The sequence below is a fragment of the Pseudorca crassidens genome, chromosome 3 (assembly GCF_039906515.1).
Source record: "Pseudorca crassidens isolate mPseCra1 chromosome 3, mPseCra1.hap1, whole genome shotgun sequence".
Taxonomy (NCBI): Eukaryota; Metazoa; Chordata; class Mammalia; order Artiodactyla; family Delphinidae; genus Pseudorca; species Pseudorca crassidens.
In genome coordinates this window covers 161531911-161668635 of record NC_090298.1, presented here as the reverse complement: position 1 = coordinate 161668635, position 136725 = coordinate 161531911, and the positions used below count along the sequence as shown (strand labels likewise).

Here is a 136725-nt window from a genome sequence, read left to right as displayed (position 1 = left end):
GAAAGGTATTTCCAGGTGTAACGACAGTGCGACCTAGGAGGGTACCCTGTGGCTCTATGGAAGACCCCACAAGATTTAGGGTTCTGTAAAATCGAGGGAAAACTCTCCACGATGATAAGGATTTAAATTATGGGTCCAAAGCCAGGCAGCTACAAGGAAGCAATCTGAGGCATGGCTGCTTCTCCTCGACGGCACTGAGTGGGCAAAATATGATAAGGACAATATACACAGTGACTGGACTTCCCCGGTGGCGAAGTGGTTAAGAATCCACCTGCCAATGCAGGGGACACAGGTTCGAGCCCTGGTTCGGGAAGATCCCACATGCCACAGAGCAACTAAGCCCGTAGGCCACAACTACTGAGCCTGTGAGCCACAACTACTGAAGCCTGCATACCAAGAGCTCGTGCTCCGCAACAAGAGAAGCCACTGTAATGAGAAGCCCATGCACTGCAACAAAGAGGAGCCCCCGTTCACAACAACTAGAGAAAGCCTGCATACAGCAATGAAAACCCAAGGCAGCCAAAGATAATTAAATAAGTTTATAAAAATATATATACATATATATATACAGTGACTATGAACCACTGCTAGAAACAGGCTGAATGGAAAGGAAAAAGTAAAACTATCACTGTTTGCACATGACATGATACCATATACAGAAAATCCTAGAGTTGTCACCAAAAAATATAATTTATAAATGAATTCAATAAAGTTGCAGGATACAGAATTAATATACAGAAATCTGTTGTGTTTCCATACACTAATAATGAACTATCAGAAAAGAAAATTAAGAAAACAATCCCATTTACAACTGTATCAAAAAGAGTATGGGCTTCCCTGGTGGCGCAGTGGTTGAGAGTCTGCCTGCCGATGCAGAGGACACGGGTTCGTGACCCGGTCCGGGAGGATCCCACATGCCACGGAGCGGCTGGGCCCGTGGGCCATGGCCGCTGGGCCTGCGTGTCCGGAGCCTGTGCTCCACAACGGGAGAGGCCACAGCGGTGAGGGGCCCGTGTACAGCAAAAACAAAAAAAACAAAAACAAAAACAAAACAAAACAAAAAAGAGTAAAGTAGCTAAGAATAAATCTAACCAAGGAAGTAAAAGTCTTATACTCTGAAAACTCTAAGACATCAATGAAAGAAAATGAAGACTACAGAAACGAATGGAAGCTATACTGTGCTCATGGATTGGGAGAATTAATATTGTTAAAATGACCATATTACACAAGGCAATCTGCAGATCCAATGCAATCCCTCTCAAAATACCAATAGTATTTTTCACAGAACTAGAACAAATAATTCTAAAAATTTTATGAAAACACAAAGGAGTGTGAGTAGCCAAAGCAATCTTGAGAAAAAAGAACAAAGCTGGAGGTATCATGTTTCCTGATTTCAAACTATGCTACAAACCTACAGCAATAAAAACAGTATGGTAATGGCACAAAAACAGACACATAGATCAATGGAGAATAGACAGCCCAGAAATAAACCCATACTTATACAGCCAATTAATTTAGGACAAAAGAGGCAAGAATACATAATAGGGAAAAGACAGCCTCTTCAATAAATGGTGTTTGGGGCACTTCCCTGGTGGTCCAGTGGTTAAGAATCAGCCTTCCAATGCAGGGTACGTGGGTTCGATCCCTGGCCGGGGAACTAAGATCCCACATGTTGTGGGGCAACTGAGCCCACGCACCACAGCTAGAGAGAAGCCTGAGCACCACAACTAGAGAGAAGCCCACGCACTACAATGAAAGATCCCGCGTGCTGCAACGAAGACCCAACTAAACCATAAATAAATAAATAAATAAATATTTTTAAAAAATGGTGCTGGGAAAACTGGACAGCCACATGCAAAAGAATCAAACTGGATTACTTTCTCACTCTATATAAAAAAATAAACTTAAAATGGATGAAAGACTTAAAGACCTGAAACCATAAAGCTCCTAGAAGAAAACATGAGCAGTGTACTCTTTGATATCAACCTTAGCAATATTTTTCTGGATCTGTTTCCTCAGGCAAGGGAAACAAAAGCAAAAATAAACAAATGGGGGCTTCCCTGGTGCCGCAGTGGTTAAGAATCCGCCTGCCAATGCAGGGGACACAGGTTCAAGCCCTGTTCCGGGAAGATACCACATGCCGCGGATCAACTAAGCCCGTGTGCCACAACTACTGAGCCTGCACTCTAGAGCCTGCGAGCCACAACTACTGAAGCCCGCGCACCTAGAGCCTGTGCTCCACAACAAGAGAAGCAACTGCAATGAGAAGCCCGCGCACCGCAATGAAGAGTAGCCCCCGCTTGCCGCAACTAGAGAAAGCCCACGCAGCAACGAAGACCCAATGCAACCAAAATTAAATAAATAAATAAATTTAAAAAATAAATAAACAAATGGGACTACACCCAGCTAAAAAGCTTTTGCACAGGAAGGAAACTATTAACAAAACAAAAAGGCAGAATGGAGAGAATGGGAGAAGATACAATTGTCCCTCAGTATCCTCAGGGGATTGGTTCCAGGAGCCTTTGAGGATGCCAAAATCCACAAATGCTCAAGCGCTTATATATTTTTATTTTTTAACTGAAGTATAGTTCATTTACACTGCTGTGTTAGTTTCTGGTTTACATCAAAGTGATTAAGTTACATATATTCATACATATACTTTTTCATATTCTTTTTCATTATGGCTTATTACAAGATACTGAATATAATTTCCTGTGCTATACCTTGTTGTTTATCTGTTTCATATATAGTACTTTGTACCTGATAATCTCAAACTCCTAATTTATCCTTCCCCTACCTCTTTTCCCCCTGGTAACTATCAGATTGTCTTCTATGTCTGTGAGTCTGTTTTCTGTTTGAAATAAGTTCATTTGTATCATATTTTAAATTCCACATATAAGTGATCTCATATGCTATTTGTCTTTCTCTGACTTACTTCACTTAGTATGATAATCTCTAGGTCCATCCATGTTGCTGCAAATGGCATTATTTCATTCTTTTTTATGGATAAGTAGTAGTCTACTATGTATACATATACCACATTTCTTTATCCATTCATCCATTGATGGACATTTAAGTTGCTTCCATGTTGTGGCTATTATAAACAGTGCTGCTATGAACATTTCAGCGCATGTAGCTTTTTGAATGAGTTTTCATCTTTTCCTGATATATGTCCAGGAGTGGGATTGCTGGATCATACGACAACTCCACTTTTTTCTGTTGTTTAATATATACGTTGCTGCCGGTATCTTTTGGTTTTTTTTTTTAGATTTAAAAAAAAATTTTATTTATTTTATTTTTGGCTGCACTGGGTCTCCGTTGCTGCCCATGGGCTTTCTCTAGGTGCAGCAGGTGGGGGCTACTCTTCGTTGCAGTGTGCGGGCTTCTCATTGCGGTGTCTTCTCTTGTTGCAGAGCATGGGCTCCAGGCACACAGGCTTCAGTAGTTGTGGCGCATGGGATCAACAGTTGTGTCTCGCGGGCTCTAGAGCACAGGCTCAGCAGTTGTGGCGCACTGGCTTAGTTGCTCCAAGGCATGTGGGATCCTCCCGGACCAGGACTCCAACCCGTGTCCCCTGCATTGGTGGGTGAATTCTTAACCACTGCATCACCAGGGAAGCCCAACAACTCTATTTTAAGGAACCTCCATACTGTTCCCCATAGTGGCTGTACCAATTTACATTCCCACCAACAGTGCAGGAGGGTTTCCTTTCCTTTACACACGCTCTAGCATTTATTATTTGTAGACTTTTTGATGATGGCAATCTGACCGGTGTGAGGTGATACCTCAATGTAGTTCTGATTTGCATTTCTCTAATAACTAGCAATGCTGAGCATCTTTTCATGCACCTATTGGCTATCTTCTTTGGAGAAACGTCTATTTAAGTTAAAGTCCCTTTTTTAAAAAAAATAATTTTATTTATTTCATTTATTTTATTTTTGGCTGTGTTGGGTCTTCGTTGCTGCACATGAGCTTTCTCTAGTCGTGGCGAGCGGGGGCTACTCTTCGTTGTGGTGCATGGACTCTAGGCACGTGGGCTTCACTAGTTGTGGCTTGCGGGCTCAGTAGTTGTGGCGCACGGGCTTAGTTGCTCCGCGGCATGTGGGATCTTCCCGGACCAGGGCTCGAACCCATGTCCCCTGCATTGGCAGGCGGATTCTTAACCACTGTGCCACCAGGGAAGCCCTGAAAAGGGGGCCCTTGTGCACTGTTGGACTGTAAATTGGTGCAGCCACTATGGAAAACAGTATGGAGGTTCCTCAAAAAATTAAAAATAGAACTACCATAAGGCTTCCCTGGTGGTGCAGTGGTTAAGAATCCGCCTGCTAATGCAGGGGACACGGGTTCGAGTCCTGGTCCGGAAGATCCCACATGCTGTGGAGCAACTAAGCCCGTGCGCGACCACTACTGAGCCTGTGCTCTAGAGCCCGTGCTCCACAACAAGAGAAGCCACCGCAATGAGAAGCCCGTGCACCGCAACGATAGTAGCCCCCGCTTGCCACAACTAGAGAAAGCCCGCGCACAGCAACAAAGACCCAATGCAGCCAAAAATAAATTAATTAAATAAAAATTAAAAAAGACCCTACAATATTTCAAATTAAAAAAAGAAAACAAAAAAGAAACAGGTTGAATGGCCTGAAGACAAGGGAAAGGAGGTGGCAGGATTTGTTGTTAACTGAGAGAAGGGAGAGCTTCAGAACCAGCACATCCACTAAAGGCACTGGGAGTCAGGCCCGGGCAGTCACAGCCTCCACCCTTCCCACACCCAAGGAAGCTTGACACTTCGTTTGATCTCAGCCTCATCACTGCTCAGGAGAGACCCTGATATCAACCAGTCACCAACAGCTCAGGCACTCCTCGGGATTGACCTGAAACTCTGAGCGCTTCTCAAGGCTTGCTCCCCCACCTCATTCAGGACTCTGTTCAAATGTGACTCCCACAAATAGAGACCCCCTCATTACCTTTGCTAAAAATAGCTCCCTGTCAACTCCAACCCTCACCCTGGTTTTCATGGTTCTTCTATCGCTGCCTAACCTTTTACTATATATTCATTGTTTGTCTCCCTCACAAAAACATAAGCTTCTGTGGGCAAGGACTGCTTTAGTCACTGTTGATCCCCAGCACCTAGAATAGGTCTTGGCACCCAGTGTGAGCTGATTAAATATCTGCTGAATGAATGAAAGAAAAGAACTTCACAAAAACAACGACGTGGACTTCCCCGGTGGCGCAGCGGTTAAGAATCTGCCTGCCAGTGCAGGGGACGCGGGTTCAAGCCCTGGTCCGGAAAGATCCCACATGCTGCAGAGCAACTAAGCCCGTGCGCCACAACTACTGAGCCTGCGCTCTAGAGCCTGTGAGCTACAACTATTCAGCCCATGTGCTACAGCTACTGAAACCCACGCGCCTAGAGCCTGTGCTCCACAACAAGAGAAGACATTGCGGGGCTTCCCTGGTGGTGCAGTGGTTGAGAGTCCACCTGCCAATGCAGGGGACACGGGTTCGTGCCCCGGTCCGGGAAGATCCCACATGCCACGGAGCAGCTGGGCCTGTGAGCCATGGCCGCTGAGCCTGCGCGTTGGAGCCTGAGCTCCGCAACGGGAGAGGCCACAACAGAGAGAGGCCCACGTTCCGCAAAAAAAAAAAAAAAAAAAAAGACACTGCAACGAGAAGCCCGTGCACTGTAATGAAGAGTAGCCCCCGCACACTGCTCCTAGAGAAAGCCCGCGGCAGCAATGAAGGCCCAACACAGCCAAAAATTAATTAATTAATTAATTAAAAGAAAAAGCCAACCACCACCCACGACTTATCGTCTTGGCATGGACCCTGGCGATCTTGACCTTAGATTTTTTGTTGTTGTTGTAAATTTATTTATTATTATTATTTTTTAATTTTTGGTTGCGTTGGGTCTTCATTGCTGCGCTCGGGATTTCTCTGGTCGCGGCGAGAGGGGGCTACTCTTTGTTGCGGTGCGCGGGCTTCTCATTGCAGTGGCTTCTCATTGCGGAGCACGGGCTCTAGGTGCACGGGCTTCAGTAGTTGTGGCACGGGAGCTCTAGAGTGCAGGCTCAGTAGTTGTGGTGCACCGGCTTCAGTGCTCCGCGGCATGTGGGATCTTCCCGGACCAGGGCTCGAACCCGTGTCCCCTGCATTGGCAGGTGGATTCTTAACCACAGCGCCACCAGGGAAGCCCTTGAGCCTAGGTTTGAGCTCAATTTTGTTAATAAGTTGCTGTGTGGCTTTGGGCAAATCACTTTACCTCTTTGGGCCCATACTGCCTCATTCGTGAAACAAGGAAGTGGATCAAGAAAGAACTAAAGTCCCCTTCCAACTCTTTACAGTCTGCAAAACAAAGATCTGATTATCCTACCAAAGGCAATTTGTTACTAGCCACCGGTGGGCTCAGATTTACCTCAGGATCAACACATTTTTAAAATCGAAGTTGACTGTATTCAAGAAGTCTTGGGCTTCCCTGGTGGCGCAGTGGTTGAGAATCTGCCTGCTAATGCAGGGGACATGGGTTCGAGCCCTGGTCTGGGAGGATCCCACATGCCGCGGAGCAACTAGGCCCGTGAGCCACAACTACTGAGCCTGCGCATCTGGAGCCTGCGCTCTGCAACGAGAGGCCGCGATAGTGAGTGGCCCCCGCTTGCCACAACTAGAGAAAGCCCTCGCACAGAAACCAAGGCCCAACATAGCAAAAATACATAAATAAATTAATAAACTCCTACTCCCAACATCAAAAAAAAAAAAAAAAAAAACAAGAAAAAAACTCACCTCATACCTCTGGCAGGAAGAGAGGAAAGTAACCATTAAAAAAAAAAAAAAAAGAAGTCCCTCCTCTAAGCAGAATAAAGCTGGGTGAACGGCAATTGGACACACCGTATGACAGGAGCGCGGTGTTGCTCTGAGTAGAAACAACTGCACAGCCAGAAAGGGCAGAATGATGGCCACTTTCCCACATTTTTTGAGGCACCAAGATCCCACAGGTCAACATGGGAAGATAGGGCCTGCCCTCTGAAGGGGACGGTTGAGTGGATGGTGGGAAGAAAAGAAATCACAGGTAGATACGGAGAAAGCAGGAGCCCTGAGCCCTGGAATCCAGACACCCCCCCCACCCCCCGCCCAGTTCTGCCTTTTGCAGGACTTCAAACGACTGCTTCTAGGCTCTGGGCCTCTGCCTCTCACCTATGACTCCCCTCATCATTGATGGGGGCACAACCCTGTCGCTCCTGAAAGACGCAACTCTCGGAGTACCCGGACCGGAGTCCTAGGCCTCTGCCTGTCACCAGAAACATTAAGTACGGTACGGGGCGAGTTCCCTCGGGTCCCCTGAGAGGCTCACGTCTTCGGGGTCTTGCTGCTGGTGCGGAAGTCACGCCCCAGGTCCCGGAGGAGCGGCGCCGGCGGCCCCCGCCCGCCAGGGTCGCGACCCCTCAGCCCAAGCTCGGAAAAGAGCCTGCACCTCCACCCTTGCGGCCCGGCCCGCGCTCACCGCCTTCTCCAGGTGGCTGCGCGCCTGCTCGCTGTTCTTGGTGTGGTGGTAGAGCACGGAACCGAGATGCAGGTGTGTTCGGGCCTCAATGCGCTGCGGCGGCTTGAAGGGGAACACGGCCTGCAAGCAGTGCACACATAGGCGGATCTTGGGCGGGCTGGAAGTGCGGAAGTGTTCGGCAAAGCCCAGGAGCGCCAGGTACCACGACTCAGCCGCCTCGGCCTGCGCTGCCTGGGCTGCCGCAGCCTGAGCCGCCGCCGCCGCCTGAGCCGCCATTTTGGCCTCCCCAACAACAAACTGCCGCCACAGGGAGGCGGAAGCAGGCGCACGGGGCGGGGCCGGGAGCGCCTCGCGTTTCTCGCGAGAGCTTCTGTACAAAGCATCCTGGAACATGTAGTTTGTATTTGGAGTGGCCGCGGCTCCGGGAAGGTCTGAGAAAAGGCGACACCATCTGGTCCGCGGGACTGTGACCGGAGATTTCCGATGGGCTGAGGTTTGCATTCCTAGGGTGAAGACCCCAGGTGTCCAAGCAATGGCAGGGCGTGGCTTGCCGACGCGGACTACATCTCCCATCAGGCCATGCGTACTATAACAAGCGCCCCCCCGCCACCACCACCCCTCCGCCCCTGGTGGCGCCGGAGCATTGTGGGATTGGATGAGTCTCAAGATGGACAACCGGGATGTTGCAGGTAACAGCCCCCGCCTCCCCGCAAGCGTCTGCCTGGGTGTTCGGGCTATGAGTCTTTGCTTAGCCCTACCGTCGGGCCTACCTCAACCCGCCGGCCCTTAGCCTCAGCTTCCCGGTGGCTGAAAGAGGCGGCTTCTGCACCACCCCCGTCTCCCGAGACCCCAGACCAAGTTACCCCGCCCCCGCCCACCCCACCCCCCCAACCGCTGGTTTGCTGAGGACGCCAGGCTTTCCTTAAAGGCCGCCACCGGGATCTGCCCTGCGCCTGCTTTCCGAAATAACCGCCTTCAGGGCTGCTCAGACCTCCGCTCCCCGAGCCAGTGGCAACCTTGGGCTGTCCTGCGCCTCTCTTCGTGGCAGCTGCTGACTGGCCTGTATCCCGCTTTCTGGAAAAGCTGTTTTTCCGAACTGCACTTGGCCTCCCTGTACACATTTTCCTGGGTCTTTAGAGCCCCTACTTTAGCACAAGCCTTATTCTTTCCCCACCCCAGCCCTAGCCCTCCACCCAGACTGGGATACATTGAAGAAATATTCATTGTGTGCTAGGCACTGTGCTAGTTGCTGAGGATGTAGTGTAACCAAAACGGGGCCATGCCTTCCTGAAGGCTACTTTCTACTGGGGCATCACAATGCACAAAAAAGGAAATATTTACAGAGAGTGAGTTATAATGATACGAGAGAGTGGAGGTGCAGGTTGCTGATATTGGGTGGTCAAGGAAAGCCTTTTTGAGCAGAAGATACTTGAGATGAGAAGATGCCAACTATTGGAAGGCCTGGAAGGCAGAGCCTTCTATGCAGAGGGGGACAGCAAGTGCAAAAGCCTTGAGAGCTTGTCATTTTGAAGAATGTCAGGGATGAAGTGGAAGTGGGGAGGGGAGCCATCTCTGGCAGCGTCTTGAAAATCGGCTTTCAGAATTTGGATTTTATTTTGAGTCCCATGGGGAACGTTCGAGGTGTCTTCTCCATCTCCACAACTACCACCCTTGTCTGAAGACACCATCATCTTTTGCTTGGAGCCAGTAAGCCTCCTTGTTGGTCTCCTTGCTGCCTATGCACTCTGTCCAATCAGTAGACAGAATGATCTTAAAAATAAAAATACCAGTTGGATCTTATCAGCTTAATACTCCCCAGTCACTTCCTAAAACCCTTTAAGTAAAACTCAGACTCCCTATTTTGCCCTACCCCCGCTAGCCCCACCCCTGGAACCGCCTGCTCTGACCACATTGGACCTCTGCTTCTTACTCTGCCCAGATCACTCCCCATGTGGCTTTTCAGGAAGCCACCTCTTTATCTTTCTGGTTTTAGCTTAAATGTCCCCTTTTTTAACGGTTATTTTCTGGCCAGCTGTATAGGTGGTCCTCTGTTATGCTTTCTCATCTTTTTTTTTGTTTCCAGCAGAGAGCTCTTATCATGATTTTGCAACTACTTTTTTGTTACAAGTCTTTTGTCTCCTCAGCCAGAGGTGAATCCCACATGGGCAGAGGCCCCTTCTGTCTTGATTAGCACCAAGTACAGCATCTGGTGCATAACTCAGTAAATGTTTGCTAAATACAGCATCTGGTGCATAACTCAGTAAATGTTTGCTAAATAAATGAAGGAACAGATGTGTGAATGTCAATCTGAATGTTAGTTGCTGCCTGAGAGGGCAGCTCTGGGCTGCTCCCATAGCAGCTGGGCTGCTCCCATAGCAGCTGCTGGGCACGTTTTTGGAGCAAAGGTGATTTCTGATGTACTTCTTTTACCTCCCCAGGAAAGGCTAACCGGTGGTTTGGGGTTGCTCCTCCCAAGTCTGGAAAAATGAACATGAACATCCTTCACCAGGAGGAGCTCATTGCTCAGAAGAAACGGGAAATTGAAGCCAAAATGGAGCAGAAAGCCAAGCAGAATCAGGTGGCCAGCCCTCAGCCCCGGCATCCTGGCGAGTAAGTCTACCCTGAGACTGGATTAGGGTCTTTGAGGGTAACCAACAGAGGGTTTTGCTTGCGAGAGTAGTCGAGGTGTTTCTGCATCTAGCCACAGCCTGATGGTGCAAGGAGGAACGCAGGTGCACTTTCAGGAGGCTGTGTGGCAGGAGAGAAACAAGGGGTATATGGGAGCCCAGAGGATGGCTGCCAACTCTTTCACTCAGTGGTTATTTACTGTTGACCTGTTGTGGGCCAGGGACCAAGAATACAGCACGGAGCAAAAACCCAGATTCCATCTCTGCCTTTATGGGGCTCACAGTCTACTTGTGAAGGGATGCTCTGGTAGGTAACATGAGGCAGTGTGCTCCCAGATGCAGCAGCTGCCGTAGGGATGCAGAAGAGGCTCTGCATTCTGAAGGCCCCAGGCAGAGCCAGCCCTTTGAGGAAGCAGGAAAGGACAGCAAAGGGCAGAAGGGAGGCGAGCCCCTGTGTGTCAGGCAGCTCGAGCTGCTGCACCAAAGGGGCTGTTTCTGAACCAGGAGAGAGGGTTTCCTCCTGACTGTCCTGAGAGGCTCTGAGGGCACCCAAGAGTTTTGAGCAGGGGTGGTGTGATCATGAGGGCACCCAAGAGTTTTGAGCAGGGGTGGTGTGATCAGGGCGACAAGATCCAAGAATTTCAGGCTGGAGGTTGACAGAGACAAGCCCCTTCCTCTGCGGTCTGAAGTGTGGAGCATGTTAGCCCTCGGCTAAGGCTCTGTTCCAGCTCCCACCTTTTCTAAGAGTCCGTGGCTTCTCCTTGAGGGCGGGACTTAGACTTTATTCTTGTTGGAACCTCCAGGGTGTTCAGGAACATGGGGACTGGATGTTGAGTGATCTGTGGGTGGGCTTGTGGACTGTCACCCCTGGGGTTATGGAAGGACTTGCACAAAGATGGGAAAGGCCTGTAGGACTGCTTCCAAGAGGGCCCCCTGGAGGCTGCTGGATCTCAGCGCCAGGATCAGGCAGCCAAAAAGGAACATCAGGTGGGTGGGTGCAGAGTACAGGTAGCTTTGAAAATAAGGTTGTTTTCCCCATTGTAAAAGTTTAGAACACCTTAGAATTTTGTGCTGCAGAAATAAGAAACATTCAGGTTGCCTCAAGAGAAGCATTTTGATATATTCCCTTCCCATGTCATTGCTTTGTTTCACTAAATTGTGGTCAATTTCATATGCCGCTTCCCCCGCCCCCCACTTTTTAAAGGAAAAGCTTCCCCCCAACCCCCACGTTACAACTCTTTAGAACTGCCACAGTGTTAAAGTTTTATTTATTTATATTAAGATATGACTTACATGCCATAAAATTGACTTTTTAAACTATACAACCTAGTGATTTTCAGTATATTCACAGCATTGTGCAACTATTATCACTAATTCCAGAACATTTTGTCACTCCAGAAAGAAACCCCATGCCCATTAGCAATCACTCCCCATTCCCTCTTCCCTCAGCCCCTGACAACGACTAATCTACTTTCTGTCTGTGTGGATTTACCTATTCTAGATATTTCATGTAATACGCGGCCTTTTGTGTCTGGCTGTTTTCACTGGACGTGATGTTTTCAAGTTTCATCACTTTGTAGCATGTGTCAGTACTTCATTCCTTTTTTTGGTGGCTGAATAATATTCCATTGTGTGGATGGACCATGTTTTGTTTATCTGTTCATCAAAAGCCATCATTTAACAGCTGTGTGATAACCCCTGCCATTTTAAAAAAAATAGATTTTATTTATTTATTTGTTTATTTATTTATTGGCTGCGTTGGGTCTTCGTGGCTGTGCGTGGGCTCTCTCTAGTTGCCCAGGGCTTCTTATTGCGGTGACTTCTCTTGTTGCAGAGCATAGGCTCCAGGCGCAGGCTTCATTAGTTGTGGCCGGGCTCCAGAGCGCAGGCTCAGTAGTTGTGGCGCATGGGCTTCGTTGCTCCGCGGCATGTGGGATCTTCCCGGACCAGGGCCCCATGTCCCCTGCATTGGCATGCGGATTCTTAACCACTGCGCCACCAGGGAAGCCTCTGCCATTTGTTATGGGTGGTTTTCAAGTGGGATTCGTGTGCTGACATGCTGCTGACCCGAAGTGTTTTTGGGGGGTTTTTTTTTTGGCCGCACCGTGTGGTTTGCGGGGTCTTAGTTCCCTGACCAGGGATTGAACCCAGGCCCTTGGCAGTGAAAGTGCGGAGTCCTAACCACTGGACCGCCAGAGAATTCCCCCCGAAGTATTTTCTTGTCCTTCATTGTCCCTGCCTTCTTTCTGTCCCTCCTGAGGGAGGTGCACACAGCATGAGGACAAGGCCAGGGTCACTAGAAGGCCCTGCTTGTTTAATGCCAAGGCTGGTTATCAGCAGAACTTTCTCTTTCATATAAAATAACTTTTACTGCCTTCTCTCTCTCTTTTGTTTTTTAACTTTAAAGATAATTCATATATGTGGTAGAAAACCTGGGAAGTAGAGGAGAAGAAAATGAGGAAGAAATAAAATCAGTTGTAACCCTGCAACCCAGAGGCAAGTGCTGGTTGCATTTGATGGATTTTTGTAACAATTTTTCAGTCAAATATATTTTTACATAAGTAGGACCACCCTGTAGATACTGTTTTATATCCTGCCTTTTTGTTTTTCATTTAACGTTATGCTTGGTTGCTTTATTTATAAGAATTTAACTTTTCAGGGCCACTCCATCTGCCTTATGGATGTCTCGTAATTTATTTAACCAGTGCCCTTTGTTGACTACTTAGGTTTTTTTCCACTTTTACTTCATTAGAACGGATTTCTAGGAGGATAAAACTTCACTTTAAAGGAAAAAGTTCAGACCTGTGGGCTCCCTGAGCTTTTTCCGTTATTGGGTGTGTCTGTATGATGGATGTACCCCTAAAAGCAGCACATACGAGGAGTTTCTGAGGTTAGAGCAAGATAGTATGCTGTAGGAAAAGATGAAAGAAGTAGAACATATGCTATGATCACAGCCTTATTTCCTCTATTTCTAATCTAAGGGGCAAATCAAAGAAGTATATCAAAGTATTAATTGTGGCTCTTGTGAGGTGAGGAGACTTTTTTAGGGTTTTCTCCTTGCTTTCTACATTTCTGATTTTTTCCACGTTCCCATTTGCTCATAATGAGCCTCTATCACTTTTTTGATAAGGAAAGATGAATTTGAATTAAACATTTAGGCCCCTGGGTTTGCTTTTGTGTTCGTTAAAAATAAATTTTTCTTATTTCAAAATAAAACATATTCTTTTCAAAAAGAGAAAGTAATAAAAATATAAAATTCCCCTGTAATTCTCCCACCAAGAAATTGCTTTGGGTATTTTCCTCTGCACATGTGAAACCCACAGAAGCGCTGGCTGACCCAGGCATGGAACTGCGGTCACACGCAGGTACAGACATAGGCCCTGCCTTTGAGAACTCTGCAGTCTAGCTGGGAAAACGGACGTAAGAGTCAGTGATAGCCCAGATGATTTGTTAACAATAAGTATGGCAGGTGGTTCTGAGCCATCTTCTTGGGGAGGCCCTTTGGACCGGGAAGGTCAACATGCGGGTAGAGAGAACACCAGCACAGGTGGGATTGCTTTGACTAGAACAAGATTGTTCCATCTTACTTCTCTGAAGACTGCTCTGTGCACTCAGTTGTTCCCTGGCATCTTTGGGGGCCTGTTTTGGGTCCCCTTAGGTGAGAACACAGGGATGGGGGTGGGACTGAGGCCAGCAAGGCGTGCTCCCTCCCCTCTTCTCAAGGCTTACCCTGTCTGTCCTCTGTCTCGGGTCTAGAATTGCAAACGCACACAACTCTAATGTTTCCAACAAGTTTGCCAACGACGGCAGCTTCTTGCAGCAGTTTCTGAAGTTGCAGAAGGCACAGACCAGCACAGGTGAGTGCAGTCCCCCCGTCCCATCTCACCTCCTCCTAGAGCTCCCCCTGCTGGCTTTCTCTCCCAAGGGTCCCTCAGCACCTCAGAAATGGCAGGTCCCGCCTTAGACTTGTTCCTCTCACCCCTCGTTCATTGAGCGCCCTCATTCTACTCGTCCTCACACTAAACGCCCAAGGGGCGAGTGCAGACCTTGCCCTCTAGATGCTTACCCCCAAGAAGTGGAGACAAAGAAGCCAGGTTTCGATCCAGGGGGTAGGGGCCAGGACTAAGCATGCCCCAGGGTTGTGGGACTGAGGCTTGAGTCAGAGCGGCAGCCCAGGTGCAAGGAACAGGACCCTCTTTGGGCGGGGGCGGGGGGCAGGTGCGCTTGGCCCACAGGAGCCCCATGGGACACGCCAGGTGTGAGAATCACCACCTGTGGGAAGCCCACCTGTATCTGTGGTTGTGCAGTTTACCAGTCTCATTTTTACTGTAAGAAAGTTACTGGTGAAACAGCTGACCTTCAACCTTTGTCAGGTTTCCCAGGTAACAGTGAAGACAGTTAACCCAAGGCCAAGTTTGCCCACAGAGAGGGAGAAAGGGCTATATGAGCTCTTCACTGCAGGGTCTCATGCCATGAGTCGTGTTTGAAAAGTCCCAAATAGACTGGCTCCAGCCCACTACTGACAAGCAGAGGGAGTGAGTGTAAGCTGGACGTGGGGGTTCAGGTCTCATCCGGAAGAGCTGCAGCATCCCTAGTCTATGGATATAGGCATCAGAGGCACCTACTGCCAGAGTTGCCGCCTGCAGAGTCCCGGGCTGGGTGACCACAGTAGGTTCTTCTCTGCGCCTCAGGGGTCCTCATCTGTAAAATGGGGGTGGCGTCCTCCCTGAGTGCTTCTGGTCACCCACTGCCTACCAGTGCTATGCGAGAAGTTAAGAACCCAGCCACTTGGGGCTCAGGGTGTGCAGGTTAGGCAGGAAGATAGGAAACCTGCACCACAGACCTTGAGTGTGGGTATCTTTCCTTGTATCCCAAGATGCCCGCCCGAGTGCGCCCGCTGCCCCGCCTCGTGTGCTCCCGCGCACCGGGAAGAGGCCCCCCCTCATCAGTAGCCCGCCGGGCCAGATGAAGAACTACGTGCATGCCAAGCAGCTGCCCGTGGCCAGCCGCCCGAGCGTCTTCCAGTCTCCTGACGAGGACGAGGAGGAGGACTATGAACAGTGGCTGGAGATCAAAGGTGAGGGGCCGGGGCTGCTGCCCCCCTTCCACGGCTGCCCCTCCAGCTGCTCCAGCAGGGTCCACGGGCACCGGGGACAGCGCAGCCAGGGCTGTGGGGTGCTTGGGGCTGTGGTCAGGGGGTGCCTTCAGGATGAGCGAGGTGAAGGAAGGGATGGGGAGCATGGAGGGGCTGCAGAGTGTGGGCTTCATCCTGGGAGCTGTGGGACCCACTGTCCACTTGTGTGGGGGCTGGCCTCCGGGGGGGCGTTCTCAGGGGAGCATTCACTTGTGCCCTCCTCATCCAGTACTAGAAGAGGAGCTCCTCAGTGCGGGTACTTGTCTCCACGAGTTTGGGCCAGAGGTATGAGCGTGCCGGTTGGAGGGCGTGCTCTCCTGCCCAGGGAAGGACAGTCATTGGCCTTGGGTGAGCCAGTTCCAGCCCCATGGTGGAGGAGGGTGGAGGAGGGTGGTGATGGTGGCACTCCTAGTGCATCCAGCCATGACCATATTCAGAACGAGACTTCGGTGCTGTGTGGAGAACGAGCTGTGTGAAGTCCTGGCCCTAGGCCACCTCTGCTCCAGGATGGCTAGCACAGTCATGTCTGCCTGACAGGACAGACTGAAGCGACCATATAATCATGCCATGACAGCCTCTAGGCCTCTTGTTCTGGATGAGGGTGCCAGCTTCAGGCCGTTTATCTAAACAGATCAGGGGCCAACCTCGAAGCTTGGAGCATTAGTCAGAATGGAGTCAGTGAGTGTGGTGTTTCCTCAGAGAGGGGCCCTGGCAGTTCAAGGGTACCCTGCTGGGAACTGCTACTTTATGAGGGGCAGTGGGTGTCTCAAGGCCCTTGAGGCTTTTATGGCCTGCTGTTGATACAACCTCAGAAAAGCACCTGTGCTTGTAAAGTGACCAGGTCAGGGTCGTTGCCAGGCATGTGGGAGGAGGATGAGGCTTAGGAAAAAGGTAGACACAGAATGTCTCTGAGACCTCTTATAGGTCCTCCTTAGGCCACATGTTGTACCCCGCCACCTCAACCCCGCGAGCTTCCTGGCAGTACAAGCAGCAGGGGGAATAAGAGTGGCCACAGGCTCAGTGTCTGGCCCCATTGCCAGGAGGAGCAAACATTCCTAAACACTGACTGACATCAAGAAATTTCTTCTGGGCGTTTTCATATGAGGGATGTGAGCTGTATGGTGGCTGACAGTCTCAGAAACAGGCCAGCAGTAAATACAAAAGCAAGTTCCATGTGGCTCAAAGTGGAGGCTAATAAAAAAATATATATATATATATATACACACATATGTATGTTTTTTTTGTTTCGGTTTTTTTGTCGGTACGCGGGCCTCCCACTGTTGTGGCCTCTCCCGTTGCGGAGCACAGGCTCCGGACGTGCAGGCTCAGCGGCCATGGCTCACAGGCCCAGCCGTTCCGCAGCATGTGGGATCTTCCCGGACCGGGGCACGAACCCGTGTCCCCTGCATCGGCAGGCGGACTCTCAACCACTGCGCCACCAGGGAAGCCCCCAAAATATATTTTTTAGTGGTGTTCACTGAAAGTGCTCTGAGGTAACAATTAAACCCGTTGCAATGAGTGTCCCTAGCTCCCAGATGTTGGTCTGGAAACACATGTTCTCACTCATGGAAACCAGGACTTCTTGGAGAAATGGCTGGCTCTAGGTCTGGGCAGGAAGCGTCTGAGATGATCCTGAAGTGCCCTGTCCCAGCAGGTATCGAGGAGGCCATCAGAGACTGGGGTCATGTCCAAAGGCCTCGGGAGCCAGCTTGAAGAGGCTCCACTGGCCACAGAGGGGGTGATTGAGCTTCTATGATGATATTAATTGTGTTGGATTGAAACCCACTAACATCTTAAAATCAGAGTTTGTAATGATATTTAAAAAAAAAGAATTTGTCTTTGAAGGATGAAAGGGAATTGATTTATTGTACTGAACGCTGGTAAAGAAAGGGATTGAGCATTCCACAAAAGGAGGGGGAGGGTGGCTATGTTTTCCAACATCTCCCTGCCAGCCTGGGGACTGGCTTGGCCTTTGGGAGGCTCACACACTTTTCTCCCTCCAGCATGTCTCGCAAAGGCTGTCTAGACCGACTCACCCCTCATCATGGTGCTTTGTGCATGGACCCGGGACGCCCGACAACCTCCCGCATTTCACCCTCTTCTCCCCCGACCCCTCTGTCCTTGTGGTCCGTAGAGAGAGTGTGCCTGTTGACTGTGGGGTGTGTGAGTTGAACCCCAGTACTGACAGCCTCCTTAAAGTTTCACCCCCAGAGGGAGCCGAGACTCGGAAAGTGATAGAGAAATTGGCCCGCTTTGTGGCAGAAGGAGGCCCCGAGTTAGAAAAAGTAGCTATGGAGAACTACAAGGATAACCCAGCATTTTCGTAAGTACTTTTGGGAGGGGAAGACCACTGCTACTTAATGTTCTTGCCACATGTTAGTACATGCAAATGTTCTTGTAAAACCCTGGTGGTGACTGAAGCTGCCCGGGGCTGGGTGCTTACTTGCGTGGGCCAGATACTGTTCTGAGAGCTTTCTAATTCACACCAGAGGTAGCAAGGGGCCCCAGTGTGGTGTGGAGACTTATTTTTGGGCCCCATCGAGGTGTCTCTGCTCACCAGCTTGCTTTTGCACAGTATGTGTTCAGAAGCTGCATGGGTCCACCCATCCCCGTTGCTCATTTTCCACTCTTTGTTTTACAAAACTCTCCAGGTTTTTGCATGATAAGAATAGCAGGGAATTCCTCTACTACAGAAAGAAGGTGGCTGAGATAAGAAAGGAAGCACAGAAGTTGCAGGCAGCCTCTCAGAAAGGTAGGTGGCTGAAGGGGGTGGGAGGTTCTAGGGAGGCGTGTGGACAAACCACGCCCCAGGTGGAATCGGGGTTCCTTTTCTGGAACCCGTCGTGGTGTGGGGTGGCGTTGACAGTGCAGGTCTATGCCCTCCCAGGGGGCTGGGGTCATGCTGGGACCAGCACTGCCCTCCCTGCCAGTGCTCTGAGATGAAATCTAAGGGTCAAGGTAAAGGTCAAGGTCATGTCCAGGAGCTCAGCCCTGTGCATGTAAACGGGGCACAGGGGAGGAACATTTGCCCCTTGGTTCATGGTCATTTTCACAAGTGCTATTGAGCACCTGATGCGTGCTGGGCACTGAGGACACCTAGAGACAAATGCAGTGACTGACACTTGTCGAGGGGGGCCAGGAGACAAAAACGGTCAGCTGGTGGGATGAGTGTCGGGAGGGTGAGATGCTGCCTGGTCTCCAGCTGTAATGAAGTGAAACCCCAGCCAGGTGCTGGTGGGCAGCAGGGGGATTGATGTTTAAGCCAAATGTGGGCCACAGACGTTGGTTCATCATGTCTGTCACTTGCAGTCCCAGGAGAGGGACTTCCTGACCTTCTTCCCAGGAGAGGTGGGCCAGGCCCATCCCCCCATGTGACCTGGGGGGACAGCTGCCAGCAGAAAGACTGAGGTGGGGATTCCCATCTCTCCAGCCTGGACCCAGACTCTCCCTCACATTCTGTTCCCATGTCCCAGTGTGGGTCCAAAACCCCCAGGGGTGGGAAGGGGTCGGGTGTGGGGGGCAGAAGCTCAAGATATATTATTATATTAATTCAGGTGTTTGGTTCCAGTGCAGTAATCTGATTCCCATTTGCCTGTTTTTCTTTGTATTGTTCCTAAAATAAACCCCTCTTGTTGCCCGGGGTTCTTAGCAGAAATTAGGCTGTTGGGTGTGGTGAGTTGAGCTCAGTACTGACAGCCTGCTTAAAGTTTCACCCCCAGAGGATGAAGAGGTCAAGAACCTCGCAGAAAAGTTGGCCAGGTTCATAGCGGATGGGGGTCCCGAGGTGGAAACCATTGCCCTCCAGAACAACCGCGAGAACCAGGCATTCAGGTAAGTGGTGGGGGGGAACCCACTGGAGAGGTAACCTCTCACCCTAGTCACAGCTCCCCCGCTGAGAAAATGGGCTTGGTGTGGTATTGAGACGTGCTAGGGTCCCATGGCAAGAAGTTGGCAGGGCCAGGACTCAGGTCCAGGAGTTTCTGACCACAGAGTTTAGGCGTGCCACCGCATAGGCATTCCCCAGGTGCACATCGGTGCCCTGAATCATCTCTGAGGCAGGTGTGTGGGGACCTTTGGGGCCTTGTGTTTTCCAGGTGCCTCATGGAGAAAGTCTCTAGCACTTGCCTTGCTCCCTTGTAACAGAATAGGCCAGGCTCTCGAGCAGAAACTCACAGAATTGTTGTTCACTGTTTGCATCCTGAGGGTCTCATCTTTACGACAAGGGAAATGGCAGGAAAGCAGGGAATGTGATACCTCAGGCTCTGGGGTGGGGGAACCCACAGCCTGTGTGCAGGTTCCACAGAGTGGGTGGGACAAGCATCCTGGCCTCCCTGCTGTTCCCAGCCACAGAGTCACACACCACTCCCTCAGGCTGGGTCTGTGCTCCCCCCGCTCTGTCATTCGTTGGGTGGGTTCAGCCCCAGCTCTTTGTGGGGGAAGGCGGGTCGGGGGGCTGGATGTTGGGGTGTGGGAGGGGTGGTCACTGCTGCAGGGCGGGGGCCGGCAGAGGTTTGTGAGGTGGACGCTGAACCTGTTGTGGAGGTGATGCACCCATGAGGACGCTTGGCCACGAGTAACACAAGTCCCCATTCAGTCAGTGAGGAGATGCGATGGCGCTTTTAACGAATGTGCTAGAGCAGCAGCCATCTGGGCTGGTCGATTCTGCAGCTCTAGACACCATCAGGGGCTCAGGAAGAAAGAAGAAGGTGTGGATGCCGGGCAGGCGGCCAGTCGCATCTACTACATGTGAGCCAGCCTGAGCTAGACATGGAACAAAGTGAAGGGCGTCTGGAGGGACTGCCACGCAGGAGTGAAGTGGCAGAGATGGCGGGCGCTGTGCCACCTTGGCGGGGGGGCAGGGTGAGCGTTGACGCAGTGCAGATGGGCCTTGGAGCCGGGCCGGGCTGGGTCCCAGAGGGCTCAGGTGTCCACTGAGAGCCTTTGAAGGGTCTGCATAGGGAGTGACAGGGTCAACTGTTCTTCCAGGATCATCTGGCCACAGTTGTGGAGGGTGGTCAGGCACACCAGGTTGAGGCACATGGGGACAGAAGGGAACCATCGCGTGGGGCCGGGGGTGGGGAAGGGCTGCTGAGGGTTTCAGGTGTCCCTGTGTCTGGTACCTGGGCAGCTAGGAGCTTTCGTGGGGGCTGTGGGGTGTTTGGGTCTAGAGTTCAGGAGACCCAGGACCTCCTCACAAAGTAGTGATATCGGCCACCACTCTGCACTACCCAAACCAGTGTTGCAGTGTTACGGTATAAGTCACTACGTCTTTTTTTTTTCTTCTTCATTTACCTAAGTAAGTTTATTTAAACAGGAAACTTAGTGTACTGTCACTTAGCGTGACAAGAGCTGACAAAAAATCTATCTCAGGCAAAGTGGGCGAGGTAGTGGAATTCTGTACAAAACCCCCAGCGCAAGTGGCTCTCCCTGGTCACAGGGGTCCAGGGCTCAGCAGCTCCAGCCGAGCCTTTTCCCTGGGGTCAAAGCGAAGAGACATTATCACCACAAGTGACTCCAGGCCCTCCCTGCAGCTCTTGCGCCTTGTGGGGGCATTACTGGCAGGCATCCAGCTTGTTGGGTGTGGCTTTGATGGAGGCTAGAGGGTGACTGCCACGGATGAGGACAGAGCCTGGGGGTGTCTGGCAGAGAAGTAGCTGAAGGTGACCAGCGTGGTCTGGGGGAGCTCATTTCAACACCAGAGCTGAACTACAGTTGGCACTCCACACATTGGACCTGGGCAAGGCATGCAGGTTCATACCAAGCAGACTGTTTCATCTTCACATGGGGTCAGGTGCAAGGCAGCTCCTCTCACCCCAAATCTAACAGCCACCCGTGTTCCTGCCGCTCTGGGCCCTTCCCTTCTGATTTCCCAGCAGCTGTGAGTTTTGGGAAACAATTGTAATAGCTGTGCTCATCCGTAAAGAAGCTGGAAATGTCTGTTCCTTTGACCAGTCATTCTACTTCTGAGATGCCATCCCCAGAAATAATGTTATATATATAGCACTGTCATAGTCTTGAAAAATTAGTAACACAATGAAAGTCCAGCCCCAGTGGGCTAAACTCCTATAACTGCATCTCCCCAGTGGAATCGTGGCCATCGGAAGGCAAGTTGTTGAAGGTGGTAGCAACCAGCACACCTCAAGCCACGTGTGACTCTTAACACATCACCCGGGTGAACCATGTTGTTCTTTACAACCGCCTGGCATGTTGGCCTTTAACAGGTGAGCAAGGCAAGGAGGCCAGTTGGTGGAGATGCCTTTACCACCATGCTACACTGCATTCTGACAGGAAAGCCTTATGTTGTCGGGTTAAGAAATTCTTAAAATATCAGGATACGGAAAATAGAATCACAGCTCTGTTCAAATAAATCTGCAGTGGAAAAAGTCTGGAAGGAAAAGACACTAAAGTGATAACTTTGGTTAACCCTGTGGGTGGGATTACACCAGTCAGAGGGGGTCTTCGTTGTAGAATCCCCTGCACCTGTGCCCTGGGCCCATAGTGAGCTGTTATGCTCCTCGCAGACAGGCACACCCATGGGGGGCTCTTGGGTGCTGCCTCTCAGAGAATCAGCATGAATCAGCAGCTGAGGCCAGGAAGAGGCAAGCTTGTGAGCCTAGAGGAGACCCACCCCGTTAGGAGCTGCCCCCCTGCCCCAGTGGGCGAATTCCCCAGTCTGCTTTTCTTGGAGGAACCAAATCACTTTAAATCCATGTCCTGGTTGCTACGAGTCTTTTTTAAATTCAGCCATCTGCTCCCTTCCCTCTTTGAACGACTTCTTGCTTTCGTCTCTTAATTTTTTTTAAGATGTTATTTTTTGAGCAGTTTTAGGTTCGCAGCAGAATTGAGGGGAAGCTACAGAGACTTCCCATGTGCCCCCTTCCCCGAAACATGCACAGCCTCCCCCATTATCAACATCCCCCACCAGGATAGTATATTTGTTACAATTGATGAACCTACGTTGACATATCATGATCACCCAAAGTCTATAGTTAGGGTTCACTCTTGGTGTTGCGTATTCTATGGGTTTGGACAAATGCGTAATGACATGTATCCATCATTATGATATCATACAGAGTATTCTCACTGCCCTAATATTCCCTGTGTTCTGCCTGTTCATCCCTTTTTCCTCCCTAACCCCTGGCAACCACGTAGTTTTGCCTTTTCCAGAATGTCATATAATTGGAATCATAGTATGTTGCTTTTTCAGATTAGCTTCCTTCACTTAGTAATATGTATTTAGGGTTGCGCTGAGTCTTTTTGTTTTTGTTTTGTTTTGTTTTGCGGTACGCGGGCCTCTCACTGTTGTGGCCTCTCCCGTTGTGGAGCACAGGCTCCGGACGCGCAGGCTCAGTGGCCATGGCTCATGGGCCCAGCCGCTCCGCAGCATGTGGGATCTTTCCAGACCGGGGCATGAACCCATGTCCCCTGCATCGGCAGGCGGACTCTCAACCACTGCGCCACCAGGGAAGCCCTCTGAGTCTTTTTTTGGCTTGATAGCCCATTTCTTTTTAGCACTTAATAATTTTCCATTGTCTGGATGTACCGCAGTTTATTTAATATTCACCTCCTGCGGGACATCTTGGTCGCTCCCAAGTTTTGGCAATTATGAACAAAGTTGTTGTAAACATCAGTGTGCAGGGTTTTTGTGTGGACATAAATTTTCAACTCTTTTATACCAAGAAGTGTGATTGCTGGATTGTATGGTATATTTAGTTTTGTAAGAAACAGCCTAACTGTCTTCCAAAATGGCTTGTACCATCTGCATTCCCTGCAGCAACGAATGAGAGTTTCAGTAGCTCCATATCAACATTTGATGTTGTCAGTGTTTTGGATTTTGGCCGTTTTTATAGATGTGTAGTGATATTCATTGTTTTGATTTGCATTTTCCTGATGACATGAAGGGAAGTATCTTTTCATAATGCTTACTTGCCATCTGTAAATCTTTGGTGAGTCATGTGTTAAGGTCATTGGCCCTATTTTTTTTTTTTTTGGCGGTACATGGGCCTCTCACTGTTGTGGTCTCTCCCGTTGCGGAGCACAGGCTCCGGACGCGCAGGCTCAGCGGCCGTGGCTCACGGGCCCAGCCACTCCACGGCATGTGGGATCTTCCCCGACCGGGGCACAAACCCGTGTCCCCTGCATCGGCAGGTGGACTCCCAACCACTGCACCACCAGGGAAGCCCCCATTTTTTAATTGGCTTGTTTTTTTTATTGTTGGGTGTTAAGAGTTCTTTGTATATTTTGGATTTTTTTGTTTGTTTTTTGGTTTGTTTTTTTCTGGCTGTGTTGGGTCTTCATTGCTGCGCGTGGGCTTTCTCTAGTTGTGGTGAGCGGGGGCTACTCTTCATTGCAGTACGCGGGTTTCTCATTGCGGTGGCTTCTCTTCCTGCGGGGCATGGGCTCTAAGCTTGCGGGCTTCAGTAGTTGCAGTGCATGGGCTCAGTAGTTGTGGCGCACGGGCTTAGTTGCTCCATGGCACGTGGGATCTTCCCGGACCAGGGATCAAACCCGTGTCCCCTGCATTGGCAGGCGGATTCTTAAACACAGCATCACCAGGGAAGTCTTTGTATATTTTGGATAACAGTCTTTATCAGATGTGTCTTTTGCAAATATTTCTCCCAGTCTGTGGCTTTTTCTCCTCATTCTCTTGATGTTGTCCTTTGCAGAGCAGAAGTTTTTCATTTTAATGAAGGCCAGCTTATCAGTTGCTTTCATGGATCATGCCTTTGGTGTTGTATCTAAAAAGTTATTGCCATACCCAAGGTTATGTAGGTATTCTTCTATGTTTTATAGTTTTATGTTTTACGTTTAGGTCAGTGATACATTTTTAGTTAATTTTTGTGAAGGTTATGAGGTCTGTTTCTAGATTCTTTGTTTGTTTGTGGTTTTTTTGCATGTGGATGTCCAGTTTCAGCACCATTTGTTGAAAAGACTGTCTTTGCTCCATTGTATTGCTTTTGCTCCTTTGTCAAAGAACAGACTATATGTATGTGGATCTGTTTCTGGGCTCTTTATTCTGTTCTGTTGATCTCTTTGTCCATTCTTTCACTAATACCCCACTGCCTTGATTACTGTAGCTTTACAGTAAGTCCCGAAGTCATGTAGTATCAGTCCTCCAACTTTGTTCTTCTTCTTCAGTATTGTGTTGGCTATTGTGGGTTGTTTGTCTCTTTATATAAGCTCTAGAATGAGTTTGTCAGTATCCACAGAATAAATGATTTTGACTGGAATTGCATTGAATCTAGAAATCAAGTTGGGAGTAACTGACAACTTGACAACATTGAGCCTTCCTATCTTTGAACAAGGAATAGCTCTTCATTTATTTAGTTCTTCTTTGAATTCATTCATCAGAGTTTTTTAGTTTTCCTCATATAGATCTTGTACATATTTTGTTACCCTTTACCTATTTTATATGGGGGAATGCTAATGTAAATGGTATTGTGTTTTTAGTTTCAAGTTCTACTTGTTCATTGGTGGTATATAGAAGAGTGATTGACTTCTGTATTTTAACCTTGTATCCTGCAACCTTGCTATAATACCTTATTAAGTTCCAGGATTTTTGGGTCTATTCTTCCATCTGTGTTTTTTATTTTTATTTTTTGTCGCGCCGCATGGCTTGCAGGATCTTAGTTCCCCAATCAGGGATTGAACCTGGGCTCTCAGCAGTGAGAGTGCAGAGTCCTAACCACTGGACCACCAGGGAAGTCCTTCATCTGTTTTTTCTATGTAGACGATCATGTTATATTTCCTTCTTCTCAGTATACCTTTTACTTCCTTTTCTCATCTTATTTCATTAGTTAGAACTTCCAGAATGATGATGAAAAGCATTGGGGAGGTGGGATATTCTTGGCTTGTTTCTGTTCTTAGTGGAAAAGCTTGAGGTTTCTCATCATTAAGTATGATGTTAGCTGTAGGTTCTTTATAGATATTCTTTATCGAGTGGAGGAAGTTCCCCTGTACTCCTAGTTTACTGAGAGTTTTTCTCATGAATGGGTATTAGATTTCATTAAACGCTTTTTCCACAGTGATTGATATGATCATGTGATTTTTCTTTTTTAGCCTGCTGACCTGATGGATTACATTAGTTGATTTTCTTTTTTTTTAATTTATTTTATTTTATTCATTTGTTCATAGTTTTTGGCTGCATTGGATCTTCACTGCAGCACATGGGCTTTCTTTAGTTGCGGCGAGCAGGGGCTACTCTTCGTTGCAGTATGCGGGCTTCTCATTGCAGTGGCTGCTCTTGTTGCGGAGCACGGGCTCTAGGCACGTGGGCTTCAGTAGTTGTGGCACATGGGCTTCAGTAGTTGTGGCTCGCAGGCTGTAGAGCGCAGGCTCAGTAGTTGTGGTGCACGGGCTTAATTGCTTCACGGCATGTGGGATCTTCCCGGACCAGGGCTCGAACCCACGTTCCCTGCATTGGCAGGCGGATTCTTAACCACTGCGCCACCAGGGAAGCCCACATTACTTGATTTTCAAATGTTGAACCAGTCTTGCCTGCCTAGAATGAATCCCACTTGGTTGTGGTGTCTATTCTTTTTATATATTAGTGGATTAGGTTTGCTAATATTTTGTTGAGGATTTTTACATCTGTGTTCATGAGAGATGTTGGTCTATAGTTTTCTTTTCTTGTAATGTTTTTGTCTGGTTTTGGTATGAGGGTAACTGAGTAAGTTAGGAAGTATTCTCTCTGCTTCTATCCTCTGAAAGGGATTGTACAGAATTGGTATAATTTCTACCCTAAATGTTTGGTGAAATTCACCAGTGAACTTTTGGAAGGTTATTAATTACTGATTCAATTTATTTAATAAAAATAGGCCTGTTCAGATTGTCTAGTTCTTCTTGGGTGAGTTTTGACAGATTGTACCTTTCAAAGAATTGGCCCATTTCATCTGGGTTATCAAATTTGTGGGCATAGAGTTGTTCATAGTAATCTGTAGTAATTTTAATGTCCGTGGGATCTGTAGTGATGGCCCCTCTTTCTTTTCTGTTGTTAGTAGTTGGTGTCCTCTCTCTTTTTTTCTTAGCTTGGTTAGAGGCTTAACGATTTTGTTGATCTTTGTTTCTTTTTACAAATGTTCCACACTGGGTTTTCTGAAGGGTGTACATGCTTGTACCATGACCCAGGAATACAAAGAAGATGACACAGTCTCCCCATCCCTCCATCCCACCCTAGGATGTTAGCGGGATTGGGAGTCCTCCATCCCTCTCCCATCTCTGACGTAGACATGTAGAAATAGTATGTGGATTTGTTCTCTGCTAATTTCCTTTTATACAAAAGGAATTTACAGCATCCTCGAGCCTGCATTTTGCTTTTGTATTACAGCATTGTGCCGTGACTGTCTTTCCAGGTTCATGAGTGCAAGTCTAGCCCCTTCTTGTCAAGGGCTTTGTAATCTCTGCTGTGCACAGGTTTTGCTATGTGGAACTGGGCTGTGACTCTTCACTCTAGAAGTGGGACTGTTGGCTCAGTACATGCATAGCCTGAGAGATGCTGGGCAGGTGCAGAAGGAGCTGCAGCCTCTGCCGGCTCTGAACCCAGCACCTCCTGCTCTGCACTTGGGGACCAACAGCTACCAGCAAGGCTGCTAGTGAGCTCCCTGTCTGTTCTGATGTTTAGTGTCTTTGTTTTGTCTCTGTCCACTGTTGATGCCTCTCAGGGGTGCATCAGAAAGGAGCACAAATATGCCCAGCTGTCAGGTTTGGGACAAATCCTGCCCTTTTTGGCACCAGGTGTCTCTCGCAACTCAGGATTTCTTGGTTTGTAGGCACTGGTGCACTCATCTAGGACAGCAGGGGAAGAAGCCTGGCAGAGCCTGGGGAAGGTCTGAGAGAGCCCGCTCCTTTTCCTTCGAAGCAGGGAATCAGTGATACTGTGATGGGCATCCAATAAAGATGGGGTAGGGGCTTGCAGTGGCCCTCAGCTCACAGGAACAGCATCATGACAGACTGTGGCCATGTCACACTGTTCCTCTAGTTTGGGCCACCAGCACCAGCAGCCACTGAGGCCTGGCAGGGCAGGGGTCACGACAGAGACCTCCATCTTAACATGACCCCGAAGTGACCTAGCTGGCCCCAGTGTGCCTACACAAGGCCCAAGCTTCTTCTGCCCTAAATCAGGGGTAGGGGGCTGAGGCCCAATGACGGTGTGCCCCCCACTCTCTTTTGCAGCTTTCTGTATGAACCCAACAGCCAAGGGTACAAGTACTACCGCCAGAAGCTGGAGGAGTTCAGGAAAGCCAAGGCTGGTCCCACGGGCACCCCCACGGCACCTGACCTCGGACTGAAGCGCAGATCTCCTCCTGAGACCCCCTTGGGTTCCATGCCCACCGCCACTGCCTGCCCTACCTCATCTGCCCCCTTGCCCAACGTCAACCCATCTTCAGCTGCCCCAGGGAAGCCAGCCACCACAGCCAACATGAAGAGGAAGCGAAAGAGCCGGTGGGGTCCTGAAGAGGACAAGGTGGAGCTCCCGCCTGCCGAGCTGGTGCAGAGGGACGTGGATGCTTCTCCCTCACCTCTGTCAGGTGGGCCGACCCCCTCCCTCAGCCTCCTGGGGAGGGTCTGGCATCTTTCACTGAGCGTAATGTTTTCAAGGTTCATCTGTGTTGAAGCACATGCCAGAATTTCATTTATTTCCACAGCTGAATAGAATTCCAGTGTATGGATAGACAGCATTTTGTTTATCCATTCATCAGTTGTTTAGAAGCTTGGGTTATTTTCACTTTTTGGCGATTGTGAGTAGTGCTGCTGTGAACACTGGCCTACAAATACCGTTCGGACCCCTGATTTTGATTCTTTTTTGTATATACCTAGGAGTGGAATCACTGGGTCTTACGGTAATTCTGTTTCACTTATTGAGGAATTGCCAAACTGCATTCTGCAGCAGCTGCACCATTTTACATTCCTATCAGCAGTGCACAAGGGTTCCAGTTTCTTCTCATTCTCGCCTTATTGTATAGCTATTCTAATAAGTATAAAGTGAAATCAAATTGTAGTTTTGATTTGCATTTCCCTAATGACTAATGGTGTTGAGCATCTTTTCATGTGTTATTGGTCAGTTTATAGTTTAGTTGGAGAAATGTCTGTTTTAGTCCTTTGCCCATTTTTTAATTGGGTTGTATGTCTTTTTGTTATTGAGTTGTAGGAGTTCTCTAAATGTTTTAGATATTAACCCCCATTCAGATACATGATTTGCAAAAATTTTCTCTAGTTTTATGGGCTGTATTTTCATCCCCTTAATGTCCTTTGATACACAGAAGTTTTAAATTTTAATGAAGTGCAATTTATTTTTTCTTTTGTTGCCTATGATTTTGGTCTTAAGAAGCCGTAGCCACATCCAAAGTCTTGAAGATATGCCCTTATGTTTTCTTCTAAGAGTTTTATAGTTTTAGCTCTTAAATTGAATTAATTTTTATATATGTTATAAGGTAAGTGTCCAACTTCATTTCTTTAAATGTGGAGATCCAATTTTCCCAGCACCATTTGTTGAAGAGACTATTGTTCTTTCTCCATTGAATGGTCTCTTGACACCCTTGTCAAAAATCCCATAGAAAGTTTATTTTGGGGCTCTCTGCTCTATTACACTGGTTTATATATCTATCCTTATGCCAGTAGCACACTGTTTTGATTACTGTAGCTCTGTGGGAAATTTTGAAATCGGGAGTGTCAGTCTTCCAACTTTGTTCCTCTTTCTCACGTTTTGACTATTCGAGGTCCTTTGAATTTTTGTATGAATTTCCAGATGGGCTTTTCCATTTCTGCAGAAAACATTGTTGGGATTTGATAGGGACTGTATTAATCTGTAGATTGCTTTGGGAGGTATTGACATGTTAACAACATTTTAAGTCTTCCAATCTGAGAACATGGGACAGCTTTCCATTTACTTAGGTTTCCTTTAATTTCTTTCAATGTGTTTTGTCTTTCTGTTGTACAAGTCTTGTACCTCTGTTAAGTTTATTCCTAAGTGATTTACTCTTTATGATGCTGTTGCAAATGGAATTTTTTTTAAATTTCCTTTTTGGATTATTTGTTGTTAGTATAAGAAATACAACGGATTTTTTGTGTGTTGATTATGTATCTTTTATCTTTTGCTAAATTCATTTATTGGGGTAACAGTCTTTAGGGTTTTCTACACATAAGATCATGTCATCTGCAGATAAGGATAGTTTTACTTCTTCCTTTCCAATTTGGATGCCTCTTATTTCTTTTTCTTGCCTAATTGCTCTGGCTAGGATTTGCAGTACTGTGCTGAACAGAAGTGGTGAAAGCAGGCATCCCTGCCTTGTTCCTGATCTTAGGGGGGAAAGCTTTTGTTCTTTCACCATTGAGTATGATGTTGTTGTATGTTTTTAATAGATGACCTTTGTCATGTTGAAGAAGTTCCCTTCTGTTCCTAGTTTATTGAGTGTTTTTATCATGAAAGAGTGTTAGATTTTGTCAAGTGCTTTTTCTACATCAATTGAAATGATCATGTGGGTTTTTCCCTTCATTCTATTAATGTGGAGTATTACATTGATTGATTTTTGTATGATGAAACCACCCTTGCATTCCTGGAATAAATCCCCCTCCGTTTTAGTAAATAATTAGTTTACTAATTATTTACATGCTGATGGATTTGGTTTGCTAATATTTTGTTGCAGATTTCTGTCTGCATTTATACTCATAAGGATTATTGGTCTGTAGTTTTCTTATATTGTCTTTGTCTGCTTTTGGTATCAGGATAATGCTGACCTCATAGAATGAGTTAGGAAGTGTGTCCTGCTTTAACTTTTTGGAAGAATTTGAGAAGAATTGGTGTTAACTCTTCTTTTAAATCTTGGGTAGAATTTACCAGTGCATTTATCTGGTTCTGGGCTTTTCTTTGGTGGGCTGGAGGGGAGAGTTGATTATTGATTCAATCCCCTTACTTGTTATAGGTCTATTCAAGTGTTCTGTTACTTCTTGAGTTAGTTTTGGTAGTTTGTGCCGTCCTAGGTGATCCAGTTTGTGCCATTCTGAGTATTGCGAGGAAATCTCGTGCTGTCTGTTCCACCCTGCCTGGGATGTGAATCATCCCTTTGACCAGCATATCCCACCCATTAGTCACCAGTAGTCACTCCGTTATCAGATTGACTGTCATGGTATTGCAGTGTTTATGTTCAAATAATCCTTATTTTACTATTTTACTTAATAATGGCCTCACAGCACAGAGTAGTGATGCTGGCAATGTAGACATGCCAAAGAGAAGCTGTCAAGTATTTCCTTTAAGTGAAAGGGTAAAAGTTCTTGACTTAAGCTGAGGTCTCCAAGATCTATGGTAAGAACAGATCATCTATCCGTGAAATTGTGAAGAAGGAAAAAGAAGTTTGTGCTAGTTTTGCTGTCGTACCTCAAACTGCGAAAGTTATGGCCACAGTGTGTGCTGAGTACTTAGTTAAAATGGAAAAGGCATTACATTTGTGATAAGATATTTTGAGAGGGAGAGAAAAACCACATTCACATAACTTTTATAATAGTATGTTGTTGTAAGTGTTCTATTTTATTATTAGCTATTGTCATTAATATCTTACTGTGCCTAATTTATAAATTAAACTTTATCATACGTATGTATGTATATATAGTATACACGGGGTTCAGTACTATGTGTAGTTTCAGGCTTCTACTAGAGGGATCTTGGAATGTATCCCCTGCAGATAAAGTGGACTGCTGTATCCCCCTGTTGTTTTAGTAGTTGAGTCTTTTCTGTTTTTTTCTTAGGCAGTCTGACTAAAGATTTGTCCATTTCGTTGGTCTTTTCAAGAAACCAACTTTTGGTTTCATTGATTTTTCTCTTGTATTTTGTATTTCCTGTTTCTTTTGTTTCCATTCTAATCGTTATTTCCTTCATTCTGCTAGCTCTGGAATTAGTTTGCTCTTCTTTTTCTAGTTCCTTAAGATGTACAGTTAGGTATTGATCAGAGGTCTTTATTTATTTATTTAACTATCTATCTATTTATTTATTTATGGCTGCATTGGGTTTTCGTTGCTGCACGCGGGCTTTCTTTAGTTGTGGCGAGCTGGGGCTACTCTTTGTTGCGGTGCACGGGCTTCTCATTGCAGTGGCTTCTCTTGTTCTGGACCTCGGGCTCTAGGCATGCGAGCTTCAGTAGTTGTAGCACACGGACTCAGTAGTTGTGGCACCTGGGCTCTAGAGCACAGGTTCAGTAGTTGTGGTGCACGGGCTTAGTTGCTCTGCAGCGTGTGGGGGCTTCCCAGAGCAGGTCTCGAACCTGTGTCCCCTGCATTGGCAGGCGGATTCTTAGCCACTGCACCACCAGGGAAGCCCTATCTTCTTTTTTAACGTGAGCATCTACAGCTATACATTTCCCTCTTGGCGCTGCTTTTGCTACACCCCAGAAGTTTTGGTGTGTGCTGCGCTGTTGTGTTCATTCATCTCTAAGCATTTTCTGATCTCTTGTGATTTCTTCTTTGACCCATTTGTTGTTTAGGAGTGTGTTTAATTTCCATGTTTGTGAATTTTCCAGTTTTCCTTCCATTACTGATTTCTGGCTTTATTCCATTGTGATCAGAAAAGATACCTGGTATGATTTGTCTTTTAAAATTTATTAAAATTTGTTTTGTAGCCTAACAAAGGATCTATCCTGGAGAATGTTCCATGTGTACTTGAGAATACTGTGTATTCTGATGTTGTTGGATTGCATGTTCTAAAGATATCTATTAGGTCTGGTTGGTTTATAGTGTTGTTCAGTCCTCTATATCCTTACTGATTTTCTGTCCATTATTTAAAATAGGGTATTGAAATCTCTAACAGTTACTATGGAACTGTTTATTTCTCCCTTCAGTTTTGTCAATTTTTGCTTCATTTATCTTGGGGCTCTGTTGTTAAGTCTGTGTGTATATTTAATTGTTATATCTTCTTTCTGTATCAAATCTTTGTAAATATATAACATCCTTCTTTGTCTCTCATAAACCTTTTTTGATTTAAAGTATATTTTGTCTGATAGTAGTATGGCTAGTGCAGCTCTGTCTTGGTTACTATTTGCTTGAAATTTCTTTTTCCTTCCTTTGACTTTCACCTACTTGTGTCTTTGTATCTAAAGTAAGTCTCTTACAGACAGCATATAGATAGTCCTGTTTTCTCCCTTAAGCTTTAAAGTACTTGGATTCAGTTTTGTCATAGAAAGCTCAGGAAACGCACAGTGATAAGAACAATTATTGCTACAGTCAATTTTGCACAATGATCTCCAGCGTCTCCCTCCTTGACAACAGTTTCAGGGACAGCCAACGTGTGGCCTCATTTCTCATTTTCTACCACAAACCCATAAGGGTGGGGGTCTGTTGTCATCACATTTTGCAGATGATGTTGGTGACTGTTAATTGGCCGTCTCATGCCGTCTGTCTGACTCCCTCACCACGCAGCCTGCACCATGGGCAGAACTCTCTCAACCTCCCTCACCCCTGACTTCACTGGAGCTGGACACACAGGCACAAAGAAGAGCCATATATGCCCTGGCGCCAACACCTACATTTGCCACACAAGGATGGGCTGAGGGGGAAGGCATCTCCCCCAGGTCACAGGGCTGGCCTGGCCTGTTGGCCCTGCCCGCCCAGCTCTGAGAGTGGTCTCTGGCTGAGTGCCTCCCTTGGCCAAAGAGAAAAGCTGCTGACTGAAAAGTCTGGTACTCCCTGGGGCTCTAGATAGCACTTCTACCCGGGGTTGAGGGTGCCTAGGGTCGGACTGCTGCTCAAGTGCCAAACCTGGTGCCCGCAGTAAAGGAGGGTGCTCAGATGTGAGGGCTCTTCTGACGCACGCACACCCCCGCCTCTGAGATCGTGTCCGCAAGGTCCAGCCCCAGCTGCCAGGTCCTTCACATTCTAGGGGACAAGTACAGGCTCCGAAGTCTCAGGTTCAGATTCAAGCCCCACTGGCCCACATTGTCCCCAGGGGAGCGTGGGCAGCCCCCACCTGCCTGCTCACTGGTGAAGTCGCCCAAGGAGGAAAGGGACTGTGGACGTGATCCAGGCACACAGCAGGCTGCTCAGACCTTGGCTCCCTTGCTCTCTCCATGGGGCTCTCCAACATCTTTCAGAGCCCCCATAGACCGAGGAGGGATTGGTGTGCAATCTTAGGGTCCAGGAGCACCTGCGGGTGGTTCTTGCAGGCGACAACACAGTCCCGTTGAGCTGGGAAGACCTGGCTCTTTCCATCCCCCCAGAGGGGCCTCTGCACCCCGTTCTGCCTGGCTTCTTCCCCAGGAAGCCACCACCTGAGGGGTGGTTGTTTCCACCACCCAGATGGGGCCATTGCAGCATCTTGATGTGAGTTAGCGTTGCAGGCTCCAGCCAAGCTCCAAAGGGGATGCCAGCTTAAATGTCAGTTGCTTTAAAGATGGTTGGCTGCTTCCCCAGAAGGAGCTAACAGAACCACGCAGCTGAGTCTTCTGCCAGACTCCAGACCTGTGTGTCTACATAAGGTATCTGCTCACCGTGGGGCTTACTTCCAAGAGCCTGTGTGCAAGCATCTCTGGCTTTGCAGATTCCCTGCCTTGTCACCCATTAGCTGTGTGACCTTGAGTGAGGCCCCAGACCTCCTGAGTTTTGGTGTCAGCATTTGCAGTGTGGGGTCACAGAGCCTGCCTGGAGCAGTCATGTGGGGATGGAACTGAGTACACACGATAGAGCGGAGCAAAGCCCCCCGAGGTCATCAAGTGACATGCGTACTAACTGTTCCAACTTAAGTGTCCTGCCACATGGGCCACGTGCGTCAGGTGTCGTCAGCACATGGACTCTGCCTGGGACACAGATGCACGGCCAAGCCCACGTGTCTGTTGCTGACCAGCCTGTGTCTTGTTTCTAGTTCAGGACCTCAAGGGTCTAGGCTACGAGAAGGGGAAGCCCGTGGGTCTGGTGGGTGTCACAGAGCTTTCGGATGCCCAGAAGAAGCAGCTGAAGGAGCAGCAGGAGGTAAGGCCCTGGGGGGCAGGGCAGGCAGGCTCCGAGGGGCTGGTGGAGTATCGTCTCCCACCCTGCCCCGTGGTGCAGTGGTCACGTGTATTCTTCCTGTGCCTCCCTGTGCCGGGTGAATCCACAGTCAGGGGAGAGGCTCTTGGGCAGATGGGTCCCCCATCAATGGCAAGCCACCCCCTGAGGGCCCTCCCAAGCCCACAGTTGGGCCCAGAGCCTTCTCATGCTGCCTGGGCAGCCTTCTCAGCTGATGCTCCACAGCTACTTCCCACTGCGCTCGCGGGCTGGTCCTGACTGGATAGTCTCCATTTAAGTTTTCCTTACAGTTCCCTGCAGCACTCAGTACAGGATAAGCCTGTCTGGCACTGGGTGCCCTGGATGATGCGACAGCTGTTCAGTTGGTGTTGGGCAGTTTGGGAGTGAGGGCTGGCTCAGCAGGGAGCTCTGTGGCCAGGATATGGACAGCTGGGACAGCTTACCTGGGCCACCTCCTCCAGGCTGGCAGCCCCATCACATCACCCTCGACCCTCCCAGTGGTCAGGAGCCCACGTCACCCTCATTTGGTCCACAGTGATGGTACCCAGGATATTCCAGATTCCAGGCCGGGGTCCTCCCTGCTCAAAATAGAGATTCAGGGAACCCAGGGCATGTCCTGACACAGGACTTGGTGCCTTCCTGAACACTTGCTCTGAGCCCTGCTCTTGTGCCTGCTCCAGGGAGGGGGGAAAAGGGGTGCCCAGCATGCACAGGGGAGGTGAGGGGGCTAGCTTCCTGCACGCACAGTGCACGGCCTTGCTCACTGGCGTGTGCCGCCCACAGATGCAACAGATGTACGACATGATCATGCAGCACAAGCGAGCAATGCAGGACATGCAGCTGCTGTGGGAGAAGGCGCTGCAGCAGCACCAGCATGGCTACGACAGCGACGAGGAGGTGGACAGCGAGCTGGGCACCTGGGAGCACCAGCTGCGGCGCATGGAGATGGACAAGACTCGGGGTGGGCCAAGGAGCGAGTTACAGGGGTGGGGTGGAGGGTGCCCTTTTCTTCAGGGTGCTGTGGGCTCAGGAAGCCCACTCACCGGCCCAGGAAGTGCCTGGAGACACCACATTGGGGTCTTAAGCCACCTATCCAGCCTGTAAGGCCTTGAGCAAGAGACTTGGCCTCTTTGTGCCTGTTTCTTCAGTGGCAAAAGGATGGTCCTCTGAGTGTTCACTGGCGTTTGAACACGGTACACAAGGGCTGCGTGGGAGAGCAGGGCTCGAGGTCTCAACCAGCTACCTCATTCCCCATGGCCCCAGACTCCCCCTGAGACTCATACTTCTGCTGTGGGGCTGCCACACCCTCCTTCCTCCTCTCACCTTTACCCCATCTCTGGGCAGAATGGGCGGAGCAGCTGACGAAGATGGGCCGGGGCAAACACTTCATCGGAGACTTCCTGCCACCCGATGAGCTGGAGAAGTTCATGGAGACCTTCAAGGCCCTGAAGGTAGGCTGGGAGAGCCCCCAGGCACCAGCCCCTGCTGTGAGCATGTCTAGCAGGCAGCCTGCGCAGTGTCCCAGCCCCTCCTGCAGCCTCCTCAGGTGGCAGGCACCTGCGGTGGCCTCAGGGGCCTGCTCGCTCACAAGAGGGGTAGGACCCTCTTGCCACGGGTGGCACCTGCTTATGACAGGTGCCATCTGTGTAGGGAATTAGCAAATAGCATCTCAACTGCCGCTTTAGAGACATTTGCTGAGGCTTTAGGGAAATTCTGCTTCCAGTGGAGCCAATTAAGTGCAGTTTACAGGCAAAGCATTTCTCGGGCAGACGCCCCCATGTGTTGGTCTCTCCAGAGTGAAATTGTTCTTCCCATGCTGTTTTCATGCTCAAGAGGAGAGGGCTGACAGAACATTCCACATAGGTTTTTGAGGGTTTTTTTTAAACTGCTTTGTACCACATAATCTCACCAATGTGATGGTCACCTCATGTGACCACAGCACTCTTTTTAGCACTCTGTGTAACAAATTGCTCTTGGAACATGGGATTTTTCTTCACTGGTGAACCATTAATCTTTCTCATGGTAGACAAGGCCTGTGTGACCTGTCACCTTGCCCTCTTCGACTTGGCCACCAGGGAGCTCAGTACTGCTTCTGGTCCTGGGGCCTCTGAGAAGGGGCAGCTTGATCTCTTCTCAAGGAGTCTGACTTAGTGGTGGGGAGGCAGGTGGGCAGGTGGTCCCAGCGGCCAGTGAAGCCATGTGGGGGTGGGGTTTCAGGCCAGAGCTGGGACTGGGGATGGCTGCAGCCCTGGTGGATGACGGCTACCTCCTCCCCCTGCAGGAGGGCCGTGAGCCTGACTACTCAGAGTACAAGGAGTTCAAGCTGACGATAGAGAACATCGGCTACCAGATGCTGATGAAGATGGGCTGGAAGGAGGGCGATGGCCTGGGCTCAGAAGGCCAGGGCATCAAGAACCCAGTCAATAAGTGAGTGTGGCCTCCAATGCCAGGGGGGAGGGGGGAGAGGAGAAGTCCCACACGGAGACATAGGCCCAGGGCCTGGGTCCAGCCCTGTCACTGGGCTGGGAGTCAGGGATTTGGACTCTGGTGGCTGGGCCGTCTTAGGCTCTCCACCTTCCCACAGTGCCAGGAGTGTCCCAGACAGATGTCACCCAGCCCAGCATAGCCCCCACATTGAGCTGCATTGGGGTGCTGCTGCTGAGCCCAGCCACGGCGGGTGAAGCCTCCCTGCCCCAAGCTCAGGTCCCTCACCCCCCCTCTTGCCGGCACCAGCCTGCTCCCCGGCTCACACCACCCGTTGCCCCAATGCAGGGGCACCACCACGGTAGATGGTGCTGGCTTTGGCATTGACCGGCCAGCCGAGCTCTCCAAGGAAGATGACGAGTACGAGGCCTTCCGCAAGAGGATGATGCTGGCCTACCGCTTCCGGCCCAACCCCCTGGTGCGTGTGTCCCTATCCCCCTATATTGCTTGTGGCCGGGCCGCCGCAGTTCTTCCGCTGTAGGCGGGTGGTGGTGCTGATCACAGAAGTGTCCCTCCTTCCGCAGTCCGGCTAGGCTCTCCAGCAGACCCACCCCACCTCTCCACCTTGTTCGAGCCTGCCTCGCCTCCCCAAAGCCTGCCCTCCCTTCTAGAGGATGTGGGCTAGCTGCCCCCACTAGGTTCTAGACGGGAGGAACTGCTAGCTCCCTTTAGCACAGCATAACCACCTCCCCTTTTATCTTTCTTGCTTCCCACAGAACAACCCCAGACGGCCTTACTACTGAGTATTCTGGAAAAATGCACAAATGTACTTTCCAAAAGACCGACCATTCCTGGACTGTGGAATGTTCCAGCCTGCTTTTCTGCCCGCCCTTCCCATTGTTGTGAGTGTCGTGCTGTGTATTAAAATCCCGGTGCTTGCCTGCCACGGCAGCCTGGTCTTGCCATCACCAGAAACCCCTCCTGTTCCTTAGCAGGGCCAGGCCGGACAGGTGGGGACAGGATGCTGCTCTGAAGGCTGCCCAGCACCAAGGAATCCTGGAAAACCACCTGGACCTTTTGTCTGCTTATGGGGTCCCCCATCGGCCTGGGTTGGAGTTGAGGGGGGACCTTTGGAGAGGGGAGGGGCGGCCAGCTGGCCAAGACCTGGCTGCACCTGGGCCAGGGGCATCAGGGACTCCCCTCCTAGCCTAGCGCACTGCACTGCAGAAGGAGGCTGGGGAGGGGTCTCCAGGCAGGGCCCATTCCTCCCTCAGACCCACAAAGCAGGTGGACCCAGGGCACACCTGTGCCCCTCAACCTCTCTTGACAGGTGGCATTGACAGGGCCCCCTCACACACACACGCACAACAAACCTGGCTAGTGATGGCTGCAGCCCAGGCTACCCTAGCTGCCCTGGGTCCTACAGCTATAGTGGACACACGAGTCCCTAGGGCTCGTGCCTTTGGGGGACAGCTTCATGGACAGATACACCGTACTAAGACATCACACGCCTCCTGGAGGAGGGGAGGCTAGTGGGTAGCCCAGACCAAGGAGAGCTTGCCACGTCTCCAGCGCCTGTGCGTCACACTTGTGCAGAAACCACCTGGGGATCTTGTGCAATTGCAGCTGCTGAGTGAGCAGATTGGGCAGGGTCTCGGAAATCTGTGAGCCATGCTTGGAGTATCAGGGCCTGGCAAACTGAGGAGCCCCTACCTCTCATCCCCCTGCCTCATACAGGTACCCAGTAGGTCCTGCTCAACCCCTGTGAGCTTATGGGGTGTGAGGACTCAAGCTGGCGTCAGGCTCCTGGGCCAGCCTGCAGTTCACACAGTCATTCAGCAAACACTGAGCACTGACTGTGAATCACATGGATGGGATTTGCCCCTGGGCACCCACAGTCTGCTGGGGCTGTGGCCATTAACCTCTAACACAATCTGAGACTGATAAATGCCATAAAGAGGAAGTGGGAACTATGGTGGTGGCGGCCTGGGGGGTGTCTCAGTGAGGGAGTTCAGGGTCTGGAAGTCTCAGCAGCAAACCCCTGGCTGGCATGACACGTACTACCCTGTTTCCCCACCATGGACGCTGTGCCCAGGGCAGGGCAAGGGGGTGTGGTGGAGCCTGCCCTGGGGAGCCAGAGTCCTGAGCACAAGCGTATAGGTCTGGGCAGCCAGAGGTCCCAGTGATGGGGACCCTGGGCCTCGGTCCCAAACACCTCACTAAGTCAAGGTCACCCCTCCATTTAATTCTCAGTGACCAGAAGGCTCGCCAGACTCAGACCACGGACTTTAGCCCCAGCCACGGGGACAGTTGGAAGAGGAGGCTTCCAAATGCTGTGTGGGTGTGCAGGTATCTCCCAGATACAGGATGCGAGGCCAGACCCGTAGACAGAGCTGCACCAGACACCCCTGGCCCTCCAGGGGGAGAAGTGGGGCTGGAGTGGCAGGGAGACCTCCCTGGAGGAGGGGACACTGGGGCCTGCTTTAAGGGGTGAGGAAATACGAGAGGGTCCATATTGCAGATAGGAGAGAGGCATGTAGCATATTGGCACCACAAGAATTGAGAAAAGTCAAGAAATGAGGCTGGAGATTCAGATCAGCCCAGAGAAACCTGAGCTTCACGCATGAGCAACAGGCACCTGGGGAAGGAGGCTCTCAGGTCAGTGGCCAGAAGATCATCTTGTCACCCAGGCTCAGAGATGGGACCCAAGTGCCCCATGGAGAAGGCGGGGGCTGGGCCTGGTGGGAGTTGCGGGGATGTGAGGGTTAGAATTTCCCCCCAGGGGATTCCCTGGTGGTCCAGTGCTGTGGCCCAGGTTCAATCCCTGGAACTAAGGTCGCGCAAGCCACATGGCACGGCCAGAAAAAAAACTGGGCCCCCTAGGGCAGGAAACAGGTGGGCACCGCTCACCCTGTTTCCTGCACCCACAAGTACCACGTGGGCAAGAGTCCGAGGCTCCTTGGAGGGGTTGACAAAAAGTTGCCTCCTAATTCTCCACCCTGCTGCCCCCTCCCTGGTCCAGCCCTGCCCCCTTACATATGCCCCCGAATGGAGCCCAGCCTCCTCCAGGCTGTTCAGAACGCTCCCAAGCCCACCCCACCTTGCTCCATGACCCCACCACCAACCCCAGCCTTCAGTGCTTCCTTTCTGCAGCTCATCCCCAAGCCTGAGCTATTTTTTCCTGCCGGGAGCACCATTACGAAACTCCTCACCAAACTGACTCCATCCCCACTTTATAATCTCAGCCACCCCTTGGACCCCATCCCTTGGACCTCGCCCACATGAGCAGGGGTTCAGGCTACACGGAAGGAACACAGCAGAGAATCATGGAGACCTTCAAGGTGTCCCCAACCCTGGTCCCTGACCGTCTGCCTTGAGTTGGCCCCCGGGACCAGTTAAAACTTCACACCTGGACACATTTAAATTTGTCTGTGGCCACCGCATGAAAACTCAAATCTAAGGGCACTGAAGGGAGCTCTGCACCCAAGCGGATGAGGTTCCTCTGTCAGCGCGCACATACAATGCCCACTTGATCCTGGGCTGGAGGGAGGTCTGCGGAATGTGAAGAGTTAAAAGGGTCCCCCTTCGGGGTCGAGGTCGAGGCTAGGATGCCTGTGCCTTAGGGTGAAGAAAGAAGTGCAGAACGAGGTCCGGGGAACGAATTCCCTTAGACCGAAGTGGCCTCCAGGACGCAGAAGCGGAAGCATCCTGAGGCATCGTATTCTAGCATTAGTAGAGAGGGAAACCGGTTGGGCGACGGGGACTGCCACTGGGGACAGCGCAGAGTCCGGCGAGGCTATCAAGGCGGGGTGGGGCCACTGCGAGAGGGAGGGGCCTCGCAGGGCAGTCACAGCGCGGGGGCGACCTTTGCGCAAGGCGGGGCCGAGCCGGGCTGGGTCCCTGGCAGCTCCGCGCCCAGAGGCACCGCCGCGCAGAAACCAAGCCGGGGTCCCGGCACCGCCGCTATGGACATCCCGCCGCTGGCGGGCAAGGTCGCAGTTCTGTCGCTGGGCGCTCTCCCGTTGTCCTACGCGCTCAACCACGTCTCGGCGCTCTCGTAGTGCGTGCGGGGAGGGGCCGGGGCGGCCTCCTCGGGATCTGCGGGGCTGGGCTGGGGTGTGGAGGGGGCGGGATGGAGGATGCGCGGGCTCCCCCGAGCCCAGCGGCCCCGCGCCGCTCCGGCCCGCGAGGACAGGGGCTGGGTCAGAAGAACCCCCCCAACCTCCGACCGGAAATCGCCTTCCAGCAGGCCCGGAGCTGTGTGGTGGAGCTGGGGGCGCTCCTGGGACGTTTGGGGCCTGGGGAGGAGGGACTTTGAGAAGCAGAGCCCCTAACAAGGCAGGGTTTTGGAGGGTTTCTGGTGTTTTCCCAGGGATGTGCCCAGCACAGGTTCCAGAGTCCCCAAGGGTCAAAGTATTGCCCCAGATAATGCCCCAGTGACCCGGCTCTTGCCACACACACGCTCTGCTGCACCACCCCTACCAGACTGTCACTCCATTGCCTGTCTCAGACCTGGGACTTTCTTCTCTTCAGGGCTGGCCCACCCTGTCCCTAGCCTCAGTTTCCCCTACATACCTCGACCTCCCCTGTCCCTATCTCCTAACCCTAGGCCTCAACCCTGTGGATCCAGCTACTGGGTACCAGGCAACCACAAGCCCCTCACACTCCGAAACCCAGTGCAACCCAAGACATGGGGTAGAGGGAGTCTTGACTGTGGAGTTGGTTCCTTGGGTACAAATTCCTGGCTCCATCCTCCTGGACCCTGAGTGAGACAGGTTGCCCCGGGAGCCTCAGTTTCTTCCCTGTGTAATGAACATAATTCTAGAGCTCATCCCATAGTTACAGTTTGGGATTACAAATTGTGTGCCAAGATGCTGGTGTGGTCTCATGTGATTACTATAATTGTCATGTTGGTTAGATGGGGCTAGGAATGGGGATCCTAGGGGTTAGAGGGGTTCAGGAGAAGGTTGGGGCCTGGAGAGAGTGTGGGGGGGAATGTGTGACCTTGGATATGTCTCCCACCCTCCCACCCTTGGCCTTGGTTTGCCAAGAGTTGGGGGCTGCCCAGAGACCTGGCTTCTGTTATCTCTGCAGCTGGTTGACTTGCCTTATCAGGTTGATGGGAACAGATCAGGGCAGGGGTGGGGTGGAGTCGATGGAAATATTTGCACTTTACCTGAGGAGTCAGGAGCTTCAGACCATGAGGTGTACAGAGCTGAGCACTAGAGACCCTCTGGCAGGTGTGGGCACTGGGACTGGCCACAGAGGGTCTTGGAGCTGTTGAATGACAGAGCAAGCAAACTGTCACACACATCAGCAAGTGACTGGATAAATCATATAGTCAGAAGTGTTGACAGATGCTCTCTCTATGCCTGGCCCAAGTCAGGCAATGATCCTTTCTGAGGAGTCAGGGAGGGCTTCCCTGGAGGAGGAGCAATGTAGATGGACCATGAAGGATGAGTAGGAGTTTGCCAAGTGGAAAGGAGACTTTTGGAAGGAGTTTCCAGAAGAGGGAAACAGCTGGGGCAAGAGCCTGGTGCTAGGAAAGGGGAATTTCGGGGAATGGCTTTCCTGGATGGACAGATGCTTCAGCCTCCTCACCTGGAGCTTCCTGGAGTCTGCTCTTGCCCTAGGGTGGGGCAGGACCTCAGAATGAGCCTGGCCTCCCTGACTTGGTTTTCCTCTCCACAGCCCCCTGGGGGTGGTGTGGATGAGCGCCCTGATCCTGGGTCTGCTCTTCTTGGCTATATACAGCTTGTCCCGAAGTGACATCTACTATGACCCACTCTATGCCGGTGAGTTGGTGGGAGGGTCTTAGGGAAGAGAACTGTCTGGGCAAGGGCCTCCTCCATCAGACTGGCAGCCCTTGAAGGACCTTCATCAGACTGGAGAACCTCAGAGACTGGAGAACCCCTACTGATTGGGGAACCTCAAGGGGCCTCCCCCTTCTGACTTGGGACTCCTGAGTGCAGGGACAGTGCCTTTCCCATCAGCCTGGGGACCCCTAAAGGCAGGGACTGTGCCTCCCTCTGAGGTGGGCTGTGGGTCATGTGACTTGTGGGGTGGGGCCTGGGAGCAGGTTTGTGCAGAGGCTTTGCCCAGAAACTGGGTGGCCGGTCACCGACCTGCAGTCTCAGGCCCCGCCCACACGTGGTCTGTGCCCCGCCCACACCCTGCCCATGCCCTGCTACTCTCCCCGTAGTGTTCGCGGTCTTCTCTTTCACCTCCGTGGTGGACCTCCTTATCGCTCTCGAGGAAGATGGCTACATGGGGAGCTTCATGGCGTTCTACACCAAGGAGGTATGTAGGGAGCTGTCTGGGATGCCCGCAGCCCTACTGCGCGTCTGAGCCCTGCCCCTGCCCCTGTAGGGTGAGCCGTACCTGCGCACGGCACATGGGGTCTTCATCTGCTACTGGGATGGCACTGTTCACTACCTCCTCTACCTGGCCATGGCTGGTGCCATCCGTAAAAGGTGCGTGGGGTGGGCAGCGTGGCACCTGGACCCTGGGAAGGAGGTGGAGTCCTTAGGTGGGAGGTCCCAGGTCAGGATGAAGCCAGAAGTATCTGTAGGGGAAATCAGGAAGCCTCTCTAGGGCTCTAGACAGGAGTGGCCAGGAGAAGGATCCAGGGAACATCACAGGTGTCAGTGATGGTCGGTTCTCTTCTCTACCACCCTGTGCCTGGGCAGACACTACTGTCCTTGGACAGAGCATCTGACTGTTCATTCCCTCATTCAACTTCCTGTTGTCCCTTCTGTTCTGGGTGACACTGAAGGGATCCAGAGCTGGGGATCCCAGATTGGTCTCTGGACCCTGTCGGGGGCTCTGAGACTGGGGGACAGGGATCTACTGGTCACCCCTCCATCCCCTGCCCAGGAAGAGGTACCGGAACCTTGCACTCTACTGGCTGGGATCCTTCGTCATGAGCATCCTGGTGTTCCTTCCAGGAAACATCCTTGGTAAGGACTTGGCTCTGAGGAGTCGTGTCTCCCTGGGCTGGGTCACTGCCCTGTGTCTGGAAGTTCCCAGTGGATCCTGCATACCCTCTCCAATGTCTGCAGAGGGCAACCTCCTCCCCACCACATGCCTCTCCATTCAGAGCCTAAGCCAGCAGCCTTTCCCCACCTCCCCCCCATTTTCCTCTTGGAGGAGTGGAAGCACATTCCATTTCCTCCCCAGCTAGCTGGTTCCTGACCCCAGGGGCTTGGCCCAGAATGCTCTTGACACAAGAAGGGAATTTTAAGGTGGATCCAGAGGGCAGAGTGAAACCTTTGTAGGTAGGTCTTAGGAGGCGGAGCAGAGAAGGCAACCAGGGATGTGGGGATGGCTGTGCAAGAGGAATATCCAGGGTGTTTCTAGGGGGAGCAAAGAACAGCTGAAGTGTAAGAGCCATGTCCAGAAGGTAAATTGAGGCAGGCCAGGCTGAGGAGCATGGACATCATCTTATGGGCACTCGGGAGTCAGACGTGTTAGGGCTGAGCTAGGATGGCATTTGTGAATCACAACTTCCAGCCAGGTGCTCTGACATGGCCCAGCTAAAGGGTCCGGCCGGGCCTGGGGGATCCTCGCTGCGTGACACCCTGTCTCTCCTACCATGGCAGGCAAATACAACTCAGAGATCAGGCCTTCCTTTTTCCTCACCATCCCCTACTTGCTGGTCCCCTGCTGGGCTGGCTTGAGGGTCTTCAACCAGACCCAGGCACCAAGCTGCTGCACTCCCAACATGGTGAGTCCCTTGCCCCCAGATAGGCCTTGTGCCAAATGCCTGAATGTCCCCCATTTGAGTTGCTTCTGGTCAAAGACGTTATCTCCTTGGAAAGATCTCCTTGGTAATTAGGGAAGAGGGGATGAGCCTTCATTGAGTGCCTGTTGGATACCAGACTTCTCATGCTGTTTCTCATGGGGCAGGTGGAGGAGGAACAAAGAAAGGGCCTTCTGCGGCGCCCAGTTGACCTGGCCCTCATCATCTACCTCATCTTTGCTGCGTTCTTCACCCTCTTTCGGGGCCTGGTGAGTCTGCACTGGCCAGCCTACCTGCCTCCAACTCCCCGTCCCCAGCCCATCCCTCACTCCTTTATCTTCATTATCCAGTGCAAAAAGGCCACTGCTCTCCCATCTGATCATCCAGGGAAGTGCATCGAGTCTGACCTGAGTGTTCCATCACAAAGCCCCATTCCCTGTAGCCTTCTCCCCAGCTCAAATATCTGTGGATTCTCAGCCAGAGGAGAGAACCAAAGCTGGGGCAGGCCAGAGCCAGGGGTACGGGCCTCTCCTGGGAGGCTGGGGAAGGCTTCCTCTGGGAGGGATATTTGAGGCTGTTGGTTTGTCTGTGGGCCCCAGGTGGTGCTTGACTGCCCCATGGATGCCTGCTTTGTCTACATCTATCAGTATGAGCCATACCTGAGGGACCCCGTGGCCTATCCGAAGGTGCAGGTGAGAGGGCAGATGGGAGGAGAGGGCCACGGTCCTGCCGTGGTTAGGGATCTACTGGGCCCCTTTGAAGCAGGTGCCAACAACACAAGTCAGACTGGTGGAAGCGCAAATGGAATTTATTGTCCTACCAAAAAAGTAGAGACATTCTCTTCAGATATGGCTGGATCCAGGAGCTCAAGGATAGCTCTGTCTCTAGACTGTGTTTTCTTTACATGTGCTCCACTCCCAGGTAGTGCCTTTGTGGTATGGCAGAGACAGCCTTGGGTAGCTCTAGGCTTCCATTCTTTCTACTTAGCCACCACAGAGGAGTGTGAGCCCTTAATTCCTCAGCTTAATATAAGTCTCAGGCAGGCTCTGATTGGCCAAGTTTAAATCACATGCTCATAGCTGATTATTATGGTGTTCTGATTGGCCAGGCCAGGGTCACATGCTATTTCTGGAGTAAGGTGGGTGGGCTCAGTGTGTGGGAGTGGGATGGGTGGGGAAACCCAAGGGAAATAAAGGAGCAATTTGCACAGGGTAGGATGTGCAGAGAGCCCCTGTCTTGGGGGGGGTCTGAGGCTGGCCAGATTCTCCTTGGGTCCACCACCTGAGGGGTATCAGGAGACTCAACTGGGGCAGCCGCTCAATCCATCAGCTGTGTGTCCCCCAGATGCTGGTGAATATGTTCTACGTGCTGCCCTTCTATGGCCTGGCCATCTATGCCCTCATCTTTCCTGGCTGCTCCTGGCTGCCTGACTGGACCTTGGTATTTGCTGGAGCCATTGGCCAGGTGAGGTGGGGTGGAATGGGGTGGGGTGGGCCAGTGCATAGGGAAGAAAGTTTCTGCCTGCTCATCAATTGCTTTTGTGCTCACCCTGAGCAGGGTGATACTAGGCCCCTGACAGGCTCCACCCCCAGCTCAGTACCCCAGGATTCCCTAGTGTGGGGGAGAAAGAGCCAGACACAGGCACCCCAAACCCCATGAGGTTAGAACTGAATAGAGGGAGGTAGAGAGTCTGAGAGGGATTCCAGAGGGGACAGATTTCTTAGAAAAGGGTGCATAGGCTTTTTTTTTTTCTCTATTGTACTTTACTATTTATTTTTTACTTTGTTGCAGCATGATTGTATATTCAAAGTACAATAAAAGAAAATACTCATTGTCTATTTCTCTTCTGGATATTATTATCATTGTTATTATTATTAGTTGTTTCATTAACGATGACTGTCAAAAATAATTTTGTTGTACAGAAGAGTGCTATAAAAATCTCAGCCATCTATCAAAATTGCTAAGAACGTCTCATTTCCATCCAGCTCTTTAAAGGCAGAAGAACTACTCTTAACTTGGTTTCTTTGTTCTATTTTGCTTTGGAAGCTGTGTTCTGAGTCCGAAGGCTCTGATTACCAACGTTTAAAGTCAAGCTTTGGAGATATTTTTGCTATTTCAAAAGCTTTCTCATGCATAGGCTTTAAAAATTCTTACACACAACATTTGCCTCTTTATTCCATCTGTAATTTATTTTTTTATGTGACGTGAAGGAAGAATCTGAAAATTATATGTTTCTCCTTATGATACTCAATGATACTCAGTATCCGAGGTATTAAAGAAGTTGGACGTATCTAACTTGACAAGTTCAAGAAATTGGAAACCTTATTTCAGGAGGAGGGAAATCTTCTAACATTGTAAACCAGAAGGACTGGATTGATCTTGCTGAGCCCCCGCTATCATCCTACTCTCTGTTTTTATTTTGTGTATTACTATCTAATTATAAAGGGTTATTATTAAGGGAGAATAGTCATTCAAGCATATTCAAGGCTTTGTGTAGGAAATTTCTTTACTCCTTTTAAACATAGATTTTACTTTTTGCATAGTTTTAGGTAGCAAGCCAGTTAGGACTGTTCAGAATTTCTGAAGCAAAGAAAATTGCCATGAAGGAATGTTTTGGGTTTCATGAGGTTTCTGAACTCTAAACCCCTATACAGAAAAAAGGGTTTGGCTGGGCTTCCCTGGTGGCGCAGTGGTTGAGAGTCCGCCTGCCGATGCAGGGAACACGGGTTCGTGCCCCGGTCCGGGAAGATCCCACATGCCGCGGAGCGGCTGGGCCTGTGAGCCATGGCCGCTGAGCCTGCGCGTCCGGAGCCTGTGCTCCGCAACGGGAGAGGCCACAACAGTGAGAGGCCCGCGTACCGCAAAAAAAAAAAAAAAAAAAAGGGCTTGGCTAACACTGTGCTAAGAGAGTTGACCAAACTTCAATTTGACTTCCACTTGAACTAGGTTGTAGTTTGTGTCCATAAAGATGACCCCAGCCCTCATGCTGAGTCTTTGCTCAAGAAAATGTGATCCTGCCAAACCACAAAATGTACATTGTCTAACCCACCTTGCCAAACCATTTTCAGTAATTTTTCTACTTACCCCTTTTGTAATTTTCCATTTCTTTTTTTTTCAAATAAATGTTTCTTTTTTTTTTTTTTTTTGAGCTCTGGAAAGATATTACTTTTTTTTTTGAATTTTATTTTATTTATTTTTTTATACAGTAAGTTCTTATTAGTTATCCATTTTGTACATATTAGTGTATAAATGTCAATCCCAATCTCCCAATTCATCACACACACCCCCGGGGGCATAGGCTTTGATGTATGGGTATGAGTTCTTCAGGCAGGGAAGGGCATTCCAGGAATGGTAACAGCATAAGGATATGCACAGAGGGGGACAGTGATTTAGAGTCCCATAATGTGGGTAAAGGCAGAGACAAGATAAATTGACAGTTAGGTGCTAAGGGCTTTGAACTCTGGGCTTGGGGGCTTGTGCTGAGAACAATGGGGAGCTGTAGAAGGTGTCTGAGCAGTGGAGGGCCCAGTCAGAGCTGGGGGCATGTTTCTGGGTTTCTGATGGGAAGTGATAAAGGCTGGGTCCTGGCCAGGGCAGTGGGACCAGGGGGACATCCATTAGATATATTATTATTTTATCGATTAGGGGTAGAATTGAGAGGATTTGTATCGAGGCTGCCTGGGGTGGGGAAGACCGGGAGCTGGACTCAGGGCAGAGAAATAGGGTTCAGGGTCCAGCAGACCCTGAAGATCGTTCTAGTTAGGCAGCTGGGGAGAGGCTTACAGATAGATGGACGAGGATAGACAGGACATGTGGGGACAGGGATATTTAGAGACAGATGGATTGAAGAGGGGAGACAGGTAGGTCAGCAGAGCCAGTGAGATAGAGAAGGGGATACTTTGAGCTCCCCAGGGTGGGATGCTGGTGATGCTGGGGCTTGTTCTCTCCTGGTCTGTGACATCCATCCTCCCTTTTTGGCCACCAGGCACAGTTCTCACACATGGGTGCTTCCATGCACCTGCGCACGCCCTTCACCTACCGTCTGCCTGAGGATGCCTGGGCCAGCTTCTTCGTGTGCAACCTACTGTATGCTCTGGGGCCTCACTTGCTGGCCTACCGCTGCCTGTGGAGCCCTGCCTTCTTCCTACGCCCACTTCCTGGCCCCCCAGCCCACCATGAGAAGCAGCACTGAGGGGGCTGTGGGACTCCCCAAGATCCTGTTTACATACCCAGCTGGCCCTGCCCCTGGAAGGGGGGGTTGGGTTTTTTAGAGGCAGGAGGTGTGTCTCTGGGTGCCTTCGGTCCTGGCTATGGTGATTTCAGGGTGGGATGGGGGGGGCCCAAGGTCCAGGTGTTCCAGCAGAGAAGGCCATGGCCATGCTCAGCTGTCACCTCACCCAAACTCCACACTGGCACCCTCCCGGAATTTATCCATCATCTCCCCATGGATCCTTTCAGTAAAATTCCTTTTGATGCATAAAATGTTGCTCTGAGTGTTTCAGGGGGCAGGGGCAAGGGACCCTCTCCTCCGAACCCACGAGGGCCCACTCATCACTGCCAGCATAGTCATCAGGAGCGGGAGGTGCCGGACAGCAGAAGTCTACCTCTGGTTGGTGTGCCCAGCCCCATCTTCCAGGTAGGGAAAACTGAGGCTCAAAGAGGACCAGAGACCTGCCTGAGGTCACAATCAGGAGAGAAGGGTCCAAAGTCTAAGCTCCGCCAATAAATTATAATAACTAACAGTGTGGCACAGTTATTAAGCACCTACCATATACCAGGCCAATGGCTAACCTCACATGCTACATGCTGGATCTCACCGCATATTCCAGATGGGGAAACTGAGCCTGCAGGAGGTGAATGTCCTGGTCCCAAGTCACGCCTCCTGGATGCAGCTGAGTTAGGCAACGAGCCCCAGCCCCTTCAACCACAGACCCCATAAACCTGCCTCTGCTGTCTGACGGGCTTATATTTGGGGGAAACTGAAGCTGGGGAGGCAGCCAAGAAGCTGGGAGAAGGGCTCATTGCCTCCTGGTTTGATTTTTGAACTTGAGTGCAGGTTCAGGTTCAGGGGTAACTCCTGCCCAGACCACTCTGGGTCAGGGGGTTGATCCCCCTGCTCCCTGCCCTTACCAACACTTATTAGGCACCTATGTCTAGCCATTAGATCTTCACAAAAGACCCAGCACTCCATATCTCAGATGTGGAAACTGAGGCATAGAGTGAGGGGCAGAGTCCCTCTGCAGAGTGTATGATTGTTGTAGGGCCCGCATCCCGCAGAGCGAGCACCCTTTGGCTGCTGGGGCCCAGGACCCTTTGATGGTCACCCAGTGACAGATGGGAAAACTGAGGCGTGCAAGCCAAGCCCCTTTCCCAGGTTACTCAGCTCCCCTGCCCACGCAGGGCATCATCAGGCTCCCCCCTCCTCCATTTTAAAGAGCGTTAAACTGAGACCCAGAAAGTTTCCTCCGGTGGCCCAAAGTCAGCCAGCAGGGAGGCTGGTACCTGGCTCTGAACTCACTGTTCAGGGCAGTCCTTCCTCCGTCTGGGCCCATCATCACCTCTCCCCCAGCAGGCGCCACCACGTCCCCTTTAACGCCCCCCCCCGTCCACCTCCCTCCTCCCCTTGCAGGCAGACGCCGGGATTGCGCCGCCTGCAGGGACCTGCCCAGTCCTTCCTGCGTGTGCAGGGAGCGCAGTCCCGGCACATAGGGGCCGCTGGTCGGGGGCCGCACCGGCAGAATGGTGAGTGGGGCTGTGGGTTCGGTAGGTCCTTCTCTGGGATTCTGTCTCTGTGTCTCTGATCTACCTCCCTCAGTGTTTCTCTCTTCAGTCCCTCTCTCCTTCTCATCTCTCCCATCTCTCTGTCTCTCACCTGTATCTCTTTCCCTCCCACTCTCTCCCTCTCTGCTTCTCCTCTTATTCTATGTCTCTCCCTACTTTTCTCTCCCTTTTTTGGGGGGGGGGTCCCTTTACTCTCCCTCTCTCTGAGTCTCTCTGTCTTTCCCTACCCCCCATCTCCCTCTATCTTTGTGTCTCTTTCCCTGTTGCTCTCTCTCCTTTCTCTCTTTCAGTCTCTGTCTCTCCCTCTCTATCTCTGTCTCTCTCCATCTTTCCTTACTCTTCTCCGAGTCTCCCTCTGGCACTCTCTTCTCTCTCTCCCTTTGTATCTCTGTCCCTCTCCATCTTTCCTTCCTCTGTCTGTGACACTTTCCTTCTGTCTCCATCTCTCCCTGCCCTTCTCTCTGTCTCAGTCTCTTTCCCCGTTCTCGCCTTCTTTCTGTGTGTCTCCCCCTCTCTGCCTCTACCACCCCCACCTGCACGGGTTTGCTGCAGTCTCCTGGCGCACTGATAACCTTGCTGCTGCCGCTGCTCCAGCCCCTCCTCCCTCCTCCCTCCTCCCTCCTCCCCAATCCTTGGCCTGGGCCAGAAAAGAAAGAGAGAAAGGTGCGGAGTTCCGAGGCTCTGGTGTTGGGGTCAGGGGGTCAGGTGGGTTGCCCGTGCAGAACTAAGGGAGAGTGAGTCCAGGGGCGTGCGCTTTGCCCAAGGGCAAGTGTGTGAGATCCTGGGAGAGTGGGAGGGTCTGTGGGTGGGAGGGTCTGCTAGCCTTCTCCTTGGGGGAATCCTCTGGGATCCTGGCTGGGCTGGGGACCTGGGCATGTAAGAAGTCCTCGCCGCGGGAAAGGAAGGCCAGGGAGTTAGTCTTCTGAAAGACAAAGGCCAGGAGGCTGCACTGAGCGCACTGTGCCCCCAGGTGTGTGCTCCGGCGGCGGCCCTCGGTCGCGGGGCGCTCTGGGCAGCTGCATGGGGAGTCCTGCTGCTCACCGGCGCCGCGGAAGCGGAGCACGGCCGGAAGAAGGTCGTGCACGTGCTGGGTGAGTCAGGGCCGTGGAAGCGGATCTTGCCCCGCAGAAGCCGTGGCCAAGTAGGATCACCAGGGTGCATGGAGCGGGGAGGACGGAGGGTGCTGGGCGGTCCTGATGGCCACAGTCCCCGCCCCCTCCCTAGTCCCCTTACGGAGCCCCTTTACCCTTCTGATCTCCTGATCCGCACCCAAGTTTTCTTCCCACATCCCTTTCCCTGGGTCCCCCTCCCCAGGTTCCCCTGCCCCGCCCCTAGAACCTCTTCTTAACCCTCTTTGGTTGCCCATAGAAGGGGAGTCGGGCTCGGTGGTGGTGCAGACAGCGCCGGGACAGGTGGTCAGCCACCGGGGTGGCACCATCGTCTTGCCCTGCCGCTACCACTACGAGGCAGCCGCCCACGGCCACGACAGCGTCCGCCTCAAGTGGACCAAGGTGGTGGACCCGCTGGCCTTTGCCGATGTCTTCGTGGCACTGGGTGCCCAGCACCGGGCCTTCGGCAGCTACCGCGGGCGGGCTGAGCTGCAGGGCGATGGGCCCGGGGATGCCTCCCTGGTTCTCCGAAACGTCACGCTGCAGGATTATGGGCGCTATGAGTGCGAGGTCACCAACGAGCTGGAGGATGACACTGGCATGGTCAAGCTGGACCTGGAAGGTGACTAGCCTGTGGGCAGGATGAGGCTCATTTCTAAGGGAGAAAAGAGGAGGGTATTGCAAAGGACAGAAATCAAATCAAGTTGGCCTGAAGGAATTCAGCGGCTTGGTGGGGTAGGATAATGGTTCTGATCTGGGATGATTTTGCTACCTGGGGATATTGGCAAGATCTAGAAGTAGGTTGTGGTGATATAGTGGGTAGAGACCAGGGATGCTGTAAACAGCCCACAACACACAGGACAGTCTCCCCACAGCAAAGAATAATCCAGTCCAAAATGTCAATAGTGAAGACGCCGGGAAACCCTTTGGTAGGATCCAGGCACAGTGAGATCCAGGCATTCACATCATGTCAGAAATCCTTCCTTCAGCTCTGTTTCCCTGGGTGGGCTCTCCTTGGACAAGTTTCCCCTGATGGAACCAAAAAGTAGTGCCAGGCTTCCACCCTCCCAGCTTGGCAATTGATTTCCTAGGAGTGCTAGCTAGAGTTCCAGAGTTGTCCTTCATTGGCCCAGCTTGAGTCATTTGCCTATCCATGGGCCAATCACTGTGCCTGGGAGATGGGATGCTCTGATTGGCTGACTGTGGAGCTGGGAAGTAGGGTTTCTCTCTGAAGAATTCCCTCCCATGTGGTTTGCCTTCTTCACTCCACCTCAGAAGATGCTAGAGAGATTTCAGAGCCCTCACTGCTAAACTTCCCAACAATAGCGAAAAACAACAACAATAACTGAAGCAGCTCTCCTTTATTGGGTGTTTTCTATGTGCCAGGAGCTTGACTGAAGAGCTCTCTGAGCTTTCATTTAATTTTCCCCAAAACCCTGAGGGAGATGGTATTACTCACAGAGGGGCAACTGGCTCAGAGAGGTTAGAGCCTTGACCAGGGCACATACCAGTGAGTGGCAGAGCCAGGACTGGAACTCTAGTCTGTCAGGCTCCAGCTCTTCTCTCTGGCTGCTGTTTGATCCTTCCTGCATCTGCTGAGAGAAGCATCTGCACCTGCACCCCCAAGGTCCAGCCCACAAACACAGACACACAGAACGCTAGTGAGCGGAGACGACTGTGATTCTGATAAGGGACGAGTTATAAGAACTGAAGGTAGAAGGGAAACCAATGGGAATTGTCCTGGACAATGCTGGAGATCAAAGAGGTCTTTGCCCCGGGTCAAACTTTCGTGGGCTCCCAGTGTGAGGGAGTCAGTTTTGTGGGCTCAGGATTTGACAAGAAGGAAGGTCCCAATGCTGGAAGAATGTCAGAAGCACGTAGAACTGAATGGAGGAGGGTTGTGGGAGCTGGGTTTTGAAGGATGCATAGTAGTTCGACAGGTGGAAAGGTGGAAAGAACATGAACAAAGGTCTCCAGTGGTGGAAAGGAGGTGGACATGATTAAGTATGTCAAGGGGGAGGGTCAAGTGAATCGTAAGCTTAAGGCACAGCGAGTATGAGGGGTGTGAACTGGGGAAAGGCATGGTCAGCTCTGAGGCCATAGTGAGGGATGGCCTGAAAGGTCTAGGTTGAAGAGTCACACGGCACCACAGATGTCAGGTAGGTGGGTGAGAGTTGGGGGGTCCGAGCTGACCCTCGTGTATCCTCTCAGGCGTAGTCTTCCCTTACCACCCGCGTGGAGGCCGCTACAAGCTGACCTTCACGGAGGCGCAACGCGCGTGCGCTGAACAGGACGGCATCTTGGCGTCGGCTGAGCAGCTGCACGCGGCCTGGCGCGACGGCCTGGACTGGTGCAACGCGGGTTGGCTGCGCGACGGCTCGGTGCAGTACCCGGTGAGCCAGCCCCGGGAGCCCTGCGGCGGCCTGGGCGGGGCCGGGAGCGCCGGGGCTGGCGGCGGAGCCTCGGGGGGTGTGCGCAACTACGGCTACCGCCAGAACGCCGAGGAACTCTACGACGCCTTCTGCTTCACATCCAACCTCCCGGGTGCGTAGGCTCCACCCCTGGGAGGATGGTCCTGCCCTCCGCTGGCCCGGGCCCCGCCCCGCGTATGAGACCCCACCCACACACAGGTACCCCTCCCTCTCAGAGTCTTTACCACTCCGCCCAGGTCTCCCTCCCTGTCCTTCCTCTCCACACCCGCCCTCGGGGGTCCGAACCAGGAGATCCCTTCCCTAGTACTGCCTAGGCACGGCAATCAAACATTGCCTGGCACCAGCACTGCTCTAGCCGAGGCTGTGGTCCCGGGCTTCAGGGGAGGGGGTGTATCTGAGCCCTGAGGCTGAGGTCCTAGGCTGCAAGCGGGAGGGTGTCCTGAATCCCGAGGAAGCCGGGTCCCAAGAGCGGCCCTAACCACTCCTCCCCACCCCCCTGCAGGCCGCGTGTTCTTCCTGAAGCCGCTGCGGCCCGTGCCCTTCGCGGGAGCAGCGCGCGCCTGCGCGGCGCGCGGAGCGGCCGTGGCCAAGGTGGGGCAGTTGTTCGCTGCGTGGAAGCTGCAGCTGCTGGACCGCTGCACCGCAGGCTGGCTGGCGGACGGGAGCGCACGCTACCCCATCGTGAACCCGCGCGCGCGCTGCGGCGGCCGCCGGCCAGGTGTGCGCAGCCTCGGCTTTCCTGACGCCACGCGCCGCCTCTTCGGCGTCTATTGCTACCGCGCGCCTGGTGCACCGGACCCCGCACCTGGTGGCTGGGGCTGGGGCTGGGCCGGAGGCGGCGGGTGGGCTGGAGGTGCGCGAGACCCCGCCGCCTGGACCCCGCTGCGCGTCTAGGCCCGGGCCGTGGACCACTGGGGCGCTTGGCGGCTGGCCGAGTGCCCTACGGCCACTTGGAGATGGACCACACCCCTGGAGACTGGCCATGCACCCTGCGGTGCCCTGCAAGTTGACCAGGCCTCCTGCGGTCCTTAAACCCTGGCCACACCCTCTGAGGTCCCCAGAGTCTGGCCAGTCCCGGAAGCCAAGTCCCCTGGAGTCCCCTGGAAATCGACCAAGCCCCGCCTCTCCTGGACAGTGGATTCCTCTCCTCTCCCAACTTTCTCCAGGAGACAGGGCACACCCTCTGAGAACCACTGGAGACCAACAGAACCCGAGGTCTCCTGAACACTGGAAACGTCTCGCGAGGTCTTCTGGAACTACCCCCAAGGTCGCCTGGAGGCTGGACCCCCGGGATTATCAGGAGACTGGGCACACGTCCTATGCATCTCCCTGGAGACTGAAGACTGGTCCCCTAAGGTCACCGGGACACTGAACCCTCCTCCCTATCACCTGTAGAGAAACCAGAAACCTCAGAGTTCGTCAGTTGACCATGCCACCATGGTCACATGAAGACTGTGGGCTCCTGTCCTCTCCTCTAGGGTGACCTGGAGATTGGTTACTCCCATTCTCCCCCCTTCTCCCACGAGTCCCCCAGTTTCCATAGTAACAGGTCGTGTCCCCAGGTCACTGTGGAGAACAGCTCCACCCCTCCAGTTTCAGGGGACACCACCCTTGTCTGTCACTGTTAAGACAGATTGACACGCCCCAGCTGGCTCGCATTACTGGCAGCCGTGGCCCATCCCTTAGGTATCTCTCTGAGGGAGGAAATTCGTCTTCACCGGACGGCCCCTTTCCTGGCTGTCGCCTAAGAGACCATCTCCCAGGCCCAGAGACCCATAAAATCTATGTCATTCACTACAGAGAGAAGCTGCCCCACTTCCCATTGTTACCAAGGCGACCAGCCCAGCTTCTACCTGTCACCTAGAGTCACACAGCCCTTCCTTCATCAGTCACACCCATGGAGTTAGTACCTCCCTCCTCCAGCTGTAACCATGGACACCGCACGTTTACCATCTCACCCACATTCACCCAGAGACCTACAACTTCACTCCCACTGTCCTCACCCTGACCAACAGCCGTGGAGACCACCCCCTCCCCTAACTGTCCTGAGAGTGACCCAACATTCGGTTCTCCAGCTCTCACCATGGAAACAGGATGCTCCTTTCCGCGGGGTGCCCCAGCTCCTTGCTACCCTCCAAGCTCCGCCCCCAAGCGGTTTGGACCCACCCCTCCGCCCCCGGCAGCTGTTGCCATGGAGACCACACTCCGGTGTCTGAGGTAACAGAACACCTGTCCCCCTAGGCTTTCCCTTGTCGGTAGGGCCCGCCCCTCCAAACTGTCACCATAGAGACTGTCAACGTCGTCCCCAGGACAACTGACTTCCCAGTTCTCAGGAACTTCTTACCATGGGCCCGAACTGTGTGCCCCATAGGGCTTAATGGCTGCCCCTTCACCAGATGGGCCCAGCTCCAGGCAGCATCTCAGACCCAGGTGGACTTCTGGAGCTGCTGGATATCCTCCGTTTGCACGCTAACTATAACCCAGACAACAGCTGTTCACGAGACACCCTTGCAGCACCCAGATGAACAAACTGAGGCTCTGGCGTGCCCCTACCCTTTGTGCTATGCAAGCAGTAGGCTCCCGCTTCCTCTCTGAGACCACATCCCCATTCTCACTGAGTTCCTCTCTCCTTTTCTAACCTCCCTCCCCCCACATTTTCCTTCTTAGAGGTCCAGGAGAGGTTGAATTGTCTTTAAACCTCAAAATCCTCTCTGAGCTCCATGTTCTAAAGGGTAATTTGTGCTAAGAAGTCAGGACCCAAACTCCCCAGTGTTAACAGCTAGCTCAGGGAGACTGTCCATGAACAAGGCCACCCCAGCTTTTGGAGACCCCAGTTTCGAGGTCTTGCCTGGAGTGGCACTGGGGTCCCTCCTGGAGCCCTCCATATTGTCACATCCATCTCCAGGAAACCCATCTGTGGGTTTTGGAACCAGGTGTGCCTGGGTTCGAATCCTGCCTCTATGACCAAGTGACAAAACCCCTGATCCTATTTCCTCCTCTGTATCAAGGCTGTTCTAAGATCCCAGTGAGTACAAAGTGTACAGCAGGGGCTCAATAAATTTTTTTTTTTTGATGAATGAGAAAATGAGACAGCTCGTGGGTAGTTACTTCAAAAATGCACTTTGGTGGACAAAATGTTTTTCAGCTGGGGGTGCTTGGTGATGATTCAGTTGGGAAGCGTCTCCTCTCATTCCTCAGGACCATTCCCTATCCCCAATCTCTCTCCCGTCCCTTCCCCCCCCCATCGTCGTTCCCTCACTCTGTCTCTCGAGCCACCTCCCATGGGTCTGGCCCTTCTCAGCCCTGTCCTAATTGGGTCACTAACCAATCCAGCGATTCCTCTCAGTCCCCTGGGAATGAAGTGTGTGAAACTGGGTGTTGAGTTCCTGCATCAGGAAGGCAGAGAAGTTGCAAATTTTCCCTGGGGTGGGTGTGGAGGTGCGGGTAGGGAGAGTGTGGGCCGAGGAGTATTGAAAGTTTCGTTTCGGGCGTACAAAGAAAGGGAGAAGAGGAAAAAAGTGTAAATGTCTGATATGGTTGTAGAAGTGGGGTGGTCGTTAACTGCTCATGCTTCAATGTCAGATGGGACAGAACTCCTAGAGATTCCAACCACTCATCTGAAGCCAGGGTCCAGTCCCTTGGTTAGGCTGCCTTGGGCTCCAGCTGTGCCTTAGCTTCCTTGACTAGAGGAATGGTAGGGGCATTTTTCTGGAGATGAGTGCATGAGATTTATTTCATCCCGCCTTTTCCCTGCTGACATCCTTTCTCCCTTCCATGGGTTCCAGCATCCTGATTTTGCCTCGGGTATGTAAGTTTCCCTCCTCTCATTCTGTGAGTCAGAGGGGCTGACTCCACTGGGCAATGAGGGCTGTGGCTCATCTTCCTGGGCAACCCTAATTGGTCCAGGGGTAGACATGGACCCATGCAGACCAATGAGACTGCCTGGGATTTTGATGGACCAATAGGACCAAGGGAACCCTCTTTCTGCTGGGTCTCTGCATTGTTGGATTGCAGGTCTTTGAGGGTCCACCTGGAGGAGACCTGAGGATGGCAACCAGGGTAGAGCCACTCCTGAAGCTAGTTATTCAGAAAAATGTCTCACTCCTGTCTTCCAGCACCCAGTGCACTTCTCAGAGACATCTAAAATTTCTTACATGTCCTTCAAAAGATGTTTTATATTCATTCAATCAAACATGCATATATTGTTTTCCCCCCATTTCTACACAAATGAAAATATGCAACATATTTTTTATGTTGTAAAACTTCACATAATATGAAATTCACCATTGTAAACATTTTAAAGTCTTCAATTTAGTGGCATTTAGTACATTCCCAGTGTTGTTCAACCATCACCCCTATCATTTTCATCACCCCAAAGAAAATCTCCTACTCATTAAGCAATCACTCTCCATTCCTCCCTCCCCACTCCATGCCCTGAAAACTGTTCATCTACTTCCCATCTCTGTGGATTTGCCTCGTCTTGATATTTTGTATAAGTGGAATCCTACAGTATGTGTCCTTTTGTGTCTAGCTTCTTTCATTCAGTATAATATTTATGGCTGAATAATGTTCATATATATGTATATATATCACATTTTCTTTTATCAGTTAATGGACATTTGGGTTGTTTCCACCTTTTGGCTATTGTGAATAATGCTGCTATGAACATTTGTGTGCCATATATACTTTATTTTATAAATTTATTTATTTATTTTTGGCTGCATTGGGTCTTCGTTGCTGCGCTCGGGTTTTTCTCTAGTTGTGGTGAGCGGGGGCTATTCTTGTTGCGGTGCGCGGGCTTCTCATTGCGGTGGCTTCTCTTGTTGGGGAGCGTGGGCTCTAGGTGCACGGGCTTCAGTAGTTGTGGCTTGCGGTCTCTAGAGCGCAGGCTCAGTAGTTGTGGCGCACAGGCTTAGTTGCTCCGTGGCATGCGAGATCTTCCCAGACCAGGGCTCGAACCCGTGTCTCCTGCATTGGCAGGTGGATTCTCAACCACTGCGCCACCAGGGAAACCCTCATATACACTTTTGAAGTAACTCTTTTTTAACAATATATTTGGGGACTGGTTTCCTTCAGCATGTAAAAATCCGCCCCCTTCCCCCACCAGCATTCTTTTTTTTTTTTTTTTTTGCGTTACGCGGGCCTCTCATTGTTGTGGCCTCTCCCGTTGCGGAGCACAGGCTCCGGACGCGCAGGCTCAGCGGCCATGGCTCACGGGCCCAGCCGCTCCACGGCATGTGGGATCCTCCCGGACCAGGGCACGAACCCGTGTTCCCTGCATCGGCAGGCGGACTCTCAACCACTGCGCCACCAGGGAAGCCCAACCAGCATTCTTTTGAAGTTTGGCAAAGTAGTCCCTGTTTGGATGCACCATAATCTTTGTAATCAGTCTCCTAATGGTGGACATTTACATTGTTTCCCATATTTTGCTGTTAGTAATAAGTACCATGGTCATCACATAAGTGCAAGTATAACTGGAGGATGATAGCAGGAATTGTTTGATCAAGGCGTCAAAACTTGCCGGCCGTTTTGTTAGTGATCTCCAACTCTTCTTAGAGGTGGGGCCAATTTATAGCCCATCAGTAACAGATGTACCTACCTATTTCCATATGTCCTCAGTAGCATCATGTGTTATCACTTGTTACCTTAGCCAACCTGATAGGTGAAAAATTATAACTCATTGTGGTTGTCACTTGCAATTCACCTGTTATATGAAGCTGACTATCCTCCACTTTGACTTTAGATGCAGGAAGTTGAGTAAATCATAAATTATTCTCAGTTCAGGTACATTGTCATCATTGAAATATGCAAGGCCCCTCTCTTGTGAGATTTATTCGTTTATTCCCTTTTATTTATATGTCCTTATTTGTGTATCTTGGTGATCTGAAAATTGTGTATTATTTTGTTGAGCATATGTTGTATTTTAAGAGCCATCTGTCCTTTTCTTTGAGCTTTTTGTTCATATCCTGTGCCCATTTGGCTATTGGATTATTGGGGTTTTTCGTATTGATTTGTAGGAGCTCTTTATATATTAAGGCAAAATTCCTTTATCTCTGATTTGAAGAATTGTTTCCAAGCTTGGCATTCACCTTTTGTCCTTGTTTATGTTGCCACTATTGCTTTAGAATAAAACCCAAACTTCTCATTACAGCCCATATTGCCCTGAGTGATCCATCCTCTGCCTCTCTGACCTCATCTCCCTCCACTGTCTACCTCTGTCACTCCGCTCCAGCCGCTATGGACTCTTTGCTGTTTCTCAAATGAACCATGTTCCCTTCTGCAAGAAGATTTTCACTTTTACTCTTCCCTCTGCCTGAAACTCTCTTCCTTTCTTCCCTTCTTTGTCTAGTTAATGCTATTCATCCTTTAGATTCCATTCACCTCCTCTAAGAAGTCTCCCCTGACCACCTCCCAGGGGTCACATCTGTTCTGTCCACCACTATCTCCCCAGCACCCAGCACAGTACACGGCATATAACAGCTGCCCAGTAAGTCCTTGTTGAGTAAATGAATGAAGGAAGGTGTCAGGAGGCAGGTTGAACTGTTAAAAAATTTTATTAAAATGTCCAAGGAGTACATTAATGTCCATAGTGTCAGATACCACAGACCCACGGAACACGGCAGCTGACAGCATAACCAACAGAATCCAAAGCTGTTCACGCGCACACACACTCACACGCATGCCACACACGCGGCACACGCAAACACACTCGCACATCTCAAAGGGAAAGACCAAGAGACAAACCACCCACCTTAGAAAATATCAGAGCCCCCTCCCACCATGGAGCTGGGGTGGGGGCAGGGCGAGGGGCTGAGGTGGTCAAGGGTAAGGAGCATAAACCAAGACACCCCCAAAAAAGTTGCATCCCCAGAGCCCCCCACTCCAAACAAAGGAAAATTCTTTTGTGACATGGATGACTGAAGATGTGTTATTGTTTTTATATTTCTTAAACCAAGAGGAATTATCAAACCTAGAAGGCAAACCTATATCCCTGGGTTTTCTCAACAATAACCATAACATGGGACAGTGGATAATGTCTATAGCAGGGGACACTAAAGACCATGGTCAAGGATGCAGGTCTAGTTTGCACTTCTCAATCTTTTCCTAAATCTTCCTGTGTGTTAGAGCATGATTATGTTTCAATTCCTTCCCCCCAGAATAGAGAGCAGGGTTAGGAGTCAGCCAGAGGCAGGACCGAATCCTTATTCCTGTCTTGCAAGCCAGTGCCTTTCTCTTATCTGAGCCTCAGTTTTGTCTTGTGTAAAATGGGAAAGTAATGGTTCCTAAGTCACTGGGCTGTTGAGAAGATTCATGGAGGCAGTGTAAGTCCTTAGCATGGTACCTACTCCATAGTTGTCAATTATGATTAGTACTTCCCAGGAGGAATATAGGCTAAGCCAACACATTTCTTTCTCTACTGAACCCTTAGATGGACTGTATATTTGCTTATTTTTCTTTCCTGCAGAGGGCCATTCTCCACTGTGGTTTTTAACACTAATCCACAGATGTTACCCAGACTAGAGAGGTTGAGAGTGGACAAAGGACGTGGAGGAAAAGCTGTGGCTCTTTCCGCCAGAGATCAGGAAGCTGAATCCCGACTTCCGGCTTGGGGAAAGTTTTTACAGGTTTCAGATTCTGGGGAGGAAGGCAAGGTGAGTTCTTTACTGCTTAAAAAATTAAAAAACTAAGAGAAAAATGTGTGTGTGTGTGTGTGTTTCATCTCTCTACATGACCGCAGGTAGATGTCACTACTTCAAGTTTTAAGCATTTCTAGTCCACCAGGCGATGAATGGAGGAGACAGGAATAGAGTAGGGGTAGGGGTGGGACCCATGGCAGGGGCATTACCAATGTCTGCTTGAGGGATGGATATGGGCAACGAGCTAGAAAACTTGGCACCTCCTTGGCCCAGGAAGGAGGTTCTTTGTCTCCCTGAGAGATGGAGGGGGAAGAAATCTGGGTTCGTTGAGCCCTAAACATCCTCTCATCTGTGTGTGTGTGTGTGTGTGTGTGTGTGTGTGTGTGTGTGTGTGTGTGTGTGTATAAAATTCACCACACATGCAGAACCACCAAATCTCAGCACTGGACTAGACCTGAGAGGGCAAGCAATACAGCTTCCCCTCATTGCCCACAAATTCCTCTGACTATTCTGACCCCTAACTCTGAGGGCACGGAGGGATGCTGTTCTAAAAACATTCCTAAAATTCAATACATAGGAATTCCACACTCAGTTCATCCACCAAGACTAAGGACTGACTTAGGCTGAAGTCCAAGGTGAAGGAAGAGCTGTCATCAAGTTCAAGCCGTGTGCGTCCATGTAATTTTCTACTCCCAAAGCCAGTGACCTTCACTATAGGCTTCAGCCTGCATTTAGGACATCTGACAGTTTACTAAATCTGAACCTCTGGTGGTAAAAGCAATTCCTTAGTGCGAATCCAAATACACATTCTTGCACCCTTATCACAGCCTTATTTCCACAACTGGCAGTCAGCCTTGCCAACAAAAGACTAAACCAGTGCAAAGAATAATCTTTGCCGATTGTGCTTCCCTCCACTGAGAGATGCGCCCAGAGTTCAGCCTGACTAGAACTGACTTTTCAGACACATGGCTACACCTGCCAAGAGGACCTTGTATATGTAAGAAAAAGGAGAGAGGAGCTTTTTACAAATGGTTATGTATGGGGGTATGCGGTTTGGGACTCAGGGGCTTCCGGACCCTCTTGTTTCTCTCTGGGCTCTGCCTCCCCAGGTGAAGGCTCCAGGGCAGGTGTGGGAAGGGGATTGTGCTTTCTTTTGCCTGGTTCTTCAGCAGAAATTCCCTTCTTCCTTCTCCCAGTCCTCTGCTGGGTGTTTCTTGTGTTTTCTGCGCTCCTTGCGCGATTTGTGGTGGTGATGCTGGTGGTGGTGTTGGTGGTGGTGATGGTGTCGCCGCATCCGATGGGATCGTCTGGCTGCGGGGAAGTGAGGGACGACAGGGACGTGGCAAAAGCTGATGAGAGGTGTGTGGCCTGATGGAACAGGCTTCCTCGGGGGAGGGGGAAATGGAGGGAACACCAGGCAAGCTAGTAAGTTCTCACTTATCTGCAAGGCCATATTATCAGGCAGACATTCAACCAGATCAATGTGTGTAGTCATGAGATGCTTAATTGGAGACTACAAGTAGCTGGAAACTTTTGTTGGGGTGTCTGGCAGAAGCCACTTACGTTTGGTGCAGACAATTTGGGGCCGGTCCCATTTGCCATTGCTCCGGCATCGGATGATGGCCACATGGTGCTGGGCAAATCCTTCGTCGCACTGGTAGCGTACAGTGGCGTGGACATTATACTTGGCCTTGCGGGCACCGATGGGCAAGGCGTTCTCCACTGCTGGAGGGGGACCACACAGCACTGGGGACAGAGGAACCTCCAGTTAAAGAAGTGTATGGGACTGGGGCTGAACTGGTTTCATCTCTTGTTGAGATGAACCCTCAACAGGTCCCACCTTTTGCCCAGCTGTGACCTCAAAGGGCTAGAAGTGAATGTCTCCTCCACCCAAACCAGGAGATGCTGAGGGACACATCCTCCTGGACACATCCCACCCCCTAATTCTTGTGCATGATGGGAATGAAGGAGATGGGAGGCAAGAATAATCTGAGCAAATGAATGGAAAAAAGGATATGAAAATTGGCAAAGAAACAGAAGCAAGAATGAAGAAAAGTATAAGAAAGGTGGACTTGAGAATATACCTATACATATATATGTTTCCTTAATATGTAAAGAGCTCTTACAAATCAATAAGACCAATGAACTGATAGAAAATTAGGCAAAGGAAATGAACTGGTAGGTCACAGGAAATCAAATACATATAAACAGCTTATCAACATATGAAGAGCTGGTTATTCTCATCCTCGAAGACGTGCAAACTATGATGACAATGAGATACTGTTTTTCAGGACTTAGATGAACAAAGAACAAAAAGTTTGGTAACACAGAGTTGGCAAGGGTGGGGGAAAAACGGGTACCCTCACATAGTTCTAAAGAGTGAAAACTGGGCTGGACTGACTCCTACATTTACAAACTTAAATAAAACAACGAACCAGTGACCGGCAGGAGGGAAGGTTGGGGGAGAAGGGGTGGGAGGGAGAGTAGCAGCATACCTGTGCCCTTCTTACAGACATAGGGGAGGTTGTAGTTGCAGGGGACATCATTCCAGTGCCCACTCTCATGTGACACCATCACCACACAGTCCTCCCCACCCGCGAAGAAATTGTCGGGCTGGTTCTCCCTCCAGTTCTCATATTGCTGTAAGAATGGGGAGCAGGGGGTGCTCAGGGGACATGCAGCCTGTCCCAGGCTCTGGCACTGGTACTGTGGGATTCCCCTGGCCAGACCACTCAAACTCTTAGGGACTCAGTGTTTCCATCTCTACAATGAGCACTGTTCTGCCTGCCCTGAGGGTGGCTGCCACTACAGTCCAAGTCAACCCTCCTCTAGCTGCGAGGCTGTGGTGCCCTCTTCCCTGGTCCTCCTGCCCCAGCTCACTCCCTGACAGTCTGTTTTCCATATGGGTCACTCATTGTTAGATAAATAGTTGAACAAAAAGGTGACCTCAGACTGGAAGTCCAGGAGAGCTTCCCTGAGGAGGCAACAGGAGAGCTGAAGGAAGACTCAAGGATAAGAACAACGCAGGCAGGGAACAGAGTTCTAAGCAGAGGGAATAGCTAATGCAAAGGCCCTGAGGCAGGACTGAGCTTGTCCTGTCTGAGGAACAGAACAGAGGCCAGGAGGGCGGGGCTGCTTGATCCAGTTCAAGTGTAGTCAGAGAGTGGGCCGGGGCCAGTTCTCATGGCAGAGGAGAGGAGGTGGATTTCTTTTCTAATTGTGGTGAAAAAGATAATATAAGATTTACTAAAGTGAAGTCAGAGGGCCGGGTCATTGCAGCTTACCCAGAACTCTCCATTCTAGGCAGGGCCCAAGTCAACAGTCTGACGGCAGGGACCCAGGCCCCCAGGCTGCCACCACTCACCAGCCCCGTGTTGTCCGTCCACTGGAAATCCCTCTCCACGATCCTGTCGTTTAGGCCGATCCACGTGTTTTCACGCCCAAAACCTGTGGGGTGTGGGGTGTCGTGAGGGCTGGGTACTTGCACCTCCCCCAGCCTAGGTTGCTGGCTGGAGGCCAGGTGGGGGGTGTGGGAGGGGAGACTCAGCCCCCTCCCCAGCCTGAAGGTGGGCTGGAAGGGGAAGTGGATGAAGATGAGAATGGAGGGGGGGGGGTACCCAGAGCCCCTCCCCCAGTTTTGGGTTTGAGCTGGAGGGGAGGACCCCAGCCCCTCTGCCAGCCTGGGGGGCATGGGCTGGAGGCCACATCCCCCCATTTCCTAGCAGGCTGAGGCTCTGGCTGGCCTCATACTTGGGGAGTGGGTTTGGGGCATGGAAAGGGCTGGAATTAGGCTCCTGGCCTTGTCACAATTTGTGGCTTAAACAAAAGGCCAGAGAAAACGATAAAAACAAGTCAGATCTTTGCAGAAGTGAGAGAGCAGGGGCTAAGAGAGCCAGCGAGCAAGGCTGACAGGGCAGGCAGGTGAATCTAAATGAGCCAATCAGTCACTGAGGAGGAAGCAGCTGGATGCATGTGTGTTTGATTACATAGAGGAAAAAAGCCAGTGAACCAGGGAATGAACAAATTAAAGAATTAACAGGGGATGGGATGGGGAAAATGTGAATAAATAAATGGATGAAAAAGGGTAGAAGGAATAATGAGTAAATCAATAAATGCTGGATTTAATTTATGGGACACCCCTCTTTCTCTAAATCTCTGCTCCTCCCTCATTTCATCCCCCGCACCACAGATGCTTCTCCATCACCCTCTGTCCCCTGGCCCTGTTTTAACTGTCATCAGTGCCCTGAGAACCAGCTAAATTTTAGGATAGACTTATTTAATTAGATATTTACTTGTTTGACTATATCCTCTTCAAGAACGTCACTCCCTAAGGACAGGACAATGTGTGTCTCTGTGCCTGGAACAGTGCCTGGCACATAGCAGGTGCTCAGTAAGTAGTCAGAGAATGAATGAAGTGAATGAATGAACTGACAAGTGAATAAATAGACACTTGAATTAATAAGTGGTCAGGGCTTGCATTAATGAACATAGCTTCAGAAAGGTAGCGTCTTCAGGACCCGGGGGGGATCCCCTGACAAAGGGACTGTAAAGGCCACCCCTGCCCACCCCAGAGTCCCTACTGTTGATGAAGCCGTGTTCTTCGGATGAGTGGATGCTGGTCAGGTGGCCGGCTCGACGGCGGCAGTCCCTCTCGGCATCCTCCCATGCCCGCCGATGGGCGAAGTAGCGGTAGCAGTGGCCCTGAAACTTGTGCCAGCCATGGTCACAGCCCTCTGTGTCTGGGAGGTGGAAAGGGAGCATGAAGGGGGCGGGCCTCAAGCCGAGGCCTGCCTTGCCAGCCGTGAGCACAGCAGCCCACCAGAGAGAGGGCCCAATCCAAGGTCACTGTGGGGCTAAATCAACCCTCTCCCTGGGCCCATCCCCCAGCCCCCACTCTGTCCCCCCACCTTTTCACCTCCCTCCTCCCATATTCACTTCTTTTCTCTGTTGCAGGAAGAGATTCAACTGGAAGACCATTACACCCATTCTCTCTTATCCCAACTCTAATATCTCATTCTCTGATCTGGCCGCATCCTGGGACCTCAGGAAGGCCTAAAATTTCCCTCCTGGGAAAAAACTCAAATAGACATTTCTCCCAAAAAGATATACAAATGGCCTACAAGCACATGAAAAGATGCTCAACAACGTGAATCATTAGGAAAAACAAATCAGAATCACAATGGGATACCACCTCATACCCACTAGGATGGCTATAATTTTTTTTAAAAGGAAAATAATAAGCGCTGGCAAGGATATGGAGAAATTGGAACCATCTTGCATTGCTGGGGGGAATGTAAAATGGTGTAGCCCCTGTGGAAAACAGTCTGGCAGCTTCTCAAAAAGTTAAACACAGAATTACCATATGACCCAGCCGTTCTATTCCTGGGTACACCAAAAAGAATGGGGGGAAAATCAAAAAGAATGGAAAACAGGTATTGAAACAAAAACGTGTACATGAACATTCATAGCCGCACTATTCACATTAGCCACAAGGGGGAGACAACTCAAAGGTCCATCAAGTGATGAACGGATAAACAAAATGTGGACCCTCCAATGGAATACGATTCAGCCATAAAAAGGAATGAAGCACTGACACGTCCTACAGCGTGGATGAACCCTGAAAAACATCAGGCTGAGTGAAAGAAGGCAGATACAAAAAGACACAGAGCGTATGACTACATTTATATGAAACATATAAAAGAGGCAAATCCATAGAGACAGAAAGTAGATTAGTGGTTGCCAGGGGCTGGAGGGGAGGAATGGGGAGTGATGGCTAACGGGGACAGGATTTCCTTTGGGGCTGATGAAAATGTCTTGGAACTAGCTAGAGGTGGTGGTTGTACAACACTGTGAATGTACTGAATGCCACTGAATTGTACACTCTAAAAAGGTTAATTCTATGTTATGTGAATTTTATCTCAAGAAAATTATTCGCCTCCTGCCTGTCTGACTCACGGCCATGGAACCAGAGGCAGAGACCTGGAGCTCCATGTGTGGGAAGCCTGTGGTCCAGCACCCAACCCTGCTCCTGGAACTGTTTCTGGGGTCTCGGCAGAGACTCACCTTTCTCACAGAGGCTGCCCCCATAGCTGGGGAGGCAAAGGCAGACGAAGGCGTTGACCTCGTCGATGCAGGTGCCTCCATTCTCACAGGGGCTGGAGAGGCAGTCATCTATATCTGGAGGGGAAGGTGGGGCTGAGTCAGAGGTCAGCCTCCCTGTGGCTCCCAGTCCCCATGGAGAACCAGGCAGAAGATGCGTTCATGACCCTACCATCTATCCCAGACCTGAGTACAACAGCGGTGGTCTGCACTGATGGCCCAATGACTCTGGAGGTCAAGGGGGTGGAACCTCACACAACTGATGTGAATTAGCATCAATGAGAGGAGATGCCACTGGGCTGGCTGAAAGCCAGAGTGTGCAGGACGTTCCCCCTGACTCCAGAACAGTGGGTGGGTCTGGCAAACAGAAGGTGGGTCTGGCAAACAGACACATAGAATGTCGAAGCTGAAGGGTCTTCAGAATGTGGAGCACTTATAAGGATTTGCACAGAATCACGAAGTTGTTTGTAGGTACAGGGAGCAATCAGTTGAGCACCTCTTCTCCCAATCCCTGTGTAGATAGTGCCTGAAGCATGTACGATGCCAGGCAAGTCACTTGCCCTCTCTGAGACTCAGTTTCTTTTTTTTTGCAAAGTGGTGATAACAATAGCACCTCCACAGCAGTGGTTGTGAGTAGAGTCAATGGAAGAGCTCAAGAAATTATATCATTTATAATTATTGTTATAATTTCATAATTTTTCATATGTCTTGTGTTGGGCTTTGGAGCTAGCTTCCAACAGTTCTGGTGGTGGTGCCTATACCCCTGCCTACCCAGGAGAGGGTAGGCGATCCCCTGGGGCCCTTTGCCGGTGGGAGTATGAGCCTTACCATCCTTTTGTCTTCCCCTTCCCCACCCCTGCCTGGTAGTAATGGGAGGCAGCACACCAGAGCCTCAGCCCTGAGGATAAAACCTCAGATGTTTGTTGCTGAGGCTGATTTACTGGAACCAAGGAGTGAGGGAGGGGAAGGGAGCATCTGAAGCCAGCATTTTGTGATCCCTGATCCTCATGGGGATGGCTGCTGGGATAGACCCCAGGGCTCTGAGTCAGACAAGTCTGTGTTCAGATCCTGAGCCTGGCGTACTCACCGATCTCACAGTTCTCTCCAGCAAAGCCCTGGTCACAGCTACAGCCATACATGGTGCCATTGGCTTTACACGTGCCCCCATGCAGGCAAGGGTTGTTCTCACAGGGATCCGAGGGAACTGCAGGATGGACAGGAGTACGGGAAGGAGTCAGACCACCAAGTCTGCCTCCCAGGGAATCCAGACCTCAGACCCCTAAAGGCCCTCTCGTTCCACCCCTCTCTGTGGAGTCCCCTCTATAACTTCCCAATAATTGATTGCCAACTTCCTCTCACATGTCCCTGTGATGAGCTTACTCTTTCCAGGAACTGGCCAAAGCACCTGTGGGATGCCCTGGCTATGGCAAAGTCCTTCCTTGGACTGAACTAGAATGGGATTCCTGCAGCTTCTCTTAGGAAGTCTTCTCATAGAACACGGTTTAAGTGCCCTCCTTGACTTATCCCCATTTTTCTAGAAATACCCAACTGGTCATTGTGCTTCTCATACTTTGGAGCAAAGAAGTGGACATAGGTTCTAGATGGGGTATGAACGGCACTGGGACCAGTGGGAACCATCACTTCCTTCGTCCTTGTGGCTCAGCCTCTTCTGATGCAACCTCAGTGGTTACAGTGTGGAGAAGTGGTGGATTATAGCAGTAATAACCATAGGCTGTGCAGTCAGAGAGGCTGGTTCAATTCCTGCCTCTGCCACTCACTAGGGAACCCTGGGCAAATTACTTCTGTGAATCTCAGTTGCCTCATTTACAAAATGAAAATAAAAATAGCTCATCCTGGGCTTCCGTGGTGGTGCAGTGGTTGAGAGTCCACCTGCCGATGCAGGGGACACGGGTTCGTGCCCCGGACCGGGAAGATCCCACATGCTGTGGAGCAACTGGGCCCGTGAGCCATGGCCGCTGAGCCTGCGGGTCCGGAGCCTGTGCTCCGCAATGGGAGAGGCCACAACAGTGAGAGGCCCGCGTACCGCAAAAAAAAAAAAAAAAAAAGTAGCTCATCCTGCTCTCCCAGTCCTGACCGTAATGCCATGACTGGCTCTCTGTATATCAGCCTGGGGCCTCTTGAGGGGTCTCAACATTGCTTAACACGGATAGGGTTCTCTGGAGGCAGGAGGGTCACCCCTCCCCATCTCAGGGCCTCAGAGGCCTTGGTGAGTGGTCTCTGGACCACCCTGGAGTCTTGGAGGGGCAGAGCAAGAACCCCCATGTACCCCAGATGACCCCTATCCCTTGTCAGGACAGTGTCAAGTCTTCCACTGCAAGATACCAGAAATGAGACCCAGAGGAGGGCAGGGTCTAGCTCAAAGCCACTCAGCAGGACAGTACAAGAGCCAAGACTGGCCTACGGGGATCTGGAAGCCATTTAAGGCCCTCTCTCCAGGCCCTATAACGTAGAATTTGTTTCTGTTTTGTCCTGGTCTGGAGGCCCACAAGAAACTGAGACGATGACAAGCAGTCACCTCCTCCCTGATCTTCTGGACTCCGCCCTCACCCTTAACAGGTTGTTCTCCCCACAGCTGCCAGAGGGAGGCCATGTAAACCTGAGTCAGGTCATGTCCCTCCTCTGCCTAGACTCCTCCATGGCTCCCCATTGCCCTCATAGGAAAAGCCAAAATCCTTACCTCAGCCCACAGGGCCCGGTGCAATCTTCCCCAATATCTCCCTGCCTGATCCTCCTCTCCCTCCTTCACTTACTCCGCTCCAGCCACACTGACCCTGCTGTTCCTCCTACACACCAAACACGGTCCTGCCTCAGGGCCTTTGCACAAGCTATTCCGTCTGCCTGAACTGCTTTTCCCCTAGATCTCTGCATGGCTCCTCTCTCACCTCCTTCAGGCTTGCTAAAATTCATCCTAACCCCCCTTCCAAAACCAAAACCCACCCACTGGCATCCCTCATCCCTTGCTTTACTTTTCTCTTTTGTCTTTATTACTTTCTAACCTCCAATATAATTTATTAGGACCATCATTTCTTATCCATGCCTCCCCCCAGAGCAGTGATGTTCCACATGGCAGCCACGCACAGCTATTTAAGTTTAAATTAATTAAAATGGAATAAAAGTTAAAACGCAGTTCCTCAGTCACACTAGCCACATTTCAAGGGCTCAGTAGCCACCAATGGCTTGTTGCTATTGTATTAGACTGCGTAGCTCGAGAACATTTCCATCACTGGGAAAGTTCTAGAGCATTGTTCTAGAATGTCAGCTGCCAGAGGACAAGGGACTCGGTCTCAACATGGTGCCTGGAATACAGCAAGCACTCAACAGTTGCTTGCTAACTGCATAAAGGTAGCTGCTGGCCTGCCCGCAGTGACTGAAGCCGGTCCCTGGGGCAGTGGCGTGTACCACCACGGATGGCCAGAGAGGCCTGTGGCTATTTCTGTGCCTGGTGCCACCCTGGCACGTGCGGGCACATGCGTGGGGCTGCCAGGCGCCAGGACGTGTAAGCCCCATCAGGTGCCCCAAGCTGCTGACACCTGCCCACGGACTGGCGGTGACTCAGTCGCTTGCTGGTGCTGCATTTATTTTTGGCTTCATTAGCATTTCTGCTGCAAGCAGTAGGTGAGTAGGCGCCCAGGTCTCCCCCAGCACTGGCTGCCTCCCTCCACCCCGGCTGCCCATGGCTTGAGTCTGGAGCTGAAAAACCAACAAAGTCCAAGACAGATCCAGCCGTGGCCCTGGGGGCTCCTCTCAACACACTTTCCTTAGCACACTTCTTCGTGGTTTCCCTCCCACCTGACCATTCCTTCTCTAGTTCCTTTGGCCTTGGGCAAGCTTACCCCCTCCCCAAGACCTCAGGGCGTTTTATTTTGTTTTATGTCAATGAAATAAACATCTTAGAGCCCAGTGATTGAGACAGAGACTGTTGTCAGACAGCCTGGATTCAAACGTTATCCTTGACACTCCCCAGCTGCATGACTCTGCACAAGTCACTTGACTTCCCTGTGCCTCAGTATCCCCATCTGTAAAGTTAGGATCGTACTAGAACTTGTTCCTCAAGGACATTAAAAAGATTAACCAAGGTGATTCCAGTAAAGTGCTCAGACCAACCCAAGCACAAAGGCAGTCACCAATAAACATAAGACTTTATTGATGCAAGTGCCCCTGCCCAGGGTCCACCTGCCTCCTGGGCATCTAAGAAAAGAAGATGCAGCCCCAGACACAACCCAGAGATGACAGGGTGGGTGATAAAACCCTGCATCCACTGTTTCCATCACCACGACACTCTGCCTTCAAAAAAAGGAGCAAGTGTTATTGATTGATTGTAAAACCAATCCTGTTAATAAGAGTGTTTTGCAACTCGGAAAAAGTGTGCCTCTTAATTAGCTTCTTCTTCTTCTTTGTTTTTTTTTTTTTTTTTTTTTAACGCTCACTTGACCGAAAGAATAGCTCAATATGGCAGGACCTAAAAACTAAAGGGCTGGAATTTGCAGGCTGCCCATAACGGGCAGACCTGGCCCCAGGAGAACAGGGTGATGGCTTTCTCTGGACTCCGCTGGGCATAGAGCAACCAAGGCACATGTGGATTTGGGTGCCAGTTGAGGTTTGACCACTGACTAGCTGGTAGTGACATACCTCCCTGAGCCTCAGTTTGCTGTCTACTAAATGGGGGTGATGCCCACCACTCCCACCCCTTCCCAGCACCCACTTTATCTGTGGCTTGAGGCCCCCCACGTTTTGCACCACTGAATTCCAGCTACGATTCAACACTTGTCCAGGAAGGCCTCCCTGCCACGCCTCCTCCCTCCGGCCCCACCCCAGGGGGGTTGCCTGTAACCAGCTCTGTCTTCCTCAGACTGAGGCATCGCTGAAAGCAGGACCCCAGCGTCACACAACACTGTCAGCTGAGAGTGGTCATGAACATGATTTGCTGACTGTACTCGTCCCCAAAACCAAACTCCGCCCAACACCTCGTCATTGCCTCATTGCTCGCTGTGCCTAAAACACATCAAACGCAGCTTCACCTCCTGGCCTTTGCCCAGGCTAGTGCCTCTGCCAGGAATACGCTTTCTGTAATTCAACTCTGCCTAATGACCTCCCGCCTTCAACATCATCCCCTGCTAGAAACCTTCCCAGGCACCCAAGAACAATCCTTCCTCCCAGCTCTGGCCTACCCCAGCCCCTGGTTCCTGAGCACAAACACAGTGACCTGGATGAGACCACGAGCTTCCAACTCACCCTCCTCTGCACTCCCATTTGCAGGGGTTCCTGGCAGGGCTGGCTCCTCTCCACTTGCTGCCTCCGCCCAGAAGCTCTCCACACCCGGGCTCCCCGCCAGGACCTCCAGCTCAAACTCCTCTGGGCCCAGGGAGGCAGGCAGCAGGGTGCTGGGGGAGTCCCACGGCACTATAGGCTCCCCCGAGGAAACTGAAATGGGCTTGTCCTTGCTGGCTGCCGTCGGTGTCCAAGGAGGAAGAGTGGGCTCCCCTGAGGGGCTGCCCTCATGTGGAGGCTCCAAGCCTCTCAGGGTGCCCTGGGTCACCATCTGGCCCTCCGGCTCTGGATGGGGTTGGGAGTTTGAGGAGGCCATTGTGGACATGGCCAGGACCCCAACCTTGTCCCCCAGGTCCAGGGACATGAGGGACATCACCACACTTGTATCCACAGCCATTTGAGGGTTCAAGGTGGGGCTTTCAGCTCCCTCAACCACGTGGGATCCAGGTTCCCAATTCCCACCGGCACCACGGGTGTCTAGTGTGGCCATGGAATTCATGGGAGCCACTGTGGCTCCTCCATCTGTAGCAGCCGAAGGCTCCGAACGCGGGGTGACCTTGAGCATCAAGGAGACCCTAGGGACCCCCAAGGGCGCAGATGGGGAATGGGGGTCTAGCCCTTCACTGTGCAGTGACCGCCACATGCCCTGTGCCTCATCCATGTTGGCCTGCAAGCTGGAAGTGGGGGTCTCTGCTGTGTTGAAGACCGCAGACTCAGACCCCAAGACGCCTCTGGCTCCCATGGGCTCAGTGGCCGTCTCAGTGGAAGTGACGGCTGCCACCACATTCCCATCCACAGAAGCCTGTGGGTTGGATCTGGGGGGCTCAGCTTTGCTGAGCCCAGTAGGGCTGGTCCCCCCAGTTTTTCCAAAGTCTGCTCTGAAGGAGTTAGGACCAGCTCCAGCTCGTGTGTCTGTAGCTGCCTGCAAAGGAGCCGTAGGACTTCCTTCTCCAGGGCTGCTGAGTGTCAGGGATGTGGCCTCTCCACCTTGTCCCATCAGGCCCGAGGAGGAGGGCAGGGAATACACTTCTGGATGGATGGGATCCTGGGGGCTGGCCTCGATCTCTGAGTCAGGGGAGGGTGGGGCAGCGGCCATGGCTTCATTATACCCCTTTACCTCACTGGCATCGGTGGGGAGGGGCGTAGGGTGTGACAGGAGCCACAGTTTGTGGCCACGAAGCATGGCCATGACAGGGAGGTCTGGAGAAATGACTGTGGGAGAAGCCTCCCAGCGGGCAGTGCTGGGGCCCTTCAAGGGGTCGGGAGCCAAGGCAGTGGCCTCCGAGGAGGACCAGGGCAGGTCGGGGGTGGCTGGCCTCACACTGGGGCCCTTGGCTTCCTCTAGTTCCAGGCCAAGGGTGATAGGTGGGACCATGGTTGGGGGCCACAGCCAGGGCTCTGGGGGGCTCCTGCCACCAGGGGAACCTGAAACAATACCAACAGTAATTATAATTATCTCTCAGCAGCTTCTTCTGCTGATCGTCTCCTTGGCTCCAGGCCTGAGGAAGAGGGGTCTTCTGAGGCTTGGTGAGGCCAGGGGACCCAACTGTGATTCGGAGCCTCCTCCCCTGTCCCCCTTGCATCCCCAGGCAGGTCCCATCTCCCCCTTGGACCCCACTCACCAGCTCCAGGCACATCCACCTCATTGGTCAGCACAGCCCAGGGGCTTTGGCTCCGGCCACTCCCCAAGGCGTCAGTGGCTCCTGTGGCCAGGGGAGGCTCCACGTAATTCCCAGCAACCTCTGGGGTGGGGGGCTGGACGCTGGCCTGGAGCGCGCCCTTCAGCCCTCGCTGGGGTTCCTGTTGCTGGAAGTGGCGCCCGTTCAACCCTTTAAAGCGCCCCCTCCTCCTGGGCATGGGGCTGGCTGGGGTTGCCTCTGTGTGCCTGCCCACCGCAGTGCCTGCCTCCACGTTGCCGGGGGCGGGGGACACCGTGCTCAGCCACACCTCCTCAGCCTCCAGAGCAGGCCTTGAGGCTAGTGTGAGGCCCCCAGTGGCAGGACTGGGGGTCTCTCGAGACTCCTGCTTCTCTGCCAAGATCAGAGGCTCTTCTTCCCCACTGGACACCAGAGGCTCCTGGAAGTCTGGGGTGACCACCTCCTCCTCCTCCAGGCTGGGCTCCAGTTCTTGGGCGGGGGGCCCTTCTGCTGACAGAATCTCCCCCTCATCCCCAGACGACGGGGTCTCTGGGTTTCCATGTTGTGATGTAGGGTGATGAGCTGTGGGAGAAAGCAGAAGAGGCTGTGTTAGGCCCAGGGGCTGGCTGGGAAGTTCTGCCTGAAGTCTACCCACATTCCAGCATGCTACAGCAGAGATCTTCTATGTACCTCTGTCTCTCTGAGCCCCTCTGTCTCTCTGGGTTGTTTCTGGGATCCCCCCTGACTGAGAGACAGAGGCGCAAAGTTATCATCCTCACTGTTCAGGCTGGGGTCCACTGTCAAGGTCAGAATCAACTGGTCGCAGTAAAGGGTCAAGAGACAGCTTGGCTGGTGGGTGAAGCTGAGCAGTGGCCAGCTCTCAGGGGGCAGGTCAGACCTGGGCCGTGGCTCCTCCCATGGAAGAGATAGCGCCTAATGGGCATGGCCTTCCTACGAAGAGATTCTTTCCCCCCCCCCCAGCTTACACATAAGACTCAGCTCCTTGGACTTGAGGTTTGCAGCTTCTGAGGGTGTGGCCCCACCCCAAGGGTGAAGGCCATCCCTGGTCCCATCCCTGGGGGTGTGGCCTTGCTCAGGGGTCATGGCTAGTTGAGGCATCACTTCCTCCCCAGTGGGTGCTCATGGGCAAGGCTCCAGGTGAGAACTGCTCCATCCAGCGGCGTGTCTCTCAGAGATCTCAGGAGACATAGCCCACCCACTAAACAGGACTTCCCCCCAGAGCTTGGTCTTCTCTGGGGTTCGTCCTCCTCTAAGGCGGGGCTCCTACGGAAAGCTTGTCTCAGGGGTACGACCTTTCCCTGGGGGCGCGGCTCACCGCGCAGCAAGTTTTCTTGTGTCTCTCCCCTGCCTGGCCTCCACCTCTACTAGAAAGCCAAGCTCCCGGGGGCGCGGCCTGTATCAAGGTGCATGCCCTTGGGGCGTGGCCACCCGGGGACGCACACTCAAAGGGCGTGGCCTCACGCGCACCTCGGAAGCAGTAGGCGTCGTAACGCTCTCTCGGCGCCGGGAAGCGGGTGCGGTTGGCGAAGCTATAGACGGTGCGCACGCCCGGGACTGGGCCCCCGCAGCGCCGGCGCGGCGTCTGGATCGGATAGCGCACGCTGCCGTCGGCCAGCCAGCCCGGGTCGCACTGGTCCAGGCCCTCATGCCAAGCCAGGTGCAGCTGTCCTACCGAGGCCAGCACAGCGCCCTGGCGGCGGCACTGGGCACGCGCGCCGGCCAGTGTCAGGCGGCGGGCCAGACCTACGTAGAAGACCTCGCCTGCGGGAAGGCGCGGGAGAAGGTCAGAGGGGCCCCAAGAACCCTCCCACGGAGCCCGGGAAGGGGGTCCCACCCCAAATAGCCCTGATCTGGCTAGATCTGGGTTGCAGCAGCCGCAGCTGCGTGCCCCCATCGCCAGAACATCACTGTCGTTACCTCTCATGCAGTGCTAAGAGGGGGCTTCACTTTCCTTTTCAAGTGAGGTAACTCAGGCCCCTTAACGAGTTGAGCTTCAGAGAGAGGGAGGGCCTTGATGAGGGGGGATCAGTGAGGAGGGAAGTAGGAAGAGGGAGGGGGGGCAGGAAGGGGGAGAGACTCAGAGAAGGGGACAAGGCTTCAGAGAGGGAAGAGGCTCAGAGAGAGGGAAGGGGCACAGAGGAGAGGGGCTCAAGGAGTGGAGGAAGGCTCAGGGAACCGGTGGGCTCAGATCATGGCTGCAGGTTTAGAGAGGGATGAAACTTAGGAGAGCTAGGAAGGACTTAGGGAAGGATGGGGGTTAGGGAGGGTAATGGGGCTCAGGGAAGGGGGTGTTCTGCCAGCCCCAGACTTACCCCCCAGCTCACGGGCAAAGCAATACACATCGTAGAGTTCCCGTGGGTCTCGCCTCCCATAGTTCCTCACCCCTGGAAGGCTGCTACGGTCACCATAGCAACCAGGACGGGACTGGGTGATAGGATACCTGACAAGACAAGGTGGGGGTCCCTCTCAGATGTGTGCTCCTGGGGCCCCCAAGGACCATCTTTCTCCAGGGGCTAGCTCTCCATCTCCCTACCCTGTGTACCCCCTCACCGAACAGTGCGGTCAGAGAGCCACCCGGCATCGCAGTTGTCAAAGCCATCCTCGAAGGCGGCCTGCAGGTGCCGCGGGGCTGCAATGGTGGCTGAGTTGAGACGGCAGGCGTCCTGGGCCTCAGCGAAGGTCAGCGAGTAGCGATCCTGGGCTGCTCGGTAGTGGAACACAACACCTATGGGGAAATATCCAGGATGATTTATGCTGTAATCTTCAAGAACAGACCTCGCTCTTGCAGAATGCACCCCCCCCCAGTCTGATAATAACAGACCTGCTGCCCTACACTGCCCTGTACCATGTCTGTTCACTCAGCAACAGGCATAGTGCTAGGGTGATGATGACGGGGGGTGAGACAGATATGCCCCCATTTTACAGATGAAGAAATGATAGCAATGGCCATAAAGGGCTAGAATTTGTTAAATATTTGCTATGTAAAAAGCATTTATAAGCATTATCTCATTGAAATCTTACAACAACCCTATGATTATCCCCATTTCCAGAGGAGCAAACTAAGGCTCAGAAAGGTTGAGGGACAGGTCTAAGGCCAATTAACCTGTATAAGGGAGAGCCAGAAGTTATATCCAGAAAGATCTGACTCCAAAGATAGCACTCTTCATGCCTAGGGTTAGGCTCTGGAGGTGACAGGAGGCATGGAGAAGAGTGAGAGAGAGATTCTGCCTTTTAGGAATTAAGTACATGCATACAGAGGGGAAGCAAAGGCAGCAATGGGTGATCAAATGTGGTGGGTTTTTAAAAAAATTGTATTTATTTATTTATGGCTGCATTGGGTCTTCGTTGCTGTACGCGGGCTTTCTCTAGCCGTGGCGAGCAGGGGCTACTCTTCGTTGCGGTGCACGGGCTTCTCATTGCAGTGGCTTCTGTTGTTGTGGAGCATGGGCTCTAGGTGCGCAGGCTTCAGTAGTTGTGGCACGTGGGGTCTAGATCACAGGCTCAGTAGTTGTAGCACACAGGCTTAGTTGCTCCGTGGCATGTGGGATCTTCCCAGACCAGGGCTCAAACCCGTGTCCCCTGCATTGGCAGGCAGATTCTTAACCACTGCGCCACCAGGGAAGCCCCCAAATGTGGTTCTTGCTCAGCTTAGAAATGGAGTCACCGAAGGCTTCCTGGAGGAGGTGACATGTAAGCCAGGACATGAAGCATCAATAAGCTCACTGTGACTCAAATTCTGATTCAGGGATGAGAGAAATGGCTGAGCAAAACAAAGGTGTTAAACATTTTGCTCCATTTTATCAAACTGAGAGCTCCCAGAAGGCAGCAGCTGTGTCTCACTCATGGCTGTGTCTCCAGCACCAGGCTGGCATGTGGTAGCTACTCAATAAATGTTTGGCTGAATGAACGAACTAACCAAACCCAGAAGTGGAATTCTCTTCTTTCACGACTTATCAGTTTTCTTTGAGGTTTATCAGTTTTGAGAACAATGCCTTGGAAAGGGGATGATTGGTTGACTCCATAAAATATGCAGTGAGACACTGTTGGCTGGGCAAAGACTGTGCCCCAGAACAGAGGGTGCAGGGACTTTGCTCGTGGCCAACATAGGTTAAGGGAAATTGACTTCCCAGTAGGAGTCCACAGGATATTCTCCACACAACAATCCATTCATTGGGCTTCCCTGGCGGTGCAGTGGTTAAGAATCCGCCTGCCAATGCAGGGGACACGGGTTCCAGCCCTGGTGCAGGAAGATCCCACATGCCTTGGAGCAACTAAGCCCGTGCGCCACAACTACTGAGCCTGTGCTCTGGAGCCTGCGAGCCACAACTACTGAGCCCATGGCCACAACCACTGGAGCCCATGCTCTGCAACAAGAGAGGCCACTGCAATGAGAAGCCTGCACGCCGCAACTAAGAGTAACCCCCGCCCGCTGCAACTAGAGAGAGCCCACGCGCAGCAATGAAGACCCAAAACGCAGCCAAAAAACCCCACAAATCCTTTCATTGATTCATTTGTCAAATATCAATTGATCGTCTTCTGTGTGCCATGCCCTGTCCTAGGACTTTGGTTAATAATTTTTAAAAAATTGTTTTTTGGCCTTGTTCATCTTGATTGGTTAGGAAAACAGAAACTACACTGACTATTTCAACAGAAACAATTTAATATAGGAATTGGTTACATTGATGACTTATTTACTTAATCTATATTTTCAATCCACTTTTTAAAAAGAACTTTACTTTTTAAAAACATATATTTATTTTAAAAGGAAATTTGTATTCCTATATTAAATAGAAAGCCAATATCCTTTGCCTTATGTGAAAGTAGGTAACCATGAAATGGACTTAAAACAAGGTTATGAAATCCTATGAAATGCTGTGGTCCATAAGAGACTGAGCCAGAGGCTGCTCTCTCTTAGCTAAAAGAGAAAGAGAGAGATGTTAAAGAGAGAGGCGTACCCATGGAGACTTTGTTCCTGACTTCATCAGAAGAACTGAAAGCAAATCGCTGTTCAGGGAGTGATTTCTTTTTTTTTCTTTTCTTTTCTTTCTTTTTTTTTTTGCTTGTGGGATCTTAGCTCCTTGACCAGGGATCCAACCTGGGCCCTCGGCAGTAAAACTGCAGAGTCCTAACCAGTGGACCACCAGGGAATTCCCCAGGGAGTAATTTCTAAGGTGACATTCAGTGGATGGGCTTCCCCATCCCAGCCTTGGCCCCTCCCCTTCCCCCAACTGACCCGTCACTTCCAGGGGCACCAGGTCCTGCTCATCCTCGATGCCCCTCACCACCTGGCAGCGGTAGAGCCCGGAGTCGCTGGCCCTCAGTGGCCCCAGTAGCAACGTGGCGTTGACCCGGTGCCGGGGGTAGGCAGGTAGTGACACGCGTCCCTGCCAGCCCTTGGCCACTCGAACCACGTTGTCCTTGGCCACTAGGATGGGCAAGTCCTGCCGTTGGCCTGATGCAGTCTGCACCTTGGTCCACTTGATCCGAGGAGCTTCTCGGGCTGCACCTGGCCGTGGCCACAGAGTGAAGAGACAGGGCAGGGCCACCAGCTCTGCCAGCGCAGCCCGCACCGACCCAGACCCCACCTTCTGCATGTGGAGCCCCTTCTCAGCAGTGGCAGCAGCAGTGGCGTCCTGTGTGCCTGTGGTGGAGAAGGTGGAGAGAGGGCCTGACTGAGAAGCAAGGACCCTCTGACTGAGGCCAGAGAGGTTAGGTTGCCTACACAACATCACAGTGTCGTACACAGATCTGTGACCTGCAACCCAATCTGTGAGCAGAAGAGGGGTAATGGGGTCGAATCCCTTCATAGTTCTGCCTCCTCTCAAAGTCCAGACCCTGGAGGCCAGGGATTTAACTCTCAGTGTCACTGACTCACTATGTGTCCATGGGAAAGTCACTATTCTGCTCTGAGCCATGGTTTCCCCAAAAGTTAAGTGATAGGCAGCCATTGGAAGAGAAACAGTGTTTGTGGAGTACCTTCTATATAACAGGCACTTTATAAATAGCAATCAGCTCATTTGATTTTCATAACCATCTGCAGAGGTAGCCATGTCTCATCCTCTTTTGGGGGAGTTGAGGAAATTGAGGCTCAGAGACATCATTATAATTGCGTAAGGCCACAGAGCAAATCAGGAGGCATTGCTAAAGTCTGGGCTTTTGACCGCTACTGGGGAGATGCCAGGGAGAGGCACACAGACCTTTATTTCTATTGTCCTACCCATGGCAGGCATCACTAATCAATCTTCATACTATTCTCTCTCCCTCTTTTTTTTCTCTCTCTCTTCAGCTCATCTCAGCAAAACAGTGAGAGGCGGGAAACTCTAGCCTCCGCTGGCAATGACTAAAAATAACCTCTCAGGTGTCTTGTTCGCTTTTGACTGTTCAAAGACTTTTTTCATCTATTCTCATTTTATTTTCCAGACCAAGCCAGAGAACCAGCAGGAGAAGGCTCTCAAGTTAAAAAGCTGCCCCATCTTGTCAATTCTCCAGACCCCAACCTCTCCCAACCCACAAGCCAACTCACCCTGTTCCCCAGCCACAAAGAGCAGCATCTGGAGAATCAGGAGGCCTGAGACCCAGACAGACATGGCCCCCATCCTGGACCTGAAACAAGATGGAGAGGAAGGAAGGGGTGAGTACAACCCTCCTAGACATTTGGCATGAAAGGACCAATTCCTCCCACTCTACGGATCTGGAAACTGGGGCTCAGAGAGGCCAGTGTGTCACTCAAGGTCACACAGTCAGCAAGCCAGAGCTGAGCCAGAATCCGAACCCAGGACCAACTGACTTCAGAATCCGAGCAGTGAAGTCCTATGGTCAGAGCATGGGTTCTGGAGGGAATCAAACCTGGGGTTGTCTTTTGCCTGTTCCTTGCTGGGTGACCTTGAGCAAGTAGCTTAGCTTCTCTGTGCCTCAGTTTCTTTGCAGGTCAGATGGGGATAATATGAGGTAGTTGGAAGGGATAGATGAGTCAATATAGTCAATACATATAAAATGCTTAGAACTGCCTGGCATGAAGGAGTAAATTTCAGCTGCTATTATTATTATTGACTTTAACATAGCCAAGATCAAAGTCCCATTTTTCAAGTCAGCATCCCAAATCAAATTGGGGGCTCCTAGAGAGCAGCAGCCAGTCCTAGTCTGCCTGGGGTCCCCAGTTCTGGCAGCAGACTGGACTCCAAGCCAGCCTGTAATCTGGGTTTGCTGACTGACACGATTCTCAGCTTCAATTCCAGGATTTGGTTGTCGCCAAGATTCTATTCCTGGTTTCTGGGATTTTTGAAGAGCTGCCAAGTCCCAGCTGGAGGAAGGGACCTCGCCCTCGCCCACCCCATCCTCCCCCTGAATCCATACTGACTGGCGAAGATGCCTTCTAGGTCCACAGAGAAACTCCAGTTGCGGGTCTAGACTCCTATAGGGGTTGTGGCACATGAGCATAAAGTGGACAAATAGTGAGCACTACCTGTAAGCAAGGCCCATTCCAAACACTGGGATACAGCAGTGCCCTCCCAAACCTCACATTCTTCCAGAGACTAGAAACCCTGGGGTGGTGGTGCGTCCCACCCCTCTGGAGCCCCCTTTCCCTTCCCCCTCTTGGGGGGGCTCAGAAGGTGGGGGCAGATGGGAAGTTAGAACATCACCTACAAACCCAGCCCTTGCACCCTCCTCCTGATAAAAGAAGAGCCAGTGTGGATGGAGTCCAGAATAGGGTCCTGTGGGGGACAGCTGGCCCCACCTTAGGGAGGCAGGCCAGGGACCTGTCCGTGGTGCTGAACTCTGGGGCAGCAACGCAGTGGCACTACCCACCCCCTTGGTCTCCTTCTTGCCTTCTTAGGGCAGCATCTCGGGGTCCAGAGAGGGTGAGCGGTTTTCCTGGGACTGCACAGCAGGGCAGAGGCCAGCTTCTGGGACGGTGCCCCTAACTACCGACCTGTAAACCTCAGCAACCTCTGCCTCCATCCCGGGCTGTCCTCATTTCTCCCCCTCGGAACCCTGAGCGGGGTGGGATCCCCTGATGGCTGTCCAAGGCCTGGATGGGTATTAGAGGGTGGGGCAGGACTCTGGGCTGCGCCTACCCCAAGAGAGTTTTAGGAGGGGGCAAGTTCAGAGAATTCTCATGCACGTGCACACACACACATACTCTGTACGGTTAAGAGCTCAGACTATATCCACATGACTTGGCTTCAAACCCTGCCTCTACTCCCTACATGTTGCATGATCCTAGACAGCTGCTTCATCACTCCGTGCCTCAGTTTTCCCACCTGTAAAATGGGGATCAACCAGCACATACTTCAGAGTGTTACTGTGAGAATGGAATGAGCTAAGACTTGTCAAGTCCAAGAAATGTTCACTTAAACAACAGCTTCTTATACACAAAGCCTTGTGTACACACTCAAATATGCAATGGTGGTCCAACAAGGTGACACGAAAAGGTTCAGTTGCACTCCCCCCCCATGCCCTCCCGCACACACTCCATCCCCTCCAGTTGCACCTCACACACCCACACCCCTTCTCTTAAAATACCTCTTCCTCAGGGCCACAAGAGGTGAGCATTTACACAGCTGTCTGGGGCTTGTCCCCTCATTAATAATGCATGAGACTCATACATATGCAAGTAGGGGCCTGTGGGGCTTTGTGGGAGGGGTGGCCCAGGAGCGGGGGGAGAGAGAGAGAGAGAGAGAGAGTGTGTGTGCGCGCGTGAGCGCGCGTGTGTCTCCTCCTCCCTCACATCCACCTCCTGCCTCAAGCCACTGAGTGAGGGTGAGTTTGCCAGTAGGCATTTTTGTGTGTTTGTGCCTGGGTGTGTGTCCAGGCAAGGATATCCATGAGGTTGCCCCCTGTGGTGTGTGAACATGTGCGAGGGTCCACAGCAGCCATATGCACTGGGTGGGGCGTAGGGGACCCAGTGTAGTCTCTGGATGTGTGGGTTCAAGCACCCCTCAGCAAGGGCTATGAGCACACGTGTGTATGTGTTACTGGCCTGGGAGTCAGAGCGTATTTGTGTGCTCCTTGGAGAAGAAAGGAAACTGGGCTCAGTAAATCATCCCAGGTTGTCCCTTGGAGACCTGAACCCCTGTCAATGTCTCTCCCATTAGCTCCCCAACTCTGTACACAGACCACATCTCAAACTCACCCACTCAGGGTCCACACTGCCAATCACATGGAGAGGACCCTTGCTGCACACACGGGACACATACACAGCCACACACTCTAGGCTCAGAGCCTAGGAGACACACACACTCACAGATTCACAGTGACATTAACAAAGAGAGACAATATGGGCACTTACAAGCCAGGCAGCACGTCTTCTGCACAAAGACACACACCCACAGTCTCAGGCTCCCCACATAAACCCCTCGATGAGGCCACTCTGTCAGACACAGTTCCTCACACACACTCACTCACGTAGCTGCCAGCCCCTGGCACAGACCAGGCTGGATAAATTGTGGCTTTGGTGACTGGTGGGCACACATCATTTTGCCTGGTGAAGTGGCCCCCAGCACAAGTTTCCTGACAAAGACACAACCTTGGTCACGTTAGAGTCACAGAGGACCCCGGGTCCCCCCATAAGCACATGCCTTCTCCCAGTACGGGGTAGACACACACACACACACACACACACACACACACACACACACACACAAGTCCCTACCTCCTGGGGGACGCCTTCTGTTTGGAAATGTCCACAAGCCAACGAGGCTGCTGGGGTCTGGGGTCCCATGGTCTGCCCAGCCCTCACTCCCGGCCCTTGCCCCACATCCCCCGCTGGGGCCCAGCGCCAACCCTCTCCTCAGCCTGGCTGTCTCCCATTAATGCTGCTGAGAGGAACAAAGAGGAACAGGGATGGGGATTGCTCCTGCCCAGGCTGGGCCTGGGGTCCCAGCCCCCTCCTTCCCAGCGCCTGTGCCCCCAGGCCAAGCCAGGACTTCCACATGCATCCATGTGGCCAGATGGAACGGAAGGCGTGAGGCAAGGATCTGTGTCTAGCTGTGAGAACGTGGCCAGATGTGGAAGCACTGGGGTGGCTCCCCCCTAGAGACTGGGTGCTCTTTACGGGTCCGTGGGATCCATAACTGGGGGCTTTAAGAGGCTCTCAACTAGCATTAACCTCAGAGACACAACGTGCTCCCTGGGAGAAGGGACAGCACCCCAACTCCAAGTCCCAGGGAACAACAGGGACCACCTTGGGATGGAGCTCCCAGAGCCTCCTCCCTGAGTCAAGATGTGGTGACAAGACTTGAGCCAAAAAGACAGGGAGACTGCAGGGCACCCCTTCCCTGTTGGGGTTTACTCTCAGGGCAGACCCCGTCCATTGGGCTCAGGCTGGTCTGGGGGCCTCCTCCCCGCTGCAGTCCAGCCTGGAATCCTGCATTCATCTGCAAATTGGGAATCCCCACTTAAAATCTTGGGGTGTCTCAGCTCAGACACGGGGTGCCCTGTTCCAGAGTCCCCCACACAACGTGTGGATGTCCCCCTTTTCTCTCTAAACTCGGGGTGCCCCTTCCCTAGCCTTGGTTCCCAGTGCCTCCCCAATTCTAAGACCCACCCCCAGCCCGGCCCCTTCCCCATCGCGGGGTCGTCTCCGAATTCCCCAGACAACCTTGCCCCCAAATCCGAATCCCCTTAACATTCCCAAGCCCTCTCCCAGTGTGGGTTCCCTCCCCAACACGGGGCTTCCCTCCCCCTCTAAACCCCCTCCCCATTCTGGGGGCTTCTCTCTGATCCCCCCTCCCCAGTCTCGGGCTCTGTTTCTATTTTCAAGGACCTCTCCCTCAACGCGGCCCCCTCCCCACGACGGACCCCCACCTGGCTCCTAGCTCGGACGCATCCCGGGGCGGTCAACCGGCACAAAGGACGCGGTGGCTGCGCTCAATCCGCGCCGGGTCCACCCTTGAGCCCTGTGCTCCGCTCGCCCCAGCGCCGCCTCAGCGCTTATAAAGGGGCTGCGGGGCTGCTCTGCGCATGCGCTCCCGTCAGCCCGACGCCTCCAACTGCGCGAGGGAGGGTGTTCCCTCTGCCTAAAACCCCCTCCCTCTTCCTACGACCACTCACCCCACCCCGGGGAAGACTGTTCCTGACTTCCTCCCATTCACTTCGCCCCAGGTGCCACGTTAAGGGTCCCCAGACGCCCCGCAGTGGGGCCTGCTCCATCTTACAGATGGGGAAACTGAGACCCCAGGGAGATGAAGTCTCTCCCAAGGTCACGCAGAGGGGAAGGACTGAGCTGGGATTCCAACCCTGGTCTGCCTGACTCGGCAGGTTCACACTGGAAGCAGTTTTGGCTACAGTTACTGTTTTACACCATGTATAGAGAGGAAGCTGAGGCTCAGAGAGGACAGAAAGCTCCCTGGTTCACACAGCTGGTAAGAGACTTGCAGAGTCAGAGCCCAGGTGTGTCACACCCAGAGCTGTTTCTGCCTGCGCCACCTAGAACTATCATTCATTAATTCATTCATTCCCTTATCTAGTCAACTTCTATGGAGCACCTGCTGTGGACCGGGTACTGTTGTTACAGAAATACTTTTGCTTTGAGCAGGCAGCATGTGCGTGTCTTTGCAGGGAGACCCCTGATCTTAAAAGGTCTGCAATAGAATATTATTCAGCCATTAAAAGGAATGAAGTACTAATATATGTTACAACATAGATGAATTTTGAAAACGTTATGATGAATGAAAGAAGCCAGACACAAAAGGTCACAGTATGAGTCCATTTATATGAAGTGTTCAGAACGGACAAATACAGAGGCAGAGAGTAAATTAGTGATTACCAGGGGCTTGGGGGAGGGGGAACAGGGAGTGATTGCAAATGGGTACAGGGTTTCCTTTTAGGGTGATGGAAATGTTCTAGAACTAGATAGTGGTGATGGCTGCACAATAATGTGAGTATAGTTAATGCCACTAATTGTACACTTTCAAATGGTAGATTTTATGTTCCGTGTATTTTACCACAATGAAAAATGGAAATGAAGGAGAACAGATACTTTAAAAAATCAGCCCTCTACCCAGCTGGCCTTCCTTCCCAGGGTCTTAGTTTCTCAGCACTGAGAATGGGCTGTGGTAGTTGGAGGGTCTGTTCACTCCACCAGTGTCCTGCATCTGTGTGTATGTGTGTGTGTGCATCTCTGAGGGTGGGTTTCAGTCTGGTGGGGGGACAGACAAACAGGGCACTAGATGATTTCGGCAAGATTACCAAAAAAGGGGTGAGAATGAGTGAAGGACGAAGACCCCAGGGGAGCTATGTTGCCCTGGAAGGTCTGTAAGTGTCAGACTGCTGTTCTGGGGGTGGGCTAGTGGTGGCCCTAGGGGTCAAAGTGACACAGTGGGGAACTATGCTCACTGTCCAACTTCTCATCACAGAGGAGGGATGGAAGTCGGGGATCACACTGATATAAGTGTCTGCAGGTGACAGCCGGTGGGGACAGGGATCTGGGTGACGTGTGTGGGAGCTGCAGCTTGGCCTCACAAGTCCACAGTTCAAAACCCCTCTCTGGGGAGTTCCCTGGGGGTCTAGTGATGAGGATTCGGCACTTTCACTGCTGTGGCCAGGATTCAATCCCTGGTTGGGGAACTGAGATCCTGCAAGCCGTGCGGCATGGCAAAAACAAACAAACAAAAAACCCCAAAAAACCAAAACCCTCTCTGCAACTCCTAACAGTGGTGTAACTCTGGGCCAGTCATTTCGTCTTTCTGTGCCTCAGTTTCCCTGTTGAAAACAGGGACAATTAAGAGTAACCACCTTACAGGGTTGCTGGGAGAATGAAATGGGAAGTAAACACACAAGCTGGGGGCTGCTATTGTACTGCTGCCCATTTTCCAGATGGGAAAACTGAGGCTCGGGGAGGTAGGACATGCACTTGAGGTTGCAGAGTATGGGTAGGGGCCAAGTGGGAGTCCAGGTTTGTGGCTTCAGAACCAAGTTGATCCCCATTCTGACTCCCCCCACCCTTTCACTCCCCCACCCCCTGGCTCCCCTGGCTGGTGCCAGGGCTGAGCTTAGAGGGGCTGGCCTGGAGCCCGGGAGCAGGCTGTTGCTGGGGGCTTGAATGAGGCAACCTTGCCTGGGAATCTGCCGGGCTCAAAGAGCTATTTATAGGCCGGCACTGGGAATGGGCCAACCACCCCCCTCCTCCAGCCTTGAGTGCTCTCTCTGTCTCCTCTACACTGGGGCCTGGGCCAGGGGCTGCTGCGAGTGCGGGGAGGGAGCAGGGGAGGGGACTTGTGAGCCAGAACCGGAGCAAGGAGGCAAGACCCTCTAGGACATCTGGGCATCAGGGGTGGACAGTGTCCCCCGAAGTGCTTTTCACACACCCAAGGTGACGTACTGACAGGGCACATGCAACCATATTCACTCCTGTCACATACAATGTTACCAATAACCACTGATACAAAGCCATATGCCAGAGACACAGTGACAGTACAGGCAGCTCATATACAACCATACCCAGCCAAGCCACATATAAGTCACACTGGCCATACATAAGTCATGTCTGCTGCACAACCAAACTCACAGCTGTGAGCCCAGCTGCACCTAGTCCCTTCACACTCAAACACACCCATTGCTGTGCACACCCATCGGAACTTAGCCTTCCTGGCAGCCACAAACAGCCCACATTTGCCCCATGTCGTTTACACCCTACTATGTTTACAGCCGTGGCATTACCTACAGACAGCCAGCACCCAACCATGATCACTTGATACCAAGTTACCAACAGGGAGACAGTCCCCCCGGGGCCATACTCACAGCACAGCCACTCATACTCAATGCTCAGCACGGCCAGTCGGCCAGTCGTGGCCCTAGGTGTTCTCACGTAAACTCAGCTCAATCCCTTCATGCTTGGCCGACCTCTCTCATGCCTATTGTCATCTCCACTTCCCCAGGCTTCCAGGCTCCCAGGCTTGCCCCCTGCCAGGACCAACAAGTCCAGTTGGAAACAAGTGAGCATCCGTTTACTCTGAGCTGGGCCCTGTGGTACTCATGCAGGCCTCGGTGGATAAATCAGACACGGACCTGCCCCATAGAGGGGCTGCCAGCCCAGGGGACTCCATCACCCCCACCCCACAGACCCTCCAGGCTGGAGTCTTGGGGCAACCATTACACTTATTGCGCAGGGGGAACTGAGGCCTGAAGCAATCTGAGGGCTTTTCCCTGCCCTACTCTGGGATGACAAACTCATGGGAAGTGGGACCTGTTTTCTGCCATGAGTGTGGCTGCCTCCCCAGAGAGAGTCCCTGCTGACCCATACTTGCTGTGTGACTTCAGCAAATCCCTGACCCTCTCTGAGCGTCCAAGTCCTCTCCTGAAAAATGCAGAGCTCAGCTCAGTGGAGAGAGTGAGCTCTGGAGAGAGCTCCAGAGTCAGACTGGGGTTTGTATCCCGGTTCCCCTCGGTGACCTTAGCCAAATGACTTCTTTGCTTCAGTTTCCCTCAGCCAACCAGAGTTACAGCTCCTGGCTCTTCTAGACCTCCCTCTGCCCCATCCCCTGGGGTGAGGGAGGAGGGAGTGCCTAGTCTCTTCTCACTAAGGCAAATGAATGGACCACTTTTGGCTGCCCTGCTGGGAGCTTAGAGTTGCTAATTCCCTGGAGAAACAGGAGGCTCTTTCATGACCAGGCACCGGTGGGGTGAGGAGGCGGGAAGGGGGTACAAGCTGGCTTTATCCCAGTGGGCAAGGTGGCTCCATGCCAAGACCAGGAGTGGCAAGGGGGGCCCTGGGGCCATGCGTATCCTCCCTGGGGAACCTTGGCAGCCAAGTGGCTGAGTGGCCGTATCCTCAGCTGTAAAATGGGAGTGACAGAGACCAGAACAGCAGATTTAATGATCCTGTGGATGGAGACAAACGTGGCTTCAAGTTAAACACAGGGTAGGCTCTCAACAAATGTCAGCCACTGTTGTTATGTGTCAGCCTGAAGAGCCCCCTGAATTCTCCAGCAGTCCTATAGATTCCCGTCCATTTCACAGATGAGGGAACTGAGGCTCAGAGAGGTCAACATATTTGTCCAAGATCACACAGCCAATGAGTGAGTGACCCAACCAGGATTAGAACAGGATCGGGGCCCTCCAGGGTCCATGCTCTTCCTAAATTCCTCTAGGGGTAGGGAGGTGTTTTTTGACACCCAGCCCCAGCTCTGAGACCAGTAGAGCCAGGTCTGGATGGCACCAGGCCATGACTGAATGCAGGAAGTCCTGGCAGGCAGGGGCTGATGGGGCGGCCCTTCCGCTGGTGTCCCAGTTTCCCAGCCAGCCTCCACTCCTGGTGTGGACTTGGGCAGACACTAGTAGGATGCCAGGAGAACCATTCCCCTAGCCCTTGAAGAAAGGGACTGGATCCCAGACCATTCAGTTAAAGCCAGGAACTGCAGCCTCCTGCCAGTGGCTGCTCTGTCTCAGAACCCTCCATTCATGCAGATTGGATGGGTGTGCTGCCCTTTCTCAAACACCTTCCGTGACTGCTTTAGGCCCAGCAGGATCTGGCTCCACATATTTTATTCAAATTCATGGTCTTTCATCCAACTAGGCCTTTGCTTATGCTGTTCACCCTGTCTGCCCCGCCCCGCCCCCCAATTTTTCTCACCCTGGTGAATTCCTGCCCACCCATTAAAGTGCAGGACAGTATCCCCTCTCCCAGGAAGCCCTCCCTCCAGGTAGACCCCCTGCTTCCCTAGCCCTATCTCTCCCCCTGGCTCAGCCCTGGCCCCATGGGTCTCTGAGTGTATGTGTCTAGTTCTGTCTTCCCCAGATTGGGAGATCTTCAGATATGGGGCTGGAACTGAGGCCTCTCACAGTCCTCAGAATCACTCAGTGCAGGGTTGGGCGGTGGGGAGTGGCAGTTGTTTAGTGAATCAGAGAACCAAACTTTTAGCCGTGTATCTGAGGTTTTGTATAATCTGGTTTGGCAAACTCCTCTTCATTCTTCAAAACCCACCTCACATTACCCCTCCTCCAAGAAGCCTGTCCCAGGCAGCATTTACTAAGAAGACAGATTTGGAAACCGGGCCTCCTGTGTCCCAGTGGGGACACGCGAGGCTGATAAAGACTTGCAGTACAGTACTCGCACCATCGTAGCCTCTTCCTCAACTCTTCCTTTGGCCTCTGGGAGGCAGTGAAATGCAGGGGTTCCCAGGCGGCAACTGCAATCAGAGAATGAATTCGGCCGAGTTCATTCTGCCGGTAGGATGACATCATTATAAGAAGGCTCTCGGACACCAAAACTAGGGCTCTATACCCGCGGGCACCAAAGGACAGCTCCCCGCACACAGTGGACATACAATTGCTTTAGATGCCGGCCTTTTTCCTCCAGCTCCGAGGGATAGGCAATCACTGGACGAGGACCTTTTAAGAGGCGGGCGCTGAGGGGGCGGGGCTCAAACTAAACCGCGCCCCGGGAGCGGGGGCTGGGCGCGCCTGAGGCACTCTGCGCCTGCGCGGTGTTCACGCGGTTCCGGGTACTGATGTTGGTTTCCCAAGCTGTTGCAGAGAAACTGAGGCACCGAGAGGGAGCGACTGCTCCCGAAACCCACAGGAAACCCGTTTCCCTTCCTTGGACCCACTGTGAAAGGCTTGGCCTCGGGTCATCGGCAGTGTCCCCGAAACTCCAAATTTTTCTGGCAAGGGGGTGGTCAAGGCGACATTTAGGACTGGAGTGACGGGGCAGTGACTGTTCTTGTGCCGTGCTACAGGTGAGGACGTGAAGACTCTGAGACTCTGAGCGTGAACAAGGTCGCGCTTTGGCGGCCGGATTTGAACCCGGACTGAGCCCAGCTCTTAGTCCTGCGAGGCTTTGTGGAACCGAGATGACCCACTCTTTGGTTTGTCCAGAGACAGTGAGCAGGTGAGAGCCCCGGGCGGGGGTGGGGTGTGAATGGCGGCGGGCAGTAGCGGACGGGGCCGTTGGCCTGGGATAGTCCCTCCCTAGTGGACAGAAATGGGGGAACCGGTGGCGAGGGAGGGGTGGGCCCAGTAGTGGGCGGGCCCTCGCCGCAGGGCTCAGCACCTCTCCACACGCTGATTCTGGTTGCCTCTAGGGTGAGTTCGGTGCTGAATCGTAACACTCGGCAGTTTGGAAAGAAGCACCTGTTCGACCAGGACGAGGAGACCTGCTGGAACTCGGACCAGGTGAGGCACCCTCTCCCTGGATCCTCCACCCCTAGTGTGAATCAGAATCAGGGGTCTGGGGCACCCTGAGAATTTGGGTGCACCCCAGCTGGACAGTTAGGTTGGCCAGGGAGGGAACCCGTGTTCACTGTGCTCCCCACCCACCATGGACTCTGTGACTGAGAGAGGCACAGCTGGGCTCTGAGTCTGGAGTGATCATGGACCTCTATTTCTCTGCTTCCAGGGCCCCTCCCAGTGGGTAATACTGGAGTTTCCCCAGCGCATCTGTGTCTCCCAGCTGCAGATCCAGTTCCAGGGGGGCTTTTCCAGTCGCCAGGGCCGCCTCGAAGGTACTGGAAGGCCCTGGAAGATGGGGGATTAGAGGGGGTATGCTGGCCTCACTGCTCCTTTCTCTGCTGCAGGTTCTCAGGGGAGTGAGGCTCTTAGCAAGATTGTGGACTTTTATCCTGAGGACAACAACTCGCTTCAGATATCCTGCCTCAGCCTCTGGGTGGGGTGGTCTGTGCCTCTGAAAGCTGTGGGCCCTGGCATGTGACCTCGAGCAACTGGCCTCTGGGTCTCCATTGCTTCACCTGTGAAATGGGCTGATGATAATCTGTTCTGTGTTAGAGTTTCAGAGGGACCCACAGTGTGCTGGGTCACCCAGCACATTTGTAGTACTTGAGCTGGGGCTGGTGGGTGGGAAAAGATAAGGCATCTGTTTCCCTTGACTGCCCTGCTTACACTTTCCCTGTGCCATCTGCTGAGGTGGACCGGCTGAAAGTGACATTTGAGGACACCACTGATTTCTTTGGCCGAGTGGTCATCTACCACCTGCGGGTGCTAGGGGAGAAGAAGGTGTGAGGCCACTGGGTGGCTGCCTCCTCCAGGAAGTTCTCTGGGAAGCACAGTGAAGTCCTTCAAGTTCTGCACAGAAGGTTTATTGGTTCCTCTTGGAAAGGGCCCCCTCCCACCGTCTGTCCAGGAGCTGCCTTTGAAGCCAGTTCTGGGTTCCCCCAGCTCTGGGTCGACCATTTTGTTCCCTGAGTGTCTGAGTCCCTGGCAGACGGCGTTCACTCAGGGGTGGCGGGCACCAGGTTGCTCTGGAAGAGTTTAAGGATGTGGTTCTCGATCACCTGTTGCACTGGAAACAGAACAGGGAAAAGGTGGGCCATGAACTTAACAGCGGCTGCAGAGGCACAGGCCAACCTGTACCTTCCCCTCAGGGTAAGAACAGGGGCCTCAGCCCTGGGACCTGGATGGAGGACCCATTTCATACACAGGGAAATCCAAGCCCTTGCCAGAGCACAGCTGGGAAGACAGAGGCCCCCCTCTTAGGAGCCTCTATTTCCCCTGAGTTTGTAAAGATGCATTTTTGGAGGCTTTTCAGAATTATAAAAATATTCCTTACCAAATAAAATTGTCCAATTGGAACTTTTATGAAAAGATGAGAGGGACTGTGAGGAATTACTTGTCTCAAATGGAATAAAACTCCTTCAAGGAAGGAGTGGGATATTTCCCACACACCCCCACATGACCCCAGGGGGTCAGTTCTGTTAGGATCCCCCCATTTTCTGAAGTGGGGAGTCAAACTGGGGTCTGCCTACAGCCCCTACTCATACCCACCTCTCGCCGTGGAGGGGGCTGGGCTCCATGGCCATGTGAGCTGTGGCCCTCCTGGTATCCTCACCCTGCCAGGGGGCCTCCTTTGGGCCTCTCAGTGCCTACATGTCCCCCCATTATGGCCCCTGTCACTAGCCCCATGTGCCTCGGGCTGACCTTTCCTATATCCCAGGGCCACGGCGAGGTCCATTGGGGTGTAGCCAGAGTCTGCCTCAGTGGTGAGATCAGCTCCTCGGGCTGCAAAGCAGAGCAGACACTGCAGAGAGGGCTGGGCCTGGGGACCGGGAGCCCGGGTGGGGCACGGGGACTCGGGAGGTCCAGTGACTACCCACTGTGCAGCCACAGGTCTGCTGGTTGCTGTGTGGTCTTAGACAAGAGCCTGACCTCTCTGATGAATGTGGCCAATAGAATCTCCACCTCCGGGGTCTCTGAGGCACGCAGGGTGTGGGTTCTCAACCCAGTCGGCCAGATCCCTGTGCTATTCCTGCTACCTCCTGTCCCCACATCAATCCTCTGGGCAAAGCAGGCGGCAGCCACCCATCCCAAGAGCTGTTCAAGCAGAGCTCAGACCCTTCCCTGGCCCTCAGGATTCCTGCAGAGCCACGTGGGGCTCTAGGGCCCCTCAGGCTAGCCTCTACTCCTACTCACCCAGCAAGGCCTCCACGCACTTCACATGGTTCCCACGCACGGCATACAGAAGTGGTGTCCCTCCATTCTGTCAGGGACAGGGGTAGGGGGCAAGCAACACTATCTTTTCCAGATTCTCACGACACCCCACACCCACCAATTTAATATGGTTCCTCCTGCTTGTCACTAGGCCCATCTAGCTTCTCCTTTGGGCCTCAGCTTAGATGCCCCTTCTTCCAGGAAGCCCATCCTGACTTCCCTTGGCTCTACAGGCAGCCTCTGGGCTCTTGCAGCTAGCTGTCTGTGTATCTGCCAACATAGTGTTATTCACTATACCTGAGCTGTTTATGTGTAGGCTATCCCCGCCCCCCCAAAAAAAACTGGGAGCTCTGTGAGGCTTGGGGATGGGTCTGTCTTGCATTCTTAGCGCCCAGGGCCAGCCTGGTACCCTGTGAGGTGCCCAGGGCCAGTGGGTGGCACCTTACCCAGTCATAGATGTTGATGTCCACGTCGCGCTCCAGCAGCAGCCCTACAATGTCTGTGTAGCCACCTGTGCTGGCCAGTGACAGGGCGCTCTCCCGCTCTTTGGCCAGGATGTGGGGGTCGGCACCCTGGGGGGAAGAGAGGGGGACAGTGACAGAAGGGGGGGCAAAAGGAGGAGTGGGTGCATCCCCTGCAATCTTGGGGTCTCCATGTTAGCTCCATCTTACAGACACAGCACCAGCAGACTCAGCTGAGACCCTGGCCCGCCCTCGAGTCCCCAGGAAGCCCCCAGCTGGGCTGGGACGCACCCATTCAAGCAAGAAGCGGACGGTCTCGATCTCTCCAAAGGCGGAGGCCCAGATGAGGGGGGTGAAGCCTCGCTCGTCCGGCTTGTTGATGAGGTTGTCTCCTGGCAGGAGGGGGGTGGTACCACTGGGATGCACCCCTGCCCACTCTCCCCAATGCTGCAGAATTGGGGGCAGGGCAGGCAGCTGGGGTCAGATGTGGGGCGGGGAAGCATACATGTGGATGCACACACGGACATGCTCAGACACACGTACAGACATAGGTACACATGTGGAGACTCAGGTCATGTCAGCAGCCACATGCACCCACCAGCATGTGAGGTCACACAGGCACGGACACACCGGCACACGAGCGTGGGCACACACCTTTCCTCAGATGCTCCTTCAGTTGGCTCAGCTCCCCCTGGGCCGCGAGCTGGTGGATGGACAGGGCTGGGGGGCAGAGAGAGGTAGAGTCCTCACCTGTCCCATCTGAGCTCCATGCCCCAGTTTATTCCTTGTCCAAAGTTGCTCCTCTTAGCCCCTGCCAGCCCACTACTTCTCTCCCCCGTGGGGACCGGGGTCCCACTCACAGTCCAAGGTGGCCGGCAGGGCTGATACCTCATTCCCCCGCTGCCGGTTGGTGAGGGTCGTGGAGTGCTTTAGGGAGCTGCCTGCTGGGAGAGAGAGAAAGGGCCTCGGTTTCCCCTCATTCCCCAGTATGTCTTGGGCTTCAGACCAGACCCTGGGGGCTTGGAACTACCAGAGACAGTGCGTGGCTCCACTGTTCACTCACTCCATCCTCCCAGATACCCAGGGTGTGGATTTCTCCTCCGCCCCTGGCAAGATTCTGCACAAACGAGACAGTCCCTGCCCTCAAGGGGCCCATGGACAAGTTGGGGAGTCAGACAGAAATGGAGAAATAGAATGAGAGCTTAAGTTAAAATACGTGTTCAGGAGAAATGAAAAGCAGGTGGAAGGGGGTGGAAAGAAGGGAGGGCAGAAGGTGAGTCCCTTTTAAAGAAAATGGTCAGGGAGGGTCACTCCAAGGAGGTAACACCAAACGAGAGCTTGGCCAGTTGAAGAAACCTGGGGAGAGGTGTGGGAAGAGCATTTCACACAGGGAATGGTAGGGACGAAGGCCCCAGGGCAGCTGAGTTAGACATGTTCAAGGATTCCAGTCAAAAGAAACCCTTGGGTCCTTGATAAGTCAAACAGAATTATCATCTGACCCAGCAATTCCACTCCTAGGTATCTACCCCAAAGGGTTGAAATCATGTGTTCAGACAAAAACTTGTACACGCATGTTCACAACAGCACTATTCAGTCACTAAAAGGAGAACAACCCAAATGTCCATCAATGCATAAATGAATAAACTAAATGTGGTCCAGCCATACTGTGGAATGTCATTCAGCTATAAAAGGGATGAAGCACTGACACACCATACAATGTGGATGAACCTTGAAAACATCTTGCTGAGTGAAAGGAGCCAGAACGGGAAGGGCCACATGTTGTATGAACCCGTTTATGTGAAATGTCCGGAACAGGCAAATCCATAGAAACAGAAAGCAGATTTTTGCTTCCCAAGGGCTGGAGGAGGGGAATGGGGAGTGACTGCTAATGGGTCTGGGGTTTTCCTCTGGGGGTGATGGAAATGTTCTAGGACTACATAGAGGTGGAAGTTATACATCATTGTGAATGTACTTACTGCCACTGAATTGTAAGCAATTCTGGTTAAAATGGTAACTTTTATGTTACGTGAATTTTACCACAATTTAAAAAAATAATAAGCAACCCCTCACAGGGTGGAGATGGAAGACACATCCAAGGACACAAAGACAGAAGTCCCATCTTGGGCCTGACATTCCACCGTTCTTGCATCCCAGAAGCAGGAGTCCAGGGTAAGTAGCCTACCTTGAGGTGAGGAGGTACCAGAATCTGGTTCAGGATTCCCAGGCTCCGGGGTGCAGGGGAAGAGACTGAGGACCACAGTGTCTGAGCCGTCAGGGGCCTCACCCCTGGGGTCTTCGGGGTCCCCAAATTCTGGGGTAGAAGGCTGCTGGGTCAGGCTGAGATCCTCTGCAGGCTGGGTGGGCTCCATGGGGAAGCTGGTGGAAAGGCCAAACAGGGAGAGATGGCAATAATTATTGACAACTCATTAAATAGGCACTGACTGCATACCTGGCCTCACACAGTGAGGGTGGGTAAACTAAGACTCAGCCAGGAAATTAAAACCAGAGTCCAACTGCTTCTCAGGCCCACTCCTCCCCAACACCAGAGCACATACAATGCATTGCTTAAAAGCCCTGGCTCAGGGGTCAGCCATCTGGGTTTGAATCCCTCCACTTATAGGCTGTGAAAACTTGGGCACATTACTTAATTTCTCTAAGCCTCAGTGTCTTCATTAGTAAAATGGGGGAAAGGAGGACTAAAAAAATCATGTCTGTAAATATCTAAGCAGGAGGCCTGATACACGGGCAGATCTTAAACGTCCGCTGTGTTTTTGTTTTTTTTTTTTTGGGAGGGGGAATCCCTAGAATGAGTGAGGGCTCAACAAAGATGTGATTGGTTGCATCCCACCCGCCCCTCCCAAGTCAATCCAGGAGGTCCACTCACCTCCAATGAGCCTCCTCTGTCACTCCACGCCGCAAGCCCGGGTCCCCCCAAACTTGGGGGCCCAACTCACAAACTTTTCTCTTCCAATTGATGTAATGGGTAGCAAAATGGAGCCTGGACCCTCTGCGCCCTGGCTTCTTCTGCCGGGACAGAGAGCAACTTGATACGCGACCGCTACCCACACCGCAGAGTGCCTCCACTGCGCCTGCGCGCCCCCGCCCCCCCGAAAGCGCGGAAGGGCTGGAGCTGTATGAGCTGTTTCTGGCCCTTTAAGGCTTGGGGGGCGTGGCTTCCGCTGGGGCAAGAGGTATGGAATTGCGCCTGCGCTTCCTCGTCCCCGCCGCTCGGGAGGGAGCCTAGTAGGAACGGGAGGGGTGGGCGGGGCCTCAGAGGGCTCTGAAGAGTTCCCTGACCTTCTCCTCCCTCACTCCCAACACCACCCACAGGTTTTCCCAGACGGAGCCAAGTGGCTCCACCTTCGGACAGACGGCGTCCCCGTCCATAACAATGTCTCCTGTGCGGTCCTGGGGGCTCAGGAGTGTGTGCAGGGATTTGGTGGCAGCAGAGAGGTACAAGAAGGGAGTTTATACGGCCCGAAGTGGGCACTGTGTGGAGTATTCCCCCAATATGCCCCCGGAAAAGGGGTTCGGTAAAGGAGGGCGCCCTTCCCCTGCCTGAGTGTCCCTCCTGGAGCTTCAAGGGGTTCCCGGCCCCTCTTCACCCACCTGCCGATTGCCTCTTTCCCCAGTTTCTAACTCACAGCCCTTCTCCTGTCTGGGTAGACTAAAGATCGAGGAGGGCAGGCCAATGAGTAGCGGAACTGGAGAAATGCGGTGCCCTAGTTTCCCAGGGATGGTTTAGGCAGCTGTCTCCACCCCAGACTTCCGGTTCCTGTCCTCGAAATAGGGCCGCAGCCACTATGGAGGAACCGGAGATGCAGCTCAAGGGAAAGAAAGGTGGTGTGGGGCCCCGGGCGGGCGGAGGGGTCAGGAACTCGCAAAAGGGCGACCAGACTGGGGGCGGGAGGGGGCCAAGGCGCGGAGGGAGCGTTTGAGAGGTGTGATTGAACTGCCACGAAATCGCGGCTCGGCCGCTAACTAGTTTTGAAACCTTTAGAAAGTCTCTGTGCCTCGATTTTGTCATCTGTAGAATGGAGAGTATAATAGACTCCCTCCCTCCCTCCCCCCATAAAATTGTTGTGATAATTCAGTAACTTGATAAATATTTTTAAATTTTATTTATTTACTTTTGGCTGTGTTGTGTCTTGGTTGCTGTGCGGGCTTTCTCTAGTTGCGGTGAGTGGGGGCTACTCTTACTTGCGGTGCGGAGGCTTCTCACTGCGGTGGCTTCTCTTGTTGCGGAGCACGGGCTCTAGGCGCGCGGGCTTCGGTAGTTGTGGCACACAGGCTCAGTAGTTGTGGCACACAGGTTCAGTAGTTGTGGCTCACGGGCTGTAGAGCGCAGGCTCAGTAGTTGTAAAACCCGTGCTTAGTTGCTCCGCGGCGTGTGGAATCTCCTCCGACCAGGGCTGGGACCCGTGTCTCCGGCATTGGCAAGGGGATTCTTAACCACTGCACCACCAGGGAAGCCCCCCAGGGAAGCCCCCAGTAATCTGATATCTGTAAAGCATTGGAAGAACGCATGGGGCGTGGCAGTTGCTGTGCGTATTGTTTCCTTTGTATTTATGCATTTGCATACGTTTACATCGACTTATCAAATATATGTAAATCACATAGTTACAAATTACAAAATGCCACAAGTTATTTTTAAAGTATAAATGTCTTTGATACTTTATTATATATGTTATTACTAGTTAATATTTTCTTTTTTTTTTTTTAACAAATTTATTTGTTTATCGTTTGTTTTTGGCTGTGCTACCCAGTTTGTGAAATCTCAGTTCCCCCACCAGGGATTGAACCCCGGGCCACAGCAGTGAAAGCCCGGAATCCTAACCACTAGGCTACCAGGCAACTCCCACTAGTTAATTATTTAGAAGTCACAAATACATGTAATTCCATATCCTTCATATTAGCACTGTGAGGTGTAAGCTACTGTGCTCATTTTCAAAACAAGGAGGCCTAAGAAGGTAAGAGGACACATAGTTTGGAGGTGGCAGGCTGGGCTCTGCCTGAGTCAGGACACCGTGGTGATCTGGACAAACCCAAACTGGACAGACTCATAGACATCCTCCCTTGACTCCCAGACACACGTGGGTTCTCTCCCTCACAAACTACACTGCCCTGCACAATAGCATAGGGTCCATCTCTGTAACAAACCTTGAGGTGGTACCTTTATCTTTCCATTTTTGTATATGAGGAAACAGGCTCAGAGAAGCCCATGCCCTCACAAATCAAATTTTAGGTAAACATGTAACCTAATAAAGAATGAGAATTTTTACACCTGAAACTAACACAACATTGTAAATCAACTGTACTCCAATATAAAATTTAAGAAAAAAATAGAGTGAGATTTTAAGCATAAGGGAAATGAACAAAGTGCTGAGGCTGAGAGTGAAGGTGAAGGGACATCTGATTAAGCTTGGTGATTAGGGAAGGCCTTGCCCAGGAGGTGACATTTGAGCTGAGACATGAGGGATTAAGAGAAATGATGGTTGGGGGGGAGGGACGCAATGTCAGTGGTGGGATCAACAGGTATGAGGGCCCTGAGGTGGCAAAGTATTCAGAGCTGTGCTGCAATACAGTAGCTACTGGTCACAGTACTTATGCATATTTAAATTAATTAAAGTTAGATAAAATTTAAAATTCAGTTTCTGAGTCACATCAGTCACATTTCAAGTGTTCAGTAGCCATATGTGACTAGTGGCTACCATATTGGGCAGTATAGATTATAGAAACTTTCCATCATCGCAGAAAGTTCTTTTCAACAGTGCCGAGTGTCCAAGGACCAGCTAGGAGGCCATTGTGCCTGGGGCAGTGGCTGAGGAGGGCAGAGGCGGGTAACAGCAGGTAGAACATACAGGGCCTTAAGGGCCATGTTAAGGAAGGCAGATTTAATTTCTGGCTGATGGGAGTGTTTCAACCAAGGGAAAGACATATCTGATATATTCTTTAGGAGCTCATGCCATCTGTTTTGTGGGGATTGGATTGTTGGCAGGAGTGGGCGCGGGGAGACCAGAGAGCAGCTGAGTTTGGCATCCAGGTGGGAGACAGCTATGTCTGGACCAGTGAGGGCAGTACAGTGTTAAGAATGGGTGAGTTCTGGGGCTTCCCTGGTGGCTCAGTGGTTGAGAGTCCACCTGCCGATGCAGGGGACACGAGTTCGTGCCCCGGTCCGGGAAGATCCCACATGCCGTGGAGCGGCTGGGCGCATGAGCCATGGCCGCTGAGCCTGCGCGTCCAGAGCCTGTGCTCCGCAATGGGAGAGGCCACAACGGTGAGAGGCCCACGTACAGCATAAAAAAAAAAAAGAATGGGTGAGTTCTGAGCTTTGTTTTGCGACAGAACAAGCAGGGTCTGCTCATTGATGGGGTAGGAAGGGCAAGGACAACCAGCTGGCTGCTGTTTGTTGAAGCAGACCCTGGGATGAGGATTTGTGTGTAGTCAACCTACCAAGAGAACCCCACAGAGGAGAGGGGGCAAACAGGACAGGGCCGGGGAGGAAGCTGACCAAGGAGTGACCTCAGGTAAAATCCTGCAGAAAGAAGCCACAGTCTGTTCCCACAGGGGAGCTCACAGGGATGGGTCACACCTCTGAGTTGTTTCGACACACAGCACAGGACATGGGCTTTCCTACCCCTCGGTGGTCAGTCATGGCTGAGAGCCATCCACCCATGTAAACATCCAGGCACTTTTGGGTCTGGTAGCCAGTGGGCATCTGAAGAAGAATCTTGGATTTTGTCACTGGGGTAAAAGGAATGTGAGTAGATCCGAGCAGGTGGTAGCAGTGTCCACTGTAAGTGGGTTTGGGAAGGGAAAGATCATGAATTCACTGGACACATTAATGTCATCAAGGTTGAAGCCCTGCGCTCTAGAGCCCGCGAGCCACAACTACTGAGCCCACGTGCCACAACTACTGAAGCCCGTGCGCCTAGAGCCCGTGCTCCACAACAAGAGAAGCCACCTCGATGAGAAGCCCGCGCACTACAACGAAGAGTAGCCCCCCTGCTCGCCACAACTAGAGAAAGCCCGCACGCAGCAACGAAGACCCAACACAGCCATAAATACATACATACATACATACATACATACATACATACATACATACATACATTTATTTAAAAAAAAAAGATTAAGGCCCTTTTGTGACTCCCAGATGGAGTTGTTCGGCCCTGCTGTGACCATCTCCTGCAACCCATCACCGGGGCCACAGGTGACCCAGCCACTGGGAGGGACACTGGATACTTCTCTTTACTCTGGCTGGACTCACGGGTTGAGCAACCAGGAGTCTGATGCTTTGTCTCCTTGACCCCCTGTCCCCCCTACCCTCCTGTCCCACTTTGCCGACTGTCGACCCTGGACCCAGTAACAGACAAGTTCACTGAGAGTGTCTACGTCCTGGCCAACGAGCCATCCGTGGCCCTGTACCGGCTGCAGGAGCACGTGCGCCGCTCTCTGCCTGAGCTGGCCCAGCATAAGGTGAGCCGTCCCTGCCCCAGCCACCGACCTCTCCCAGGGTCTGCACCTTGTGAGCTGGGGCCTACTCTGTTGGTGCAGGGGTCAAGGCTGGGACACCAGCAAGGAGGCACATGGTCACCAGCCGAGATAGGGGCTGGGTGGACAGATCTGGGGCAGATTTGGAAGAAGGGGACAGCAGGGTCTGCATTAGTTGTGACCTGTGTGGTGAGAAGGAGGCAGCCGTGTGAGGGAAGGATATGCCAGGCAGAGAGAACAGCCTGCTCAAAGGGCCTGAGCCATAGTCGCCATGTGTTCACAGAAGGCCCAGACTGATGAGGGGTGGGAGTGGCAGGAGGAAAGATCAGGGGCTGGAGGGGGCTGCTCTCTACAGCCATGGGGATTGGTGTTCGGGTGCTCCATCCCAGAGAGCTGGGAGGATGGAGGTCGCAGCCACCCCTGCTAACAGCCCCCAACCCCCTGCAGGCTGACATGCAGCGGTGGGAGGAGCAAAGCCAGGGAGCCATCTACACGGTGGAGTACGCCTGCAGGTGAGCGCCACAGCCTCCGCGCTGCCGCGATCACCCTGTTATGCCCCGGTGTTCAGGGGCATCTCAGCCAGCTGCCCGTGAGCCTTGCCCTGCCTGAGTAGAGGCATGCGGATCTGGACTCACCTGGCCACAGGGCAAAATTCCAGCCCAGACCTGTGCTTCTCGCTATTTGCTGGCTTCTTCTGGCCCTCAGCCCCTCCCCATCTGTCACAGGAGGGGCTGATAAGGACTCCAGGAGGTGCCTCAAGGGGCCAATGTTTCCCACCCACAGTTGGGGACCACAGACTGGCTGGTGGGGTGGATGGCAGCTGGGGGGAGGGCCAAAACATGAACATGACTGTTTATTTTTTAATGTTTATTTCTTTTCAATTTTTTATCTTGTGGTTAAGATGCAAATTCATCATCTTAACCATTTTTAAGTGTACAGTTCAGTGGTATTAAATACACTCATAATGCTGTGCAACTATCCCCACCATCCGTCTCCAGAATTCTTTTCATCTTGCAAAACTGCAACTCTGTCCCCATTAAACACTAACTCCCTGTTTCCCGCCCCCCATTCCTGGCACCCACCATTCTGCTTTCTGTCGAAGAATCTGACTATTCTAGGAACCTCACATAGGTGGAATCATACAGTATTTGTCTTTCTGGGACCAACTTCTTTCACTTACTGTAATGTCTTCAAGGTTCATCCATGTTGTAGCATGTGTCAGAATTTCCTTTTTTAGGGCTGAGTAATATTCTATCATATGGATGGACCACATTTTGTTTATCCATTCATCTGTTGATGGACATCTGGGTTGCTTCCATGTTTTGGCTACTATGAATAAAGCTTCTGTGACCGTGGATATACCATTTATTATTTTTGTTTAACTTTCTCTAAATATCCAGATTTTTTAACCCCAAGTGAAAGACGTGCCTGAGAATAAAAAGCAGTAGTTGGTGTTTCTTCCCATTGTTGCAGCTTTGCCAGCCTTGCCTCCTGTGCTCCTGTTGGTTCTGTTCCCCATGACTGTATTTCATGACCTGGCTTGTTCCGTTTGCTTTAGGAGTTGGCGACTTTAATTAGGAGTGCTGTTTGCCCCTGGCTTGGGCTGTGGGTTGTTTTGGTGGAGGCTGGATACTCCCTAGCAGCTCTCTTCCGTGGCACTGTGCGGTTTGCCTGCCTGTTTCTGTTGTGTGGGCAAAGGTTCCTTGACAGGAAGTCGTGCTGCTGGGAGTTCTGCCTTCACCAGCCTTGGCCCTTCCGCTGGGACGGGAGGGTGACCCAGACAGATGGCATCTTCCTGAGGATGGTGGTCACAGACACCCTCCTTAGCTCCAGGAAGAGTAGAAAAGAAATGGGAGTTTTTCTCGCAGCTGCTGAATAGTTCCCAGACAGCCCAGAGTTCATCAGAAAGGTCCAGGTTCAAGGAATAACAAATCAGTCTGTACTTTCTCCCAGTTCCTCTAGCCGTGCTATCCAGTGCAGGAGCCCGGATCCCAGGTGGCTGTTTACACTTAAATTTTAATGAAATACAATGGAAGATTCAGCTCCTCAGTCTCATGAACCATATTTCAAGTGCTTAGCAGCCCTAGGCTAGGCAGGGGGCCAGTCTGCTCCGAGCTCTGAGCACTTCTCTTTAGTGAGATGTGAATTTCTCTAATGCTGAAAGACTGTTTCCTTTACGGACATGAAAGTGCCCTTTTAGTTGTCTAAATGCTTTATGCAGCATTAATGGTGTAAAACTGAAAGATGTTAAAATGGTATATTGGTTGGGGTGAACTATTCAGTAGTGAGCTTACGTTAGATAGCTTTTTTTTTTTGCGGTACGCGGGCCTCTCACTGTTGTGGCCTCTCCCGTTGCGGAGCACAGGCTCCGGACGCGCAGGCCCAGCGGCCATGGCTCACGGGCCCAGCCGCTCCGCGGCATGTGGGATCCTCCCGGACCAGGGCACGAACCCATGTCCCCTGCATCGGCAGGTGGACGCTCAACCACTGCGCCACCGGGGAAGCCCTAGATAGCTTTTTATCAAGGTGGACGGGCACTAGGAAAGCTGACTACATTTGGTGGTGTCAGATGAGCAAGTTAACGGAGCGGCAACAGCCGACGCTCCCGCCTTTTGATCTCATAGCCATAAGCAGGTCCCTGACTGATAATAAATGGGAGTGATTTCTTTGTCTTTAACAGGACTTTAAAACGACCCTCTTATTTTTACTGCAGGTGTTGTTGCACAGGCAACTTTCTGGCGTTAGCAAGGCCCCACGTGGCTTGGTGAATATGTTCCTGTAGTGCTGTTGGAAGGGACATTTTCATTAGACATCCATCAGTGTAGCTTCAACACCAGAGCTTAGCACAGCTTTGCAGTAGTGCCCCTCTAATGGCGATGAGTCTAAACTCACCTCTAGAGCTTTTCACAGTCCAGTTGACAAGCTTCCTTCAGAGGCAGGAATAGGTTACCTAAGAGGAAAGCAAGATATTTTTGAGGTCACTTTTGCGTGCTTATAGCTTCTTCAAAGCATTAGATAGTCTAGCAGCCGTTAAGCAAAAGTTGCATGTTGCCATCCAGTGCTAATCTTTAAGCCCACAGTGAGCCCTCAGGGAGGCCCATGGAATCCTCCAGGTGCCTGATGAGTGCTGGCCCGCACAGGCATCCGCTGAGCTCTGGTTGGGGGGCAAAGAGAGCGTGGTGCCGCTGACTGGATCCATCCTCCCATTTCAGCGCCGTGAAGAACCTTGTCGACAGCAGCGTCTACTTCCGCAGCGTGGAGGGCCTCCTCAAACAGGCCATCAGCATCCGAGACCACATGAACGCCACAGCCCAGGGCCACAGGTAGTTCCTGGGACCGCCCGCCCCTGCTGCTCTCAGCCTCCTTGCTGTAAGGACCTTCGCTGCTCAGCCAGGAACTACCACTTCTCGCTCCTTAGACAACTCCCTCTCTTCATCTCATGGTGGCCAGTGACTTCCTTTCATCCTTTGGCGTCTGTAGTGGGAGAGTTCAGTCACTCGGCACCCAGCTCCTGAGCTCTGCTGTGTGCCTGGCCCTGGGCTGGGTGCTGGGGACACGGTAGTGACCAAGAAAGGTGTGCTCGTGGCCTCACGGGGAGACACACAGCAACCAGGTAAACACGGAACACACAAGAACATTTCAGACACATGTGAAGGAGGAAAGGGCTGTGGGGGGCCTCTCTGGGGAGACGGCAGAGGTGTGAGCAGAGGCTTGAACAACCTGCAGACAGAGATGACCCGGGGTTGGTGCTCCAGGCACGTCAGTGGCAGGGCAAAGGCCCGGGGCCTGGTGAGCTGGGTGTGTTGGAGGAACATCTGAGGCGGGTGTGGCTGCAGTGGGTGAGCGAAAGGGAGACGGGTTCAGGGGGTGGGCAGGGGCCTCGAGGGCAGCTGGGAGGGCGCCCGGAGCTGAAAGAGGCTTTGAGCCAATGACCAGACGGTCTAAAAATGAAAACTACTTACAGTTCTTACATACCGGGGAGAGAGTTTTTGGAGAAGTAGCTCTTTTTGTTTTGGTTTTCATTATAACTTAATAAACACACATGTAAACACATGCACACGTGCTATAAGCCATCACTCGAGCTTGAGATGTGTCTGGCTCCTTCAGTGTGGGGTTCTGGTATGCCTGTCCCCGACCAGGCACTTAGAAAGAAAAAAAACTGTGTTGCTGCCTGTGATAATTGAGACAAAAGAACTGTCAAAACCAAAAAAGCCTTAAAAACAAAAAACAAGCAACAACAAAAACCAAAAAGGCCTTGCAAATGTGTAAGAAGGGATGTGCAGCAACCTGCCCTCTGAGGGTAGCGTGAGAGGGGTTCATGATGGTTCCCCTGCACCAAATAACCATCTGGCTCTGGCTGCTCTGGCCCGGGTGGGTGACAGCCATTGGGACTGGAGTTCACTGCGTCAAGCCTTGCACAGTGCCATACACACAGTAGGGCCTCAAAAACCATAGCTTTTACTTTTAACTCAGTTTCCCAGCTGCTTCCAGAAGCCCTGCTTCTGCCTGCTGTTGCGAAAATGCACCGTGCTTCTGAAAGGCACCAGTAGCAGCTTGCGTAGTAGCTACTCACCTGCTATTGCGTCTCTTTGCAAGCCCTGGGGGTTTGAAGCTCCCAGTCCTACGTGAGGCCCAGGCACGACCTCTGAAGTGGGTCGCTGGTCCCATTTTTACAGAGGATGCCCTGAAGGCTCAGGCCAGGGGTCTTGGGGGACTGGAGTGTGACCCCAATGCACAATCCAGCCTAGCCGAGCAGGCCTCATGGCCTCTGACCTCAGCCTCATGGACGCTGCACATGTTTTGTTCCAGCCCCGAGGAACTGCCCCCGCCCTCTTCAGCCTGATCCCGGAAGAGACTTGGAGGTGCTTTGGCCCCTCTGACTCAGGTCAGTGCCAAGTGAGGCCAGAAGCCTCTCTGTGCTCCTTGCTCTGAACTAACCCACGTTCTCGGCATCCAAGAACGGACCTACTTGACTAACCACTCGAGTTTTCTCCCTAGGCTTGTAGAGTGGTTTCATCCGTGGGAGGATAGAGGGTAGGGGCACCTGTGCCCTCTGCTGCTCAGGGCTGTTGTCAGCCCATCTCCCTTGTGCTTTCTCTGTCATCTTCCTGCCCCTTATCCAGGCCACAGGCCCTGTCCTGATCCCAAGGACCCCTGCCCCCCAAGACAGAGGGGAGCCCCGTTTTCCATACCCTTCCACATGCCAGCTGCTTGCTTTACCCAAACACATTGTCTCAGGCAGAGCCCAGCAGGACTGTTATCCACCCAGCTCTGGAATCTTCATTCTACTGCTGACCTGCTGTGTGACCCTGAGCAAGTCCCTCCTCACTCTGGTCTCTGCTTTTCCCTTCTGTCAGAGTGCTCATTAGGCGCATCTGCATAGAGTGATGTGTATTGTAGCAGTCAGCTACTGCTGCATGACAAACTATCCCAAAACTTAGTGGCTTATGACACCAATCATTCGCCTGCTTACCGTCGTGCAGTTTGGGTTGGACTCAGCTGGGCAGTTTTGCTGGGCCCACCTGGCTGCTACCTGTGGCTCTTGTGGGAGCTTGATGGGGCCAGAGAGTCAGAAGTAGCCTCACATCTGGCCCTTGACCAGTGCTGTCTGCTGCTGGTGGGGAGGGGGGTGTCTGGTCCTCCACGTGGCCTCTCCAGCAGGACAGCCCAAGCTTCTCCTGGTGGTTGGGCGCCCGGTGTGCACGTGTTCATCCAGCCTTCCCTTGCTTCAGTTATGGCTGTCCCATTGGTCAAGGCCAGTCACGTGACCAGGACCAGATGGGCGAGGACTGCAGGAGGGCTTCAGTACTGGGAGGTGTGGTTGACCATCTGAGGAGAGCGTGGCACCAAGAAAGGCCTAGTGTCTTGTTATTCTGTGCTCATGCAGGGCAGACACAGGCAGATTGGAGGTACCCAAGGGACTGACTGTGCCCGCAGCTTGTGTAGCTCTCACAGCCCCCTGCTCATTTGCTGTGATTGTGCTCTGTGCTGTGGAGGTCTTCTCAGAGGGTCAAGGAAGGCATGGCAGGGGACAGGGCCCCCACAACTCCTAGAGCAGCAGCCCCGAGAGCCAAGAGGCAGCAGAGTTCATGGGTGTGCAGTCAGAGTTCTTATCGGGCACTTGCTATGTGACAGGCTTAGCTCTGGGCATCGGGGTGATGAGGAATCCCACAGACTGTGGGGTCACTTGGGGGACATCTGGGAGGGCCTGGAGCAAGAGGGGCTGCCAAGGGGGTCAGCAACCCACCCCATTTCCCCACCCATTGTTGCCCACCAGTCTGGACCCACACCCCAAAATCTCCCCCATCCTATCCCCTGTGCCCTGGTGCCTCCCACCCTCAAGCCTCAAAGATGCTGCCCTCTCCACCCGTCCACAGTCAGTGTGTTTCTCCTGCTCCTGCCTGGAGCCTCCAGGCAAGGCGTGAACATCCTGGGTCATCTGCCATTTTACTGCTACTGCCGCGCCCCCTCAGAACAAACTGCTCTGTGGCTCCGCCCGATCCCACCTGTGTACCTACAGACCCTGCTCTGCTCCCCAGAATTGCCGCCCCACTCCCTACCTCGGAGCCTCCACTCCCACTTCTCCCCAGACTGCCCCCCCCAAGGGTTGTAGGTGACCTTCACAGGATCAAGTCCTGGCCTCCCCTGCTTCTCCAGGCCCCGGGCTCTACACACAGCCTCATTTTACAGAAGAGGAAACTGAGGCTCAGAGAGGCGAGTGACTGGAAATGCCAGGATTCACACCCAGACCCTCTAACTCCCAGTGCTTCACCTCTTCCCTCAGCCTTGCCCAGGATTTTCCTCAGACGCCACCTCATCAGGGCTACCCTGCAGCCCTAGGGGTCTCTCAGACCTCGCCTTGACTCACCTCTTGCCCCCCAGCCCAACCAAAGCTTGGACCCTTGGACACAGCCTTGTGGGACTTGGCAGGGACAGAAGACCAAGTAAGTGTGGCCAGCGCATTCCTCTTGCTCTTGCCTGGAGCCTCTGGGCCAGCCATGAATGTCCTGAGACGAGGCTTTGCTGCCTCTGGATTCTTACCCGCCCCCACTGGCCATGGACACGGCCATGGCCCCTCGGACCAGTAACTGCCACCATGACAGTCCTGAACATGCACCTGCTGTGTGCCCAGATCTGTGCTGGAGGCTTCACAAGGGTCATCTTTCATCCTCAGACAGCCCTATCAGGCAGGTGTCACCCAAATGCAGAAGGGAAAAGAGAAGCTCCAAGAGGTGGCATTGTTTGTGCGAGATCACACAGAGAAGAGTAGACCCCGGCCTAGTTTGGTCCCAGCCCTGCCTCTGACATGCTGTGTGACATGGGTCTGGCACCGACCCTCCCTGGTGCTACCTTTCTCCATCTCAACAAGGAAGGCTGGACTGGACCTTCTCTACAGGCTGAGGCAGGCATTCGTGTACCTGCCTGCCTGGACTGCATTCTGCCTCGAGCAGAAATGCCCACCTCAGGCTCAGACCATAAGGAGAAGCCACCCTAACTCCAGGGGTGGATGTGGGACCCTGGCCTGGCTAGTCAGAGCCCCCCATCTCCCAGGTCACAGTGATTGGTTTGAGATGGGCATGCGATCCAATGAGAGATCTTCCCTGAGGATTTTGCTGGAAAAGTACCATCTTCCTTCTGGGGTTGGTGAGCTCGGCAGATGGACCAGGGGACCTGAGAACATTGCCTGGGGCCCTGGATCCAGCTGTACCTGACACTAGAAAATCTCAATTCTTCAGTTTCATGAGTCCCTAAAATTACTGTATTTGCCAAAATTGCTTTGAGTCTGTTTCTGCTGACTTGAGAAGAGCCCACGCTGATCTGATGCCTGCGAATTCCAAGCCTGGGAGATCATGGCCCATGGTTTGTACACCTCCGAGGCCAGCTGTGTGCCAACAAAGTGCCCAGCAAAATGTATAAAGAAGGGCAGAATTGAGTTGTCGAGGTTAGAGCCAGGGTGGGTCCCAGGCTCACTGCTCTGGGAGGATCCCCCAGTTTGGCCCAGAGAAGTGGTTGGGCGAGAGGGGTGGCAAAGGCCAAGGGCACCCTAGGGTAGACAGAGAGGGTCCTGGTGGGGTATCAGGGCTGTGGAGGGGCCTGAGGGCTTGGGAGGAGGTTCAGGAACACAGGAGGTATTAATAATTGCCTCCCACCACCAGGAAACAGGGTCAGCCCTCTCTCACCTCTCCTAGGGTGTACTGGGGGCCTGTGTGCTACCATCATGCCTTCCCCCTGCCCCAGCTCAGTTGAGGGGGAGGGAAGAGCCTCAGGTTCACACTGTTTTAGGCCCTGCCTGGTGTGTAACCCCCACAGAGTCACCCTCCCTCTCCACCCACTCTGAAGGCACCTCTCGTCCATCTCTCCTCCTGCCATGCAGCCATGTATCCATCATTGACGGTTCTCTCTGAGCTAGGCCCTGCCTGCCCAGGGGATGCCCTGGTGAGCCAGACAGACCAACCCTGGCTCCAGCGCTCAGACCCGCTGGACAGACAGGCAGCTAAGTGAGGTAACTGCATGTATCCCAGAGGCAGCCTTGGATGGCTCAGGCGCTGTGAGTTAGTGGGGGGCAGTCATGAGGTGCCCTAGACCTTCCGAGGGCTCCCTGTCACCCACGGCCCCTGAACATGACCTTAGCCAGTACTCTCAAAGAGGTTTGTGCAGGACTGTGGGTTGTTAGATGCCCCACCACCCCAAATCCTGGGGCTCACGGAGATGCTGGTTATTTGCTCTGCGTGGCCGGCTCGCTTTTCATGCCGGGCGAACGTCCGTCCCCTGCCGGCCGCAAGGGGGCGCAAGAGGCAAAGCCTTGGCCGGGCACTCCGCCACCAAGCTGTTCTTAGCCCCTGATTCAAGCCCCCGTCCCCAGTCTTGGCCGATCCTGAAGGGTGCATCGTGACCCTCCGTCCTTTTTCACTTCATACGTTCTTGCTTCCATTTTCTAGAAAGCGACCTAAGGCTCTGCAAGGCCAGATTACGCAGCAACACCTCGCATCTGCCTCGACGCTCTGGCCGACTTACCCCCTCCCCCCCCCGCCCGGAGTGAAGGGTGTGGGCATGCCCAGACCTAGCTCGCTAAGACTTGCTCCCAGAAATAGGTGGGCAGCCAGGAGAGCGACAGGGAACTCTCCGTGCTACGGGGCATTCAAGTAGGGAGCCTAGCACCCACGGGTGGGGGTAACCTGGAAGGGCTCCCTGGGTTAAGTGTTGGAACTGTCCCCCCCACCCTCCACCAGTCTCCTTCAAATTTGTGGATGGAGTAAAAGGAGGCCCGGGAGGGCGGTGACTTGTCTCCAGTTGGTCCACAGTGGTCAGGATGGGAATCAGACTTGAGTTTTGGCTTTTTGTTCTTAGCCCCTGGTTTTTTTTTTGTTTTTTTTTTTTGTTTTTTTTTTTTGCGGTACGCGGGTCTCTCACTGTTGTGGCCTCTCCCGTTGCGGAGTACAGGCTCCGGACGCGCAGGCTCAGCGGCCATGGCTCACTGGCCCACCGCTCCGCGGCATGTGGGATCTTCCCGGACCGGGGCATGAACCCGTGTCCCCTGCATCGGCAGGCGGACTCTCAAACACTGTGCCACCAGGGAAGCCCCAAGTCCTAGTTTTTATTTCAGGCCTGCTCTGTACTCTGAGGGTCCTGCCCCTGGGAAGCCCCTTCCTGGCCCCTGCCTCATCCCCCAGCAAGGCCTCTGGATGCCCCAAGATTGGTCCGCATGCCCCTACGCTACTCAGACCCTCTCCAGGACTCCAGTTCTTCAAGAAACCCATGGAAACACCCCTATTGTGCTACCACAACACACGGCCCAGGCTCCGGGAGACAGAGCTGGACAGAGACATTTCTAAACCACGGGGTCAGCGCTCAGGTAGAAGGAGGGATGGGGGTGTCAGAACAACAGATGGGAGGGGGGATAGGTAAGGCTTTTGGAGGAGGAGGGGGCATTGGAGGCCGACCTTGAAACGCTTCTCCCCCCCCAGAGGAGAGACTACTATTGTCCCCACTTTTCACATGAGCAAACAGGCTCAGAGGGGTGAAGTGACTGGCCTGAGGTCACACAGCGAGTGGGAGTCAGAGCTGGGATGGGAACCCAGGGTCCTCGAACCCTGAAGCCCTACCCATTGGACCACACTGTCCTTGCCATGGAGGATCCTTCAAAGGCTTCCCCTGTTGACATTCTGGGAGAGGATCTGGAGAGGGGGACTTGGGGGGAGCAGCTTCTACACCTCCTCACCTTCCCATCCCTGTCTCTACCTTCCCCGTCTTCCAGGCCCCTTTCCCAGATCTTCCTCTCTGGCCTTTTCCATTCCCTTCTCCCCCGAAATCTCCCTTTCAACCCCCCAACCTCTTACTCCAGCACCTAAGAGTGTCCCCTCATCTGAGAAGACTGAGGTCGAGACTCTTGATTGGCCCAGTGGGGGGTGTGGGTCCACATGGGGTAACACAGCCAGCGATGGGGGAGGGTATAGGACAGGAACAGGGGTAAAGGCAGAAAGAAGGAGCCATTATAGGAAACGGTGTGAATGATAGAAGATGGTATGGACCGGAATGGGAAGGGTGTTTCCACCATGAGTGGTGGAAGGAGACAGTGTGGCAGGGGCAGGAACACAGGAGCAAGCCCCAGTGGTGAGGGGGCAAGAGGTGTGGCCCATAGTGGGCAACCCCAGCTGGCCCAGCCCGGGCTGCTCCTAGAGCTGCTCCAGCTGCCGCCCTCACGTAACCAGAGCCTGCTTGTTGCATCAGAGGCAGGCAGGCGGTCTTGGGTAAACAGAGCAGCTCTCGAGGGCCCCAGGCCTCCCCAGCCACCTCCACACTCCCCAAGCCTTGTTCTGTGCCTTTGAGCCCAGGCAGAAGCCTCCAACCTGGCCTAGGCCCTGGTGTGTTCTTGGGACACCTGAGTGTCTGGTGTTGGACACTGAAGGGCAGCAAAGACGGGGTGGGAGAGGCAGGAACCCTGATCCCCACCTTTATGACACAGTGTGAACCCTAGTTTTTTTGGTCCAAAGAGAAATCTATGCCCAGGCTGGGGGTCCAAACTGCCCATGTCACAGATGGGGAAACTGAGGTGTGGGGAGAGGCAGGGTCTCTGTTCCCTTCTTCAGTGTCCCCCACATACTAATATCTCCACATATTCTCCCCTGAGTGGTCCAATCACCTCCTGTTGTCTTCTTAGAAGGTGGACACCAGGCAGCCATTGCAACCCACCTACTCTCCCCTTTCATCTGCCCCAGTGGACCCCCTCCCCCATCTCCAAGCCTCTCTTTGGGTGCCCAGCTCAATCTACTTCCACTCACTGCTCTGGCTTCATCTTCCCCCACCAAAGAATGTTCTGCACTCTTTCTCTGAACCTTTGCAAGTCCTGTTCCCTCTTCTTCTACCAGTGGCAAACTCCTACTCATGCTTCAAGGCCCAGTATAAATGCTCCACCCCTCTTTGGGGGAAGCCCTCCCTGACCCCTCTGGCCCAGTTCTGATCCCACAGGGATAGGGAGTATGTGGTAGCTCTGCCTCCTTCAGACTGGGGGCTTCTCCAGGATTGCCCAGTCAAAAGTCATCTTCATCCTGTAATTCTTTCCACCTCGATTCACTCATTAATCCTGCTCTGATCCCCCTCTGGGCCTGGACCTGTGCTGGGTGGTGCTGGGATCCCAGGGAGGGGGTCCAGTCCTGGAAGCTGACCTTTGAAGTGGAGGAGGGCGCCCAGCCACCGAGGGGTCTGTTACCCTCCTGTCGAAGTACGTGGGTCACACATTCAGCTGCAGGAGGCACACAGCTGGGCGAGGTCCCTCAGCGACCCTAGAGCCCCTCTCTGCAGTCCCTCCATTTGGGTGAGAGCAAGGGTCAGGGTTGGCTTCGAGAAAGTCTCGGTGCCTGGGGCCTCAGGTCCCGGGTCGGAGTTACATTTCACTCAGTTTGAAGTTAGTCCAGAGTAGGAGATAGCAGGGGGTTACAGACAGGGTCCGAATTAGGGTCAGGCTCAGCAGGTCAGGGTCGCCCACTGACATCGGGGGAAGCCTGGCAGGTCTGAACCAGCTCCCTCCCGGGCCCCCCTCCCTCATTATACTATTCCCCACCTCAGAGTCTTCCCGCGTCTGAGTCCCGGGCCCCAGAACTCCCGGGACCCGGCCACGCCCGAGTGCCCGTCCGTCGCAGCCCGTGGCACGCCCTCTATGCAAATTTAAGCCCCGCCCAATCAGCTCCCGGGGGCGGGGCCGCCCACTCCTAAGGCCCCTGCGGCTGCCGGGCGCTCGGGGTTCTGAGCTGCTTCCTCCAGGTCGGTGCGCGAGCGTCCAAGGGTCCAGGTGTAGCAGGTGCGTGTTGCGTTGGGCCGAGGTTTTTGCGGTGTCCTTTGAATGGCATCTGTGGGCTGGGTTGAGTTTGAAAGTCCGAATGTCCTGCTGTACGAGGGAGAGTTGTGTCTAAGAGGTGTGCAGTCCTAAGATTGTGAGTTTGAGAGGTTATGTGTCCTGGATTTGTGTGTCCAAAGGGTATGTGTCCAAGGGGTGTGAGTCTGAGGGTTGTGTTCGGGGGGTGGGGCGGTCAAGGGTTGTGGTTCTGAGAGGTTGTGTGTCTGAAAGGGTGAGTGTCCCAGGGGTTGCATGTCTAGGAGTTATGTCTGAAGGAGTGTGTGTCATGTCTGAGGGGTTGTGTGTCCAAAAGGCATGTGTCTGAGGGTTGTGTCAGTTGGGGAATTGTGAGTCCAAAGTTGTGGTGCCATGAGCCCCTGGTATGCGACTGTGAGTTACAGTGGTCCCCTTTCCTGGGTCACATCCCTTTGTGCATCCTGGAGCCCCCTGTGCACAACCACGACCCCATGCCTTCCTGCTGTCGGTGTGCCCTTGTGTGTCGCGGCCCCAGACCTGCAAGTGGCATGACATCCACGTGTGCCTGTGACCGCCATGACCCTCATCCACCCCATGGGGTTTGCACCTCATGCAGTGAACGTGGGGCCTCAGCTGGGCCCACAGGATGCCTTTGTGGTTGAGGGCAGGATGGTGGGCCCAGACCCCTGAGTGGGGCACCACAGCTGCCTGGGCCACTTCCTCCCCGTGCCTCAGTGTCCCATCTGGGCCATGGGTATAGGAAGGATAGTCACAGCCCTCCGAGGTTGTCAGCACATGACAAGCCCGTGGCTGCATTACTTTCATGGTCCCCACCCTCTGCCTCTCTCAGGGTCCAGGGCAGCAGACGTTGCCAACTGGGGTCCCCGGCTATTCCCAGTCCCCAAGCTGCAGACCCAAGAAGTCAGAAATAGCTGAGGCCTTCTGCCTGACCAGCTGAGAATCCTCACTGGGGAAGGTCAGGACCTCTGGATCTTTGGCGTCGGGGATGAGAACTTTCAGGCTCTTGGGGTGAAGGAAACGGGGTTCAAAAAAGTATTTAGACTCAGAAGGACAAGTGTATGGGGTTTGATTTCAAAGGTCAAAGGAGCTTTGGGAGAAGTCAGCCTTGCTCCCTCCTGTCCCCATACCTGCCTTCCACTACCTATCTGAGTCCAGGAGTGAATCTTGGCCTCCAGGGAATGGAATTTTGGGACATTTAGAGTCCTGGGGTCTCACCTGCGAGAGCTGGGAACTCGCTATCTGGTCTGAAGCTGCCACTTTGCAGGAGGGAAGACTGAGGCCAGGTGGAAACACGCAGGCCCCTCAGAGAAAGGACGGGCTCAAGGCTGCCCCTCAGCCCCTAGGAGAACTAAAGCCAGGAGTGAGGGGCCCCAGCTTCCTCTCTCCTCTCTGTGTGACCTCAGACAAATCGCTACCCCTTTCTGACCCTGTGACCTGAGCAATTTGAGCCCGATCTTACTTCCCATCTCCAACTAATGATTGATTTCATTAAATCATTACCCAACCAGGCAGACATCTAGAAAATGCAAATTAGAGGAGAAAGGGAATTAAAATCATTTGTCACCCCAACTCAGATGCAATGAGTATAGACATGTTGGGGGTCTGACCTTCTGGAATATTAGAGGCACATATGCACCTGGAGACAGATGTCATTTGTCAGAGAGTATTTATCACACTCCTGGGATCCCATGTGGGGTTGGAGAGGTCACCCCAGCCCAGGCCCATGAATCCGAGTGGGGTGTACACAGTGGTTGGGTCCCATTTCTCAGCCTCCCAAAGGTCCTCGCTGAGCCTGCATCTTGTGGGGGGGGGGGCTTGTGAGGCTGCTCACTGGCCCCAGGGAACTCAGGAATGAGTGTCTCAGATCCCACTGGTGCCCAGGCCCACTTCCCAGACTGGGTCGGCGAGGGTGAATTTGGGGCATGGCCGGAGAACCCTGTGGTATAAGCCCACGCTTGAGCGAGGATCTGGGGTCCCACCGTGTGGCCCTGGGAAGGAGCCTGCTTCCTCCTGTATAAAACAGGGCAGCCGTCTCCGCTTCACTGGGCTATCTGAGTCAAGCTGGTCCTGCGTGTAAATGAGGGGGAGCATGGGCCCGGGCAGACAGCAGGCACTCAGTAACAGGAGGGGCCCTCCGAACTATGACCGAGTGGACGTGCCTGTGAGCCCCATCCAGGCCCACCCGCACCCCACCCTCCGCCAGGGGCCAAGCAAGCCTCAGGCCTGTCAGCTTTCCTGTCCTGATCTCCAGGTTCAGGTTCACCAGAGGTTGAGGTGGGGTCCTCGGAAGGGAACAGTCCAGGCAAGTTGTGATAATGAGTCACTGCTGTGGGCACAGGCCTGCCTCTGTCCAGTTTCCACAATCAGAGCCCCGACCCTCTCCCACTGGACGCTGTCCTGGCCTCCTGCTCCCAAAGGACTTCTCACCACAGCAGCCACGGAGTCTGCTGAAAATCCTGAACTGCACCGCAGCCACCCCCCACCCCCGTTCATACACCCTCCATGACTCTCCATTGCTCTACAGCCCACTCTTTCACCCTGATCCCCAAGGCCCCTTGCAGCCTCCCTGCCCTCTTCTGTCTCCAGATGCCCCTTGCTCACCCATACCTGGCAACACCATCCACGCCTGCACCTGGAACCCACCCAGCACATTCCCACCTCAGGACCTTTGCACCTGCCATTCCTTCCACCAGGCAGTCTCTCACCCACACCCCTTCATGGCTGGTGTCCTCTAGTCCTTGAGATCCCCTTTTCAAAAAGTCCCTTCTGGCCCATCTTTCCAAAGCAGCCCCCTCCCCTGCCACCTCCCCCACTGCCTCCCCCTATAGCTGTGGTCCCCAACCTTTTTGGCATCAGGGACTGGTTTCATGGAAGACAATTTTTCCACAGACTGGGGGCAGGGGGCATGGTTCAGGTGGTAATGTGAGAGATGGGGAGCGGCAGATGAAGCTTCGCTTGTTCGCCCTCCACTCCCCTCCTGCTGTGCAGCAGGGTTCCTAAGAGGCTGCAAATGGTAGCGGTCCACAGCCCGGGAGTTGGGGACCCCTGCCCCATAGAATTTCATTGGTGAGGGCTCTGTCCCTGACAGTTTACGTGTCTGTCGTCTCCCCCACCAGACTGGGCAATGGGAAAGGTCAGACGGGTCTGTCCACTCCCTGCCCTTGCGTCCCTGGCACCTTGGTCAGCTCCCAGACATTTCTTGGGGAAGAAAGTGAGGACCAGGGATGCCTCAAAGGCCCCATCTTGGGTTCCCCACTGGCTGCGTCTTGGGTCTGCTGGGCTATGGGCTGAGTGTCTTCCTCTCAGCTCTGACAGATGTGCTAATTTCCCAAGCTGGGAGGTCTGGGCCTCTGGGGATGAATTTCTGGGGCCCTACGGGGAGATCTTTCTTTGGAACAAAGAAAGAGAAGCCTCGGGTTGTTCCTGCAGCTGCCACCACAGCTTAGGGGACATCTTTGGGGGCCTTCAGTGGCCGAGGGCTCTGACCTGTGTGAGATAGCAGAGTTGGGTTCTGAATGTATGGTCTCTCTCAGCGCCAGGGGTAGGAGTCCCAAGCCCCACGGGAGGTGGGATGGGGCACGTCTCCATTTGCAGTGGCCATGACAGAGAAAATGGCCTTCCTGGCAGGACCTTCAGTGGACAGTGAGGGCAGCCAGGTTCTGCATGACCCCGGGACATAGTTTCCTTCCACGCGGGCACTGGAACCTTCAGAGGGTCAGCCCCTTGGCCTGAGAGAAGCATGAGCACCATCCAGTGGGCTGTCGTGCTGTGGGCTGTTTAGAGAGGAGTGGGGGAGCAGGAGCCCCCTCAAACTGGCAGCCTGTGGGCCAGATGGGACCTCAAATTTGTTTTGTGAACCATGAGGCATTTAAAAGAAAACGGAACCCGTTGCTGATGTTTCTTCCGTTTGTTAAGCAGTTGTTTGCTCATTCATTCAAGGAAGGGTGATTGCGGACCTACTGTGTGCCGGGCATTGGGAAGGCTCCATCCTTGCCCTCGTGGAACGGACGTCTTAGTGGGGCAACAGGATCATCAAAGAAAGTAACAAAGAAGCACCAAAAATATCTGGTAGGACTAAGTGACACAGGGAAAGAGAAATCTGGTCCGGGGAAATTAGCACCTCTAGAAAGAGAGATTTCTGCCCAGGCTTGAAGGACGTGTAGCAGCCTCTCAGACCTGGGTAAGTCTGAGAAGGGCGTTCCGGGCAGAGGGCACAGCGGGGGCAAAAGCCTGGCAATGGGAAAGTGGCAGGTCTGTCTGGGGCTGGTGTTTCAGGTGCCTGGAAAGGGGTGGAAGGCGAGCTGGGAATCTGCTGGTAGATGAGGCCTGTCTAAAGTAGAGGGACACGTGGGTGAGTGCCTGAGGCGCCCCCAGGGCCCATTGTACAAATGGGGAAACTGAGGCTTGGAGCATGTCAGGCAATGAGTGTACAGTGGAGTCGATACCCCCATCTGGCTGTGCCCATAGCCACAGCCAGGCCATCATACCTCTTAGCTCATGGAGCAGGCCTGGGGAGGGGTCTGTGGAGGTGGGTCTGAGGGTCCCCCACGGGGCCTCCATTTCCCCATGAGTGCCAGAGAGGTCTATAAACAAAGGGACCCCCGCAAAGGGCCTCCTCCAGCTGGAACATTCTGGGATTCAGAGCCACACGTGGGTAACACACCCCACCCTCAGACCCCCACAGTCCCCAGAAATACCCCGAAGATCCCCTCAACCCCCTGCCACCTTGCACCAGCATAGCTTGTGTTCCCCATGCAGTGTCCGTACGTGCGATCCCTGAGATCTTCACACCCCACCCTCAGAACCCCCAGCCCCGAACCCACATCTCTCCCCTGGGGGGTGCTCCCACCCTGCCTCAGGAAGCCAGAGGGTGGGCGATACCCCTGCAGGGGATAGAGGCCCTATCTGTGTCTGGGGGCCTGCTTATAATGGGGGACTAGCATGGATTTGGGGAGTCTACATGTGTTTGGGGAGCTCTGTGTGTGTCTAGGAGGGTTGCATGTTGTTGGGGGTTGTGTGTTTGGGGGCGTCTGCATATATTGGGGGGTTTGTGTACATTCGAGGGATCGGCAGGTGTTGGGGGACGCTGTGTGTGTCTGAGGGGTCTGCATGTAGTTGGGCATCTGCGTGTGCAGAGGCCTCTGTGTGTGTTTGGGGGATGTGTGTGTTTGGCAAGCCGTGTGGGTTTGGGAGGGGTCTGCATGTATTGTGGACTGCATGTGTTTTGGGGACTTATGTATGTGGGTGTTGGGGGTGATGCATGTGTTTGGGGGGTCTCCCTGCGAGGGGAATCTCCCAACCCCCCAATATGTACGTAGGAGGAAAGAGCTTTCTCCCTGACCCCCTGTCCCCAGCACCCTTCCTGGGTCTGCCCGGGGCCCTCACTCTGAGCTGGGCACCCCAGGGCTGAGGAGAGGTGACCCCAAGACCTTCTGGGAGGGGCCAGGCCCAGTGATGGCAAAAGCTGCCTGCATAGAGAAAGAGGGCGATATTATCTCCAGAGAGCCCCCCAACTCAGGGAGGTGTCGCCGACTCTCCCCATCTTCTGGGGTAGGAAGCTGAGGCCCAGAGAAGTTTGGGTGCACAGTAGTCACTGCTAGAGCCCGCCTTCTCCCCAGGGCAGGTGAGGGACTCCAGGGGCTGTTGTGGGCTGAGCCAGCCCCTAGGTCACCCACAGTGCCCCCCCCCACTACCTGGGCCACCATCTCCCCAGGCTCCCAGGGGAGGAGGCGGCCCAGGGCCCCGGCTCGGGGAGGAGGGGTGTCTCCAGCAGCTGGGGTGGGAGCCACTGGAGCCCTCAAGAGAGGGGAGGGGGGGTCCCGACTTTCCAAGGGGCTCTTCCTGTCGCCTGTAATGAGGTACTTGGGGAGCAGGTGATGAAACCACCGCCTGGGTTGCGTGAGGCGGGGCCACCGGCCTGATTTGCTGCAGGGCCCAGGAGCAGCGCCCCCTCCCCGCTTCGCCGAGTCCCGCGGGCCCTCATCTCCCCCAGGCCACCCACCTGCCTCTCACTTCTCCTTTCCTCCTCTCCTTTCCTCGCCGGCCTGGGTCCCCCACCAAACTGAGGCCTCTGAGCTCAAGGGTCTGGCAGCGTGACTTTGCCACTTGTCCCTCCATTAAAGACCCACTGGGAGGCAAGAAGGGGAACTTGCCTCTTCCTGATCTTTTCTCTCAAACCTCACTGCAAAGCCTTTGATATCAGGATTCTGTGACCCATTTTGTGGGGGAGGAAGTAGGGGTCTGATGTCTCCCAGCGTGTCACAGTAAGTGTCACTGTGGTCTTGCAAGATGGCACGCTGACTCAGCATCCCCAGTTCCAAGGCCCCTCTTCCTTCTGGCTTCTGGGAGGCCAGAAGCCAAGGTTGATAGATCCCTCCACTGCCCCCTCCTCCCCAGCTGGTGGGAGAAGAATTCTCCCTCCCATTTACAGGTGAGAAAACTGAGTCCTTCCACAGGGAGAGGCCAGCAGTGAAGGGTCAGTGGGAGGGTGGGATTCCTTCCAGACCCCCATCTCCATCACCAGGGAGCTAAGAGACCTCGTAGAGAGAGATGACAGTCATGGCCTGAAGGACTGCAGCGGTGTTTGTTGATGGACTTAGTGACCACAGGTATCACCTTAGAGGGTTTATGATGCTCCAGGCACTCATGAAATCTTCCTTTGTACCCCTAGTTCCCCCCTCCAGAACAACGCTCAGGCCTGAGGCCCCAGGCCCCCTCCCAACCCCAGGCATATGCCACCAGCACGTCCTGTCCCCTTGGTCGCCAAACAATCCATCCTCTTCTGCCTACCTGCAGCCCCCGTCCCAGTTCAGGCCCCACATCTCCCACCTAGACACCTGCCCCAGCCTCTCCCGGCCACCTTGCTCCTGCGCAGACAGATGCTGTTTCTCATGGCAGCCATGACTAGGGACAAGGTTTGTTCTGGGTTTTGTTTTGGTTTTTGTTTTTTTGGCCGCGCCGCACAGCATGTGAGATCTTAGTTCCCAGACCAGGGATCGAACCCATGCCCCCTATAATGGAAACATAGAGTCTTAACCACTGGACGTTCAGGGAAGTCCCCAGGGATGAGGTTTTTAAAAAAATCTTTTGGTTGAGATAAATCACATAGAGAAAAATGCAAAAATCGTTGGAGTAGGGCTAAAAAATTTGCACAAACTGAACACATCTATGTATCCAGGTCCTGGCCCGGGGAACAGGACACCCCAGTCCCTGGACTCCCGCTGTCCTGTCACAGTACCTGCTCCAGGTGGCCACTGTGCTCATATCCATCACTGTAGGTGAGTTTTGCCTGTTCTGGAACTTCATATAAATGGAATCACATGGTGTGTCCTCTCTAGGGAGCCCAGTATTGCTGAACCGGCACATGGTCTGGGAGATTCACCTGTGTGGTGGCATGGAGGTGGAATGCATCCTTTTTCTGTGCTGTATAGTAGTCTTGCATAGAATCTACCAAAAATCATTTACCAGTTCTCCCATTGAGGGCATTTGAGTTGTTTCCAATTTGGGGCTCTGACAAATGAGGCTGCTGAGAACATTCTTGTCTGTGTCCTTTGGTAAAACACGGACACTTTTCTCTTAGGTGAATGTTGAAGGGAAGCATTGCTGGGTCAAAGGGTAGATGCATGTTCAGCTTTAGTAGGTGCCAGACAGTTTTCCAGAGTGGCTCTACTTCTTTCTTTTTCTACCAGCAATGCATGGAAGTACCAGGGGATTATTTAAACTGTAAAATCATATCCTGACCCTCCCCTGCCTCCAAACTCTCTGTGGCTCCCTAATGCCCTCAGAGTAAAACCCACACTCGTCACTGTGGCCCACAAGGACCTATGTGATCCAAGTGCCACAACTCTCCCCACCACCAGTCCCCTCCCCTCTCTCCCTTGCTCGCACTGTCCAGCCATAGAGATTTCTTTGCTTTTTTTCAAAATGCCAAACTCATGATCACTCTGAGCCTTTGCCCTTGCAGTTCCCCCTGCCAGGAACACCCTTGCACCAGATCTCCCCACAACTGACTCTTCCTTTGCTTGGCTGTGTCTTTCTTGGTCTTTGGGTCTCAGTTCAGATGTCACCTCTTCAAAGAGATCTTCCTTGAAATCCCTGGCTTCTAACATTTCCCCTTTCGTGGTCAATACTTCTCTCTTTTTAGACTTAGGTTCTGACCTACAAGAGCTTCATAAAATGACTTGGGCAGTTCCCATTGTTTTCAAAGGTCTGAGGTAGTTTAAAGAACATTTCACTTTCCTGTCCTTTAAGATTTGATAAAATAACCATAAAACTGTCGGGGCCTGTTGTCCTTTTAATGGTAGGTCTCAAGTCACTTTTCTAATCTTCTGTGGTCATTGGTCTACTTAAGCTTTCTACTTCTTTTGAGGTCAGTTTATCACAATGGTTGGCACTTGATAAATGCCAAGTATGGGGGGCAAAGAAAGGGGTGGGAGGTATTGGACTCTTGACTTCAAATGCCCACTCCCCCGTCCATCTGCTCAGGGCCCCATCCAGCCCTTCCACTGAGGCCCAACTACATGCTTCCTCCTTTGAGACACCCTCTTGGATTTCTCCTGACTCTTCTTCCCTTTCCTGGGTCGATGAGTCCACCTGTGCCTCTCTGCTGGGCAGATGCCACAAGCTCTCTGCTTTCTAGCTGGACATTGGTGGGGGTGGAGGGGACATGCGCACAGAAGAGTACTCCCCTAACCTCAGCCTCCCCCCTCGTGCCCTGCAGATTCAGCACGCACCACCACCTCCCCCCAGCAGTTCCGGTCACGCCAACATCTGGAGAAGGGGCCGCCAGGTCTGTCTGCTGCCTGGGGTGGGGATTTGCATGTGAGTACAAATATATATGCACACCCTGGGCCTTCCGCCTGCCTCCGCATTCCTTGGCTGGCCCTTCACACCTGGGCCTGAGGCAGGTCAACGCTGAGTGGCTGGATTTGCATGCCTGTGTATTTCTGGGTAGGGAGTCAGCTGGGGGAGTCTGAGAGGAAGTTGTTGAGGGAAGCTGGGGGGAGTTCAGATGTGTCCCTGTTGACCTGCTCCCTTCACCAAATCTTCCCAGTCACCCCTCTGACTTGTCCTGAGGGTCTTCCAGTCTTGGGGAGAGGGAGAGAGCTGGATATACGACCCCCTTAGCCCCACAGAGTCAGAATTGGAGGGGATGGATGGAGGCTCTGGGAGACCAGAGTGAGGGCAGGGAGGGCTTCACAGAGGAATGGATTTTTTTGAGCTAGGTTTCTGAAATGTGTATCAGAGTTGGCCAGGTGCAGAAGGGGCAACAAGGGCTTTTCAGGCAGAGATATTTTGTTGAAGGTAGAGAACGGTGGGCAGGAGCTGATTGGGGCAGGGCCTTTCGTACTTTTTTAAAAATTTATTTTATTTATTTGGCTGCGCCGGGTCTTAGTTGCAGCGCACGGGATCTTCATTTCAGTGTGCGGGATCTAATTCCGTGACCAGGGATTGAACCCAGGCCCCCTGCATTGGGAGCGCAGAGTCTTTTTTTTTTTTTTTTTTAATATTTTTCTTTCTTTTTATTTATTTTTTTTGGCCGTGTGGGGTCTTCTTTGCCACGCGTGGGCTTTCTCTAGTTGCGGCGAGCGGGGGCTACTCTTCATTGCGGTGCACGGCTTTCTCATTGCAGTGGCTTCTCTTGTTGTGGAGCACAGGCTCTAGGTATGTGGGCTTCAGTAGTTGTGGCACTCGAGCTCAGTTGGCTGTGGCTCACGGGCTCTAGAGCGCAGGCTCAGTAGTTGTGGCACACGGGCTTAGTTGCTCCATGGCACATGGGATCTTCCAGACCAGGGCTCAAACCCTTGTCCCCTGCATTGGCAGGCGGATTCTTAACCACTGGGGAGCGCGAAGTCTTAAGCGCTGGACCACCAGGGGAGTCCCTGGGGCAGGGCCTTGAATGGCAGGCTGAGGACTGGAGCTCCCTTCCTCCTGAGGGCAGTGAGGGGCCGTGAGGAGTGCTTGAACAGTGAAGGGACATGGTCAGCTCTGTGCTGGGTAGATCCCTCAAGGACCAGGGCAGGGGATGACTTTGGTTCCTGGGTGAGGATTGGGGGCTCCAAGGTCATCAAAGTTCAGAAGACTCAAACCCCTGTGTGAGCCCCTCTTTACCTGTCAGGCCTGGCTCCAGAGATGGCAGAGGACCTAGTGGCTTCTAGAGGACCCAAAAAGCCCTAGAGTACAGTGACTTAAGTGCAAGATTCAGGCATAGCACAGAGGGGGCCTCACCCCCAGTCTCTGCCCAGATGGACACAGCCCTGGCCTCCCGGTAGTTTCCTGTCATCTCTACCCCTGCCCCCAACTGTCCTGCTTCCTATGGCAGCCATGGCCAAGTTTTTAAAGTCCTGTGCCTTCTTTTTTTTTTTTTTTTTTGCGGTTCGCGGGCCTCTCACTGTTGCGGCGTCTCCCGTTGCGGAGCACAGGCTCCGGACGCGCAGGCTCAGCGGCCATGGCTCACGGGCCCAGCCACTTGACAGCATGTGGGATCTTCCCAGACCGGGGCACAAACCCGTGTCCCCCGCATCGGCAGGCGGACTCTCAACCACTGCGCCATCAGGGAAGCCCCAAAAGTCGTGTGCCTTCTTGCTCAAAGCCCTCCCACGGCCGTATACTGCTCTTAGACCAAAACCCACAGGCCTCCCTGCAGCTCAGAGGACCCAGAGTGGCCCTGCCTCTGCAGCCTCTCCTGCTGGCCTCCTCACTCCAGTCTTATTGATGCATCTCCTCCCTCCTGAGGGCCTTTGCACCTGCCACTCCTTCTGCCTGGAACTTACTTCCTGTCTGGCTCTTGGGTCTCAGTTCAGAGAAACCCCCCCTGACCTTCTGACTCTTGGGGCTCCCCCATTATGTGAACCCTGCCCTAGCCAGGATGTCCTTGTCTAAAATGGGGACAGATTGAGAAGGGGCCAGAGTTGATCTTCCAGGCCCAGAGACTCATGTCCAAGTCCCATGTTCCCATGGGACCCCAGGCGTGGGGGGCATTTCCTGAGTCATCTTGGCACCGAGACCTCCCGGCCAGTGCCCTTCTTCTGTCCCCAGGGACCTGTCAGGGCGGGGATAATGCACCCCAGCCGTGGGAACTAGCCTGATTCCAGCCGGGGATTAAAATTAGCCCCAGAGGTTAAATTTAGCAAGTCAAGCTGGAGCTGGGGGGCTGAGATGGGGGCTTTCGTTGGCCTGGGATCTGCATGGCTGTGACCGCTCAGAGACCCAACCCAGAGAAGGTGGAGGGTGTGTCTGGGGTCACACAGCGGGCCACATATGACAGACTGGGGCGTCTCATACTTCCAGCCCTGGGTCTGTGGGAAGATGAGGCACTCTGCTCAGACCCCTCGGGCTGGGGTGTGGGAAGCAGGTATGGCTACTCCCAGAGACAGACCTACATTTCCCTATACTTCCCAAGAGCTCATTCCCAGGCCTTGTGCCAGGTACTCTGTATTTCATACCCACCCCATTCACAGAACAGCAAACTGAGGCCGAGGGAGAGGCCTCCCTTGCTAAAGACCGCTCTTCTGTTCAGAGGCTGGCTGAGACCTGAGAGCAGACCCACTTCACCCTGGGCAGGCCTCAGCCACCTATGACATGGGAGAGATGGGGGAGTGGAGTGTGGTCATAGAGTCGGCAGAGGGGATCTCGGGGGCCAGGGAGCGGCTGTCTGTACAGTGGGGTGGGTGCCACTGAACAGGCAACATGATTCCTTGATTCCAAGGAGTCCTGCATGAGGGCTGCTGGGAAAGTCCTGGACCGTGTCTTGGGTACATGCTGCGCTCACTGAGCTGCCCATTCTCACCCTTGGGGCCCCCACCAGGGAAATCCAAGATCCCCACGAGGAAGGTCCAGAATTTCTCTCCAGTTTGCCTGGGCCCACCCCATCCCCCAGTCTGAGGGTTCCAAGCTTAAGTCTTTCCAGGGCATTCCCCCCTCCTCCCGCTGGATGGTGGGGCAGGGATAGGGTTTCTCTTATGCTTCCCCCCAACTTTTTATTTTATTTTTATTTTTTGGCCATGCCACGCAGCATGTGGGATCTTAGTTCCCCGACCAGGGATCGAATCCGTGCCCGCTGCACTGGAAGCGTGGAATCTGAACCACTGGACCACCAGGGAAGTCCCCACACACACACAATTTTTAAAATAGAAATCTATAATCACTGAGGGAGAAATGTTAGAAAATTCAAAAGATCAAAAAGGAAAAAAAAAAAAAAGACAAAAAGCCTACACATTGTATGATTCCATTTATACGAAGTGTCCAGAACAGGCAAAGCCATAGAGAACATAGATTAGTGGTTGCCAGGGGCTGAGGGGAGGGGAATGGGGAGTGGCTGCTAATGGGGCTGGGGTCTTTTTTTGGAAGGATGAAAATTTTCTGGAACTAGATAGATGTGATGGTTGTACAACGTCGTGGATGCTCTAAATGCCACTGAATTGCACACGTTAAAATGGCGAGTTTTATGTTATGTGAATTGCATCTCAATTTTTAAAAACGGGAAAAAACTCACCCATAAATTTCCACCCAGCGTTGACTCCCAGATTGAGCATTTCCTTCTAGTCTTTTTTCCACTCTCAGTACAGTTTTTCTTTTGTTGTTGTTGTTTTTGCGGTACGCGGGCCTCTCACTGTTGTGGCCTCTCCCATTGCGGAGCACAGGCTCCAGACGCGCAGGCTCAGTGACCATGGCTCACGGGCCCAGCCGCTCCGCGGCATGTGGGATCTTCCCGGACCGGGGCACGAACCCGTGTCCCCTGCATCGGCAGGCGGACTCTCAACCACTGCGCCACCAGGGAAGCCCCTCAGTACAGTTTTTAAATATATGTTTTATATATTTTTAATATATGTTTTCTGGTAACCACAGCCCTCAACCTTGCTCATCAAAGGGCTATTGTGGGATTGAATGAGTTCAAAAGTGTCTGCTGTGTGGACCAGGCTTACTTTCAGAGGCTCAGGATCACTGAGCACCACTGGGTACCAGCACTGGATGGCCCTCCAACCTGGCCTATTGAGAACTTTTAAGCTGTCGCCAGTATTCATAACAGCAGTGCATACACAGCACCTGCCGTCTGCAAGGCAGATCTGAATGCCCTTTGTGGGTTAGCTCATTTTATGCTCCAGCAGCACTGGGCAATGCACCACACTGTTATCCCCGCTGCACAGACACGGGGTCAGGCTCCCTCTAGGTCCCACAGTTACCAGCTTGTTTTGCTTTAAAGCTTCAGGTGGGGGCACCCATACCTCTCAATCTTTCCCCCTTGGTCAGCCTTCTCCTTATAAAACATTGATCTGAAAGTGTTCAATGAGCATTTGCTGCATCCTGGGCTGGTCGAGGGTGTGGGCTGTGGGGATGACCCAGCCTGCCTTGATCTCCCCCATCATCTCCCTTTCAGCACCTGGCAGGGGCAGGAGGAAGATAGGGGGTAGACTGGGGTGCCTGTCCCCACTCTCCACCCACCTACTCTGTCCTATTCTCCTCCCCACCTCAACCCCCAGACCAAGGACACTCCACCCAGCCTGGGACAATGGGGAGGAAGAAAATTCAGATCTCACGCATTCTGGACCAAAGGAATCGGCAGGTGAGTTCAGTGGGTGGGCCAGTGGTTCGGGGAAAGGCATTCCTGGCAGGGGACATGGCCTGGGCAAAGGTCTGGCCATCTGGGAGAACTGCAAGGGAATAAGGAGACTTGATGCAATGTCAGGAGTTTGAGATGTAGCCTTTACTCATTCTCATGATGATTAATTCACTGATTCCCCTTGATGACTGGAGCCCCAGTCACAGGGGAGGTGGAACTCAGTACAAATACACCCAACTCAAAGCGCTGGACCAGAGAGAGACACAGAACTGGGGAAGCTCAGAGAGGGAGTGTGGGCTCTGCCTGGAGGCCAAGGTAAACTTACCAAAGAAGAGGACATTTGGGCTGGGTTTTGAAGCATCGATAGGAGTTTGCCATGTTAAGAAGTGAGAAGGAGTAGTATAGCCAGAAAGAACAGCACATGCAAAGGCATGGAATCACAAGGCATTTTCAGGCAACAATTAGGCCCCTCCACCTCCCCTCTCACCATCCCAAATCTTTGTCTTCTCCTGCCCCGCCTGTGGGTCCTGGGTCCAGGTGACATTTACCAAGCGGAAGTTTGGGCTGATGAAGAAGGCCTATGAGCTAAGTGTACTCTGCGACTGTGAGATCGCCCTCATCATCTTCAATAGCGCCAACCGCCTCTTCCAGTACGCCAGCACGGACATGGACCGTGTGCTACTGAAGTATACAGAGTACAGTGAGCCTCACGAGAGCCGCACCAACACCGACATCCTTGAGGTACCCCTGGGACCCACCTCCCTGGCCTCATGAAGCCCAGCACACTCTGCTCACTCAGAGCCTAGGGACTCTTGGTTTGCACAAAAGATGAGCATTGCAATTTGGCTTTGCTGCTAGTCAAAGCAGGTTTGGGGTAATAGAGTGTCCCTTTTAGGGGCAACTTCCTGGATAGTGGAAATAAAAAACATCGAGGGCCCCACTATGTGCCCCTCACACACATCATCTCATTTGCTCCTGTTACCCATTTGGTGAGTACAGACACAGAGAAGAAAAGGTACCACAAAGCAAACAGACCTCACTGAGGTCCAGGAATGTTTTTTTTTTTTTGCGGTACGCGGGCCTCTCACTGCTGTGGCCTCTCCCATTGTGGATCACAGGCTCCGGACGCGCAGGCTCAGCGGCCATGGCTCACGGGCCCAGCCGCTCCACGGCATGTGGGATCTTCCCGGACCGGGGCACGAACCCGTGTCCCCTGCATCGGCAGGTGGACTCTCAACCACTACGCCACCAGGGAAGCCCCAGGAATGTTTTTGCTTGAGCTGCTGTATCCTCAGGAGAAAGAGGCAGGAGCAGCCCCTGCATTATCTGGGCAGCCCTCACACCCACGACCCAGGATGGGCAAGATCACTGTCACTTTGGATGCGGGCATCTTTACCCAGGGCGGGAAGCTAAAGCCACTGGGCTGGAGAGAGCAGCGGGCTAGGACTGCACCCAGGAAGCTCCAATCTGGCAGAGGGTGGGGAGAAGCTGGCACAGGAGAGGCAGGGGTCCAGGAGTGTGCTGGTCACTGCTCCTATGTGGGTGGCAGCTTAGGAGAACCTATAAAGTTGTCCTCAGGTGCTCAGTCAGCTGACATTTATTAAGCACCTACTGCACGCCAGGCTCCGAGGCTGCACATGGGTGCAGAATGGAGGAACTGAATCACACTCAGAAGCAGTGTTAGGATAATGCCAGCAGGCCTGGGTGCATCTCGGCCTCTACTGTGTGACCCGGGCCTCTCTGGTCCCAGGGCAGGACAGTCCCTCTCTCACACACAGTTGGAACTTACTAGGTGATAACTCACTGGGGTTTTTGGCTGGAGCAGGCTGTGCTTGCACCCTGCCTGCCCACAGAGCTGGATGGGATAGGTCCTCCCCTCTCCCGTAGAACCAGGTTCCTTGGCCAGGATGGGGGGAGTGTCACCCTTTTGTCTCCCCCTTCCACAGACACTGAAGCGGAGGGGCGTGGGCCTTGATGGACAAGAGCTAGAGCCAGAGGAGGTGATTGAGGGGCCAGGAGAGAAGCTGCGGAGGCTGGCAGGTGATGGGGGTGACCCAGCCTTGCCCCGACCCCGGCTCTATGTAAGTGACTCCCTGCCCCGCCATGAATGGGGCCCTTCCCCCACTTCTGAGGTCCAAATGGCTGAGGCCGAGATTGAGAGAGAGACTTAATTTGGGGGCAGGTTTCTGCCTGGGTGGGCAGAGAAGGCTTCCTGGAGAAGTGGGCATTATAGCAGGGGCTTTGAAGGATGGAAAAGAGTTCAACGGGCAGACAGTTCCTTTCTTTTTTTTTTTTTACTTTTAATTTTTGGCTGCGTTGGGTCTTCATTGCTGTGCGCGGGCTTTCTCTAGTTGTGAGCGGCAGCTACTCTTTGTTGTGGTGCGTGGGCTTCTCACTGCAGTGGCTTCTCTTGAGGTGGAGCTCAGGCTCTAGGCACGTGGGCTTCAGTAGTTGCAGCATGCAGACTCATTAGTTGCGGCACACGGGCTTAGTTGCTCTGTGGCATGTGGGATCTTCCCGGACCAGGGCTTGAACCCGTGTCCCCTGCATTAGTAGGCGGATTCTTAACCACTGCACCACCAGGGAAGTCCCAGTTCCTTCCTTTCTTTGATTCATCAAACACCCTGGGAAGCCCCCTCAGGGTCAACCCTATGCTGATTAAGAAGCCTCAGCTCTGGGCCTAGCTGTCAAGGAGCGACAGAGGCAGACACAGGCTCCCCCAGCCATGTGGCGTTAGGCCAGAGGGAGGAGTAGTGAGGACTTATGGAAGGTGGAGGCTGGCGACTGAACTCATTGGGATTTTCTGTCTTGGACTTGATGCCCTCATTTCCACATTCCTCAGCCAATCCTGTCCTCTCTGCCCTCAGCCAGCAGCTCCCACTATGCCCAGCCCTGACATGGCATATGGGGCCCTGCCCCCACCAGGCTGTGACCCCAGTGGGCTTGGGGAGGCCCTGCCTGCCCAGAGCCGCCCATCCCCCTTCCGTCCAGGAGCCCCTAAAGCTGGCCCCCCAGGTGAGCATGGGGCATAGGCCCTGGGGGAGGAGGGGTGGCGGTCCCAGGGGGGCTGTGCAAGGCGGGAATATTGGCTCTGGCCCTGCTTGGCTGTGGGCATCACTCTGGACCTCAGACTCCATTAGATGACATGGCCACCTGCCCTCTCTCTGGGGGTCTCCTGCTCCCCAGGCCTTGCGCACCCTCTCTTCTCAGCAAGCCACCTTGGCAGCAAGACACCACCGCCCCTGTACCTGGCAGTGGATGGGAGGAGGCCAGACCTGCCTGGTGGCCTGGCTGGGGCCCGAGGGGGACTGAGCACCTCGGTGAGTGAGGGGAAGGTGTGGAAGGGCTGTGGGGGCAGGGTGGCCTGGGTGTGGGCCTCAGTTTCCCCTTTCCCCTGTCTCTCCACAGAGAGGCCTCTATGGTAGCCTGCAGAGTCCGTGCTCCACTGCCACCCCAGGACCCCCACTAGGGAGCTTCCCTTTCCTCCCTGCAGGTCCCCCAGGTATGCACCCGCTGTGGGAGGCGTCCACACACCTGCCTGCCGGGGGTCCACACTCCCCCACCCTCCAGAACTGAAAACTGGCCTGTGGGGTGGGTCAGGCTTGGGCAAGGGGCTCCCTGAGGTCAGGGCCTCAGTTTACTCTTCCTGCCCCCCCCAGAATATGGCCTGGGAGACCCCCCTCCGCCCCCAGCCTTGCTGCAGCCCCCCACCCTGGCCCCCTGGCAGCCCTCCAGGGGTGATGGGCCCCCAGTCACCCCCGCCCAGCCCAGGTAAGTGCCCCGACTGCCTCCTTGCACGCTCCCTCCCACCCCGGGTTCACGGGTGGGGCTCCTCCAAGTCTTCCAAGCCCCAGCCACTGCTGACCCCTGGTGGCCACTCCCGGTTCTGCACTTAGCCCCTCCCGACTGGTCCTGGTGGGGATGGGCGGCTATTTTGGAGGCCCCAAGAGGGATCGCCACCCCCTCCTTTCCCAAGGTCCTCCTGCCCAATCTTTGCCCAAGCCATGCCACTTCCATGGCTTCCCTCGCTGAGCTCACGGCCCCGCTCCTCTCTCTCTCTGCAGTGGGGGCCGCAGCCTGGGCGAGGAAGGCCCTCCAGCCCGCGGTGCCTCCTCGCCCACCCCCCCAGTCAGCATCAAGTCCGAGCGCCTCTCGCCGGCCCCTGGAGGCCCCGGCGACTTTCCAAAGGCCTTCCCCTACCCCTTGCTCCTGGCCCGGCCCCTGGCAGAGCCCCTACGGCCTGGGCCCCCCCTGCGCCGGCTGCCCACTACCGACGGCTGGCCCCGGTAGTAGGCCCGGGGGTGGCACCGATTCTGCCCCTCACACCAGGCGAGGTGAGGGCACGCGGGGTCCCAACCTTCCTCCCTGTGTCCTTGGAGAAGACCCAGCAGTTACGACCCTCTCCACGGCAGGGGCCTGGAGGGGGGAAAGCCTGGTTCGGATCCAAGGTTGGGGTGCTCGTTTCCCCCTTCCCGTGTGTGTGTATCCATCAATAAAACACACGGGGCATCCGTGAACGAAACCGTCGCTGCTCAGAGCCACACCCCCGCCCGGGTCCTCCCATCTCTTCCCCAGCGGCCTCAGTCTTGCCTTGTCGTGTCTTGGGTACCCACTCCAGAACCTGACCCTGAGAGGAGGACTCCAGTGCTGCTTGGGAAGGGGGGTGGGGGGGAGAAGCGGGATCGGAGTTGGGGGGGACGGGGACGTAAGGGGAGGAGCCCTGGAGGGGGCGCCAACGAGCAGGTGACGCCGTGCTCAGCCCGCTGGGGGCCCTAGGGCACCACATAGAGTGGGCACCTAGAGTGGTTCCGCCCCAGTGGTGATGGGCTGGGCTATTTGCGCTCCAGCTCCTGAGGGTGTTGGGTCGAGGGCTCAGGCTGGGTTGCAATCGCTTGCAGCAAGAGGCAGTGGGGAACCGTGAATGTTGGGCTATGGGAGCGCTGGAGCGGCCGCTACACTCTTCATCTTTTAAATGGGCATATCCCTTGATCTCTTGATCCAACGATTTCCACCGGAGGGAGGAGGGAGCCAGGCGTTTATCCACCCACTTTGGGGTGGTGCAAACTCCCTCCACTTCGTCCTGTCCTGTGTAAGGGCAGACTTGGGGGTCCAGGAGGGAGCCAGAGGGAGCTCCATTTGTTCCTCCCCTCCAACCACCCCCCAAGTGGTCTCAGTGGGATCTTTATAACACTCAGATCTGTCCCTTGACCTTCCTGAGCTCCTCAGCTGCTCTCACCCACTCTGTCTCCTGCCCTGAGGCCCTTAGAAATACTTGCTGTTCCAAGCTAGGGCCATGCTGGTCCTTCCTGCTGGGCCACCTCCTGCAACCCTCAACTGGCCTCCTTTTTAGACTGCTTCCTACCCTCCAAGGCCTAGCTGCCTGACCGCTCCTGCAGGAAGCCCTCTCACTGCCCCAAGCTGAGAAATGGCTCTGACAATTCTCAAAGGGTCTGCTTAGTGGAGATCACCGATCTGGACGAGAATGTGAAAAACACACGGTGTTGGTATCAGTGTTTATAAGATTTGTATGCCCCTACCCCACCATCATTCTATGAAGCTCCAAAGCTGATTGGTCCAGCTTGGCTGTAATTTCAAGACCCTTGTCCCCTGTCACCCCAGCCCTCCACAGAGGACTTTTTCAGTAAAATTCAATGCCTTGCATTCCACCATTAGCGCACACAGACCTGGATGTGGATACAGAGGCAAAAATGTGTGCAGCCTTCGAAAAAAGTCACCTCCCTTTCTCCTATAGTCCCCCTTCCCAGCCAAGACTTTCGGTGGACTCCTTTGACGGGTAGGGAGAGAGGGGAAAATGTATACAGTGCCTGACCATTTTTTGTGACGTGAGCGCACTTGCTTGAGCAGCCATATATATAGCACCATTCCTATGCAAGATCCAGCCTGGACTTTGTTCTCCAATCTTCCTGGTCCTTGACACCTTCATCCCCTGTGAAGTTGGGGCTTTGGAGCCCTAGTTTCCAGGGGAGAAACATGGCACGATCAAGGTTGGTGAAAGCCTTCCTCCCTGGGGCTTCTGTGGCGTGAGGTGGAGGTGGGGTCCAGGAACAAAAGAGGCGAGAGACCGAGGGACAGTGGAGGGACACTCCAGGGTGTATTTGGAGGTAGAGCTACCAGGACCTGCAGATGGCTCGGATGTGGGGTAAAGGGTTTCATGGGCAACTCGCAGCCCCCTCTTACAACACAGGGAAACTTGCGGAGAATGCAGAGTCTGTAGGATGAACTCAAGGCCTCTGTGGAGTGTTTAAGTTAGGCTGGAGAGCTCTCTCACCCAACTCAGATTCAGGTTCTAAATCCTCCCCACCTGCTCCCTTCTGTCCCTTCCCACCCTCAGAGGAGGGGTGAGGCATTGTCTCCACCCCAGCCTATGACAGTAGCCTCTGGGGATCCAGCTGAACACACAGCCCCTGCCACCCCAGCAGCACCATTGCCACATGCACCATGGTCACCACGCAGGTGCAACTTTCTCCAACTGGGTTACCCTTCTGGGGATCCCCTTCCTCAGGTCACAAGGACCCTGGCCATACACATGGGGTGGATGAACCGCCAAGCTGGTGGCGCCCCGCAGTGTCGCAGTCACAGCTCCCCATACAACCAGACGCAGGACCAGGGACTTGGAAGGAGGAGAGAGGCCAAGGCAGCAGGTCCTCTGGGGGAAACTGAGGCATATCCAGAAAGGGCCCCTTTTTCAGCCTCTGGATCTTACCCACATTGTGGATAAGGTGGGCCAGTCTCTGAAGTCAGTGCCCACAGGGTAAGTGCCGAGTGTGGAGTTCATAAAAATGTGGGCTGCTTTCAAACGCTGGGGAGAGGGCCTTCCCCAGTGGCGCAGTGGTTGAGAGTCCGCCTGCCGATGCAGGGGACACGGGTTCGTGCCCCGGTCCGGGAAGATCCCACATGTCACGGAGTGGCTAGGCCTGTGAGCCATGGCCGCTGAGCCTGCGCGTCCGGAGCCTGTGCTCCGCAGCGGGAGAGGCCACAACAGTGAGAGGCCCGCGTACCAAAAAAAAAAAAAAAAAAAAAAAAAAATGTTGCATTCAAACACTGGGGAGCCCCAGGGCCGTTTGGTGTGGCTCTGTGTCCTCATCCCTGGGAGGCTGCACTTTCACCATCTGCCGTTAGGTGGCGCCCAGTAGTGCCCTTTGGATTCTGAACTCCCCGCTCAAAATTTTAAAATAAAGTGGAAATAAGAATAAGTAAATAAAATATATCTTGGCTTCCAGGGAGTCTGCCCCATGTTTTTAGTCTATGAGACTGGGGAACCAAAAAGGGCTGTGTCACATGTCATGTGTGTGTGACTATACATGTACAGCTTGAGGTGCTCTGGGCCATAAGGGGACAGTGGACATGCTACTAGGTTCTGGAAAGGCCTCTGGGTCCAGACCCTAGCTCTGCCCCTGCTGGCTGTGTGGAGGAGGAAGCAAGGAGGGTTGTGTGGAAGTGTCCTACTGCTAGTCTTTCTAAGGACACCATGGTGATGTTGGCCAGGGCCAATGTCACTATCAGATGGGTTCCAAGTCTCTCAGGGGCTCGGTCACCGGTTGGAAGCACCATGGGAAGTATGGCCTGGGTACGAACATGATGATGGAAGTCAGAGATCTGAGAGATGCATTTTTGAGAGCACCATAGAGATGCATTTTAGAGAGCACCATAGAATGAAACAGTGTAGAATGAGAGTGTGGACCTCAGTGTAGACAGAGATTGTGGGACATTAGCATAAACAAACATAGGGAGTGTCCAGTGAGGATCAGGGAAAATGGAATACCCAGTGTAGGACAGAATGTGGGTTCACCCAATGGAGAATAGACGAGGAAGAATGTCCAATGGAGAACAGACAACATAGCACATGAAATGTAGAATAGGAAGTGAAGAACAGTCAATGTAGAACCGAGATGCTGAGCAAACAACGAGGGATGGAGTACATGGGTCAAGAGAAGACTTTGGCATTTGTTCTGCGTGAGGTGGGAGCCATGGATGATTGTGAGCGGAGGAGGTACACGGTCTGGCTTAAGTATCAACAGGTGCCCTCAGGCTGCTCAGGGGAAAACAGACAGCGGGGGGTGGATGGGAAGCGGGGAATGGAAGCCACAGGAGACCAGGGAGGAGGGGACTGCAGGTGGGAGATGATGGAGGCTGGATTGGGCGGAGACTGTGAAGGGAAGGAGGCTGGTTGGGACAATGGTTACACATGGAAGGTGAAGCCATCAGGAGGGGCTAACAGGTCAGGTATGGAGCAAGAGAGAGAGTTCAACGCCAACTTCAGAGTTTGGGGATAAGCACCTGGAATATGGCGCTGCCTCTTCTGCAATGGGGAGGCTGCAGAGGGAAGATGCAGAGCTCCTGGGGCCAGGATGTGTGTGAGCTGGCTGTGGCTCACCACATGGGGGTGCTGTGATGCCTGGACTCATAAACCTTATGCCCATAGACGAAGTCAGGGTGTGAATTAGATTCGGGCCTCTCAGAGTCTCAGTATCTTTATCAGTTTAATGGGGACAATTGTCCCAGCACCCTGACCTGCTGGAGAAAGCACTCGAGTCAGCCCCCCAGCTTGATGAGCAATAGGTCTGCAACAAATGTCCCCCTTTTTTTCTTGGTCCACCTTCTCTGACACCCTCCCCAGCTTCGCTGGATCCCACCTGGATGCTGTAGCTCTGAGGGGTGTCTCATGACACCCATGTAGGTCCTGGGAAATCCCAGTGACCCTCACTGCCACTGCCACCCACACTCTCTCAAGCCAATGGTCTGAGTCCAGAGGACCAAAGTCACAAATAGTTAATCCCCTGCAAACAGACATCCACATAGGCTCATATACAAAGACAAAAACACCCACAGAGACAAGGCAATCAACTATACACAATCCAGCCAAAACAATCTTGAGGGAAAAAAATGGAGCTGGAGGAATCAGACTCCCTGACTTCAGACTATACTACAAAGCTACAGTAATCAAGACAATATGGTACTGGCACAAAAACAGAAATATAGGTCAATGGAACAGGATAGAAAGCCCAGAGACAAACCCACGCACCTGTGGTCAACTAATCTATGACAAAGAAGGCAAGGATATACAATGGAGAAAAGACAG

General features: G+C 53.0%; 8 protein-coding genes across 20 annotated transcripts in view; 5 read left to right on the top strand and 3 right to left on the bottom strand.

The window, feature by feature from the left end:
* Nucleotides 1-7803, bottom strand: part of MAU2 (MAU2 sister chromatid cohesion factor) — a 34515-nt gene extending 26712 nt beyond the window's left edge. For both annotated transcript variants that reach the window (XM_067733359.1, XM_067733360.1), the window contains exon 1: nt 7493-7803. In XM_067733359.1, coding sequence (XP_067589460.1) covers nt 7493-7768 — 276 coding nt within the window. In that variant the 5' untranslated portion in view covers nt 7769-7803. The remainder of the gene's footprint in view (nt 1-7492) is intronic.
* A 236-nt stretch (nt 7804-8039) lies between these two features.
* On the top strand, nt 8040-37633 carry SUGP1 (SURP and G-patch domain containing 1). Of its 2 annotated transcripts, none has more exons than XM_067733362.1 (14): nt 8040-8181; nt 9931-10102; nt 13876-13976; nt 14996-15196; nt 17465-17576; nt 17905-18005; nt 18961-19084; nt 27425-27780; nt 34092-34198; nt 35018-35195; nt 35579-35685; nt 36516-36661; nt 37007-37136; nt 37435-37633. In XM_067733362.1, exons 1-14 carry the CDS (start codon nt 8148-8150, stop codon nt 37459-37461), a joined length of 1896 nt encoding a protein of 631 aa, XP_067589463.1. In that variant the 5' UTR covers nt 8040-8147; the 3' UTR covers nt 37462-37633. The 2 variants fall into 2 exon arrangements, with proteins under 2 accessions (XP_067589463.1, XP_067589462.1); XM_067733361.1 differs by having other exon boundaries at nt 17453-17576.
* A 2883-nt stretch (nt 37634-40516) lies between these two features.
* Nucleotides 40517-49117, top strand: TM6SF2 (transmembrane 6 superfamily member 2). The gene is made up of 10 exons (XM_067733358.1): nt 40517-40718; nt 42350-42453; nt 42861-42958; nt 43028-43131; nt 43535-43617; nt 44260-44384; nt 44567-44668; nt 44999-45091; nt 45744-45863; nt 48385-49117. The coding sequence occupies exons 1-10, from the start codon at nt 40624-40626 to the stop codon at nt 48589-48591; spliced, it is 1131 nt and encodes a 376-aa protein (XP_067589459.1). The 5' UTR covers nt 40517-40623; the 3' UTR covers nt 48592-49117.
* Nucleotides 49118-50003: 886 nt separating this feature from the next.
* HAPLN4 (hyaluronan and proteoglycan link protein 4) lies at nt 50004-55799 on the top strand. The gene is made up of 5 exons (XM_067733357.1): nt 50004-50141; nt 51151-51271; nt 51549-51911; nt 53501-53833; nt 54224-55799. Exons 1-5 carry the CDS (start codon nt 50139-50141, stop codon nt 54613-54615), a joined length of 1212 nt encoding a protein of 403 aa, XP_067589458.1. The 5' UTR covers nt 50004-50138; the 3' UTR covers nt 54616-55799.
* Nucleotides 55800-60256: 4457 nt separating this feature from the next.
* NCAN (neurocan) lies at nt 60257-85345 on the bottom strand. Of its 2 annotated transcripts, none has more exons than XM_067733344.1 (15): nt 85211-85345; nt 80928-81007; nt 79638-80045; nt 76955-77129; nt 76717-76844; nt 75872-76165; nt 74369-74965; nt 72711-74171; nt 68545-68661; nt 67422-67535; nt 65939-66097; nt 64723-64805; nt 63854-63998; nt 62922-63104; nt 60257-62669 (listed from the first exon to the last, which is right to left on the bottom strand). In XM_067733344.1, the coding sequence occupies exons 2-15, from the start codon at nt 80998-81000 to the stop codon at nt 62524-62526; spliced, it is 4083 nt and encodes a 1360-aa protein (XP_067589445.1). In that variant the 5' UTR covers nt 81001-81007; nt 85211-85345; the 3' UTR covers nt 60257-62523. The 2 variants fall into 2 exon arrangements, with proteins under 2 accessions (XP_067589445.1, XP_067589446.1); XM_067733345.1 differs by having other exon boundaries at nt 72711-73031.
* NR2C2AP (nuclear receptor 2C2 associated protein) lies at nt 76046-92946 on the top strand. 2 transcript variants are annotated; one of them, XM_067733355.1, is made up of 7 exons: nt 76046-76187; nt 80825-81035; nt 91081-91232; nt 91426-91516; nt 91740-91845; nt 91918-91986; nt 92241-92946. In XM_067733355.1, exons 3-7 carry the CDS (start codon nt 91195-91197, stop codon nt 92357-92359), a joined length of 423 nt encoding a protein of 140 aa, XP_067589456.1. In that variant the 5' UTR covers nt 76046-76187; nt 80825-81035; nt 91081-91194; the 3' UTR covers nt 92360-92946. The 2 variants fall into 2 exon arrangements, with proteins under 2 accessions (XP_067589456.1, XP_067589457.1); XM_067733356.1 differs by lacking the exons at nt 76046-76187; nt 80825-81035 and adding an exon at nt 90827-90846.
* RFXANK (regulatory factor X associated ankyrin containing protein) lies at nt 92421-97359 on the bottom strand. Of its 3 annotated transcripts, none has more exons than XM_067733352.1 (9): nt 97130-97359; nt 96428-96621; nt 95106-95189; nt 94900-94965; nt 94537-94637; nt 94231-94356; nt 93767-93833; nt 93275-93355; nt 92421-92639 (listed from the first exon to the last, which is right to left on the bottom strand). In XM_067733352.1, the coding sequence occupies exons 2-9, from the start codon at nt 96612-96614 to the stop codon at nt 92569-92571; spliced, it is 783 nt and encodes a 260-aa protein (XP_067589453.1). In that variant the 5' UTR covers nt 96615-96621; nt 97130-97359; the 3' UTR covers nt 92421-92568. The 3 variants fall into 3 exon arrangements, with proteins under 3 accessions (XP_067589453.1, XP_067589454.1, XP_067589455.1); XM_067733353.1 differs by having other exon boundaries at nt 95106-95186; XM_067733354.1 differs by lacking the exon at nt 93275-93355.
* A 162-nt stretch (nt 97360-97521) lies between these two features.
* On the top strand, nt 97522-132147 carry LOC137222314 (BLOC-1-related complex subunit 8). 7 transcript variants are annotated; one of them, XM_067733346.1, is made up of 14 exons: nt 97522-98085; nt 101612-101724; nt 104952-105062; nt 106549-106624; nt 121245-121344; nt 122787-122887; nt 127546-127628; nt 128163-128366; nt 129572-129706; nt 130493-130640; nt 130812-130945; nt 131034-131127; nt 131285-131396; nt 131690-132147. In XM_067733346.1, the coding sequence occupies exons 1-14, from the start codon at nt 98049-98051 to the stop codon at nt 131913-131915; spliced, it is 1674 nt and encodes a 557-aa protein (XP_067589447.1). In that variant the 5' UTR covers nt 97522-98048; the 3' UTR covers nt 131916-132147. The 7 variants fall into 7 exon arrangements, 5 of the variants coding, with proteins under 5 accessions (XP_067589447.1, XP_067589451.1, XP_067589450.1 ...); XR_010942409.1 differs by lacking the exons at nt 122787-122887; nt 127546-127628; nt 128163-128366; ... (4 more) ...; nt 131285-131396; nt 131690-132147 and adding exons at nt 102187-102251; nt 118007-118135 and having other exon boundaries at nt 97540-98085; XR_010942408.1 differs by lacking the exons at nt 121245-121344; nt 122787-122887; nt 127546-127628; ... (5 more) ...; nt 131285-131396; nt 131690-132147 and adding exons at nt 102187-102251; nt 108524-108683; nt 110114-110384 and having other exon boundaries at nt 97542-98085.
* The last annotated feature ends 4578 nt before the right edge of the window (nt 132148-136725 follow it).

Bases quoted from the DNA above. Each gene is read 5' to 3' on its own strand.
- SUGP1 (XM_067733361.1), top strand. From the start codon at position 8,148: ATGAGTCTCAAGATGGACAACCGGGATGTTGCAG. The intron at 19,085-27,424 runs GTAAGTGGTGGG...TCTCTTTTGCAG, and splicing joins CGCGAGAACCAGGCATTCAG to CTTTCTGTATGAACCCAACA. The intron at 36,662-37,006 runs GTGAGTGTGGCC...GCCCCAATGCAG, and splicing joins ATCAAGAACCCAGTCAATAA to GGGCACCACCACGGTAGATG.
- TM6SF2 (XM_067733358.1), top strand. From the start codon at position 40,624: ATGGACATCCCGCCGCTGGCGGGCAAGGTCGCAGTTCTGTCGCTGGGC. The intron at 43,132-43,534 runs GTGCGTGGGGTG...TCCCCTGCCCAG, and splicing joins GCTGGTGCCATCCGTAAAAG to GAAGAGGTACCGGAACCTTG. The intron at 45,092-45,743 runs GTGAGAGGGCAG...TGTGTCCCCCAG, and splicing joins TGGCCTATCCGAAGGTGCAG to ATGCTGGTGAATATGTTCTA.
- HAPLN4 (XM_067733357.1), top strand. The intron at 51,272-51,548 runs GTGAGTCAGGGC...GGTTGCCCATAG, and splicing joins GAAGGTCGTGCACGTGCTGG to AAGGGGAGTCGGGCTCGGTG. The intron at 53,834-54,223 runs GTGCGTAGGCTC...ACCCCCCTGCAG, and splicing joins CTTCACATCCAACCTCCCGG to GCCGCGTGTTCTTCCTGAAG.
- NCAN (XM_067733344.1), bottom strand. From the start codon at position 81,000: ATGGGGGCCATGTCTGTCTGGGTCTCAGGCCTCCTGATTCTCCAGATG. The intron at 66,098-67,421 runs GTGAGTCTCTGC...TCCACCTCCCAG, and splicing joins GGGCAGCCTCTGTGAGAAAG to ACACAGAGGGCTGTGACCAT. The intron at 63,999-64,722 runs GTGAGTGGTGGC...CCATTCTTACAG, and splicing joins GGACGGACAACACGGGGCTG to CAATATGAGAACTGGAGGGA.
- NR2C2AP (XM_067733355.1), top strand. From the start codon at position 91,195: ATGACCCACTCTTTGGTTTGTCCAGAGACAGTGAGCAG. The intron at 91,233-91,425 runs GTGAGAGCCCCG...GGTTGCCTCTAG, and splicing joins TGTCCAGAGACAGTGAGCAG to GGTGAGTTCGGTGCTGAATC. The intron at 91,846-91,917 runs GTACTGGAAGGC...TCTCTGCTGCAG, and splicing joins TCGCCAGGGCCGCCTCGAAG to GTTCTCAGGGGAGTGAGGCT.
- RFXANK (XM_067733352.1), bottom strand. From the start codon at position 96,614: ATGGAGCCCACCCAGCCTGCAGAGGATCTCAGCCTGACCCAGCAGCCT. The intron at 94,638-94,899 runs GTGTGTGCCCAC...CCCTCCTGCCAG, and splicing joins GAAGGAGCATCTGAGGAAAG to GAGACAACCTCATCAACAAG. The intron at 93,356-93,766 runs GTGAGTAGGAGT...TCTGCTTTGCAG, and splicing joins GTGCGTGGAGGCCTTGCTGG to CCCGAGGAGCTGATCTCACC.
- LOC137222314 (XM_067733346.1), top strand. From the start codon at position 98,049: ATGGAGGAACCGGAGATGCAGCTCAAGGGAAAGAAAG. The intron at 127,629-128,162 runs GTGAGTTCAGTG...TCCTGGGTCCAG, and splicing joins TGGACCAAAGGAATCGGCAG to GTGACATTTACCAAGCGGAA. The intron at 129,707-130,492 runs GTAAGTGACTCC...CTCTGCCCTCAG, and splicing joins TGCCCCGACCCCGGCTCTAT to CCAGCAGCTCCCACTATGCC.